The sequence below is a fragment of the Schistocerca serialis genome, chromosome 9 (genome assembly GCF_023864345.2).
Source record: "Schistocerca serialis cubense isolate TAMUIC-IGC-003099 chromosome 9, iqSchSeri2.2, whole genome shotgun sequence".
Taxonomy (NCBI): Eukaryota; Metazoa; Arthropoda; class Insecta; order Orthoptera; family Acrididae; genus Schistocerca; species Schistocerca serialis.
In genome coordinates, this window is record NC_064646.1 from 161,682,057 (window position 1) to 161,826,235 (window position 144,179).

Genomic DNA, 144,179 nt, shown 5'->3' on the forward strand with positions numbered 1-144,179 from the left:
GGTACCACTGAGCTTATGTAGTATGTTGTTCCTTGCAGCAACTTTATGAGAAAGCTTGGTGATGTGCTCTTTGTAGCTCAGGGTTCTATCTAGAGTGATTCCGAGATATTTTGGGAAAGGATTGTACCCCAACATTTGTCCATTGAGCAGAACTCTTGCTCTGTAGTTTGCAGCACGATTCGCTAGATGGAAACAAGATACTTCAGTTTTTGATGTGCTTGGGACCAATCTACAGGTCTTAAAGAAAGTTGACATCTTCTCCAGATCTTCCGTAAGAATTCGTTCACCATCTTCGAAATTACTACTTGTGCTGCCAGTGTGATGTCATCAGCATACATGAATTTAGTTGATGTTGGGGTTGGTAAATCATTAAAGTATAAATTGAATAGTGATGGGGCTAAAACAGATCCCTGTGGTAGTCCATAATTTAGTTTCCGTTTGTGGCTTTTAGAGCTGCCTAGAAACACTTCGAATTGTCTTTCACTAAGCAATCTGGATATTAGATCCACCATTTCTCGACTTGGTACAACTTGCAGTAGCTTGTAGATCAGTCCCTGTCGCCAGACAGTGTCATACACAGCTATCAGGTCAATGAAGACAGCTGTTGATTTCAGATGGCCTTGAAAACCTGTTTCGATATGGGTAGTTAGGGCAAGAACTTGATTGGTGCAGCTGCATCCTTGTCTGTAGCCAGCTTGTTCAGGAGGGGTAGCAGCCTCGACAAACGGTATTTTCTGGTTAGGATGATTCGTTCCAGAAGTTTGAATGTACAACTTAGCAGTGCTACAGGGCTGTCTTCAGGCTTGCCAGGTTTGAGAGTGGCTATAACTTTCGATAGTTTGAATTGTCTGGGAAGTTTATTCTCTTTGAGTGTGTAAGTGAAGAGCGAAGTGAGCCAGCTTAAGCACTGTGGGCCCATTTTCTTAATAAATTCATTATAGATGTTGTTATGGCCAGTAGCCGTACCGACTTTCAGTTGCTTGACAGCACTTTCTACTTCTGCTATGGAGAAGGGCCTGGAAAGGTGATCAAGGTGATCACAGATGACAATCAAACAACTCGCTGCTCAACTGGACATTCTGTTGGTAGTGCTGACACACTCGTCCACCATTTGTGGTACTCAAGAGTGTGAGCCCGTTGGGTTTCTCGCCGCCTACCAGAAGACCATAAAGAGCAGGACTGCTTTTGTGTTACGAGACTGATCTTGAGAATTTTTGGTCAAACTTCGTAACAGGTGATTAAACGTGGATTCATCACTTCAAACTGGAAACAAAACGGCAGTCCATGGAGTGGCGCCAAGTTCAAAGCTGCACCCTCAGCCAGCAAAGTCATGGGGACAATCTTCTGGGACTCTTCCTCCCTCATGTTGCAACGATCAACTCAAGTGTGTTGTGCTACCCTTAGGAAATTGACAAAATGGCTTCAGTGTGTTTGTCACCAGAAAAATGCAAACAAACTTCCCCTTCTCCATGGCCATGGCCATGAAAGGCTTCAAGAATGTCTTTGCACCCAAAGGAGCTCACAAAACTTCGTTGGACTGTTCTTGCTCATCCACCCTACAGCCCAGATCTCGCACCTTTTGACTTCCATCTGTTTGTCCCAAAGAAGGATGCACTCCACAGGTAGCAGTACGTGGAGGTTATTTATGCAGCCAGATGTTGGCCCTGATGTCGACCAGTAAAGTGGTACCATGTTAGCATACAGGCCCTCCCAGTATGGCAGCACAAGGCTGTGGCATTTAACAGGGAGTGTGTTGAAAAATAGGGTTTTGTAGCCAAAAGTGTGGGGAATAATATGGTAAATTGCAATCCTGAACAAAACCAACTTGCTTTCAGACAAAAGTGTGTTGCATTACTTGCTGAACACATCTTGTAATAGTTCTGCACATCATTGGAATAGAGGGAAAATTTCATTGTAGTATGTCTCCTATGGCAAGTAAGAAAAAGAAACTGTTGCAAATTAGCACTGAATCGATCCTCTGCCCCGTTACATAGAAAGCATGCAGGCTGAATATTTAAGTAGAATGATAACCAAGAAAATTTCTAATAACAGCAATTTTATTTTCTGAAAGGACTCATCTCCTCTTTGAATAGATCTAAAATACAGACAGAACTCAACATAATTTGGAAAAATGGCATGTTGGATTTCAGCCACATCAGTGCTGTACTTCCACTTTTTTGAGCTGACAAGTGTACATGGCATCCAACATTCAATGATTTTATTGATGGTATTGGTATCACTCCCTCCCACTTGTGGCTGCTTTCATCCCTAGACACTATGCTGTGAGCTATTGCTATGTCTTGCAAACTCTACATGTACCTATGCACAGCTAGGCAAAACTAAGTATGTCCATTGTATTTTCGGATACTATCTGTCACATCCCACTGAGATTACTGTTTAAAGATTATGATACTGAAGCTCTTGTAGAGTTAATTTATTTAATTAGTAACACATCTTCTGGCATTCACACCATTTGTATTATTGTGATAATGTAATAATCATAGTGAAATTTTATTTCAGATGCGACTTGTGTGGGAAAGTCCTAGTTAGACGCAGAGACTTGGAAAGGCATCTTAAATCTAGGCACTGTACCTGGGGCAGACATGACACCTCATGTGATGAAGTAACACAAAGAACACAGTTCAGAGTAGCAGAATTATGCTGACACCACTGCAGCCTATAAATATAGTTAATTATTAGCATTGAACAGAAAGTAATGAAAAAGTAACATCAGCTATAGAGTGACTGTACAATCTCCTGTCTGTATTTCTGAAGCACAATTAAAAACATTTATTGCCATGTGTTGAGAAAAACATCCTTCAAAATAAACCTTTGTGTATATTGTAAAAGAACATTAAATTGTTTCATATTTATTTATTGTAATTTTTGTGTTGCACCGTAAAAATAAAACTGACCATCAGCTATCAATAATATAAATTAATGATCTCTGTCCCATATTTAGCCATAGTTACTAAATTTAGTTTCATTTCCCAGAATGGAAACATGAAACCTATCCTTAACATACAGCATTAGTTTCTTTAATCAGCACATATGAAACTTAAACCACTTAAAAGATAAAGTAAAACGTGTTTACTAAAAGTTAATTTGTTAAAATTCCAGCTTAAATTTTCAGAAATAGATGTAAAGTTACAGGAGCTTGCATACTTTCAATACACAATGTCACATGTAGGGACCTGAAAAAACACACATTTGCAATAAATACAAATATAGATGGTAATTCCAATTCAGAAGACTTTGTAGCAAATTGTTCCCAAATGAAATATTTCACCATTAAATGTTTCAAATGCCTTTTCTCCTGCACATAAATATCAACTAAGTAACCAACTTTTGGTTGGGTGTTTGCATGAGAGACAGATACTGGCACAACTTCAATGAGCTCCAGGTTATGCTCCAGTGTAAAGTCAACTGTTGGATGGGGTTAAAAGTCTCGTACAAGATATACAACACAGGACTTGGCAGTGGCGTCTGGCATTGTACAACAGAGAAATGTGCAAAATTCACTTTGGTTCTTATCTTACAATTCCCTGATGTGTCTAAATAGGTCCTATTAACCCAAACAATCTTTTACCCAAGTTGCACCACAAACTTGTTTTCTCACCAATTCTATTCAGTTCCTTGTCATTGGCTACCCATCTAATTTTCAGCATTCTTCTGCAGCACCGTATTCCAATTGTTTTTATTCTTTTATTGTCAGAACTGCTTATCAACAATATTTCACTTCTGTACTGACCCACTCTCCAGAGAAATGCCCTCAGAAAAGATTTCCCAACTTTTAAATTTATATTCAATGTCACTAAATTTCTCTTCTTCAGAAACTCTTTCCTTACTATTTATATATTTACTACTTATTACCAGTCTATACTTTATATCCCCCTCCCCCTCCCCCCCACTATGGCCATCATGTTATATTGCTATCCAAATAGCAAAACTCATCTACTATATTTGTGTCTCATTTTCTAATCTAATTCCCCCAGCATCACCTTATTTAATTCGATTGCATTCCACTGCGCTTGTTCTGCTTTTGTTAATGTACACATCACATTATTTCAAGACAATGTTCATTCTGTTCAACTGCACTCCCAATTCCTTTGCTGTCTCTAGCAGAATTACAATATCATTGGCAAACCTTGCACTTCTTTTCTTCTCCCCAAACTTTAAATTCCTTTCCAAATTTCTCCTTGGCTTCCTTCACTGCTTGCTCGATTAACAGACTGAATAACACCGGCGACAGGATACAACCCTGTGTCGCTCCCTTCTCAACCACAGTTTCCCTTTAATGACCTTCAATTCATAATTGCAGTCTGGTTTTTGCACAAGTTGTATATGACCTTTTGCTCCCTATATTTTAGCCCCTATACCTCCAGAATTTCAAATAGAGTATTCCCAGTCAATGCTGTCAAAAGCTTTCTGTAAGTACACAGAAGCTATACATGTAGGTTTAACCTTTCAACCATCCAAGTTAAATCACAGGGTCAATATTGCCTCGAATGATCCAACATTTCTCCAAAACCCAAACCACCCTTCCCGAGATTGGTGTCTATTAGTTTTTCTATCCTTCTGAAAATAATTTGTCTCAGTGTTTTGCAACCACAACTTATTAAATTGACAGTTCCATACTATTCACACTTGTCAGCACTGCTTCCTTTCTTTGAAATTTGTATGTACTTTGAGTCTGAGGGTATTTCCCCATTTCATATCTTGCACACTACATGGAATAGTTCTGTCATTGGCCGCTCTCCAAAAGATATCAATAGTTCTGGGGAAATATCACCTACTCCAGGAACCTTGTTTCAGCTTAGGTCATTCAGTATCTAGCAAATTCTTCCCATAGTATCTTATCTCCCATCTCATCTTCCTCTTCCACTTCTACTTCTTTCTTGCCTTCATTTCCCTTGTCCAGCTCCTCTGTATATTCCTCCTAGCTTTTCCTTCTTCGCTAGATAGTGGTTTTCCATCTAACACTATTCACTGATGAGAAAATGATGCTGGTTCTTAACAGAAACAATCATCTTCCATGATTAAATAGTATTACAGGAAAGCAAGACCAAGATGGATTTCAGAGAGTGTTAGCTTTTCCAAGAACTTCAAAACCTGAGAAACAACATTATGCCTGTTGATTCCTGAATTATTGAACACAGATATCCATGTGTGAGAACTCAGCATTGGAAATATTTACAAGCTTGGAAATTTGGGTCTGTCAGCAATAAGAAAAATAGGCCTCAGGTCCAGTTTGGTTACTTGTAGAACCCAAGTTTATTGGAAACAAACAATATCACATTTGCAGACCTTCAGTAGCGAATGAAATTGCTGACTTACTTTGCAGTGATTCTTTAATTCCACAAAAGGAATTATCCAAATAAACACATCAAACTTGCAGGTTTCTACACTTGTGAATACATTAATTTTAGGACAGGTATATCACAGTGATTCTTCTAGTGCCCCATTTTTTAAATTAGTTTCCATAAAAATGAGGACACTTATCAGTACAACAAAGTTTTTGTATATCCTGCCTGGCTAGTATACTAACTTTCAAATTATTTGATGGAAACTTTTTTGGCTGCACCACATTTCACCATGCATTATCTATGAAGTAACACATTGTGCAAAAAAGGCATTTTCCAGAAATACAATTGGTGCCCCCAACATGTCTATTAGAAGGGCTTCTTTTTTTTTTAACAATTTCAGTCTGGAAACATCCCCAAGGCTGTGCCTAACCCATGTCTCCAAAATATCCTTTCTTCCAGGAGTGCTAGTTCTGGAAGGTCTGCAGGAGAGCTTCTGTGGAGTTTGGAAGGTAGTTGACAAGATACTGGCAGAATTATAGCTGTGAGGACGGGTCGTGAGCTGTGCTTGGGTACCTCAGATGATAGAGCACTTGCCTGCGAAAGGCAAAGGTCCAGAGTTAGAGTCTTGGTCCAGCACACAGTTTTAATCTGCCAGGAAGTTTCATATCAGTGCACATGCCACTGCAGAGTGAAAATTTCATTCTAGGTAACAATATTTTGTCCCAGCCAATGCACTATGACCATCATACATAGTGTGAGACACTGGATAGTTGTGACTAATGAAAATATACAAAATTTTACCATTACTATTTGATCTTGCTATACAGATTCTTGCAAATATGAAGGCTATTATACTTACAGAATTTTTAGATGTCTTGTGCAGAACTCATTCTCACACCACCAGCTCTGAAATTCTGTAACTAGAATTATTTGACATATTTGTCATAATCTATGGACACCGGGCATGGTGGTGTAGCAGTTAAGCACACATCTGGAAACCAAGGGGTAACTAGATTGGAAAATTTCAGTTGCTAGAATGAAAATAAATCTGCCTTTAACCTTGCCTTCAACCCTCTAAATCTGAAGACTTAGCACCAGTGATGTGTTTGGATAACACAAACTGCAGGTTTTCGTTCTCTGGTAGGATTATTGGAGTGGAAGCCACTGAGCCACACAGAATCACTACAGGACAATGACAGTCAGGAAAATTTTGCATTTTTACTTTATAGTGAAATTACCGGACTTAATACCTCATACACTGCAAGCAGCAAACTTAAGATCTAAAAATACAACACACTTGAAAGTACCAAATGCTAACCAAAATACCCGAGAATTTCATTCTAAAAACCAGAAAATTATACTTAGTTCAAATGTCCTTCGACGCCTTCAAAGTAGTCACCTTGGCCATGTATGCAACGTTTTTCTAATCTTTGGAAGCACTCAAGCCAGGGTGAAGGGTGTTTGGCACCTGCTGTGATTTCCCTTGCATGTCTTTGATCAAGTCAAAACATCGCCCTTTCAACACGATTTTCATCTTCTGGAACAGGTAATAAGTAACACAGGACGAGATCTGGCGAGTAGAGAGGGTAGAGGACCTTTGCCATGGATCTGGTCAGGAATTCTTTCATAATGAGCAAGGTGTCCACAGGCGCATTGTCATGGTGCACCAACCAGTCTTTTTTCCACAACGCTGAACATTTTCCCCACATTGCCTCAGAATGTTGCATTAAAACTGCCCATCGACAGTCTGACCAGGTGTAACAAACTCTTTCTGCACTATTCCACAAAAGTTAAAAAATAAAATCAACACTGACTTCACATTGTTGTGAACGGACACACTCTTTGTTGCACCTCAGTGCATATCTGAAACTTGAGGTTTCGTTGATCGATGCTGAGAAAGCGAAAGACATACTTCGCTGCATTTCATATCGTGTTCAGTACATTAGCTACAATTTGTTGACATGTTCAGTACGACAGCCCAAGTCTGTTACAAAAATCATGATTTATATGCCTTCAGTCTTCATTAATAATGCCAAGCATTTTAATGATACTACTAGTGTTGTGTATACTGACAGTCAAAAAGAATATAATGTTCCATAGTCTCAACCTGCCTTGAAACGCTTAACCACTCAAATGTTCTTGCTGGACTGTCACTCGCATCAAATACCTCCGTCAGCAAGTACTGCACTTCAGCTGCAGTTTTACTCAACTTGAAATAGAATTTGATGCAAATCCATTTCTCCTTCACATTATTCATTTCACAGTTCACAAGCACTGAAACACTTCCTGACAAGCACCACCACAATTTTCAACTTCATATGTCCCAGATGACGCAACTTTGTACAGCAATACCTGAGACATGTACCTTGAAACATATAGTGACAGAATGTCGTACCAACCAGTACAATGAAATTCTCCGATGCTTTGTGTAGCACCTTTATATAAAAATAATCACAGATTTTACAATTGCAGGCATTCAATTAAATTGTAAAATTTATATCTAAATAATCTACCACTCAAACTAATTTCTAATTGAATCCACTATGATAAGTCTGACTTATGACAATTATGAATATTTGATTTAGTATCCTGTTGTCTTTGAATGCAAAAAATTCACCAGGTAAGCTATAGCTGGAAGGGAGATAAAGAGTCTTGTACGATGAACACACACACACACACACACACACACACACACACACACACACAGAGAGAGAGAGAGAGAGAGAGAGAGAGAGAGAGAGAGAGAGAGAGAGAGAGCACACAATGATTATGTTAAGCCTTTTCATGTGCCAGATTCAGGAGAGTGACAGTTATTTCCAGTTGTTGCGAAATTCTTAATATTAAATATATGTCAACAAAAAGGTGTCATATGATTCTGTAATGTGCAAGTAACACTGATCCGTACATTGTACGTCATTACAAAAATTCAGAAGTCATCATTTGGAATCATGTGATCCATATCCTGTGTTCGTTACACATTGTCATAGGAATATGATTGACAACTATTGTCAGATTTAAATGAAGGAATAATTGTAAAGTCAATCTTCTCCAACAGTGGAACTAAATGTAAGCACCAAATGGTTATTATTAAAATGCAGCTATCATATGTCCAATGTGGACTGTGATTATATGGCTGTGAAACTTCATAGATATTCTAATGCATTAATGTGAAATCTAGTCAAGCTAGGAAAAAATTTGTTCCAATTTTGGCCACCAGATGCAAATCTTGCACTGAATGCAAGAAAGTTCTATTGAAATTTTTCCGCATATAATGGATTACGAATGGGACATGGGCAGAGTAGGTTAAACAAGTGAGACAGACAATGTTGATTTTATTATTAACTGCCACACACAATTTGCTCATTGTGGGCACCAGAGACATCAACGAGATGCTGTACAACACCAGATTTGCACCTGGTGGCTAACACTGGAATGAATTCTTTTCCGGCGCAAATATGTTCCCCATTAATGCATTGGCATATCTGCCACATTTCACTGCTGTATGATAATTACAGCCCACACTGGACCTCTGCAAGTAGCTCCAGTTTAATATAAGCACCCAATATACGAGGGTTATTCCAAAAGTAAGGTCTGATCGGTCGCGAAATGGAAACGACTATGAAAATCCGATAAAGCTTTGCACAGATGTGTTGGGTAGTGTCTCTAGTATAACCCCAGTTAGCATCACGTCGCTCTTCTCATTTCTGAGCTCGCAGTGAGTGCGTAAAGATGTCTAGAAAATAGTGTCTGCCGCCAAGTACGAGGGCCTGGTGAGAAATTTCGCCTGAAGCTATGCAGCCAACATTACATAACTGTCGTGCTGTTTCGTCTTCACGACAATTCTCAGCCGCATTCTGCAGGGGCAATGAAGATGCTCCTGCATCGTTTTCAAATGGAAATGTTAGATTACCCACAATACAGTCCGCAATTGTCTCCCCCTGAGTTTCATCTCTGGTCACATGAACCGCTGTCTTTGAAGACAACATTTTGACACAGACAACGAGGTGTAGGCCAGCGTGGAGAATTGGCGGAAAGCACTGGCGGCTGCCTTCTATGATGAGGCTATTGAAAAGTTGGTACAACGCTATGACAAAAGTCTAAGTCAGAACGGCGACTACGTAGAGAAGTAGCTGAAAGGTGTAGCTAATTGTTACAAGTAAAACATTTCTGATGTTCACTGTGGTTTCAATTTGGCAATCAATCGGACCTTACTTTTGGAATAACCCTCGTATTTTATAACTGAACAGAAAGATTTAAAGGACAATTTTTTTTTACCATTGCCTAGAATTAGTTGGTGAAACAGTTGGTTTGAAACTGTTCTATTTGGAGAGTTACTTCCACAATAAATCAAGTTTTAAGTTGCCAAACAGACTAATTACTGTTCTGTTAGTTTGCAACTTAAGACGTGTGAACAGGATTTAAACCCATACAGGTTTTGTGAACGATCCTACCAACCAGCTATCTATCTAATTCTGCAAAGAGCTTGCTATACTGAAAAGGTAGGCTCCCATCTGTAAAGGAATTGTGGCATCAGCTAAGACATTTTATCCAAGGTATGTCATTGTAATGACAAAAAAACAGCACACATTGAGGAACTTGCACGTTTTCTACATGTAACACTGTATGTAGTGTCTACTTATTACTCAATTCAATAATCAAGTTTAAGCACAGCTGAAAGTAAACAAAGTTACTGTGGTAACTGTCTTGCCTCCCTTTCTCACTGAACATTGAGTATTTGACAAACCTTACTTGGGTTTATTGTGCACACCAACAATGTTGAGTCTGCAAATTTTTGCCTCACTGCAATACTGTAAAGACTGGATGAGTACCTTCAAAAATGTAATGCTGAGATGTGCACAATACTATTCATTAACACACTGACTGCCTTGTGGCTAGAGCAGATCCTCTCACCTAGCGCTGTAACAGCCATCGCTAAGACTACAGCAAGCAGAATGTTAATGTGAAAGTATATTCCAAAAGTTAGTCCTAAATGATATTTTTGTTTCTTTCATCAAAGAAACACATGAAACTAGTTGTTAATGAAGCAATTGCAAACCACAAGATGTACCATTCACCAGTAACAGGGAGAATTCATGTCATTTTAAATTTATATGCAAGATGCGCCAGCACACCTACGCAGGGTGTGTACATGAACAAGAAAAAAGAATTCCCAGATTTTTCCCACATTTCCCGGATAAAAATTCACTTTTTCCCATGTGAACACACACTTCTTCCAAGGTGGAAAACACACTTTTTCCATGATAAGTGACAGTATACTTTCCCCTGGAGGTGTAAAAATATCAATACTTTGAATGGTAAAGGTTTTATACACCAGTGTGGAACTTCAGAGAACAGAAAACTCGCCAAAAAGTTTTGGAAACCTCTGATGTGCAGCAACATTTACACTGCATATTTTCATATTACAATACACTGCATATTTTGGTATTCGTATTACGATAGTACAGGATCGAAACAGCACTTTAGTTACCTAAGCATTGAAATCGAGATTGAAATGCGCTTTTGTAAGCCAGTCGTAGCTCGTGTCAGGTGACCTCGCCAGCCAATGACAGCAGATGTTCAGAGCATAGGAAACATGACAGTCAGGTAATAGCAACATCACTGTTAAGTAGAGTGAACACACACATAGGAAAAGTTAATGGTTTAAATTAATGCACATAGTGTATCTACAAGGAAAGTTAAGCTTTCACATACAATATTGGTCTTGAGGATTAACAAGCTACAAGAAAAACTAAGATTTCACACATAATATTGGCCTTGTTTGCATGTGTTATTTTGATACATCACACAAATGTGCCAGCGAAATTTTAAATGATGACAATGTATGGTCTTTTGGGTTCAAAAGTTTTAAATGAAAATCAAACGCTCTTTGATTTCAGAAATTCATTGCACATTCGCAGAAGTAACATAATACATCTTGCGTAACAGGAAATTTACTTCACAATGCAGCAGGCCCCAACCAGATATTAATATTTCAGTGCGGTTCTCAGGATGCAAATTTTCTTGGAGTACTAGTACTGTATTATCTCATGTTTGGTTCTTTCTTTGGTGCAATTGAAATCCAGTGAACAGTTGAAATTAGCCAATAGAGCGGAATGAAACAATTTGTTTCTAATAAATTGATGGCCTCTGGGGAAAGACTAATAAAAGCCACATTTATTTAGCAAACCGACAAAAATAACTTCATTGTTCTGCAAGGCAACTGACTGTCAAAAACATGGAAATAAAATCAGAAAACAAACTAATAACACATTAGCCTTCCGTAATTATGTGAATGTATTTTAATTCACATGATAGCTTCCTACCACATATACCTGTTTTGTTTTCATTTGACGTGAGACGTGTAAACAGAAACAGCAAAAATCACTATATGTAAACACAGCTTACATGGAGACTAACCCCCTCCCCACTACAACCCAGAGTACTACACGCATACGGCTATCTGACAGTCTGGGCACACCAGAAAAAATTTTCCAGATAGCATATGGATGCTTGTTGCTACTGCTGATACAGCTTACAGCCACATGTAAAGTACCCAGAACCTGGAGGAGGTAACTACCCATATGCAAATCCACCGCGCATGCGCGGGAGCCCACGGGCAACAGCTAAAACGAACTTAAACGTAAACAGTTATGACAGCACACTCGTCAGCAGCAGTTAATTGCTATTAAGTATTAAATAGTCTTTGTCCTAAAGCCTTTGACATTTTGCTGTGTATCAGTTCTTACCAGTCAAAATTACAAAAATTTAAAGTAAGTCAATAACAATGAAAAATTCCCAGAATTCTAAAAAATTCTAAGGTTTTTCTCCTGGATGAAAAAAATCCCTGGGTTTTTCCTGGATTTCCCGTAGCATATACATCCTGCTAAGGCACTCTGACCAAAGTGGAACAGAAGCAGTGTTGACTTGTGTACTCTCCGTTACTGGTCTGCACAACCAAGGAAAGAAGCACATGGTCTACAAGGGTGCCTTACACAGCAGAAAGCTTGTGTACTGAAGTTGTGACTGCTGAGCACAGAGGACAGGCCTAAGCTGAGCACACTGAATGCAAGCTGTTTGCCACTTCTTGGTGCCGCACAAGGACAGCATCTACATGGATGTGTGAAGCAAAATGCTTTGGCTGTTGGCCCCTCATTACCTTGATTCTGTTTACTGAATAAGGGCACTGGGGTCACCAGCAAGAAGTGTTAACAGGGTTTATACGCAGACAAGGAAAAAAAATTCCCAGATTTCTCCTGGATTTCCTGGTTAAAAATACACTTTCTCCCGTGTGGGAAAAATAGTTTTTTCCTGTTAATTGACAGTATATTTTCTCTTGGAACTGTGTTAACTTTTCAATCCTTTGCATGGTTATGGTTTTATACATGGGCGTAGAATTTCCCGGCACTTTAGAAAATGAAACTCGGGGGAAAAAACACCTTTTGGAAAGATGTTTGATGTGCAGTAACATGTACACTGCAGATTTTCGTATTACGAATTCCGCCAAACACCGCATGTTACTTTCCGAAGCATTGAAATCGAGATTGCGATGCGTATTTGTAAGCCAGTCATAGCTCATGTCACGTGATCTCACCAGCCGATGACAGCGGATATTCAGAGCTCCAGACATGTGGTGTAGTCAGCCAATTGCAACTTCTCTTAAGTACCGTGAACACACAAACAGGAAAAGTTAATGGTTTAAATTAATATATATAATGTTGCTACAAGGCAAACAAAGCTTTCACACATAACATTGGTCTCTAAGGCCAATACGCTGCAAGAGAAGCTAAGCTTTCACATATAATGTTGGTCTTTTATGCACGTATTACATTTTAAGATATATCACACAAATGTGCCAGTAAATATTTTAACAACATAAAAGTGTGATCTTCTGGACTATAAATTCTTCTACATGGCTCGTCATGAAAGAGCTGATTTTTAAATGAGTCCCAGATTCCCAGTGAAGTAGGCATCAAACTGATATTAAGCTTTCCAATGTGGTTACAGGATGTAAATTTCCTTGGGTACCAGTACTTTGTCATCTCATGTCTGGTTCTTTGTTATGGCACAATGCCATACGTGCTAGAAGATGAAAACGTACACTGGAAATGCACTGGACAGTTGAAACTAGCCAATAGTTTGAAATTAAACTCTTTGTTTCAAATATATTGACTGCCTCAGCAGAAAAGATTAATAAAAGAAAATTTCTTCAGCAAACCGATAAAAATTATTTCTTTGTTCTGCATGGCAATTAATGTTCAACTGTCAGAAAGGTGGAAAGAAAATAAAATCTGAAACTAATAAACATATTTTAGCCTTCCGTAATTATGTGAATGTATTTTAATTCACATGACAGCTCCCAGCCAAAGAAATCAATTTTGTTTTCATTTGACGTGAGTGCAGTAGACAAAGAGGAAACTGCAAAATCACTAAATGTAAACACAGATCACATGTAGACTACCCACTTCCCTATTATAACGCAGACTGCTCTGGGCATCAGACCTGTTTCCGAGGAATTAAAAGACATGTTATTTGATCTTAACCCTAGGATGCCTAAGAGGGGGTTTGTTGAACCCACAATTTTATTTATGTCTCCTGCTTTTGCCCAAGTAGCTTTCATACTACATATTCCCTTTGAGTTATTGTTTGTTCGCTATTTTATGAAACATTAGTGTCAATACATTTTATAGAAAATTCCTGCTTTGAAAGAAAAATAAATAAACTTCTTATGGATCCAACAACCCCCCCCCCCCTCCTCCTAGGCTTCCATGGTATAGAAAATTGCCCTTAGTAGGATTTCATATTTCTCACCTCTACAACAGTGCAAGTTAGTTTCTTGTTTGCTGGTATTCTTGATGTTCACAACAATCGGTTTACTTTCAGAGGAAGTGATTGTTGATGTCAGCTGTTATTTATCTTGTAAACTTGCAGTGAGTTAGTGCAGTTCCCTACTGTTCACACCCAGACTTAGAAATGACTAAACGAAAACGTGACTTGTCTATAGAAAGAGTTCTGAATGAAATTTTAGATGAAGATTCTGACTCAGGGCGTGAAAGTGAATATGAGGATGGAAAGTGATGTGGATGTTAGAGAAGATGAAGATAGCACAGCTTCAGGCAGTGACCATAAGGATGTTATTGTGGCCCAGTCTGGATGAAGGTACGTAACCACACAGCCTAGAATTCCTCGGAGGTCTGTTGCTAATATAGTAAGAGAGCAGGCAGGAGTAACTCCAGCTGGTGTTTGCCATTCACCTGGAGAAGCCTTGAAGTTACTTCTTACACCTGACGTCATGGAAGTTATAGTAAAACATTCAAATGAAGAGGCAGTTAGGTGAAATGTTACTTTGACTAATGAGAAAGAATTGTATGCTTTTGTAGGAATCGTGATACTTATGGAGGCAAATAAGGACAATTGTACATGATCTTTGGTCAGACCTAGTGCGTCAGCCAATTTGCATGGGTATTATGGCAAGAGAATGTTTCAAGGAACTTATTGCAATCATAAGGTTTGATGACAAAAGTAGCCGCCAGCTAAGAAGGGAAGCAGACAAGTTCACAGCAATCCGTGATGTTTTCAACAAAGTGAATGATAGGTTTACACTACTGTATAAACCGGGGGTCCACCTCACCATTGATGAGATGCTCAGCTTGTTTTGAGGGCGATACCCCTTCAAAGTATTTGTGATGGATAAACTGGGCAAGTATGGCATCCTTATACGCATGATGTCCAATGCAGTTGACAGATACGTCTAGAATATGGAACCCTATGCAGGTAATGTTCAGAATTTGTCGAAAGAAGAACACCTTTTGCTGCTGGCAGACACTTGTATGAGCACTATGTTTTGTTGCTGTATATGGCGCATTTCCTTTGCAATTAAAGTTTTATTTCAGTTTTTTCTGTCGTTCATGTTTTATTGCTGCAGTATTATTCTGCAGTAGCAGGATACAGTAATATCCTTTGTTAGGGTATTTGTTCTCATGAGTTGAAATTTTGTAATTTTAACTGAGAACAAAAACGATGAAAAATTCCTGGAATTCAAATAAATTCCCAGTTTTCTCCCAGACGAAAAAATTACTGAGTTTTTCCCAGATCACCCGGTTGTCCCGGGTCGTAGACACCCTGGTTAAGCTGTCGTGTGGAGAGGGCAAGAGCGGGACAGCATGGTGATCAGCTGAGGCTGCAAGAGGTCTATGTCAGTCATTAAGGGTCATATGGCACAGTTTTTTCCTGTATCTTATGTCATGCTGATATTGTTCTGGGTTGTGTTAAGTGTTTCCTGCCATGCAAGAGTCATTGTTCTTGTTAAAAGTTGTGAGTTTGCTGGTCTCTTGTATAAGAGAGGGGGCCTGCCGAGCCACGCTTCCTTCTCGTTCCTTCCCATTTGTTAAAATTAGTGTTAAGTATGGGTTGTCATTTGTTTTGTATGCATTTGTTAACCATGCACTTTAAGTGCTACAGAAAAGTCACACTTTACTGAGATATTTGGTTGTGAAGCTTCCGAGTGTTCCAGTACCTTTATTACGCTGACAGTGCTGAGGTTATGTACCATAGTTTGGTACCTGCTGTTGATTCCAGGATGTCACCATTTGATTCTGTGAAGTTTAGTTCATCAGTTGTGCCAATGTATGTAAAGATTGGGATGTGTCTTCAAATTGACTGATATAACTGCAATTTATGTTCTTTCATATAAAATTTTGCATGAATATGATAAAAGAATTTGTTTATCAGCTGTAAAGATCTTTCATGATTCACAGGGAAAAGGTACCACTGATTCCAAAGATGCTGTTATTGAGAATTTAAATATTCATCGTAATATTTTGGGTTTAATATTTGTCATCAGCACTTGTCAACTTTTGTGAATTACTGTGCGTTAATGTTTGTATGTGTGCAAGTTTGTTCGCTTTCTAATACAATGTGCATGAAAGGCTCCCATCATGTATTTTGCTGCCAGCTGCCAGGTCAAAGACTTGTTATATCACAGCCAAATACAGGCTGGGCTGTTATCAACCAGGGTGAATCACAATACCGTATTTACTCAAATCTTAGCTGCACTCGAATCTAAGCCGCACCTGAATAATGAGACTCGAAAACAAGGGGAAAAAAATTTCCCGAATCTAAGCCGCACCTGAAATTTGAGACTCGAAATTCAAGGGAAGAGAAAAGTTTTAGCCCGCACCTCCAAATACAAACAAAGTTGGTCGATTGTAATATGAGACACAATTAGGTCGAATGAATGACGATACAGCTACAGTAGTTTGGTTCGAATCGTAAGCTTAGCAGTTAAGCTTTACCAGGTAACCATTGCTATGAGTCAGGCATTCCGTCCATATTTATACCCTTTATACCCTTCCATTTTCACGTGCTTCATCTGGTTTGAATTGATTGCTTCTTTTTCTTTGATCTGGTAAGTGCAGTTCTCTTTATTATAGGTGTTTACGTCACTCTAAGCTGAAAATGCAGTACTGTACTGTCATGCATTGTTTGTCGCATTCTGGTAATGAGTGTTTACGGCCTGTCGACGCTCACGGCATGGCTTGCTTTTGCGCACGCTACCGCCACTTACAATTTAAAAAGAAAGAGTAATCGTCTCATTAGCGAAACAATGGCAAGAGACTGCTATTTGTTGTTACTTACACTGCTGCTTTCTTTGATAATGATCAACAAGAACCAAACAATAGACTGCATATGATAGATGATGTTCTGAATGAGAGTCAAGCGAAAATTTTTCTCCATTTGAAAATCTTTGCAGACACCTCTTTAGTACATTACATTCTGCACAGAAATTACAGTCGTCTTAGATTTAAAAATCTAGTCAATTGCTGTGCTTCATTTCTGACTGTATCACTATCAGGCATAAGAATAATACAAATATAAGCAAGACATGATACGTATATTCTTCAGCGTTTGTTGTTGTCGTCTCACTCTCGTTTGGTAGTTTATTAGGCAGACAGGATTTAAATGAGATAGCAGCAAACACGAAAGAATACATGGCAAAATGTTTATATTCATATTATTCATATGGTGAAGAGAATACTGCATGTGGTTCACAATTCATAAAAATTCCTATTAGCAACCATCTCTTCTCACGGGTAGGAAAGAATTCAGAAAGTAGAGTTGGCCATATTGACAAACATCCCAGTCTTGCCAGTCGGATTTTCGTAGTACATTGAAATGCTGCTACATTCGAAGATGAACAATACGGTATTTGCATTTACTTCGTTGGATAATGTATGAGAATGCACTGGTCAAAACTCGGGGCGGAGAAAAAAGCTCGTCTTCCACCTTTTTTTTTTTAATTTATTCACTGACGAAGAGGTTTTGGCGCCAGTATTTATCTTTGTAGCTTTGCTTGTGTAGCGCTACACATATTCGACGGCAGAAGTTAGTTCTGGTGGCATCTACCAACATTATTCAGAACATCCGCTTACTTTGCACTCCATTCTAAGCCACAGGCGGTTTTTTGGATCAGCAAAACCGGAAAAAAGTGCAGGTTAGATTCGAGTAAATATGGTAAGTGAAATTCGAATTTTGGTTTCTATTAACAGATGATGAAATGGAATTTGTCGCAAAAACAATTCTCTTAGAACTCATTTCACTGGAATACCCGAGGAAGTGAAATATGTGATTAATTACAAGCTACAAAAAACAACTTTTTTCTGATGGATTTTTATTAATTAAACAGCATTTTCCACAGAACTATTACATTATCCAGATGCTGCCTTTGCAGCTAGTCTCTTATCACGTTCTTCTGCAATACTCAGTTTCACTCCCTTGCCTCTAGGCAATGAGACATATGGCTTGGTTGCCTTTCCAATGATGAATACATTATTCAACCTGAAACAATTAAGTTGGCTGTTACTATGACATATTTGAAAAAATAATTATATTTACACATCACTGTTTTTCACATTTATTCACAAAGATGCAACAGTTTTAGTTTGTTTACGAAAAAATTATATTACATATGTGTGACTATGACATTAGAACATTAAAAGATGTCTTCCCGTTTAATAATTTTACAAATGACTGATACACCCAGCAGAATTACTAAACTCGGAAGGCAGTACCTTTTCTCAGTGATTAACACTTCCTCCTGAAATAAAAGCTGAAGTGCAACTGAATTAATAAATCTAGCTTCAATGGAACAACGTATTCAAGAAAGAGCTTTGGAGCAACACCACCACAAAAAACAAGGCATAGCAGAGAATTTTGGATTAATAGACCACCAGCTGATAGAATACCCTGATTCTCAGAATGAGTTGAAAACTGACCATGTGGGATACTCAACATCACGAGCCACAATTGAATACATGAGAAAAATGGTTTGGTGTGTGTGTGTGTGTGTGTGTGTGTGTGTGTGTGTGCCTGTCCTTTTTTCCCCCCTAAGGTAAGTCTTTCTGCTCCCGGAATTGGAATGACTCCTTACCCTCCCCCTTAAAACCCACATCCTTTCGTCTTTTCCTCTCCTTCCCTCTTTCCTGATGAAGCAACCGTTGGTTGCGAAAGCTTGAATTTTGTGTGTATGTTTGTGTGTCTATCAACATGTCAACGCTTTCGTTTGGTAAGTCACATATCCAAAAACAAAGATGATGTGACTTACCAAATGAAAGTGCTTGCAGGTCGATAAACACACAAACACAAACATACACACAAAATTCAAGCTTTCGCAACCAACGGTTGCTTCGTCAGGAAAGAGGGAAGGAGAGGGAAAGACGAAAGGATGTGGGTTTTAAGGGAGAGGGTAAGGAGTCATTCCAATCCCGGGAGCGGAAAGACTTACCTTAGGGGGCGAAAAAGGACAGGTACACACACACACACACACACACACACACACACACACACACACACACACAAGCAGACATTTGTAAAGGCAAAGAGTTTGGGCAGAGATGTCAGTCGAGGCGGAAGTACAGAGGCAAAGATGTTGAAAGACAGGTGAGGTATGAGCAGCGGCAAATTGAAATTAGCGGAGATTGAGGCCTGGCGGATAACGAGAAGAGAGGATATACTGAAGGGCAAGTTCCCATCTCTGGAGTTCTGACTGGTTGGTTTTAGTGGGAAGTATCCAGATAACCCGGACGGTGTAACACTGTGCCAAGATGTGCTGGCCGTGCACCAAGGCACGTTTAGCCACAGGGTGATCCTCGTTACCAACAAACACTGTCTGCCTGTGTCCGTTCACGTGGATGGACAGTTTGTTGCTGGTCATTCCCACATAGAAAGCTTCACAGTGAAGGCAGATCAGTTGGCTAATCACGTGGGTGCTTTCACACGTGGCTCTGCCTTTGATCGTGTACACCTTCCGGGTTACAGGACTGGAGTAGGTGGTGGTGGGAGGGTGCATGGGACAGGTTTTACACTGGGGGCGGTTACAAGGATAGGAGCCAGAGGGTAGGGAAGGTGGTTTGGGGATTTCATAGGGATGAACTAAGAGTTTACGAAGGTTAGGTGGACGGCGGAAAGACACTCTTGGTGGAGTGGAGAGGATTTCATGAAGGATGGATCTCATTTCAGGGCAGAATTTGAGGAAGTCGTATCCCTGCTGGAGAGCCACATTCAGAGTCTGATCCAGTCCCAGAAGGTATCCTGTCACAAGTGGGGCACTTTTGGGGTTCTTCTGTGGGAGGTTCTGGGTTTGAGGAGATGAGGAAGTGGCTCTGGTTATTTGCTTCTGTACCAGTCGGGAGGGTAGTTGCAGGATGCACACTAAAGAAAAATCATCAATACTTTCAGTAACTGCCTCTTGCCACTCAAGTGATCGCACCTTTAAAACAAGGCATTTCAGAGGTACTATAAAATGCCTGGAAAATTGCAGCAGGTGACAGGAGTGTTATCGGGCACCAAATCTGTAGCCTGAACTACTAGTACTGGTTCATTAGCACAGTAATAAGTAGACAGCTGCTGGAAGGACTTTATTATAGTAGAGTCCTCAAAAAAAGATGCCCAATAGCTGTAGCAGATTTCATGCGGCTGCTTCATACACCTACCTCACGCGGCTGCTTCATGCAATTTTGTATGTGCCTCTACACAACATGTGTAATGGTGTTACAGTTCTAACTCTTTTTCCACCTGCTGCTGTCTGCACTTCATAGGTGGTAGTTGCAGCACTGTTAGCAGTTATCAGAGGTCTTTTGCACACTACTATAGTTGTGTGCATGCATACAGGGCAATTCCTCTTACCGTTCCCTCATTCCTCTCAGCGGGCATCAATGCAACCATAGTAAATATTGGTCATTTATATGCTGCACACAACTCAATACTTCAAATGCAACTCTCAGTAGCATTGCAAAATTTTGGAAGTTTCACTGTATCTAACTGTCAGTTATTCTGACAGTTCAGGTACGGAGGTTTTTCTGATCATTAGCTGTAACTCTACCAGGAAATAATTTAGCCCTGCCCTTTTAAAGGATTCACTTACACTATTCTGTTCCACTACATTCCCTCCACATTAAATAACATGAATGAAATTCTTATTACTGGTCTTACTTTGTTTCTGATACAAACTTAATGCAGTGTCCCAACAAATAACTTGTGTAAAATACTTTGCGTTGCTTGTTAGCAATCTTAAACCTTGTCTGAACTAAGTATCATATAAGGTGTGGTCCCATACAATGGATGTTTTCTTTTTGATTCACCTCAGTCCAATTATAAACAGAACTAGTTATGTTTCAAGTCCAAACTTACTGCTAATTGAGTTTTCAGACATACTATTTTCAAACATGAAAACACAGCTAACCCTTTCACTGCTATGCCGACACACACACACACACACACACACACACACACACACACAACCACACACACACGGGTTCACTGTTTAATTTCGTATGTCACGCTCGTTTTAAATCTGTTTCTTATATTGCTTTATCTTGTTAAGTACTGTTCTGCTAGGTCTGTTTACTTCACTTTAAGCTTAAAAATTGTACTGCGTCATTCATGTTGCTTTTTCCAACAGGGCATAAATAGTTTAGTCTACACTTCAGCCACAACATCTGTAATACTACGATTGTGATTGGGCAGGTGTGCCTCTTGCCTGATATTTCCATCTCGGCCTTTCCCACCTGCGGAAATTCTAATTCTGAATCAGCAGATAAACTTCTTCAGGTCTCCATATTATAATCCTTTTTATAATACATTCATTTAAAAACTTTTCCACCAAAGAATACATGTCACAGAAGTTACTCTTACCTGTTCTACATTTAAATAGTCAGATTTGCCTGCCTTCTGTTTATACTGTAGCACTGTATGAGCCTCGCAGCCTTCAAAATTCAGCAACAAGGCACTTTACAGTGCATTTACCCACTCAGTAATCCCACCAACTATACAAACTACCATTGTAACTTATCATCCTTATATCAATCAAGAAATTTAAATAGCAACCTCCTGCAAAAAAAACTTCAACAAGAACAATTTAGCCAAATAGAAATAGCGAACAGGTTGAGTATTGAGTATAGTAAGTTCAACTGATGACAACATCCTTTAGAGAAAAGAAAAGCTTACCCAATAAATTGCCTACAAACAAGGTAAGTAGAGTGAGACTGATGCTTAGATCACTACATGAAAGAAAAAGACTTATTGTCATTTAGTCGTAGTTTGATAGATGTAACTAAAAAAGTGCAAGCGCACTGTGTGTGTGTGTGTGTGTGTGTGTGTGTGTGTGTGTGTAGAGCATTTTTAGAACAATGGGCATCACAAAACTGGAGGCAGCAAATTCTATCAAGCTGTGTAGTTAATTCCCATCTGGAAATACAGTACAACTTGCTTAAATTGTCATGTGTATGATTCGGAAATCTGCCCAAACCGTACGAGTATTTCAGTCACGACACATTCAGTGCACTTTTATATGCTGATGTTTTGTATGAAGTGGAACGTGCCTAATGTGGAAAATACTTAATAATTCACTGTATAATGTGGAAAAGAGCCTACGCGGTTCTACTGTATTAGAGTTCGTGAGTTATTCATTACTCTACAAGGACGTTATTTCTAACCTCTTAAGCAGCACAAAACCATGGAAAGAGGTCCAGTGCAGCACAGAGCTGCTAGTGGGGACCTAAAACCATGCCACTCTGTACAACAATGGATAAGTTGCCCTCAGTGTCAGTACAGTACAGCACAGGAATCTGTTCGTTCATCACACTCTATCGGCTTTTTCGTTTTCCTCATGATTGACGCACACCGGCACATACAGGAACATTGCTGCAATGTGCGCAGTGAAAGAGGTGGGTATTGTTCCGTTAAACAATGGATTTACCTGGCAAGGTCATTATTTTCTGCCAGTTCCAGTTGACTAGTAGCACTTCAAGAGATACAGTAACATGATGTTGAACAAACGGTGTATGTCGTTAAATGTTAACGAAAAGATTAATGCATTCAAGGCAACTAAGAAAGAAACTCCACACGAAATTAAGTTACGTTTCAACTGCAGTAAAACAAATTTATGAGACTTTAAGAAACAAGGATAAGATTTGGGATGAATGGACAAAATGGGCAGACGGAAAGAAAGGCGTGGAAGACCGGAAATGAAGAAATTAACAAAATACTGTGGGAGCATACTATCTGAAAGAGTGCAGACCAGCTAGTACTTAAGAGGTCATAGTGGTGATTATCAGTACCAAGTGGTCACACACAGCAGACAGGATCTGGAATGACTAGACAATGCATGCCTGTTCTGCCAGTTACTACTGGGGTCCTTTTCATTTATGTTAAAAATTTGTGCACACAATAATATACATACTTAAGTGTAGGGAACAAGTATTTACATTATTACACAGATACACCATCTCTGTGTCTATTTACATGCCTTTTGCGGTCCTACAGAGAAACTGTAGATCTTTACTAAATTTATGTAGGTTACAAGAGTATTTTACAGTACACTATTTATTAGTCCTGTAGTGTGATGTCTCACACCTCTACCAGAGTCCTCAGGAAACATAATGACAATGTTATTGCTGCAATTTACAGCATTGCATTTAACTTTTTGTAGGAACCATGTTATACACCAATATAAAGAATATTATTTACATTCATTGTACACTGCATTTGACATTGTAATACACTAATATAAACAATAAACAATGCTATCCACATTCATTGGTCGCTGTATTTGGCAGTGTAACTTACTGGCTGCTATTGCAGTGTATAACAAAAATGAGTAGGCCGTACTGTGTATTAGGCTGTGGTACTAAAGATTAATGCTCCCCATCCCCAAGCATTCACTTAAATACTTAACATACAATTTGAAAACAGAGGTGTAATAAAACTGAAATGACATGTCAATGGTATTCAGTCAACAAACCGTAACCCAATTCTTAAAATGACCTACTGTGCAACTACTGTAACAAGCAATATTACAATCCCCAGCATACCACTTCTTTTGCAGCTACATCAAATAAAGTGACAGTCCTAACCACATAAAATAACTATTTAACAGCAGAAGTCTGTACATACTAACCTTGTAGCGAAAGTGTGACCATTGGCGTCCTTTATATGCACAATGTCAAAGGATCCTGGATGTCGTTCCCTGTTCACAACAGTCCCAACTCGACCCAAGTTACGGCCTCCAGTGATCATGCACAGATTTCCTGTGTGGCAGGAAATACTTATCTTAAAATAACTGCCACAAGGGTTATTTGAACATTAACTGAGCTTCACAAAGATATTATAAAGGTGTGACACACACACACACACACACACACACACACACACACACACACACACACACCTTTCTAAGCATAACTAAGTTTACATGAACATCAGAAGAAAAGTATTCATTTTAAGAACATGAAATAATTAATCAGAAATAATGAGGAAAAAATGTGAACATAAATATAACGGGCACGACATTTCTTCTCACTGAAGGATATAAGACATTGGGCTAGAAATGCATGCTGAATAACGAAGTGTTGGCCAATAAAGTGTTTCAAAAGGAACATAGGTATTACAAAGCACCATGGCTTGGTTATAGTAGAAACAAATACATTGTCTATTTTATATTCATGGCCACTAGATTCTGTTTTCTTGTTTGCTCTGTTACTGCCATGTTGAAAAATGACAACTCCACAGGAGAAATAATTGTTTTCACAAGATTGCAAAGTATAATTGCCTCACTGATGTGCAAAGATGTTCTGGGCTGAGGTAGCAAACCAATCCTCCAAATAGATGGAACATTGACAATTTGTAGACACAGGAAGTGTATGTAAGGAAAAGCATACTGGACACCCTCGTGTTTCCAACAAGTGTTATGTGAATTCAAACCATATTTCAACAAAGTCCTACAAAATCAATATGTGCCAGTTGGGAGTTAAAACCCTCAGCAATAATAATTTAACTTGTTTTAAGATGTCAGCTGGTTACATGGCCATGAAAGTTTTAGCCGTCACAGGCCTTACATCATGACAACAAATGTAAACATGCAGCATTTTCTAGAATACTATTGGGGTTGGGGTTGGGTTGTTTGGGGAAGACCGGACAGTGAGGCCATTGGTCTCATCAGATTAGGGAAGGACGGGGAAGAAGTCGGCTGTGGCCTTTCAAAGGAACCATCCCAGCATTTGCCTGGAACAATTTAGGGAAATCACGGAAGACCTAAATCAGGATGGCCAGACGTGGGAGTGAACTAGAATGCTACTGACAATTATTTTTGCACAACACATGTTCAGTGCTGAGGCGACTTTCCACCTTAAGTAGAAAGTGGGAAGCAGGCAATGTTTGAATTTGGGACCAACAAAACAAACATGCACACTGAACACGTCCAAGATTCCCCCAAGTTGTGTGTTCTGTGAAATATCCCACTCATCTGTTTATGGACCATTTATCTTTTATGGAAACAGCAGTATCTTTCTATGTCACACAACTGGTTTTTCCGAGGTTGAGCGAAGACGACATTTAACAAAATTGAGCACCCACAACCCCTCACTGCAGTCACTAAGTGCATAAATATCTGAATGAAACTAACAAGCCGCTGCAATTGTTGTCAAATAGCCTGCAGCTTAGCACTAATCAGCTGGCCTCCACAGTCACCGGATATGTCATCCTGTGACTTCTTCTGCAGGATTTCATTAAGGACAATGTTTATGCAGCAATACCACCATGGTAGCTAGAAGAGTTGAACTTGATCCATACTGCCATAACATCAGTGATGATGGACATGCTTACCAGAGTATGGGGAGGAATTCTAGTGCCTGTGCGATATTAATTGTGGCACAGGTGGAAAACATAATTAACATCTTTAGGCTTCAGAGATTCGCAAAGGCATGCCCTATGTTTCATAGGTTTATGTCTTACAGGTTAATAAATATATGCCTTTGAAATACATGTATTTTGGAAATCCGCTGTCTATTGGTAAATGTGACCACAGACTACCAGTTTTACCCCCCCCCCCCACCCACACACACACACACACACACACACACACACACACACACACACACACACACACACACACACACCACGGAGTTACTAATTTACTTTGTCGTTTTCTGATGAAGCAAATTATTAATAACCAGACAGATTGTGTAACTTCATTGCTACCAAATCCTGGTCTAGTATCTAAGTTGCACTAGCAGGTCATGCCATCACAATGTTCAAAAATCTGAACTTCAGTCTTGCCAATGTGAACAGTAAATACCTCTTTCACCCACCAACTGACTGATATTAGTGGTCTACACATGAACCATGGACTTTGCCATTGGTGGGGAAGCTTGCGTGCCTCAGCAACACAGATGGCCATATCGTAGGTGCAACCACAACGGAGGGGTATTTGTTGAGAGGCCAGATAAACGTGTGGTTCCTGAAGAGGGGCAGCAGCCTTTTCAGTAGTTGCAGGGGCAACAGTCTGGATGATTGACTGATCTGGCCTTTTAACACTAACCAAAATGGCCTTGCTGTGCTGGTACTGTGAACAGCTGAAAGCAATGGGAAACTACAGCCGTAATTTTTCCTGAGGGCATGCAGCTTTACTGTATGGTTAAATGATGAGCATGGAGAGCTGCAACAAACCAGTCTCAGGACTGAAGACCACAACATCCACAACAACAACAACAACACACAGAAATATTAAAAGGTTTACAGTGCCACTGTGGAGGCTTATGACAAAAAGTTGGCAACTGTCGCATTAAAACGGCATCTTCCAAACATGTAATAGAGAATGTGTGTAATCTTTGCACATGTTATTAGTTTTATGCCACACTGGTGCTGCTACTACATGGTTAAGGTTCTATACAAGTATCCGATTATATCATGGGGTTCACTTTGGTACACATCCTATCCAACTGTCTTTCCTTTGCATTAGTCATAACTATGTCTTCAACTCCATTTTTCTGATCCATTTCAGGTCTTTCCTAGAAATTACTAATATTTATCCAATTCACTAATTTCCTGTTTTCTAATAAATCATTTTATGCTTAGTTTCAAACCTGCTCTATTGAATTACACCAACTGAAGTTCAGTGTACAAATAAAAGCAAACGGTAAATTGTTAACATACAAGGAGGGTTCTGGTACATTCCATTGACCAGTATTCCTTTCAGTTTAGGAGCTATGAACACTCCTCTAGCAATCAGAAAAATTGTGGTTCTCTAGGTTTGTTAGCACAGGCTGTTTAAACTGCACAACAGTTCTCAACATGTACAAAACCCAGTCAATGTGAAATTAATAGCCGGCCGATGTGGCCGAGCGGTTCTAGGCGCTACAGTCTGGAACCGCACGACTGCTACGGTCGCAGGTTCGAATCCTGCCTCGGGCATGGATGTGTGTGATGTCCTTAGGTTAGTTAGGTTTAAGTAGTTCTAAGTTCTAGGGGACTGATGACCACAGATGTTAAGTCCCACAGTGCTCACAAGGGAACCGCCCCATCGCACCCCCCTCAGATTTAGTTATACGTTGGCACAGTGGATAGGCCTTGAGAAACTGAACACAGATCAATCGAGAAAACAGGAAGAAGTTGTGTGGAACTATGAAAAAATTAGCAAAATATACAAATTGAGTAGTCCATGTGCAAGATAGGCAACATCAAGGACAATATTATTCCACGTGCACAGTGGTCCCGTGGTTAGCGTGAGCAACTGTGGAACGAGAGGTCCTTGGTTCAAGTCTTCCCTCAAGTGAAAACTTTCATTTTTTATTTTCAGTTTATGTGACAAACTTATGTTTTCATCATTTTTTTGGGAATGATTATCACATCCACAAGAAAACCTAAATCAGGCAAGGCAGAAGAATCTTTATACCCATTCGCCAAGTGTACAAGTTAGGTGGGTCGACAACATATTCCTGTCATGTGACGCACATGCCGCCACCAGTGTCGTATAGAATATATCAGACGTGTTTTCCCGTGGAGGAATCGGTTGACCTATGACCTCGCGATCAAATGTTTTAGGTTCCCATTGGAGACGCACGTCCTTTCGTCTACTAATCGCACGGTTTTGGGGTGCGGTCGCAAAACAGACACTAAACTTATTGCAGTGGACAGAGATGTCAATGAACGAACCGACAGATCTTAACTTTGCGAAAATAAAGAAAGTAAACTTTCAGTTAAGGGAAGACTTGAACCAAGGACCTCTCGTTCTGTAGCTACTCACGCTAACCACGGCGCTCCTGAGCTCACTTTTACCTTTATGTTGCCTTTCTTGCACATGGACTACTCATTTTGTATATTTTACTAATTTTTTCACGGTTCCACACAACTTCTTCCTGTTTTCTCGATTGATCTGTTTTCAGTTTTTCAAGGCCTATCCACTGAGCCAACTTATAACTAAATCTGAGGGGGGGGGGGGGGGGGGGGGGGTGCGATGGGGAGGTTCCCTTGTCAGAGCCATTTGAACCATTTGGAATTCATACTTTTCAATCTTTTCTTTAGTTTTGTTTGTGACCTGAAAATGGGCCACTGTGCTACTTGTGAACCCAGACTGTTTGTTTGCTATATTAAAATCCAATGTTTTGTTTCTTAGTGGGTGGTGATATCTTTTGTGAATACTTTTACATTAAAAAGGAAGCAGACATTTTTCTTGCGAAGTAGGAAAATTTCAGAATTTTTGCAGAATGAGAGGTCAATTGCACCGACGAATCTGAGGACTGAAGCTTTTGCCATATTTACTTGCACTTATTTCTTCACATACAGAAAAATTATCCGTGTGCTGAATCTGAGCCAGGCACTTTCATCATGGTGTATATTGAAAAACTCTGAAGATTAAACTCTGTAACAAGTCATTACCTGTCACTATTCCGACGAATATTGCTAATCACTGAAGTTACCAAACAATACTGAGTTATATTACTACGATTAATTCTCACCTGAGTCAAATTTTATGAAGTCCATTATTTTTCCTGAAGCAATATCCAGCTGAACTGTGTCATTAACTTTTATAACAGGGTCTGGGTACCTGATGGTACGTCCATCATGGGTCACCAAGAATGGGATACCTTTAGGACCAGTCTGCACCCTCTTCACTTTGCACAATTTATACTGAAAATGAAAATGACATTTAGCAAAAATAATTACTGAAATATTACAAATTTAAGTTCTACTTTTTCTCAGATGAGTAAGTGCACTTTCACAAAAGTTCAAAGCGGTGCCTGTAGTATCCTCATTGATATAACAGGATGGATTAAATGAGCTCATTTTGAGTAGCAGAATCTAAACTGCATACCCATAAGCTTTTGAATTTTTTTTTTTTTTTTTTGCACTGCAGGTAGTAAGTTTTACAACAGAAAATTACACTCATTTACTTTTCCTAATTTACTGAACAGTTTATGGCATGTTCTGAAGCAACTAATCACTGAGTAAACTATGTTTCATGCAATAAGGATATTAAATGGCACCCACTCAACCTCAGAACAGCTCTTTAAATGGTTGAACAGCCTCATGATAGATTTACTCCCTTATTAACTTTATTCACAACATCTAATGGAATTACTGTCCATCACCAAGTCCGTATGTGACACAAAAAATAGTAAGGTATTTAGCCATAAAAAACTGACCACTTGCCTAGTGATGAGTTCATTATCTGGAGTTCAGTTCCTAGAGATTTTGTGAAATTTCAAGAATTTTCATCCTGAAGATCTCTGTACCAATAATCCGCCATTTACAATGCCAACAAAGCACACTGAGCACATTTGGTAAGCAGTGAACATGTGTACCTCTTCCCCTGTCAAATTTTTATATAACTGGATTAGAGTCACATGCATAACTTGTTGAAATGATTGGATAGTTAAGGACAATAACTTTCTTCAAAACACATCCAATACAATGTGTACTCCTGACATGCTATATACTACTGCACAGAACATTTAAAACTGGTTTCTTCCTTTCTCTTCTCATACCAGCATTTTTAATCAGGCAATGAACCTGTCATCTTTTCTTGTACAAATATATTTTTTGAACTATGTGCCTAGAATGAATGGCCAGTCTTAATGGTGCCCACCTATCACCCATCCCTCAAATGAGAGGTTAAACGAAGAAAAGAGGTGTATATCATTTCAGTGATGTCATTAGAGATACAAAATTAGTCTTAAGAATCACATTTAAAATTCTGATTGAGTATTTCTTTCAACCTCTTACTTCAATGCACCACTGCACTTCAAACCTGCACACAATGCATTAAATATTCTTTTATCCTGGGATAATATTTTTAATGTGCTGGAGGATAAAGTGACACTGTTACACTACTTGGTAACTTTCAATGGTAGTTCATTAGGGTAACAGAATCTTAAAATATACTTAGAAACTGGTCAAACAACTGAACTCAATTCTGTTAATAACGTACCTTTGCCTCCTCAGGTGTTATTCTGTGAATTGTGAAACGGCCCTTTACATCATAAATTAGACGGAAAAACTCTCCAGTCTTTTCAATTGTCACCACATCTGAAAACGTTTGAATCCATGTAAAATATAAGTTTATTCAACAATTATTAGCAGTTAAGGCATTATCTCCAGTTAATAACACTGTCGAAGTTGCTACATTATAACTGTCCTTTTTAAAGCACTGGTGATAAAGCTAATCAACAATGTGAAGGTAATTCTTAAATACAGGGTGAGCACAAAGTCTTGCCCTGATTATAACAATTTATTACAGAATAACCATTTGACATAATATTTTACATTTGATGCTGCTTTATACGTAGTGTTACTAATTTTTTAAGACCACTTACATTAGTAACCCTCAATGAGTGCTCCCTTGGTAGCTCAGAGGATCTATTCCAGTTCACGCCAGGTGTTTTGTAACGTGTTCTGTCAAAGTACCCACAGCAGCTTGTATCCTAGCCCTCAGTTTGTCAACATCAGCAACTGGTGTGACAAAGACTTTGTCCCTGATATAGCCCCAGAAGGGGCATAATGTCTGGAGACCGGGCTACCCAGGGTGTTGGAGCATTTCTTCCAATCCACCGATGCAGAAATGTTTCAACCAGGAAATCACGCACTATCAAAGCCCAGTGTGTGTGTGTGTGTGTGTGTGTGTGTGTGTGTGTGTGTGTGGGGGGGGGGGGGGGGGGGGGAGATAAAGTGACACTGTTACACTAATTGGTAATTTTCAATGGTAGTTCATTAGGGTAACAGAATCTTAAAATATACTGTAGAAACTGGCCAAACAACTGAACTCAATTCTGTTAATAACGTACCTTTGCCTCCTCAGGTGTCGCAATTGATGGAAAATTATCCATGGTCGATATTCTTCTAACTGTGGGCCAATGAACTGTCGCAAAATGTCTAAGTAAATGTTAGCGGTAATGAATTTTTCGCAAAGAAAAACGGACCAAAAACCTTGCTGTGCATGTGGCTGCACCAAACATTCACTTTTTCGCTGTCTCGCTGTAAGTGTACAGTAGACGTGGAGACTGAACCCCTATATATGGACATTACACCTATTTACCATTCCACTGACACAAAAGGTGGACTCATCGGTAAAGCATATGCAATTTAAATAATCGTTAATGCTATCAATCCTGTTGAGAATCTCAGTCGCAAATTCAGCATGTGACGGCAAATCATTCAGTTGCAAGCCCTGCACGATTTGCACTTTGTAAGCACGCAACCTAAGACTTTCATGAAGAATCTTCACCACACTTGCTTGCGGTATTTGAAGTTCACGAGTTTATTTAGACTGACTCCATTGAAATGATTACAGAACAAGATTAACAGTTGCATCACTCACACGAGGCCTGCCACTTAGAGGGCAACAAATCCACGCCATCGTCTTCGCTGTCTAACGTAGACTAATCTGACTACGCAAGATTTATGACAAATGGTTCCATAATCAAGTCCCTGCCAATTTCCCTGTTGTAACCTACATATTGCAGCTTTTCTGTGTGTCTTAAGCAAGCTGCCCATGCAGATGTTGAGATGTTGTCTATTGCATCATGCGCAAGTCTCTCACATCTGCAATTTTGTATTTATTATTCTTTTCCGCAATATATGCTTTGAACCGAGCCCATACCAACTTAACTGGGTTGTAATAGCAATGGTCTGGGAGTAATCTAATGATACAGTGTCCATACCACTTTGCAATTTTATCTACCTCAAACTATGTCTGCAGGCTTGCATTGTTAAGAACCAGAAATTCTGCTCAGGCATGTGACAAGTTACAAAGTATTCCATTAGATGACAACCATGCAACAATGTCTGTCTTTTTGGAGTGCATATTTGGAGGTTTGTTCACTTTCACCAAGTGGTTGCTCGCATTGTCCACAACTATAACTGGAGACACAGGAATATGCGGCAACAACTGTTGAGTAAACCACCTTTTGAAGACGCTGTACGGCATTTCAGAGCGGTAATCTTCAGAAGTCTTAGCCTTTAAGACCTTAACAATCAGATTATCCTGGGGAATAAAGCCAGTATCTGCTGATCCGACATGAAGAACTATAATTCTATTACCCTTACCAACAGGAACTTTTACCCCACCATAGCCATCACTCATTTTCCAGCACATAGCCCTGGTGTGGTTCTGATTAACGAAAGTTTTATCTAAGTAATAAATTTGTGATTTGCCACCTTCTCTGATCTCCTGCATTGTTCTAAAAAACACAGTCCCTGCAGCAACAATATCATTTCGTTTCATTAATGATTTCCTACCATCATTGTTTTCTGATACCTGAACCACCATGTCTTTCAGAATCCTCAACATGGTCCATTTCCTTTTGTTAAAATTTTCAGCTTCTTTCGTATGCGGAACTAGTTTCTCTGCTGTTGGATACTCGTCTTAGCATACATGCAGAACACTATGTGCCACGAAACATTTTTCGCAAAATCGTCTAGCTCACCCACTTCTTTTCTGCAGTTGTGTTGCTTCCCTGGTGATTTGAAAACAGCTGAGCCGCAGGCATGCACAGACGTCTCAGCTTCGCTGGACATTCCCTGGACATTCCCTGAACATTCCTCAAACCAACACCACAGGTCTCAGCTGTCTGCTCCTGGAATTTGGCAACGGCACGACCCATGCCCTGCGCCAGTGTGGATTCAGTGGAAGACTGTCTCAAAGTATCGCTACATAGGGAACACTATTTTTCTTGCTTGTTTGTGCAGCACTTGGCATGATTGCTTACCATCACTCATAATGAACAATATGAAGGCAGTCACCACTCAGCACGCAACACTGACTGCAATGAACAGAACTTCCGAGCACAGCATGACCCACATGCAACGAAGACAAGAATGTCATTGGTGCATGATTGGCCGAGTGTCACATGGTACAACGGTTTTTGCGCATCTGACCCTGACCTGCCTCTAGGTGCTCTCCGCTCAATCTCATGGAACGTGCTTCGCATCGTGATTTGCATAATTAACTATATAAAACAAATGTCTCCACTCAGCTTAAAGTTATTTTAGGTGAAGGCATTTTGTGCTTCACCCCATAAATGTAAAAGAACACACTTTAAAGAGCTTTTTAAGAACAATATAAAATTAAAATATTAATCCAGGGAAGCAGAAAATACTCCCATCCGATTGCACCTACAAGATCTTTTTCCACAGTGAAATTTGGAATGGGATCATATTTACACTTTTTGTCAATTGCAGGCAGGAGGCAGTTTTTAATTTAAAGAACTCTGCTACATACTACATAATTGTAGTCTTTCTGGGATTCTCAGTGAAATTTATGATTTACAAGTTTCTGCATTTGCAGTGAGATCACTTCAATAACTTCCCAAGCTGTCTTGTCAGGCACACTCATTTCTTGCTGTTACAACTAACCAAACACTGATCACCGTGACTTCTCCCTCAATATTTTTCTTGGTGTTGCCCAACAATAAAAGTTTGCAGAAATTCAAATGCATTATTGTTCAACAGCATTGGAAAACTTTGGTGACAATTTACAGTTCTCTATTTGATTGGAGACTGAATAGTGAGTAAGGATATTTGCACTTGACATTTGATCAGCATAACTAGGGAAGTTGTTGAAATTATGTACAGAGAAAGTGACAACTTGTGATATACCTAAAAACCACAACCATATCACAATGAGCACAATTACAACATATACAATGAATCTCCTCAGTCACAGTTTTGTTGCCAAGTGATTTTGGAACAGGAAAGATTATCACATACACTCCTTCCAACATAGGGAAATACAGAAGCGTCCGATCCCACCCGTCTGCTTTGACCCATGACGTCACAAATATGGCGGAAACAAAAACACACACACACACACACACACACACACACACACACACACACACACACTTTCCACAAGACGCCTAATGACACTAACGGGACAAGCGCGGGAAATGGGGTGTTTTGGGTGGGGGGCAAACTAAATATAAACAAATTTAGACGCCTTGCGTAGCTACAACGTGTAAGTGAAGACAGCCATGCATGAATACCCACCCACCTCCCCAGGGGTCCCCCTGCAACCCATAGAAGATAAAGATGCTTCAGTAGCTGATTAGTGTTTTTTGTCTTTAAAAAAAAAAATCTCACGGGACAGAATGAACAGATCAGAAAGATAAATATAATAAACTAAAACAGAAATTCGAGGAAACAGATAATTAAAATAAGTAATAAGTGTTTTTAAATTTAAAAAAATCTCACGAGATAGAACGAACAGATCAGAAAAGTAAATAAAATAAGATAAAACAGAACTGGAGACAGCCACACTCAAACCAAACTCCGCGCCGTCATGACGTCACACACGACAACACCCTTACGTCACGGGTCAAAGCCGACGCATGGGATCGGACGCTTCTGTCTACCCCAACATAGCATGTTACATATGAAGAACTATCAAACTGACAGTCACAGGAAACCAATACATCTTTACAACCTTTGTATTCATAAATGATTAAAAATCACTGAAAATTCAACTGCAGAAGACACTGAAGTTTCCTTAAACTATGAAGAAAACTGCTTGACAAATTAATTTTTGTTTTCATCCCTGGGTAATACTGACATGATACAATCACCAAATCAGTGACCAATGGGAGAAATTTTTATATTGGCCATGTTTTGACTGCCATCTGACATTAAAATTCAAATGCAGCTTCGACCAGGCCTATTGCAACACTTTTTTGCTAACTTGTAACAAGACTTATTTCAACACAGCATACCACACTAAGGCCAGGGGATCTCAAATTGCCAACCAATGGAGTCCATTTTTGACTTCAAAGAAGGCCCAATTTTTGCCCATTTCTGAGAAAACATCAGCTGATGTTCATCATACCCAATTAAATAGGAACTTTTACTCCTAAAATCAAGCCCCGTTCGAGGAAAGTACTAACAGCCAATGGCTGGGAAGCCGAAAACCTAGGCAATTACTACATGCATTCTGTAGGTTTCTTCATATGCTGGCAAAAATAAATTTAGTAATCTATGGCTAAACATTTATGAAAGTGCAAGTTTGTTCTATTTTCAGTACTTACAGTGCACTGCCTTGTGGTATATGCATCAAACCTGTTCCTACAATGTAAATTATCAAGCTATCAAGCAGATAAATTGCTAAAGAAGACTTTCCAAAATAAACACACACACACACACACACACACACACACACACACACACACACACACAATCCTCAATACGATTAAACTGAGGACTGCTGATTTGATTTTATCAAAGTACAACAGACAGCTGTTATTGAAGGCTTTGTAACAGCAACTTGCTTTTGGAAACCAACAGGAATTGTGTAACCAAGTTGACAATTATAGACCACAGCATCAGTCAAACTTTTAGCACCCATTTTTTCAGCAGCTTATGAAGGGTAGGCATCAAAATTAATTCCCAAAACGAAATTTTAAAATTTAAAGAACTAGTTGCTTAAGAACTGCATTCATTGCATCTTCTTGGTGCTGTACATTTATTTTCTCCTGACATTTACACGCTAAGTACTATTAATCCAGATGTTCGAAGGAATGTGAAGGTATGTTAAGAGCGAGACTGAGAAGCAACCAGGATTAAAATAGTCAATAACTACTGGTGTTTAGAACTTTATCTACCTCCTTGTTATTCTTATAAATAATTTACAAGTCATGGAGACACGTCATCAAATACCAGGTGCAAAAGAAAGAATGAAAACTTTGCTATCTCTCAAAAACAATCCGTGTACCATTGGCAGTGCGTGCGCACATGCATGCACTCTAACACTGATATCTTCAGAAATCTAGCAAAGCTTTCATTCTTTTTTTGTATGCCCGTCAAAAACTACTGTTCATTGTGTGGCCTCATTTACTCCTAAATTATTCACATTCAGCCAGAACTTCCATTACTGTACTTGTTATTCTTCCATATTGAAATCTCTCCTCCTCCTGGTCCCTACAGTGGAAACACTTTTTCACCATCAAACCTACCAATCAGACTCAACCAAAGACCAATGTAGCACCCTGCCTAACACCGTTCACTTCTCCACCCAACTGTGATCTACCCCCACTGCCTCCAAACCACCCCTGTTAACTTTCCAGAATTTCTTAACGACGAACCTTGCCTCACCATCATTCCCCAAGTCCATCAACATGCAAACCAACAAGAATCACAGTCCATCTAAAAACTGATCCCAACCTTATAATCCTACCTGAAGACAAAGGCTCCACCACTTGTTTTGAACCACAAGGATTACCTGGAAGAAGGACTGCCAGTTGTCAGATACATCCACCTACAAACTTTGCCACAGTGACCCCATTCCAGAAGTTCAACAGAATCTCCAGTCACTGCTCAAATCCTTGGGCCCATACCAAAACCTCTCCCCAGAGTCCACCTCTCTACTCATCCCCATCGGCATGCAAGTCGCTGAAGTGGCGTCAAATCTAAAGACTTTCACCAGGCAAGCGGTCTACCCGACGGGAGGCCCTCGTCACACGACATTATTGTTATTATACCGCTATTGAACACAACTTACCACAATGCCCGATGGATTCCAAACCAACAACCTCCTTTCTAGTCGCCATGACCAACTATATCCCCAACCACAATTTCTTCTCCTTTGAAGGCATTACCTACTAACAAACCTGGGGTACAGCTATAGGCACCATCCTATGCTAACCTATTCATGAGCTATCGAGAGGAATCCTTCCCATACACATCGAATCTAAACCACTCACTTAGTTCAGATTCATTGACGACATCTTTGCAATCTGGATTAAGAGTTAGAACACCCATTTACTTCACCTGGTCCTTCTCAACCCAACAAGCCACCTTCCTGGATGTTTACCACCTCAAAGATAGCTACATTAGTACCACCATCCATATCAAATCTAGCCACCAGCAATACCTTCACTTTGATGGCTGCCACCTGCTCCATACAGAGAAGTTCCGTCCATACAGCCTAGCCACCCGTGGTCGTCACATCTGCAGTGACGAGCGGTCTCTCTCGAAATATACCAAGGGTCTTCCTGAGGTCTTCACAGACTAATTATCCTCCTATAGTGAGTTTAAAATAAGTTGCAACCTTTGACAGTTCAGCACAAAGCAAGTGGAGAGAAGCGTAGTTGCTAGTGTGTCCTGGACACATCAGCAAGTGACCACAGTATAATGCCAGGCCTTGCTAGGTGTGGGACCTGTCAGGCTCCCAAGACAGAGTGAACAGAAAGCCGCGCAAGCTGATAAATCTGCAATCTTTCTCAAACTTTTTACAGAAACTATTCGGTAATAAACTGATTCTCGCACATCTTACAGTTTAATTCGCCAGCTTCAGGATGAACTGGCTATCATTTCGTTAATTGTCAAAACTACTGCGAGAACTTCTTAGTTAGCAGCGAAAAATAGGTATTGCTATGAATTGGTGTTTGGTGTGTGATGGGTTACATGTTGCTTCATATTAAGTGTGGATGATATATTGAATTATTCTTTAAACTTTTAAGTAATCACTGCATTTTCAATTTCAAGAAAAATTAATGTATTCAAAGCACCCTGTGACAAACTCCTGAGTCAGGGAAAAAATTATAATAAAATATTCATTACTCCCTCATATCTCATAAATAGTCTGAGATATCCAAACAAGATTTTGTCAAATGATAGCACGCAAAGATGAGAGTGTTTCGCCATATCATTGATATGATAGACTTCCATATCTACCGCAATAAACGACTACAGATCTTTTGAATGAAGTAATGTAATTATTGAGAGCCATTGCTAGCTGGTGAAATGAGAAATGCTATTGGTTTTGTGACAATATAAGTTAAGAAATTAAAATTTTATTTCTATACTAAGAATGGGCTGTTTCATAAGCTACTGACCAGACTAGCACTCACTTGTTAGTGTAATAATACACCATTTCAGGATTATGTTGCAATTTCAAATGCAATGGAGTGTTGACCAGACTAGCACTCACTTGTTAGTGTAATAATACACCATTTCAGGATTATGTTGCAATTTCAAATGCAATGGAGTGTTAATGAGATGAATATTTCTGAACTCTGTTGCATTTGGACAAAAGAAGCAGATTTTAACATGGCAAGAAGAGAAGTTACGTATTCGTCAAAACTCATCAGTCCTCCATGAATCAATGTCTCCTGAACTGTAGACTCGGTATGACTGACATATCAAGACCAGTCCTGTTGTGCAAGATTTACAGTGGCTTCTTTGGTCAGCATTTCAACCTCACTGAGCGTAAACTACTGTTTGTTTTCTGCCACATTACTTTTCACCTAGGCCCATATACTCTGTGGGATTTTAATGAACATGAGACAGAGGAAGCCTGATTCAACTATTCCGTTTACTGTTAGCCAGTTCATCTACCCTATAGTGTGATGTTTTGGCTACAGCACTACAAGTTTCATTACCTTCGCCTTATACATGCTAGGTTCACCTTTATCTGCTGGAACATTTCTTTGTACTCACTAATTCTACTGTCCTTCAATGCATTGTAGGAGCTTTATGCATCACAACAGAGCGGTAATGCGTTTTATCCATTACTACCGTAGAATTCCAAGGAATATTTTGCAGCAGAACTTTATCTTCCCAGCCCACGAACCTGTTCTCGGACAATACTCTTATTGAAAACCTCTTATTCAGATGTACTGCACTGTTATTAATGTAATGCCAACACACATTACAACGGGAGCTGACGAACATCGATGCATCTAACGCATGCCGTTTATTCATGGTCTGGCAAAAGGGGCTCGTTACCAGCCGATCCGCTGGCGGCGTGGTAGGGAGATCTGGCTCGCCACTGGTGTTATCTGGGCAACAGGGTCATGTCCCTATCCAGTCAGCAAAACATCAGAAGTCGCAACTAATTTTAAATGCACTATAACCATGTAGAAAAACGAATATCTCGTACCTTGTCTTTCCTATCTCCCACCACCTCCCCAAGCTCCACCGTCCAGCCACAGAGGAGCATTTCTCTTTTAACTCTGTACTCAGTACCATCCAGGATCAGAGCAGCTGAATTACATTCTCCGCCAAGGTTTCAACTACCTCTCATTGTACCCTGAAATGAGAGACGTCCTGCCCTCCCACAATGGTATTCCGCTGTCCCCCAAACCTACACAATATATTTGTCCATCTCTACACAATGCCTGCTCCCAACACTGACCTCATGGTTCATACCCTGTAATAGACCTAAATGCAAGACCTGTCTCATACATCCTCCCACCACCACCTACTCCAGTCTGGTCAGGAACATCACCTGTCCCATCAAAGGCAGGGCTACCTGCGAAACCAGTCATGTGATCTACAAGTTAAGCTGCAACGACTGTGGTGCATTCTATGTGGGCGTGACAACCAACAAGCTGTCTGCATGAATGGCCACCAACAAACAGGCCAAGAAACTAGTGGACCACCCGGTTGCTGAGCATGCTGCCAACATGACATTTTACCGACTGTTTCAGAGCCTGAACCATATGGATCTTTCCCACCAACACCAGCTTTCTGAATTGCACAGGTGGGAACTTTCCCTGTAACATATCCTACATTCCTGTAACCCTCCTGGTCTCAATCTTCATTGGTCATCGTCCTCACCCATCCAACCTCCCTGCTCCCATTCCAGCTGTATATAGCCCTCATTCAACTATCACACCCAGTCTATTTCTCTCCTTTTTCCACTGCCCCTCTCCCCTCCCCTCCCCTATGTCTAACCTCCCAACTGGACATAACTGCACTATCCTCTCCACCTCATCCCTGCACACTCCCTAGCAGCACTACACTGTCTGCCACCCCTACACCCTACTATCCCTCCCCCTCCACACCCCAGTCAGTTCCTTACCCCCACTCCAATCACGCACTTGTGCTGCTGCTAGTAGTGTGGCTGGTTGGTTGGTTTAAAGGCGGGAGAAGGGACCAAACTATACAAGGTCATCGGTCCCTTGTTCCTAATGAAACAATGCCACAAGTGTGAGAATAAAACTGACGAAACATATAACACAAAACGAAAAGAAGGGAAAAACCACAACAACGAACGGAAGGCAACGAACGCTAAAAGGGACAAAAGAGGACAAGAAAACAACAGAGACACTAGAAACATAAAAGAGTAAAACATGAAAGCAGATTATGGTGGTTGGCCAATCACGAGAATAAAAACGGAAAGCCAGCCACTCTGCAACATATTAAAACCTCCACCCCATAAGGACTAGGGTGGAGGACACGGACAAAGGACATGTGCTAAAACCTACAGAGAAGTATAAAACCATCTCTCACAGATAAAAAGTAAAACTAAAGCTGCTGTGGAGGCATTGTCGCCAAACACTGAAGGCAGGGTGCTGGGAAAGTTAAAAAATCTGCCGCAGAGCGGCTAAAAGTGGGCAGTCCAGCAAGAGGTGGACGACTGTCATTTGGGAGCCACAGCAACACCGAGGTGGGTTCTCGCAACTGAGGAGGTAACCATTGTGAGCCACAGATGGCCAAAGCGGAGCAGACAAAGGACAACTGATTCCCTGTGGGAAGCCCACAGGGAAGACTTGCACACATTCGCAGTCTCCTTAATGACATGCAGTTTAGTGTGCATACTGTTATGCCATTCCTTGCTGCGTAAGAAAGAATGCAGGTCAGTTTCAGAGATGCTCATCTCCAGGAGCAGTTTCCATGTATCCTGTTTGGCCAGCCTGCCAGCAAGTTCATTGCCTTGGATTCCAACATGTGGGGTCCAAACAAACACCATTGTATGACAGGACTATTCCAGGGCAGAGATGGATTCCTGGATGTTCGCTACCAAAGGACGGCGATGGTAGCACTGGCCGATAGCTTGTAAGCTGCTCAGGGAGTCAGAACAGAGAAGAAACGACTCACCAGAACAGGAACTGATGTACTGAAGTGCACGAGATATGGCCACAAACTCTGCAGTGAATACACTGCAGGAATGCTGTTCAATATGGCCTCTGTGGACATGGGCGATACCAACATTACCATCAACCATCGAGCCATCAGTCTAAACAACTTCAGAGCCACGGAAAACGTCACGAATCGAGAGAAAGTGACAGCAAAGAGCAGCAGGGTTAACTGAGTCCTTAGGGCCATGTGAAAGGTCAAGGCGAAGCTTTGACCGAGGTGTACGTGAATGGACCTCAAGTAGAGGCGGTAACGGGAAGGACTTCAGTTCGGAAAGAAGGGATCGCACGCAAACCGCAATCGTGAGCCCTGACCTGGGCTGCCGATGCGGGAGATGAACTGCCATGAGTTGAAAAATGAGACGGTAATTCGGATGCTTCTGAGAACTACGACTGTGTGCAACGTAACTGGCGAGCAGTAGTGCAAGTCGGATCTGCAATGAAGGGACTCTGGCCTCCACCAGGACTCTGGTCACCAGAGTCATTCTAAAAACTCCAGTCGCTAGGCGAATGTCACAGTCGTGCACGGAGTCGAGCAAACACAATGCTGACAGTGCCGCTGAACCATAAACCAGACTCCCATAGTCAAGGCAGGATTAAACAAGGGCTCTGTAGAGCTGCAGCAGTGTAGAGCAATCTGCAGCCCAGTTTGTGTTGCTCAACCAGCAGAGAGCATTGAGGTGCTGCCAGTACATCCGCTTAAGCTGACGAAGGTGAGGTAGCGAACTTAACTGGGCGTCAAAAACCAGTCCTAAGAATCGATATGTCTACATTACAGTGAGTTGATCATCATTAGAGTAAAGTTCAGGTTCCAGATGAACTCTGCGACACCGACAGAAGTGCATGAGAGACAACTTCGCAGCTGAAAACTGGAAACTGTGGGCTAGAGCCTTGTGAATGGCTCCCTGTAGGCACTGCTCCCAACACCAGTACTGGAGGAGCAGTACGAATGGCAGAAGTCATCCGCATACAGAGAAGGGGAGACTGACGGCCCTACAGCTGCTGCTAGGCCGTCAATGGCCACTAAAATTAGAGATGCACTCAATACAGAGCTCTGCAGAATGCCATTCTCCTGCATACAGGAACTATGGGAGGCACCAACTTGGACACAGAAAGTACACAGTGACAGGAAGTTTTGGATAAAAATCGGGAGCAGGCCCTGGAGACCCCACTCATAAGATGTGGCAAGGATATGTCACCAGGGCATGCCGTATGCTTTACACAAGTAAAGAAAGACTGCAATCAGGTGTTGGTGTCTGGAAAAGGCTGTTCGGATGGCAGACTCCAGGGACACAAGATTATCAACGGTAGGGCAATCCTGGCTGAGGCCGCCCTGACATAGAGCCAGTAGGCCATGTGACTCCAGGACCCAACCCATCCAACGCACCAGAAGTTCCAGCAGCTTACAGAGAACGTTGGTGAGGTTAATGGGCCGATAGCTATCCGCATCCAGTGGATTTTTATCAGGTTTTGGCACCAGAATGATGGTGCTCTCCCACCACCGCAATGGAAAGACTCCATCGCACCAGATCCGGTTGAAGATGACAGAGGTATCACTTGTAGTCAGACGAAAGATGTTTAATCATCAGACCGTGGATCGGAACCTTATTTGGAACAGTCTTTTTATTGTGCCTATCTGCGACTCAGCATCTCCACTATTGGTGAGTAGCAACTTTCCTTTTTATAATATTGTTACATTCCATCCTCGATTTTCCATTGTTTGATTTGATTATTCACCACATTAATCCTCCTATTGGAAAAATCATATAAAAATACCAAAACACATGCATAAATGCAGCAGTTCTACCTTCTCTGGCAAGTTAACTGTTGCTCAGCCAGCACAGTTTTCTGCAATGGCTTTAAGCTGATACGTACACGAGTGGCAGTCTTACTTTTTTCTATTTCTCAGGAAAATTAGCATATATGGACCCCATGACTATCAGCCCCATCAAACATGAACTTTAGGGACGGTTTTCACATAAATTAGATAGGGTGTACAGAGGTTAGTTATCTTATTATTAGATTTTAGGTGGTGTGCCAAATTTGAACATAACTGGTTGGCCATGTTTGAGATGCTCCCCTTGTAGGAGTGTTCAAATGTTAGTGCAGAAAACTACTTAACCTACAAGTTCATAAAAGCTATTGCTTAGAACTATGTTTTTCCTAATAATCTAAACAATAATTTCACAGGAAACCAACATTCGTTTTTCAGTAATTTTGACATTTGTGCACAAACTCACAAGCACTCAAAAACTTGTCAGAAGTAACTATGGAAGTCACTATCATGAAAGAAATATTGTATTCTGTAACGAAATCAACATTTTGTCTTCATCCCTGGGTAATACTGATATGGTACAATCACCAAATCAGTGACCAATGAGAGAACTTTAATATTGGCCATGTTTTGACTGCAGTTAAACATTAACAGTGGAACGCAGCTTCGACCAGGCCTTTTTTTTGAAACCTGCGCAGTAATAATTTCTACTGATCTGCAATACAGAAGTAACTTGCACAATTTGTAGTGGAACTACGTACTAAGGTTATAACATTAGAAGCCAGCAAGTTTCTGGATATAAATGTCCTTCCAGCAAAAGGAGCCTAACTACACATTTAGTAAATATTAGTTGCATTAAGTATCTTTATAGCCAATTCTGGAAGAAAAATTTAGCACCTTCTGTCTCCAGACTGCAGTCAACAGTACATCACAGCCAACTTACACATCCACACGTAAATGGTGGAATATAGGCTAAATAATGGAAGGTGGCACGGGTAAAATACAAGGAGCGAAAGGCTATTTACAATTTGTACAGAAACCAGATGGCAGTTATAAGAGTCGAGGGGCACGAAAGGGAAGCAGTGGTTGGGAAAGGAGTGAGACAGGGTTGTAGCCTCTCCCTGATGTTATTCAACCTGTATATTGAGCAAGCAGTGAAGGAAACAAAAGAAAAATTCGGAGTAGGTATTAAAATGAATGGAGAAGAAATAAAAACTTTGAGGTTCGCCGATGACATTGTAATTCTGTCAGAGACAGCAAAGGACTAGGAAGAGCAGTTGAACGGAATGGACAGTGTCTTGAAAGGAGGATATAAGATGAACATCAACAAAAGCAAAATAAGGACAATGGAATGTGGTCAAATTAAATCGGGTGATGATGAGGGGATTAGATTAGGAAATGAGACACTTAAAGTAGTAAAGGAGTTTTGCTATTTAGGGAGTAAAATAACTGATGATGGTCGAAGTAGAGAGGATATAGAATGTAGACTGGCAATGGCAAGGAAAGCGTTTCTGAAGAAGAGAAATTTGTTAACTTCGAGTATAGATTTAAGTGTCAGGAAGTCATTTCTGAAAGTATTGGTATGGAGTGTAGCCATGTATGGAAGTGAAACATGGACGATAACTGGTTTGGAAAGAAGAGAATAGAAGCTTTCGAAATGTGGTGCTACAGAAGAATGCTGAAGATAAGGTGGGTAGATCACGTAACTAATGAGGAGGTACTGAATAGGATTGGGGAGAAGAGAAGTTTGTGGCACAACTTGACTAGAAGAAGGGATCGGTTGGTAGGACATGTTTTGAGGCATCAAGGGATCACAAGTTTAGCATTGGAGGGCAGCGTAGAGGGAGACCAAGAGATCAATACACTAAGCAGATTCAGAAGGATGTAGGTTGCAGTAGGTACTGGGAGATGAAGCTTGCACAGGATAGAGTAGCATGGAGAGCTGCATCACACCAGTCTCAGGACTGAAGACCACAACAACAACAACAACAACAACAATGGAAGGAGTAAAGTTTGTAACTCTGTATAACTGGGGTGTTTGATCCCTGATAGACACATGAATAAGACTAAACATTCCTAAGCTACCGGACAACCTCAAGTTTTCGTATGATTGCCCTTCAAATCTGAACAGCTGTTTAAAAGCAAGTGGAACTGCTCAAGATTTGAAGTTAGTACATTTCTTTAAAATTATTAAAAGAATGCAAACAAACAAGAATGCCACAGCCAAAGTCCACTTATGGTGTCAGTGGCTCTTGCACTGCATGCTGATGTTAGGAATTTGTTTAGTCATCGCCAACTGTGTAAGTATACAGTAGCCAATTAGGATCACTGAATAATGATTCCTTTTGAGATAAGATACAAGTTGGAGAAAGCTGTTTCCAGTATGACCTGGTTATGATTTTTTAAAGTTTGTTACTAATTTTCATATTTATTCGGCAAATGGAAAAGATTAGATGCACTGACAGACCTGTAATATGGCATGAAGCCTAGATTAGATTGCATTTCAACAATCAGTTTGCAAGTTGGCGATTCCAATGAATCTATGCAAAAATATGATTGCACAAATAGACTAACGCATAGTATAGCCTAAGAAATACATTCATCACTGCACTAAGCCACTTTTATACCTTATTTTTTTCCAATTTTGCCAAAATGTGACAATGTGATTGCATTTTAATCTATTAAAACAGCAAAACTCTAAGAACCATAAAAAATTATGGATCATCATTCTGATTAACTACCAACAACCCATTGCAGATCACATTTCTGAGCTCCATTCGTTAATCGTATGAATTGTTACCAATGATGGCACATTATGCTATAGCCACTAAGTGTTACTTAACCAAATATCACAGAGCATTTCTGAGATACACTCAGGGCCAAATGTACATGGAATCTGACCTTATATTAACAAAAATGACCTCATATCAAGGTTAACTTTGAAATCTTGTCTAAACAGCAATACCAGAGTACATCACCATGAAGTAGGATATTATTTGACAGGCAAAAATTTGAAGATCAAAGACAAGTTCAACTGTAACTGTCAGTTTACGAAGTGATGAGATTCTTAAACAATGCTTTTGTTTTAAGCAAGTACAAATTAGAATACTAAAGAACATGTCTTATGAATAAAAAATTACTAAAATTTGTGAATACACCACTCCCACATTGCTGAAGCTATTTTTCGATCTATACGATAACTTCTTGTTGGCAACTCAATTTATGTAATTCGTTTAAAGGCTTTTTACAGACACTTAGCAGAAGAGTAAGATAGTAAAATCAGCATCAGAATACACTCACCAACATATGAGTGGCACACAGCTGTTCCTCAGTTTGCACTTGAGACAACCAATACGACTGTCTCTACGAAGGATCACACGCTGCTGGTGAAGCTCTTTTACAATAACAGTGACTGTCAGTAGCTCTGAAGAAGTTCCAGACATGTTATGAAAAAGAGCATGGGCCTGATATCACAAAATTCAAAAAGAAAGGTTCTTTTTGAGAGCAATGTGGCAGAGGGAGGAAAGCAGTCTATTCCATATCGGTCAAAGGTGTGGCCACAGCATTACAGGAGGGGTGGAGTGGCAGTTAGCAAACGTGCACTGTGCAGCGAATTGCAAGAATGCTAGTCATTTCTGCAAGAATGGTGCATAAAAATCTACAAAAGTCCTGCAGTGCTGTCTATACATAATCACCTGTGGTCAGGTGTTTCTTACTGCTGACTCGCCAATGAGACAAATGTTCGTTCTGCAATTTCTTGCTCGCATGGAAGTGGACAATGAATGGCCAAGGAAAATTCTCTGGACAATTCCCATTTCTATATCTTAGGACATGTCAATACACGTAATTTCAGAATATGGGCAACAGAAAATCCACATGTACATCAAGCAGTACTACATTCTGCAAAGGTGACCGTGTGGTGCAGGTTAATGCCACTGTTTGTTGTATGACCAGAAGATTTTGAAAGGATGAGTCCTGCAGTTCCTGTTGCCTATACAGTCAATGTTAAGCACTATGAGAGTCTTTTGCACACCCAAGTCTTTCCAACCTTTCCACAGGTGGATGTGTAGGTACGACCATTTTTATGCAAGGCTGCATTACTTCACACATTGCACAGCCAATGAAATAGCTACAGCAGTCATTTTAGAAATGCCAGCATTATTTACGATCATTTCCCTACAGCCTGGCTGTCCATATCACATCTTAATCCACTTGACTTATGGCTGTTGGGTGATCTGAAAGGTGTGTTCAACCCTTGAATTACCAACATAGCTGAAATGAAGTCGCACACTGTGCAACATTCTAAACATGACCCTCAAGACACTTCAATCTGTCTTGTGACATGCTGTTTCTCGATTTCAACTTGCAAAAAGTATGAACTGCATACTACACAGGTCTTGCACCAGTCTCTCGATAATTAGAAACCGATGTTTTGCTTTTTATGTGATTTCTGGCCCATGACAAGTAGAAACCAATGTCATTCTTTTTACACAGTTTTTGGCCTCAGGACAATTAAAAACCACTTCTTCCCATCCAACATTGTACAACCTTGGTGGAAAGGCTTACGTAACAGTACCACTACTGTTGATGATCGAACTTTTACACACACACACACACACACACACACACACACACACACACACACACACTAGTAGGAAGGTGTAAAGTGCAATTCAAACCATAGTCATCATATTGCGAATCACCTGTCATTTGTAACTGATCCCCATATACATTAAAGACACTTACAGCATCATCAATTGGTAAAATTTTTATTGAATTTATTTTAGTTCCATGAAGTTTCCCCAGCATCAGTAATATGTCATTCAAATTTGACTTTCTGATCAGCGGTTCAATTTCTAGTGTTTTGAAACTTAACTATGGACACATTGCATATGGATTTTAACAGCATCCAATAATGATTGTACATCCCTCAAATGTTCTCTTGGCTCAACTATAAAATCCGTATCAAATTTTTAACCACCAAACACATGCTTTAGAGATCTAGATATGTGTTTATCAATAAAACATATGCAAGCATTAATGTATCATTTAGCAAAGTGATATTCATCAGAGTGATTATACAATGGTACCGGTTGGTAGGTTCAGGGAGGGGAACAGAGAGGTCATCGGTCTATCAGATCAGAGAAGGATGGGGAAGGAAGTCAGCCATGCTCTTTACAGAAACTGTCCCAGGAAAAAATTGAGGGAATTCATGGAAAACCTAAATCAGGATAGCTGGAAGCGGGTTTGAACCGTTGTCCTCCTGAATGCTCCCCTGTGCTAACCACTGCACCGCATCGCTCGATAATGGTACCAGTAGCTCAGTTGCATGAAAAACAGGGGACCTCAGATTTGAAAAAAGAACAGTTCTCAGGATTTTTCCATTTGATACTACTTTATGGTATCAGTCATGAAAATACTTACAACAGTACATACTTTCAATTTTCCAAATCATCTGGGTCACTGCAGTGGACAACATTTGTGAGCAAACACCTACATGATGTGACGTACTGTTTCCTTTCTTTTTGAGTAAATCTATGTAAACTGAGGACAACAATTCTAAAGAACTCACCACACATTCCGTGAAAGGGTGAACCAATTCTTCAAATAAAATGATAAATCATTCAAGCTAAGGTTTCACTTCGATACAAATACTGTGCAGCAGTTGAGGTTGAGAATGAATCTGCTGAAATCAACCAGCCACTAAATCCAATGTGCATGTTACTTTTAGCATGCAAATTTTGTGCTACACGACATTTTTCAAGTGGTGGTTGTTTAACGCAGATATAGCAACAGCTTGCACAGATTTGTCCATAAGATATCAGCATGCTTTGCGTCATTGAAGAAAGATTGATCAAAATGTCTATGGAAGAAAATGAAGTAAGAAACAGCACAACTTTTTATCAAGTAGTGCATTTACCTGGTGGTTCAGGCACTACAGACTGTACCCATATACCCACCAAATCATCTTGTGCGAAAAGTGCAACGATTTAGGAGTCATCACTGGTGGTTTTCGTTAAACAAGACATCTCAGATGCTGAGCGGGGACATTTAAATATGGCATAGGTAGGATCTGCCCACCACAGCAACATTTTCAGAAATTCATGTACAAGCCAAGTTGGAAATGGAGAGATTCTAAAAGGTGTCTGTCTAGAAGACAGTGGCTATCAGTATTGGAGGTATCATGGCACTGCTATTTGCATGAGAAACAGCAGCTTAGCAAACCTACAATAGGGTCTGTAAGCCAGATCAGCAGTCTTAAGAATGTTGAGTTCGCAAAAATAATTTCCCTGTTTGAAGTTAAAGGCCAAACTGTGTGGTACTTAGTTGCAAAATTTGTCTTTCACAAATTAGCTGCCAATCCATCTGTGTGGAGAGTATGAAGAAATTCCAGTAGCTGTAATATTTCCAGCAACAAATTATCATATAGAGAGAAGTTTGAAGGTCACTACTTTTTCCTCCCTTATGACATGACACCTATGATAAATACTGTGTATCCAAGATGTACAGCAGAACCTCATCCAGTTGATTCAAGTCTTGATATGCTTGAGTGTGTCAAATTTGACATCCAGTCCATGTTTATAAACAATCTGCCTTCAACAAGTACTACATGAGGTATGAAGGATGTCACTATTGTCAAACAATATAATCAATGTAAATAACCAAAATCATTTACATCACCTATGTACAGTTCATTTACTAAACTAATTCAATGTTTTTCAGACACAATACCCCCGTCTATATACATTGTTTCAATTCAAGATACGCTGCATAGCTAGAAATAAGTAATCACACGCAGACTAATTGCAATTGTATGCGTGCATGAACATTTCTGCACACTACCTGGTGTTCTACATATGGGCTCAACCTAGTCAAAAACCAATCAAAATTTAAAACAATTCTAACCATTACCATTACTTCGCTCTCACCCAGTGACAAGTACCTAGCGATATGTAACAATATCCAGAAACTTTTTGTTAACTGACTGGCTGCAGAAGGAATTATAGTTGACATTAACAGCAAACTCTCAACTACAACGAAAATCAAGCCATTTTATAAAGGATACAATTAAGATTTTCAAGATCTGTGTTTACTAAAGAAGTGTCTAACCATCTCTCAGAATTTGGCCACCCCACTAACACACTGAAGATAGAAGTTGGAACAGGAAATATACAGTTGCAGTTAGAGTGCGATAATGGACACCACCTGAAGATTCAGCTGTTCTAACAGATCCGATACCGATTGTACATAGTAATGAAGAATTACACTTTAAGGGACTCACCCATGAATCCTGCTGGGTAGTTCGGATCTGTACGGACTTTTCCATCGACTTTTATTAGCCGCTGCATAACTATCTTTGTCACTTCACTGTTTGTCAGCGCATACTTGAGTCTGTTTCGAAGGAAGATGACCAAAGGCAGTGACTCTCTAAGCTTGTGAGGGCCAGTGCTGGGTCTTGGCGCATAAACACCACCAAGTTTGTCCAACATCCATGCCTTCGGTGCATTTAGACGCTTCAAATGTTTCTTGGGCCCGCGAGCCTGAAAATAAAGAGTGCATTATTCTCCATTCACAAATATTTCTACTATGAAATAACATACCATCTGTGCCTCCATCCATAACCTCAAGTGTTTTTCAGCGTCCTCTTATAGGAATAAGCAGTAACGGTACCAAATTGCTACAATAGTCAGGTAATTATATTTCTTCCCAATTCTGAACTCTTTAGAGTTTTCTAACTTCGCAGTGAGGCGGAAAAAGAAAAATCACAAAACGAGTCCTAAACCAACTCACATGTTAAATAAACTACGATACACAAATTTCGTAAGATTTCGAATCGCAATAATTTCCAAACATTCGAGGAGTTGAAAAACTAAAAATATCAAAATGCAAGCAAATCTTATAACTTCGATGATTATTGATATGTTGCAGTTTAGTTATTTCACACTCACCATTGCTGCTACTGTACCGGAAAAGGATGGCCACTACCAAGGATTGTATAATTGGCTGGGTTACAAAGATTCTTATATCGTCGTGCTGCTGATGTTAACAATCTCTGACTTGATCAAACAAAAACCTAATACCAAAATGCTCTAACTTTAGACATATGATTCAGTTCATAAGTTTTACCAACACTTATTTATCATTTTTACCCCAATATGTACTTGTTCGTAATTCGCGAGTTGCAATATTCATCTGAAGTTAGTTACATTATCGATAGCAAAGGGGGGAGTGTCAGTTAAACATGGCTACATGGGCAGACGACAGGTTTGGAATGGATGATGCAGACAAATCCGATACATCGCTGGATAACATATTATTGTCCGATGACATACAGGAGTGTATTAATGATTTTGACATCCCAGTCATGGGCAAAGTATTTGAACAACTGCCAGTATATACGACTTCCAAACTGTCAGATGAAAATACTCCGGAGTCCTCTACTTACCTCGGCCAGTTACACTCAAACGATGAAAACGCTGGGTATGAAGGGTTGTTTGTTTTTGTTCACGTGTTCCTGCGTGGTGTTTACAGTGATATGGTTCATCTGAATTTACACGTATCATTTTATTCTTTAGTTACATTTGCTGCTGGGACTTGACAATAATTATTCGTGCGAGAATTAACAATTCAAATGAGAGATAATCTGTCTAATTCCTTCTGGATGTACGACACAATCTGTTCATAGACAATGACTAACAACACTGCGTAGTACTAACAACGATTATGTTCGTTAATGTTTGACCAACAACAAAAATCAGGAAACATTGTTAATAGTTTGAAACAATTTATGCAGGTATATTCATCATACCATCAGCTCTGATCAAATATACATGCATATCAACCCAGGAAATTCCGGAAAAATGCCAGAGCATCCATCTCATGCTACTATAACAATAGAATCCACAGATCCTGCCACAAACAGGAGAGAAATTAAAAGGTATCATTGCGAATATGACGGTTGTAGCCGTACATATAGTACTGTTGGGAACCTCCGTACTCATATGAAAACTCACAAAGGTAACCTGTGCAGTTTGACTTGTTAATACGTTAGAACCATAGTGTTGTGTATTGGCACAGATTGACAATGTCTCATTTTTAGGGGAGTACAGATTCAAATGTTCAGAGCCTAGTTGTGGAAAGGCTTTCCTTACATCCTATAGTTTGAAGATACATATTCGTGTACACACAAAGATAAAACCATTTGAATGTAATCATGATGGCTGTGAAAAAGCTTTCAATACTCTATACAGGTAAGCAGACTTGAAGAAGAATACGTTTTATTTATCCATAGCTTGCCATATTTTGAATATTTGTTTCATATTGTATGTAGACTGAAAGCACACCAAAGACTCCACAGTGGAAATACCTTTAATTGTGGCAGTGAAGGTTGCCTAAAATTCTTCACCACCTTAAGCGACCTTAAAAAACATGTACGGACGCATACACAGGAACGGCCATACAAGTAAGTAGTACGTAATTCAGGCAATAGCAGTGTGAGTATTTGATGTGAGAGTCAGCTGTCTGAAGTCTCATGATGTCAAGAATTGAATGATAAAATATGGATGTGGTTGACAGTAATGATTATCTGAGATTCGAAATTCTTTCTATGCACTAGGTCGTTTGACTTTTGTTTTTCCTATTGTATGGCTGTTTGAATGTGTGCTGCAGAAAAAACTGTTGTTGGGTTTTCAGTGGCTTCTGTTCTCAAAATCTAAAAGTGGAAAAAACAAAGAAAACATTGTATGGTTTTCTCTGTGAACTCTATGGTAGACACTTTTATGATGTTTGAAAACTATGAACCTAAAGCAGCTTAGGTCACCAACTTTTACTCATTTTTGTTTTTTCTCCCGAAAGCAAGTCAATAAATCATATATTTCAGTCATTTTTGTTTACTAATGCCATATAGAATAATAAAACAATGGTAACCTGCCTCACAGAAATATCATAAAATTTCATGACAGCAGTCATTAGCAGCCTTAATTAATGTAATGAAATCATTCTGAAAAAAATGCTTTAACACACAATCTCTTAATTCCATTGATGAGCCAATAAAAAAATTGAGTTTTTTTGCTACAGTTTTTCATTAACTTTCAGAGATAATTTTCAGTGCACAAAGCAAGTGTGATAAGAATATTGTGTAATGTTCATTCGGGATTGTTTTCTTGGAACTTCTTCATGTGGCAGTTGACAAAAAAAACTTTTCACTGAAAATGACTGTACATTTTGCACAACTGCATGAGATGCAAGCGGATTCTTGGTGATACAGTCCACTGATGTACAGCTGATTTTCGGTGTCTAACACCAACATCAAATGTTCTGACAAAGTGACCAACACAACTTAATTACCTCCCACCTTCCGTCTGTCCTACATCTCTAGAATAAAATTCGGTATGCTATAATGTCTACATGCATATCTGCCAAATCACTGGTAGTGTTTGTTGCAGAGGTAGTTTCACTGGCATAGCTGTTGACAATCCGCCTGTCTTCTGAAAGAAGCTGTCCAAATATGAACCAAGGATCTACTGTTAAATCACGAGTGCACCTAGTCAGTTAGTTAGCTAGCTAGCTAGTTAGTACATTCTCAACAAGGTCGGGGAACGTGTCCTCAGTATGATTTAAGAGAAGAATGTGGTATTCAGCAACCACAATGAGATGAATTCCAATGCTATACAGCTATAGTCTGTAAACTCAAGAGCAAGCAGCGCTCGTGGTGGGGAAAGTGGCCCTCCCTTTAAAAATGCAGCCACTGTCCTACAGGAGCACCCAAAATCAGTTGTCCATTACCTGTCTAGCGGTTAGATCGGCATGTAGTGATAGACATTGTTTCTGTTCGTGGGATCTTAGTTGCCCGTGTCAGTCAGTTAACTTTGTATACTCACTGATATACTTTGGTATCCAGAAGTGATGGATAATCACCCTGCATTGTAAGAAAATGTGCGGAATACGAAGAAGAGGAGGTATTTGTGGAGTAACAAACGTTTGATCGTCTCTAATGTTAAGGAGGCCACACAAAAGAACTGTCTGCTGATATTACCAGTCCCAATCAAAGGGCTGCGATTTATGCAAATGTCAGCCTCGCCACAATAGGACACGTAAGGAAGGATGCAAAAATAAGCTGCATGGTTTATTGGAGTCGCCATGAAGGGAAACTGATAATTTTGGGAGGAAACCCATCATTATAGACAGTTCACAAAATCGGTCATTCGACAAACAATGGAGAACTGTTACATAAACCAAGAAAATAGTGTCAATATTATGGAAATTATTTACTGCCGTGAAACAAAAAATACATTTTCCTTGGCAGTATGTCACCACAGATTTAAAGTGCATTCCGCGGCGGGGATGGCACTACCTTCTGAAACAGCTTATAGTAGTGCCTTGTGACGTAGATGTGTAGGTAGAGTGGAGACTCGCTCGCTCTTCAGTTTACTGACAGACTATATGCTCCCGTTACTGCCTGTACAGCCACTGTGCCAAACATGAACACTGACTTGGCCAGTGCTCTCCTTCAGGCGTGGAAGGTGTACAGAATGCTGACCGAGAAACAAGGAGGGTATATAAACCACTTGCATCCACTGTCGCCCCCCCCCCTCCCCCCCATCATCCCTTTAGGATGTCGTTTTATCAGCTTGATGAAGGCGACAGGTTTGCTCACTTAAATATCTTGCCCATTGAACATGGAGAACTGACTGTACACAAGTGGACTCCCCTCTCAACAATTAGGCTTCAAAAAGTTAAAGTTGGATTTACAATGGTTCCTTCTGTACCACAAAAACATTTCAATATATATACTTTTTTATATTATACATATATATTATTTTATGTTTGTAGCATACACAAACACAAAAAAAATTCTGCTGTTATTGAAATAAAACATTTTTCGCTGTTGTGTGTTTGTAGGTGTAAACCATGTGCCCATTTCTAGAAATGAATTGTGTTAAACTTCATTCCATATAAGTTGAGATCTGTCATGTGATCAATCTGTGGAATATTCAACTCTCAAACTATCAAGAAGTAGTAATTCGCACCCCACCTCATCCCACACTTTATTGCCAGTCAAGTTTCAAAAGACCATTCATGATTGAAGCTGTGAAATGCCTACACCCTGTATTAAAATAGTGATATTATTTGGAGAATTATTAAACAGGGAGTCATCAGTCAAACCTAACACAAATTAAATTCACCAGTTTGACACTATGTGTAAGACATGCGAATATTGAATGAAATCATTGAACAACATATTCAGTAGCTGCTTCATAATTGCAGAAGTCATTGGTCTAAAAATTAAATATGCTTAAGCTTACTCTGATAGTATGCCTATGGCAAAATAGGTTATAGTTGCCAGGGACATGTTCATTCATTCACACATAAGGTTCCAGAAAATCCTATCTTGAAGATCCTTCATGCATGTCAAATGAGTCAAGTTATACTAACAGGTAGAAGCAGCCACTGCTGGCTACTCCTGTAAAATATGCCAACAACAAATTATGACTAGTGTCAGTGCATTGGCACTGATAATTATGAGTTTCTTCAGATCACACAGACACCTTACAAGTCACAGACATCATTAGGTTACCGGTATTTAGTAGTTCTTGTTTGTAAGACAATGGGCCCGCTTTCAAGATGGCTCTTAAACCCCAGTAAGCCTTATTGACACAATCTTTTCTGTTAGTCCACCACACCTGATCCATTTTCTGTATCTAGTCTCACCTGATCCACTACTTTGATTAACTTTCCTATCTGTTCAGGAATTGAGTGCCATGCCCTTTCAAATCCTGTTTGCTGGGCACTGATGACCACGCAGTTGAGCGCCCCACAAACCAATTGTCATCATCAAATCCTGTTTGCTGTAGTGCTACTGATTGCATTTTTAAAATGTGTGTACACAAGCAGAGGTTGAACTGCAGTCAAGACGAATACTCAGTATGCATTGTCGGCTTTGACCGGTGACATAATGTTTGCCTGCTGTCACGTCGTGCGTCGTGTGTGTGTGTGTGTGTGTGTGTGTGTGTGTGTGTGTGTGTGTTATAGTCATCATGTTGTTTAAAGCATTTAATAGTTTCTCACGTTTCCTATGCCACTGGTGAAAATCAATGATTCATCATGTAGAATATACATTTTTTCTGTTGAACTGTATATTTAAATGTATGTATTTGTCAGTCCCATTACATTGTTTGTATTCTGGTAGCTGGTAATTGGGTGTGCCTTTTCTGCTATGAATGTTGTTAATAGTCTTTTTATCTACTTTAATTTTGAATGAAAGAAGTTGCTTGTAGATTAATACAGCATGACAGTCCACCTTTTGGAAAAGAAATTGATACCTTTTCTTTATTAATTTCTTATAATGAGCCCTGCACAAACATGAAATAGTGGAATTTGGACATTCCGTTATTTCAATTATAAGTGGTTTAGACTCATGTAACATGAGTCCTGATTTAGAAGTAGCTCATTTTTTCTTAATTTTTTGTTGATTTGCATGTTTTACATTCAAAACTGTGGAAATTGTTTCTTGCAACTCTGCAAAGTTATTCAGTATTTTTTCTTAGATACCACAGTACAGATGAATAGCTCTCAAAAAGACCTTCATTAGTCACTGTCCTCTCTATCCAGCCTCTTCCCTGTTCCCATTCCAGCACTACACAGCCATCATTCCACCACCACAGCCAGTCTTTTTATTTTTCTCCTTTTCCGCTATTCCCCCCCCTCTCCCCACCTCTCCCCTGTCCTCAGTCTAACCTGCAGCACTTCGCTGTCTGCCATTCCCACCATACTATCCCTTCGCCCGCCCGTTCAGCTTCTTCCTTACCCCCACCCAGTCGCCACTTCCATCTACTCGCAGTGTGGTTTCAGTTGCCTGAGACTGCAGGTGTGTGTGTGTGTGTGTGTGTGTGTGTGTGTGTGTGTGTGTGTGTGTGTTGTTGACAAAGGCCTTAATGGCTGAAAGCTATAATTGTGAGAGTCCTTTTGTTGTGCCTCCCTGCGACTCGGCATCTCCGCTATATGGTGGGTAGCCACTTTCCTTCTCATAATATTGTAACTAAAGAGGTGTGGAGCTCCACAGATTTGAACCACAGCTTTAGATTGTTACAAAATATATTTTGTGTTCTCACGTGAATAACTCAGTTTATTTATAGACCTGCATTTTCTTCCATATAAGATGATACAAATATAACGTGTTTTAAAATTATGTACATTTCTTAGAGTGCCTCTAAATTGATGAGATGAATGGAGATTGCTTATTCATTGCTTGTAAGAGTGGATACCTTGACATTTTGATTGCAGACGTGTAAATTTTATTTATGTACGGTTAAATCATTCCATTGTTACAGGTGCCCTGAGGATGGATGCGGAAAGGCATTCACAGCAAGTCATCACCTTAAAACTCACAGTCGCACCCACAGTGGGGAACGTCCATATGCATGTGAACAGTGGGATTGTGGTCGTGCATTCTCCACTCCGCATAGCCTGAAGTCACATTCTAGGACTCATGTGCAGCAACGATGGGAAATTGACACTGGTGAAGGGAATAGGAACAAAGACTGTAACAACAACCAGGTCAGTGTATGCAGGTGTAGTATTTTGGTGTGAGACAAGGAATAGTTGCGCACATGCTTATGAGTTGAATTGACAAATATCAGTTGTGCCCCCTAACATAATGTTCTTGTATGTAACACCACACGTGGGCAAACAGAGGGAGAACAGAGCACCTTTGATAATTGTTTTGTTTCATTTCTGTATTATTTTCTTAAATGTTGATTTGATGATAGACTTACCTGTAGCTTAGCTCAACCTATAGGCTAGGTTGGAAAGTGACAGTTTTATTGTGAGATGACTTTTATTTACTTACATATTTATTTCACGTTCCATGGATCTTGTTCGCAAGCCAATTGAAAGGATATAGAATGTGTCAGATTGTACATAGTTTAGATGTAACGCGCATAAATAAAATAAGACACAATGTAAATAAAATATACCCAGTTAACAGAAAGTTTTGGTACACTGAGTAAGGATCAATAATACAGACAGTAAGCAAAGTTAAGCTATGCATTACAATCAGTAAATAAATATGTGAATATTGAATACCAAAATTTTGAATGCCTAAAACAGTGCTAAAAATAAGTATTTGTAAAACAGTAGTGGTGGTATTCATTTTCTCTCAAAAATTCATCAGCTACATTAAAAGATTTCTATATTAGGTACACTTTCAGAATTTGAATGTTGGCAGTTCTTTACGAAGGGATTTGATATGTGGTGGGAATGCTTAATGCTGCAGTAATCAACTCCTTTTCGAACCAGATGTAGACTTTGCATGTCAGTGTGCAAACGGTTTTTGGTACTAGTCTTGTAGCCATATTATTTGCTGTTGTCTTTGTAGAGAGAAAAGTTATTACAGACAAAGGTCAACAGGGAAAAAAAATTACTGTTAGGGGGTGGTAAGGATACCCATCTTTCAAAACAAGTATCTAGAAGAGTGTCTGTGATGGACACAATTCTATATTCTGATAGCTTTTTCAGGCAGTGAATGTATTTATTTATTTTGCAATAGGTTGTTTCCTCCAGAATATAACAGTATATAATAGCCAACGAATGTGATGTGAAGCGAATATGCATAATTCTTGTTATGACGCATATCTTGCCTATAATCTAATTGCATCAAATATTTCTTTTGTTTGTTAATTTGGTAGCTGAATAACTTGTGTAAATATTGCAGGCTACAAACAATGAAAGAAGTAGTGATCTGATGGGAGAAATGTCTACCACAGACGAGAGTAATCAGAATGCAATCTCTGTGGCCAATGAGGCAGAAAGTGATAGTAAGTAAAAAATAAAAAAACTCTGTTATGGTTCTTAGCACTATTTGTATTTCCTTAAAGGTCCTGTAAATTCTGATTTTGTACATAGTTTGCACATACGGTGTAGTAACAAGTCAGTGTTAAGATAGTAAATACAATTCATACATGCACTGAATTTGAAATAATTAGTCAAGTGTATACATGTTGCATATTGGTAACATACATTTGAAAAGTCCGTGCAAAAATGAAACCTACTTACGTGTTTGGGGTAAATCTTTTTTATTTTTCGACATAGTCTCCTTTTAGACTTATACACTTTGTCCAATGCTGTTCTAATTTGTTGATCCCTTCCAAATAATAGGAATTGTCCAAGTCTGCAAAATAGCTATTAGTTGCTGCAATCACCTTGAATAAAATCTTTGTCCCGCCAGCCATTTCTTCAAATTGGGGAACCAAGTCTGGAGAATAGGGGGGATGTGAAAAGCCGATTTGCTACGAAATAATTTCTCCAAAAACATTCGTACTGGTAACATAGGAAAATATAGTTTTGTAAGCGTCCAAAAATTGTCTTAAATAACCTGGTTCTCAGGTAATTATACAGTGTAATTAGAGAATGACTGTTCTGAACAACGATGGGCCTACTTTTCTCAAAAATTTTAAAAGAGCACAACTACGTTTAAGCTAGGGAATGGGATCAGTAATCAGGATATAGAAAATTTAATTCTTGTATATGTCATAGTTCGTACATACTTAACCTGACACTGTGTCCGTACAGAATGAAGTATAACAAAGAAATGACTAAAATAAAGTTAAGATGGAGGCTCGGCAGAGCACTTAGAGTTCACAGATATTAAGTTTCATGGTCGATACAAACTATCGACGCCACAAAGTGCCCCCCCCCCTTTTCCCTGCAGTACGGAGTACTACAGATGTCCAAGGGTGAGGGCATGCGGGCATCGACATCTGTGAAAATCGTGCGCGTAGGCAGTGTACCACAGATACTTCCATCTCGAACAAGGTGGGTTGTGCAGGCGGAGCGGCGAGAGGCGGGTCCACTTAGTAGCCAATCAGCCATCATGGGCGGATGAGACATCAGCCGGCCTGGGTGTAAGGGGGCGGGGCAGTCGACGGTGTGGTGGAGGTGTGTGTGGCCCTTAAGTGGATTGAGCCGTCCGTAGTAATGAAACCACATAGAGATGCTCGATCACACTCATGCGAGAGTGTGAGGTTGTGTGCAGTGTTGACGTGTATGGGACCGTCTGATGGTGGGACCTCGGTATCTGACGAAAGAATGAGCACTCGGTCGTCGAACGTCACTATAGAAACGTCGTTCACTCGGTGTGGCGGCACGCTGCAGGACAAACTGATAGTAGGTGTGTGTGTCTCCGACGTTGGAGGTGAGGGCGCGAAATCTATGCAAGGTGAAGCGGGGTGAGGTCGGGAAACCATTGAACAGTCTTCGGTGGAGGAGTTGTGCGGTGAGGTTGATGGTAGCAAGTCTTCATTCTCGATCAAGGATGGATCGTCTGCAGAGTCCTACTGCAGCGGTGTGAGACCATCAGGGTCAATGAGAGCCAGTTTCAGGTGATGCAGAGAAACTGTCTGTGTGCAGTCTTTAATCATGATATTAAAAGTCATGTCCCAGTGCCGCAGGACCTTGTGAGGTCCAAGATAAGGAGGTTGAAGAAGCTGCCTAACCGCATCATTACGTAGCATGACGTGGGAGCAGTCAGAGAGTGCAGTGGGAACATAAGCCTCAGGCGGTGAGTGACTGATGGATGAGCGCAAACGCTTTTGTTGAAAATGCTTGTGCATCCGGCTAATTGAATCTGGCAAGGGAGGAAGATCCTTGCTAACCTGGGGAAGAATAAGTTCCATCAGTAGGAACAGTTTCTCGCCGAAAACAAATTCGGATATAGTCCCTTGTAGGTCAGGTTTATAGGTCGAGCGTAGACTGAGTAGCACCCACGGAAGAGCCTCCAACCAGAGACGAAAGGCGAAAACGGAGGATTCGAACTGTCGAACCTTATCAGTGGTGATAGTGGTCAGGCACCCGAAACGAGCGATGCAGGAGCCAATGAAAGCCTTGGCTACCATCTCGGCAGTAATGTTAGGGAGAGGGACAGCCTCGACCCAGCGAGACAAACGGTCGATAGTTGATAAGATATATCTATGCCCGTCCGAAGGAGGAAGATGCCCGATCAGATCAATATGTACGTGGCGGAATCGTCCTACGGGACTGTCGAACTTGCCCAGAGGCAAGAGACGCAGCTGCATGCCCAGGTTTGACAGTCCCGTTTGATATTCTTCCAAACAAAACGTTCTGATATGAGATGTTTGGTGGCTCGAACGCCTGGGTTATGCAGGGCGTCGAAAACCTTTCAGCGCAACCCGGGTGGGAGTAAAGGGCATAGGGTGCCGGTCGAAGAATCACACCACACCTCAATGGAAATGCCAGGAAATTTAGCCTTTTTGAAAACAAGTGATGTTTGTGGGTCTCTTAGGAGAGACCGAAACTTCGTCAGAAGCTTGGAGGGAGGCCAGATCAGAAAGCTCAACAATGCGGGAAACAGCACTGATCTGCGAGAAGAAATCCGCAGCAACTTTATCTGCACTCTTGATGTAACGGATATCCGTTGTGAATTGAGAAACCAGGTCAAAGTGGTGGTAACGTCGAAGGGGTGGGTCCTCAGGTGGTTTGCAGAATGCTTCTGCCAGTGGTTTGTGATTGGTGAGGATGAAAAATGAACGTCCCTCGACGTTGGAGTGGAAATGTTTGATTGCCTCGTAAACAGCAAGGAGCTCTCTATCGAATGCAGAATATTTTCTCTGAGCCATAGATAGTTTCTTAGAGAAGAAATGAAGGGAAGAAAACGTGTCACCCTTGCATTGTTGCAACACTGTCCCACCGCGATGTTGCTGGCGTCCATAGTGATAAATAACTCGGCCAAGGGGTCGGGGTGAGCGAGGGTCACAGCGTGAGCTAAAGAAGTCTTCAGAGCCTTGAAGGCCACTAGCATCAGAGCAGTCCAAGAGACGGGTTTGATACCGGACGTTTGTTTGCCTGATAGCGCATCCGTCAGGGTGCCTGAACAGCGGCGGCAGAAGGCAGTTGGTGACGATAGTAATTGATGGTGCCAAGGAAGTGGCATAGCTCTTTGCAAGTAGCTGGGGGCGGCAGAGTCGTGATAGCCTGCACACAAGATTTGGGAGGCTATATTCCATCAGCGGAGATGGTGTAACCTAGGAAGGAGACTGGCACTTGGCGCAACTAAAACTTGTCTTTGTTGACCTCGACACCATTGGAGTTAGAGGTATGGAGGACCATAGACAGATGATTTTCATGTTGTTCTGCTAAACTGCTGAAAACGAGAATGTCGTCCAGATAAGCAAAGCAAAACTTGAACTGTTGCAAGATAAAGTCAATGAAACGCTGCCACATTTGCACCGCGTTCTTTAGGCCGAACGGCATGAAGTGGTATTGGAATAAACCGAGCGGCGTGATAATAGCCGTTTTAGGAATGTATTCCGGTGCCATGGGAATCTGGTGGTAAGTGCGTTTACAGTCAATAGCACTGAAAACTGTGGCGCCAGAAAACATATGAGTGAAGTCATTGATGTTTGGCACTGGGTAATCATCCATGACGGTACGAGCGTTTAAGTGTCTGTAATCGCCGCACATTGGAAAAGATCCGTCATGTTTGGGGACGAGGTAGATTGGTAAAGACCAGTTGCTATCTGAAGGTTGCAGAATACCTACTGCCAAAAGTTGATTAATCTGCTGCCAAGCCGCGCGCAACTTGGTAAGTTGAGGCGTCGGACCTTATGCCTAATAGTAGGGCCGGCAGTGGTAACTATCTTGAGTGTCGTTCCATCAGTGACGGAAGAAACTGAGAACTGCACATGAGATTGGTTAACATCCTGGTGCTGAGTGCTCAGACGAGTAGGGCGCAATACGGCAAAGCCGTTAGCGCAAGTGGGGAAAGATAGCACGAAAGTCGCATGTCTCTTATGGGAGAGCGGCAGGCACTTGTGTGGAAGGAGTGGGTGTGCGCGCAGCGCCAAGTAAAGGGGAACGGGTGGCGACTGTCCGCTATTCACCTTGCACATGTGGGGCCTCAATGGCTGCTGTGTCATGTGGTTGGTGAGAGAGAGAGGGGGAATGTTTATTAACACGCGTGGTAGCTGTCAGAGAGGTGGGCATGGTCGCAACACGTGCGTGACTGTCACTAGCAGCACTGTTTGAAACACGTGGCCCTAGATGAGGCGCGCGCGACGTGGGGGGGGGGGGTTGGAATTTCACACGCAAGTAAAGTTTGTGGACTAACCTGATGAGAGTTCGAGCTAGGCTCGGTCGAGCAATCTTGTTTAGGTGGCGGCGCCGTGGACTGCAGTTGCAGAAGATAGGTACAAGCCATGATGAGCAGGCTGTAAGTGGATGCAATGTGTTGTTTCAGCTTGTCGTTGTCCTGGCAGAGTTGCGTCACCAAGTCGTATTCTGGCAGTAGGTTGGTAATGCAGGTCACAATGTTGCCCTCGAGGGCAGAACACTCGTGTATGATATCATATGTTGCGGTGGAAACAGAGCGTTGGACATATGTGCGGGTGCACGGTATGTGAGTATTCGTAGGATGGTGGAGCACTGAACCCTGTACGACATTCAGAGATAGTTCGTAATGAGCGAAAAAATCCATACCGAGGATCGGTTCATCGATGTTGGAAATGTAGAACATCCACGGAAAACGTAGAGGAGGAGATGGTCACCGTAACCTTTACTGAGCCTGAGGTAGGTAACATCGACACATTGACAGCTCGTAGAAGTGGCATCGTCAGAAGAAGCGGGTGGAGCCATCGAAGTAGGTATGATCAATACGTCAGCACCAGTGTCGACCAGAAAAGCTAGACTTGATGTAATGTCAGTCACATAGACACGACCACTCGGCCGGGCAGATAAGTGAACAGAGTGTAATGTAAGAGGACGCCTGTTACGTTCCTCGCAGGACTCTGCGTCTCTTAGTTCCTGCGATCAGTGTTTGGGAGGAGTGGAGACTGCGACAGTGGGGGGGGCTTGTCCTCGCTGATTTGTTCTGGTAAATAGACCAGTACATAAGGTGCATGGGCGATCCTGGAGTGCTCAGACAGCAGAGAGAGTAAGCAGATGCTGCCAGGAGAAGTAGACGAGGTGATGGCGAAGCGAGCCCTGCCTCTACCGGCCAAAGGTCGGTATGCATTGGCTGCTGTTCCGACGAACGGAGTGGAATGAACCGGCTGATGTTGCCGCAGCAGCGAATGCAACTGGTCACCGATGTCTAGGCAGGAGCCAATGGATTCGAACGAATGTGGTAACAAATGGATTTGTAGATCGGTAGGTAGTTAGGCAGATCACACAGCCCATAGCGTGGCGTCGTGCATGGTATGCTCATTCACGAGCAATCGGAGGCGGCGCCAGAGTTGTGAGGGGGTGTGTTCCCCCGGGTGCTCCTCGTAGAGAATCTTGATTATTAACTCTTGTGGCAAGCAGGCAAGTTGTTCCATTATAGTCTTCTTTACAAACTGGTATTTTGGTGCACGTGGTGGTGAAAGGAGCAGGTCCCAAATCAAATCCGAATGGTTGTGGAGGTGTGTGACGAGGCAGAGAAACTTTGACTTGTCATCAGACACATGATGTAACTCGAACAGATGCTCGACGAGCACAAACCACCATGCCGGGTTGTCCTCCTATAAGGGAGGTAGTTTCGGCAGGTGGCCAGGAGGGGGGTGATGACAGCGGCTTCGACATCTCCTGGGGTAGAAGCAGAACTGAGGTTATGTCATAGGCTGGCGCAGTAGGCCTGGATGTAAACCAGACGAGTGAATCCGTAGTAGCGGCAGCTGGCATAGTAGACTGCATGTCACAAAAACACGGCGCGGCAGGCACGGACGGTACTGTGGAAACAGGCGGATGAACTGCACATGAAGGGCCCCCAAAAACTGGACCATGAGTGATGAGTGCTGGACGGAAGCAACCCACTCCCGGAACAGGGCTTGAGACCAGCGCGGCAGACACAGGTGGTGCTGTGGGAGTGGCAGGCGGTTGAGCGACAGGAAACAGGGGCCCTCCACAAGTGACGGGGGGGTGGGGGGATTGAGAACGCCACCCGCGTGGAAACTATCTGATGCACAACATGCCTGTAATGCATGTGGCAGGCCGCTGAGGCGAGGTAAGGGGTCCATGTTACGCGAAACACTGAATTGTGCATGTAAATTGGACACAACTGGAACACCACGTGCACGGAACGGATCCGCCGCAGTTTGTAGTAATGGCGGCATTGCACACGGCCTGACAGTAACTGATGTAGCATGCCGATGGGTGGCTAAACACATGGTCGGATGGGGATCACTTTGTTCTTGAAACACTCAATTTGAGGAGAGAGAATTCAAAATATTATTCAGTTCACATTTCACTATCAGACGAGCATAATCCAGTGATGTGAAGTTTGAGTCCATTGTTAGTTCTAACAGCATAGTTGTTGACCGTTGAAAACTAATGAGGTTAGCACACAGCGTTGGTTGAGAACGCGAATCACTGCGCGTAAATGATGAATACGTCGTTGGCGAAGAAACGACGAACCTCGGTGAGCAGAGTTGTGCATCCACATCTTCGAACAAGGCAGTGTTTGGCGTGGTCATTGCATAGTGCATATAATCTATTGCATAAACACCAGCGCAGAAGACACAAAACACAAACAAACTGCCTATGAAGTTTCATGGTCGATACAAACTATCGACGCCACAAAGCCAACAATAAACAATAACAATAGGAGTTTATCATGCCACTTGTGGATGTTCGAAATTTCACAATATATTGCAATACAAATGGGTATTCATACAGTCAAAGAAATATTATGCACAACTGTCGTGAACAGTAATATACACTAATCTAGACTCTCAAATCAGCACATGAATTTTGCACAAGTGGTCTCCCTCAAAGGAAAAGTCTGAAGTCGATTTTTACATATAAACAAACTTGTGAATTGCTTGGATTTTTCATTTAGCTGTTGTTGTGCTAGCTTCTACACTAGTGTGCTGAAGGAGAACACTGCAGCATGAGTTTATCTCTCTCAAAATATATAAAAATTACAGCAACAACAAAGCATGTATTCTGTCTGTTGCAGCTACGAATGTCACACCTGTCAGCCATTCAACCTGTCAACTATGAGGCCACTTGTTACCATTACTTCCATTATTTATATTCTACTGAGTACTTCCCCTTACTGTAAGAGTCTGATGAAAATAAGACAGGAATTTGTATCAGATACATGCCACTCATGATGATTGTAAGATGGCAGGTTGCATAGTACCTAACAAGAAAGAGAAGATTATAGATGTATTTGACGATTTCTTTAAATTTTTACATTTTTCAGAGATGAATCAGAAATGTAGTTCATTAAAAATTAAAATAGCATGAAAGTTGTACCAGGTGAGGCATGAAAAAAGTTAATGCACCTAAAGGTATTTTAGTGGAACTGGTTATACCTGATGAAAATTTATCCAAAAGGAACTTTAAAAATTGGTTACATGATGTCTGCCAAAGTAGAAAATGTCCGAGGACTGGAACAGTGCTGTTAACATTCAGTTTCACAAGAAAGGAGGCAAATTGATTAATTCCAAGTGAAATAAAAATAAAAATGGTCTAGATTGGTTTATGGTAAACTGTAAATGATCCTCAAAATTAAATTTCCGTATTATCTAAACAGGAATGTTTGCAATCAAAGTGTGTGTGTTTTTGACTTACTACAGTGCGGTGTGAACTTTCAGTACACAAAGCATTGAAAAACAGTGGTTTTCAGTGAGCTATGGATAGATAGATGTTGGGGATAGCTAGGAGAAATGGGAAAACAACAAAATGATCAAGGCACACACAGCTGTGCCCATATCAAAAATTAAAATTGGGTAAGAATAGCTTATAGCCAGGGAGATAGTCGTAAGATACACCAATGAAGTTCTTTTGCTGGTTTCAGACTAAGGTGATGAAATAATGGAAGGTTTGTAAATGATATTAGAGAAAATGCAGGAGCATTAAAGAGGCATACACATTTTTTGAGCCAAAACATAATCATGCCCACTGTGAAATGGAATGCCACCTGGTGGCATTGCAGGCATGTGATGCGGTAAGAAAAGTATATTAAGAGAGCAGAGATGAATGAATAATCATTCTAGCAGTAATAGGGCTGGATATGGGGACATCCACTGACAAATATGGCTTTGACAAAGGGCAGATTGTTGTAGTCCTGCACATGGAAACGAGTATCTCAAAAATGGCAAAAGTGGTTGATTGTTAGCTTGCTAGTTTCATCAAGATTGGACCCTGGAAATGTCATGTGGTTGGATGAATTACATTTCTTGTTACTAGATCACTGATCGTGTTCGGATACGCAGTTCTTCAGGCAAATGACTGGTCAAAATATACTACGCACTGCAGATGCAAGGCAGTGAGGGCAGGATCATGCTATGGGAGGCAGTCACCTCAGCTTCCATGGGGCCTGTGGTAATAATCAAAGGCACCATGACAGCTGTGGAGTACGCAAACATTATTGCAGACCATTTACATCTCTTCACACTTGATCTACATGTACGTGATTACTCTGCTATTCACAATAAAGTGCCTGGCAGAGGGTTCAAAGAACCACCTTCAAGCTGTCTCTCTACTATTCCACTCTCGAATGGCACGCGGGAAAAACGAGCATTTAAATTTTTCTGTGCGAGCCCTAATTTCTCTTATTTTATCAAGATGATCATTGCCCCCTGTGTAGGTGGGTGTCAACAGAATGTTTTCGCAATCGGAGAAGAAACTGGTGATTGAGATTTCATGAAAAGATCCTGTTGCAAGGAAAAAAGCGTTTGTTTTAATGATTGCCACTCCAATTCACATATCATGTCTGTGGCATTATCTCCCATATTTCGTGATAATACAAAACGAGCCACCCTTCTTTGTACTTTTTCGATGTCATCCATCAGTCCCACCCGATGAGGATCCCACACCGCACAGCAATACTCCAGAATAGGCCGGACAAGCGTGGTGTAAGCAGTCTCTTTAGCAAACCTGTTGCACCTTCTAAGTGTTTTGCCAGTGAATCGTAGTCTTTGGTTTGCTCTACCCACAATATTATCTATGTGATCATTCCAGTTTAGTATAATTGTAATTGTAATCCCTAAGTATTTAGTTGAATTTACAGCCCTCAGATTTGTGTGACTTATCGCGTAATCGAAATTTAGCTGATTTCTTATAGTACTCATGTGAATAACTTCACACTTTTCTTTATTCAGGGTCAATTGCCACTTTTTGCACCATACAGATATCATATGTAAATCATTTTGCAAGTTGTTTTGATCATCTGATGACTTTACATGACGGTAAATGACAGCATCATCTGCAAACAATCTAAGACGCCTACTCAGATTGTCTCCTATGTCGTTAATATAGATCATGAACAATAGATGGCCTATAACACTTCCTTGGGGAACGCCGGATATTACTTCTGTTTTACTTTCCGTCTATTACTACGAGCTGTGACCTTTCTGACAGGAAATCACGAATCCAGTCGCACAACTGAGGCGATACTCCGTAGGCACGCAGTTTGATTAGAAGATGCTTGTGAGGAACGGTGTTGAAAGCCTTCTGGAAATCTAAAAATATGGAATCAATTTGACATCCCCTGTTGATAGCACTTATTACTTCATGAGTATAAAGAACTAGTTGTGTTTCACAAGAGCAATATTTTCTGAAACCGTGCTGACTATGTCTCAATAAATCGTTTTCTTTGAGGTTCTTCATAATGTTTGAATACAATATATGTTCCAAAACCCTATTGCAAATCGACGTTAGTAATATAGGCCTGTAATTCAGTGGATTACTCCTACTTCCCTTTTTGGGTATTGGTGTGACTTAGCACTTTTCCAGTCTTTAGGTATGTATCTTTCTGTGAGGGAGTGGTCATATATAATTGCTAAATATGGAGATATTTTATCAGCATACTCTGAGAGGAACTGGTATACAATCTGGACCGGAGGCCTTGCCTTTATTAAGTGATGTAAGCTGCTTTGTCACACCGAGGATATCTACTTCCATGTTTCTCAACTTGGCTGTTGTTCTTAATTGGAATTCAGGAATATTTACTTCGTCTTCTTTGGTGAAGGAGTTTCGGAAAACCGTGTTTAATAACTCTGCTTTAGTGGTGCTGTCATCAGTTACTTCACCGTTGTTATCACACAGTGAAGGCATTGATTGTGTCTTGGCACTGGTGTGCTTTATGTATGACCAGAATCTCTTTGGGTTTTCTGCCAGATTTTGAGACAGAATTTCGTTGTGGAAATTATTAAAAGCATCTCGCATTGAAGTACGCGCTATATTTGAACTTCTGTAAAACTTGGCCAATCTTGGAGATTTTGCGTTCTTTTAAATTTGGCATGCTTTTTTTGTTGCTTTTGCAACAACGATGTGACCCCTTTTGTGTACTGTGGGGGATCAGTACCATCACTTATTAATTTATGTGGTATATATCTCTCAATTGCTGTTGATACTATCTTTGAAAACATTCCACAACTTTTCTACACTTACATGATCAGATCAGAAGGAGTGAAGACTGTCTCTTAAAAAGATGTTAAGAGCATTTTTATCAGCTTTTTTAAATAGATATACTTTGCATTTCTTTTTGATGGTTGTAGGTGTTACGGTATTCAGCCTAGCAGCAATTGCCTTGTTGTTGCTAATCCCTGTATTCATCTCAACACTCAGTATTTGTCCAGGATTATTTGTTGCTAAAAGGTCAAGTACGCTTTCACAACCATTTATGCTTCGAGTGGGCTCATCAACTAATTATTCAAAATAATTTTCTGAGAAAGCATTCAGTACAATTTCGGATGATGTTTTATGCCTGACACTGGCTTTAAACGTATAATTTTTCCAGCATATCGAGGGTAGGTTGAAGTCACCAATGACTATAATTGTATGAGTGCAGTACTTATTTAAAATGAGACTCAAGTTTTCTTTGAACTGTTCAGCAACTATGTCTTCTGAGTTGGGGGCCGGTAAAATGATCCAATTAATAGTTTAGTCCGATTGTCAGGTATAATCTGTACCCATACTATTTCACATGACTTATTTACTTCAATTTTGCTACAAGGCAAACTACCTCTGACAGCAGTAAATACTCCACCACCAAATGTATTTAATCTATCCTTTCTGAACACTGTTAGATCGTTTGATAAAATTTTGGCTGAACTTATTTCCGGCTTTAGCCAGCTCCCTGTACCTAAAACTAATGTGGCATCTTTCAGCATGATAATTGTCCAAGTCACCAGGCAAGAATCATGTTACAGTGGTTTGGGGGACATGACAGTGAACTTGCACTGATGTCTTGGTAACCTGTCTGAATCCAAATTAACACATCTAGGACACTGTCAGGCACTAGCTCCCCAGCCACAACCAGCCAGCCCGCAATTTGCCAGTCCATTAATACTTGTTTCTGTGCACCTTATTTTCGCTTCTTTGTAACTATGACTACATTGACATGTTTCTTGGTTAAGCAATTTTGTAACACAAAAGATAGTATCTTTGCCTATTATTATGATCATCATCATCATCATCATCATCATCATCATCTTTTCATCTCTCATTTTTTCCTATGGATAGGAAACACAGAAACTGTGTAAAATATGTTGAAAATTTTGAATTGGTAATGTTACATACTGCCAAGTATTGTCAATTTGACTGAAGTTATTCATAACTACTAGAGCTTAGAATACCACCATGATTTTAACTGTTGTATTGCAATGTAGTTACATGAACTTAAAAAACTGTTCCATACCCTCTTAAAAAGGAGGAGGAGGAAGTGTTAAAACCTTTGCTGCCATCTGCACTGTTCACTGACATTTATTCACAACCTTCTTTGTTCTGTTCATTCTGCTTTTTTAGTGCTTACAATTCAAGTTGCAGTAGAAAACCCCTAACTTCCTCCTATCTTTCTCGATACCACAAATTGTGCCTTATATTCACTAGCTGTTTTACATTTTCATCACACATTGTTTGAAAACTTAATGACATTTCTGTACAGGACTACTCAAGTTCCACCATACTGGCAGTGAGCGAATGGAAATTCAACCTTCTCAGGAATGCAGTAGTAGTACCAGTTCACTAAAAGTACCAGGTGTAATTCACAGTGAAGATCAGACCATACCTGCAATCATCAGTGTGTCGTCTACTGGTCATCTAGAAGGAATACAGCTTACTGGTTGGAGCACAAGTTCTGAACATTTGCGCCAAATGGAGCGTACACAGCAACTGACTGTGTTTCCATTTACCGCATCACAAAATGAAGTGACAGTACTTGATAGTGAAAATGGTGTACCACTAGCAACATTTGAGCCCTGTCCTACAGTTGACAACATTGGCAAACCAGATTCTGCAATAGTCCCTGCAGACACTCTTGAATGCACAGACAACACACCAGCAGTTTCAACATCTTCTCAAAATGACACACAGTGTCAGAATGTTTCTGACTTAAACTCCTCTAAGGATAAAGACAATCCCCAAACTTGGATAGATATTATGGAGTGCTCATCTCTCGTTTCGTCTGTAACAAATAATCCTACAGAAACTGAACAATTTTCAGAAAATTTATCAGGGCCTGTCTGGTCCACAAATGTTGTAACAGAAGCAGACTCATCTGTTAACATGATTGATGTGAATCATAGTACAAATTTTTCTTCAGATGTTGAGAAAACAACAGGTGGTTCAGCCAGAAATATACTGAAAGACATTGCTGCGGGGGCTGATATTTGCAAATGTAACCCCTGTAGGTGTGACCCATCTGTACAGGAATGTCAGAACTGTGCATCTGAAGCTGACAGTTCCAGTTTGAATCCTTGTTGTGATACTGATAAGGAAAATTGGCTTACTGGCGACCTAGAAAACAGCCATTCTGCTGACATTAATCTCACCCCATTTGCCAATAGAACTTCAGATGACAATAGAGTTACATCCGATCTGCCAAATGAGCAAATTACTACTGATGGGAACGAAATATTCCAAGACCCATCCCGAGGTGATTTTGCAAACTTTTTGGAAGGAGCTTCAGAGAATTGTGAAAATGACACAGAAGACAACTGCACACACACGGACGATCATATTGAAAATTCTGAAATTGAGCAATCAGTGTCTGTCAGTGCAGCAGCAACAGACACTTCAGTCCTAAATAGCAACAGTGTTTCTTCAAACTTTGACATAGAGAACATCATCTCTGAAGCCACATCAACAGGAGTTGAAGACTGGCAGACTACGGTGATGCCAGAAAGTCATCCAGCAGTCCTCAGTATTGATGACCTTGTGCCAGACAGTGGGGTCACACATACTGTAGAAAATCAGTGGCAGCATGGACCTGAACAAACAGCCACTTCTAGTGCTGAAGCCAGCAGATTGTTGCCAACCACCAGTAATGAGAAAGATAAAACTCAGCTTGAGAATGACCCTGCTCACTATAATGGTAAGTGTGCTTTACTTGAAGTGTTATTTAAGTGTTTACCAGTAATGAAATTTGATTTTAATACTAATAAATGTATTTATATTCATCTCCTGCTCCTACCTTAACTTATGTTTCAGCTGTTTCTGCTCAGTGTCCATAGTTGATAAGTAGATACTTTAAATAATGTGTCTTGTTCATGTACAACAAATTACTAGTGATCTGAATGACGAAAATTTTTTTGTTAAATAAAACCAGTCTTCACTTCGAAAGTAAAATGTGCTTAAATGTCATTCTAATGACATTGATTTAGAAAACAAGGCGTATCATCTGTTTAAAATAACTTAGTGACTGAGAACTATAGACATAGAGGGAGAAGAATTGTCAGTCATTGTGTAGTATGCTACCATCTACATATTCTCATTGTTGTGTATAGGTATATGAAAAAACAAGTACATGGAAAAACAATTGACAAGCATTTGAACTGGATTGAAGATCCCCCAGTAGATGATGACTAGTCTTCATTACTTGACTCATTGAACTATCACAGGATCATTATAACTGAACTATAAGATGCTAGACTAGTATCTCAGAAAAAATATGTATGAATCACTGTTGTTTCAACCTGATCTAAGATTTCTGTAACTCACTTTCTGAAAGTGTCGGAATGGTTTTATTACTGGCTTTAACCATATGTAATTGAATTAATGCTCCAATTCTAATTAGCTGAATATCAGTGAGAGAGTAAACACTAACAAATATTATGGATGTGGCATATCAAATAATATCATATCATGAAAATTATTTTGAAGTATTGTCATACACATTTCGGCTGTACGAGTTCTTGCATTGCTTTGCATTCAATAACTCAATGTTTTTTGTTAATTGCTGGTGCTCTGAAAGAAAAGTTGCAGCATATTAAACTACCTACCAGAAGTTATGGTTTTGTGGAAAAAGATCAGTCCAGTTATTCATGTCGCACTGATTATACTCTACACTCCTGTTTTCACATCATGCATAGGTGCTTGATGTAACTAATGAGGATTTTCAGAACTCCAGCATTTGTTGTTTTAATAGTCCATGTTCCCTGAGAAATGCAACCACACCTCACCATAAAATAAGGGCATTTCAGTATCAGGCTCACCATCATGAACAGATTCCAACAACCAGTTGCAGTATTGATGAGGAACAACAGTATCTGAATTGGTCAGTGTACTGCCATTACTTTGCAAAGTTTCAGAATGAGTGTGTGCAAAGCTCTGTCAGCAGATGCTGCTGACACTCCAGTCAGAAGTGCTAAATTTTCTCAGCCTTCTTTCCAATGCTGTTCCCAGCTCATGTAATTTATTGTTGGATAAAACTGATACAGTGTCTGCCATACTGCAGGAACACAGTCTGAACTGCCGTATGGTAAATGGGAGCTTTCTGCTGGGGTACTAGTTCCCAATCAATGACAGCACTTCAATAATATGTGAAACACTGTATAATTAATATATTAAAAATAACATAGTACACAATTTAAATTTCTAGAAGAAATCATCCAGTTCTCTGGATTAAATTGTGAGGCAAACAAAGAGAGACTCATTAAATTATATAAAAAGCTTTGTCAGGCAAACAAAAAGAGAATCATTAAATTATAAAAAGCTTATAGAATAACTCGAAGTAGGTACAGTGAAAATTAATATCTCATAACATTGCGTCAGAGCACTCAGACCTAAAGCATTGTATGTGGCACAGACTGTAATGTTTATCAGTAGATCATTAACTAAAGACTTAGCAAAAGAAGAAGAAAATATTAGGTTGATGAAGTTCATAGTGTTTTTCCATAAGTTTAATAAACACAACTGAAACTTCAATCATCAATAATATATTCTTCTTCACTATTTACAACAGTCTGCCAGTGCTTGGGTAACATTTTGATTCCATGACTGTACAAATAATGTGGTTTTGAGTTGATGAACTCGTCCAGCCATGTTTAGAGCACATTTCGATCTGGAAAGGCAGTCCCATGGAGGTTGTTCGATAGAGTGTGGAAAAGGTGAAAACTGAGGGCACGAGATCACGTGAATAAGGTGAATATGGTATGACTCCCCAACCCAACTCCTGTATAATGTTTTTGTCAATCTAGTAGAATGCAGGCAGGTGTTATCGTGGAGTAGCATCACTTCACACAGTCTTTCTGATCATTGTTCATGGATTATGTCTGCTAGACATTTCAGCTGTTGACAGTAAATGTTCACAATGATAGTTACACCTCAGAGGAGCAATTTGTAGTACACCACACCATCACCATTTCACTAGATGCATAGCATTATCGTTCGTGGATGTGCACAGTTCTGTATATGGGGAGTTGTGGCTTTGTTTAGGCTCAACCATTCCTTTCTTTTCCCTATGTCAGCATAAAGATATCATTTCTCATCACCAGTAAGGACGCCGGATAAGAATGTCGTTGTTGTTCGCAAGATGACAAGCAAGCAGAGATAGCCACCTGCAAATTTGTATTTTGGCTTAGAGCAAGTGGTACTCATACACCTGATTTTTGAGCTGTCCCTATTGCACAAAAATGTCTCACAATGATGGGATGATCACAGTTCATCACGTTTGCCAGTTTGCAAGTACACTGAGGTGGATCATTGTGGGTTAATGCATTTAAACAATCTTCATCATACCTCAAAGGTCTTCCGGAATGTGGAGAGTCACTAATGTCAAAACAATTATCTTCAAAATGAGAAAACAATTTTCTTGCAGTGGTCTGCCCATTGGAATTATCCCCATACATGGTGCAAATGTTTCTGACTGCCTCCACTACTGTCACTTCTCAATTGAACTCGAACAGAAGAATATGTCAGAAATGTTCTGATTTCTCCACTTTGCTCTCCATTTTCTAGCATCCACAGCTCCACTCACTATTTCCAAATGACAAAATGCAAATGTGTAAATTCAGATAGTAAAAGCAAATACAGATAAAAAATGATAAATGTTAAATAAACCAATTCTGGTTGCTATACCAAAATACCAACATGCGAAATGAAAATGCTATGAACTTGTGCACCAACCTAACACCTAGGAACGTTTTTGGTCAGGTCTGTGTTGAGGGAATCTGTCCACATTCCCAGAGTGAACAATGATAGACCAACCAAAAGGATTTCCTACTGTGCTCTCTCAAGAAAAATTTAAAACAATTGGATACTTGATATTGAAATGGATCTTCAGGAAATAAGAGTTACAAATAAAATTCTGCAGGACAGAGTTGTATTCAGAACTTTAACTGACAAGCATCAGTTTAAAGCTAAACCAAGTTTTAAAGTGTTACATATAAAAGAACATGGACAGAATAACGTAAGAAAAGTCACAGTGAGGAAATGAAGAGATTTTTGGGTAAAGCGGAAGAATCAGTGAAATAAGTTCAGTGGTGCTCCACTGCTGAGTGTAATGATTTAAAAAAATGTACAGATTATCAATGAAGATGTAGAAACCATTGATGAGCTTATGGATGTAGGGCAGTTGAAGACAACTGGCTGGGCAGGAAAAGAAGTAAGCAGAAGAATAAAAATGGCATGGACTGCTTTTGGCAAAGTAAGCAGAGTTTTCTATACTTCTGAAACAGGAATTTTATAATCAGTTTATGTTGGCAGTTGTGACTCATGAAAATGACACATGGACTTTAATGGAAAAATGTTTCAAAAACTGGTTAACTGTAAGAGGTTCAAGAAGAACAAACAGTTGCATTAGGTAATGGCCTGAAGTGGAAGATGTGATTATGATTGCAGTAAATGGAGAGGCCATGCAACCAGGCAAATGGATGTTATGTAGACAAAGAAAGTTGCAAGTTAGATTTTGCGAGATAATAAAAAGCTAAGATGATGCTCTAAGGGAAGGTGAGTAAATAATATGTAAGAAAAGTTCAGGTGCATGTAACTGACTGATTGTATGTGTGTGTGTGTGTGTGTGTGTGTGTTTTGTCATGTCAATAAATATTCTAATTTGTTCTTTCCTTCTTCTCAAAGACAATGCAATATTGGTCAGCAGTGACGGGCTGGAAGAATTGAACTTTCTCTTGGAGCATGCTGGTCATAATTTGGGTCTTGATGATGCACATCATCACGTATCATCAACAGCTGAACAATGCAATGCAGAAGCAGTTCAAACAGGTACAAAAAACCTTGAGAATTTTACAGTAAGTTAAAATTTTGAGTTGATGTATACAGTGGCTCTGAAGTTGTTTCTATCAGTCCAGTTCTGGATTAAGATGATGAGTTGGTGAAAGGAAATGTGAATATTGTTCTGTTGTTGTTGTTTTATTGGTTTTGTGTAGTTAAGACTACATGAAGGAGCTTACGTCCTCTTTCTTTTCTTCTTTCATTATTTCCAGCAGTTTTTCATTCTTTCCTTATGTTTTCTCTTCTTCCTTTTGTCCATATTGCACCTTTCTTTTTCTTTGTTTTCAGTTTCTCTCAAAAAAAGTTCTTTTTGTTATTCTATTTTCACCTAACTCTTTTAGATGTGTACAGAATACAAATCTTCTGTTCCTAATTGTCTGATATTGGTTCATTTTTTCATAAACTTCTTTATTGCATCTTAATTTCCATTTCGGGTTCTCATATTTTGATCGCAATACTTTCCTGACTGTTTTTCTTCCCTTCTTTTCTCTTTCACCTTATTGTTTAGCTGTATTTAATGAAAGGCATTCTGAAGTTTAAAGGTATTCTGGTTTAGTACACTGTTGTGCTTGAGCTTTCCATTTATGGAAATAGGTTTCCTGTTATACAGGGTTTTTGTTAGTTGTTAGAAGCTACCTCCATTTTCCTTGTCCCTGCTAAGTTAGCTTCTTTGTCAGAATCATTTGGTTGTATTATTTCACCTGCGTATTTAAATTCTGTAGTCTTTTTTATTCATCAGTAATCAATTTCCATATATTTTGGTGCATCCTGCACATCTCTCATACACTCTTGTTTTTTTCAAAAGGTATACATAGGCCTGCTTTTTAAACTGTCTCTTGTAGGACATTTATTTGCACTACTGCATCGTCTATAGATTCAGCTAAGATGGCAGGATTGTCTGCAAAAGCCACAGTGAAAACTTAGATAATCCTCTTTCTCCTAGTTGTGATTCTTTAAATTCCTTCTCATGTCCTTTTCCTCGATTTCTCTTATTACCTTTTCTAGCACATAATTGAACAGCAGTGGGGACAATTCATCTTCTTATCTTACCCAAATTTTGATCTCAAAAACCTTGGAGGTTTCACCTAAAACTTTAATTTTGGATCCTGTATGTGTTACTGTGTCATTTACAATAGCCAATGGTGTATCGTCAGCTCCAAACACTCTTAAGGTTTTGAATAATATTTTCTTGTCAGTTGGATCACATGCTTTTTTGAAATCTACAAATGCTTTCTTCAGTACCTGATTGTAAATTGTAGATTTAAAATTTATTCCACACAGTATCATCCTTTTCCAAACTCTCATTCATACTGTCCTAACTAGTGATCTAGTTGTCTTTCCAGTCTGTTTTGTAGCACTTTTGAAAGAATTTTGTAAGTTATTGGGGCCAATTTTATCTCCTCCTTTGTGGACTGTATGAATTAATGTTGTTGTTGTTATTATTATTATTGCCAATATTATGAAGAGGATAGTTGCTACTCACCATATAGAGGAGGTGCTGAGTCGCAGATACACACAACAAAAAGACTGTCAAACAAAATTAGACAAAAACCACACACACACACACACACACACACACACACACACACACACACACACACACTCCACTCAACTCACACACAACCACAGTCTCTGGCCTCGGCAGCCAGAGACTGTGGTCATTGTGTGTGTGTGTGTGTGTGTGTGTGTCAGTCTTTTTCTTGTGCCTATCTGTGACTCAGCACCTTCACTTAAGGATGAGTAGCAACTGCCCTTTTTATAATATTGCCATGATTCCATCCTGGACTTTCGATTGTTTTATTATTATTATTATTATTATTATTATTATTAGTAGTAGTAGTAGTAGTAGTAGTAGTAGTATTTAAAGTAATGTAGAAAAATAGACTATCCACAGAAACATTACTGGAGTCGTAGAAGTCAGATATAGACACATCTGAGAGTACAGCAAAGGTACTACGTGAAAATAATATATAAAAATAGAATGTTGGAAGTACTTTTAAGAAATTGCAACCAACCTTGAAAAGTGAAGATGAGTACAGACTTTTTATGAATGTTGTGATTGTTATTTTTCTTCTCTACAATCCCTTTTTGAAATATTATAGTAGTGATTTGTGGATAATTGATTAATAAAAAAGATAATTAGGAAGTGATTAATGTGAGAGATGTTCCACTGCTCCTTTGTCTACAGTGCTATATTTGTTTCCCTACCCAATCTGTTTATAGAAGTTGCGGTTCAATAAGCATGCATGTTAGGAATGAAGAATTGTTTTAGAGAAAAAAAATTGAAACATAATTTCCTTTTAGGGATATATGTTTTATATGTCTTTGCCCAATGATGACATGATTTGAGCAGAAATGTTTAATTATGAACTATGACTTCATCTTTGGGAACAAGAAAAAGTAGCTGAGTTAGGGGCTAGAGGTTGGGGGGGGTGGGGGGGGGGGGGGGTGGAGGTAGCAAATCATAATACAAGCCATGCAGTTTACGCTTTTGTGGATACATTTCCAAATGAATGTGTTGACACATTGCTCTTTAGAAACAGCACAGATGGCATCTCGGGATACATATGTATGTAAGCAACTGGTACCGCCATTTAATAAAATATAAAACTCGCTTAAATTTCTCTAAAAACAGCTTTAAAGTTGAAAGCTACACCCAGCTGCTGTATACCATCAGCAATTGTGGCACTCAGTAGACTATCAGTTATCTTATCAACAACTTATCATTTAAAATATTAATTGCCTTTCCCGTTGATGCACCTATGGGCTCTATTACTTCACACACTTTTGGGCAGCAATCAGTGATATCCATTTTATGGACTCATTCATTAATTTCTACAGTAACGTCATCTGCCAGGCGTCCTGAGCAGTCCCCATCATAATTAGATGTTGCCCATGTTTAAATTCATCAAAATTATTGCTGTTGTCATTGGGAATTGCGTAGCATAACTTACTGAAATGGCTACAAAGTTATGAATCGGAGTCATTTTTATTTCAGCATTGTCTAACAAATTGTGGCAAATTATGGTTAACACTAGCTTGTGTTAGTAATGAAATTTGTCTTCAGACTTGAGTTCTCATTGGACTGATAGATTTTGTGCACAAAGAATGACTGTGTTTATACCTACATCTAATCTACATCTGTACTGCGCAAGCCACCTTATGGTACAGGGCTGAGGATACCTTTTGTACCACTATCAATTCCTCCTTTCCCTGTTCCAGTCGCAGGTGGTTAGCAGGAAGAATGATTACCTGTAAGCCTCCATGTGAGCTTGAATCTCTCTAATTTTATCTTTATGGTCATTTGCAAGATGTACATTGGAGGAAGCAATATATTTGTTGACTCTTCTAGGAATGTACCTTCTCAGAACTTCAACAGTAAACAATGCTGTGATGCAGAATGCCTCTCTTGCAGCATGTGCCACTGGGGTTGGTTTATCATCTCTGTGATGCTTTCATACTTACTAAATGAACTTGCAACAAAATGCACTGCTCTTCATTGGATCTTCTTTCTTTTCTGTATAAATCCTGTGTGGAATGGATCCCATGCTGATGAACAATACTTAAGTATCGGTCAAGTGAAGGTTTTGCAAGCTACCTCCTTCGTTGACAGGCTACATTTCCAGGGCATCTTCCAATTAATCTCTCTGGCTTCTGCCTTTCCTGTGATTAGTTTTATGTGGTCATTCCACTTAAAATTGCTCCTTACTCATACTTCCAGACATTTTATGGAAGTAGCTGCATCTAGTGATTGCTCTGCAGTTGTGTAATCCTCCAGTATGAGTCATTTTGTATATGTGTGTGCAATGCATTACATTTGTTTATGTGGAGGGTCAATTGCCACTCCCTGCACTAAGTGGTGATCCACTATAGGTCTTCCTGCATTTTGTTGCAATTTTCTTACATTGTGACTTATCTGTATACAGCAATGTAATCTGCAAAAAGCCTTATAGAAATTCCATTGTTGTCCACTATGTCATTTACATATGTTGCGATAGGTAATATAGGAGATACAATCCCTTGCAATATTCTCCAAATTATTTTTACATTTGGACGCTTTTTTCTGTTGAGAATGACATGCTGTGTTCTGTTTGCTAGAAATTCTTGTGTTTTATTCATTAGGCAGCAGTGCAGAACTGTATAGAATGCCTTACAGAAGTCAAGGAACACCGCATCTACCTTGCCACCCATATCCTACCAACTTCTGGGTCTCATGGACAAACAGAGCATTCTGTAATTCACATGATAGTTGCTTTCGGAACCCATCTTGATTCCTAAAGAGGAGATTTTTCAGACTCCAAAAATGTCGTACTATGCAAGCATAAAACATGTTCCAAAAATGCACGACAGATTTCTATCAGAGATAGAGGCCTGTAGTTTTGTGTGTCTGTTGGAGGGCATTTTTGAAAATGGGAATGACCTCTTCTTTTTTCCAATCAACAGCAAAAATTTGCTCCACGAGAAACATACGGTTTACTGCTTCTAGAAGAGGGGCAAGTTCTTTTGTATACTCTATGTAGAATCATATTGGTATCCTGTCAGGTCTAGTGGCTCTCCCTTTGTTGAACTATTTCAGATGGGACAGTCAGCAGTCATTTATTTCAATGTCAGCCATTTTGTCATTCATGCGATTATTTAAAGGTTGTGTTTCCTTGGTCTTTATTTCCCTAATGATGGTATTAGGGCTAGGCTGTTGAAACAGTCCAGTAGTCAATCCCTAGCTTCCGTATCTTTCTAGGTTTCTTGCTTTTCTTACTTTTTCTCCTGCCTGCCATTCAATACTAATGTTGCAAGGATACTGCTATTCAGCACCCTTGAACCATGACACAGCTTCTCCCCTTGTGGACTTCGACCCATTGTGAAAGATGCTGAGAGAGACGTTTCTAGTTTCAGTGGAATAACACACTCATCGAAGTTGAACTTAATGTATTTTCTATAATACATAACTCTAATTTTTCTTAATGATCAACTACAGATGCATTACATTCCAGCTAGATGTTGTTAAATGTCTGTATCGCAAGAAACTCAGAACAATAGTACAATAAAATCTGAACATTCCATGATGGTTTCTTCGGCATTATGAAGGTCACCTGTGCTCATTGTCTTTTCCTCATGGCCCCATGGAGGAAACAACTCCACCCAACTGGTAGAAACACCAGTCTGCGGCCCGCATCGCAGATAGCAAAGGATTGGTACATTTCAGATTTGCACAAGCCATCAAAAACCTCCTGAAAGAGGGGTGCTTTCTACTTGTTAACCACCTTAACACATGAACATCTTTCATCAGCCAGTGGATATCAGGGATGTGGAACATCTCATTCTATCAATGACATGTTACACCTCACTGCACGACAACCTACCTCTGTGAAACAGTTCAGTAAAAAGCTGTTTATGTATGGTATCCTCCATTTCAGTGCTGTTACATCCACAGAGTGCATTCAGCATAAGACCGTAAATTCTTAGGATTTTCCGTCAAATTTGTGGACAGAATTTTATTTTCGACTTCTTGAATTCTTCACACAAAGCTCTCCTTATGCTAATTTTGGCTTCGTTTAGTTTTTGTCTGTGAGGCTTTGGGTATGTTTAAATTTGCAGCGAAGCTCCCTTTACTTTTGTAATACCTTTCTAACATGGATATCAAACCATTGCGGGTCTTAATGTTTCTTGTCATTCTTGTGAAGCAGAAGGATCTTCGTACCTTTCTTTCTATTCCTATTTACAATCTTTTGATCACTGATTTCCTGTTCTACACGAACAGGGCCAAAAAGTTCAGGTCTGTTTTGTCACCAGCAGCTCAAAGGTACTACCATCACAAATCAGTCCTCTGATTAACTGCTCAAGGTCATTTTCAGATAATGACTTTAAAACAATTTTCACATGATTCCCTGTCCCTAATATCCACCCGAATCACTTGAGTCTCCCAGTCTGTTGTTGATAAGCTCAAATCTCCATGTTTGCCCCATCTTTAACGCATGTCACCACCCAAGTTATTTCGCATTTGGAATCTGTATTGAGATGAAATGAATTCATTTCAGTATTAATCTAATCTGTACTAATCTCACTAGATGATGTCATATTTTTATGGCTATAAACACACCTCCACCACTAACGTTCAACCCATCTTTGTGATATACACTCCAGTTGGAATTTCATTGCTATTGACACCTGGTTCCAGACAGTATTCTGATCCTAGTACTGTATGGGAACTGTTAACTGCTTATAAGCAAGCATAGTTCCGGAGCATTTCCATAGATGCCCCTGCACTTAACTAATACTGAATCAACATCTTATTTCTCTGAACTGTTATGACAAATGACTACCCTGTCTGGAATCAGAGCACATCTTATTAATCCTATTGAGGGATTTCTCTATCCTAAAAAACTCACAGGTGCATACCACAGGTACTTCACTGTCACAGTAGCCACTCCTCTGTATAGTGTACACTTGACCTATTAAGGAGGCCCCACAATTATCCACCAGATAGCAAAGATTGAGAAATCTACATTCAAGATCTTCGTGGAATCATCTGAGCCTCTGGCTTAAGCCTTCCCAATAGGCCCCAAACCAGGGGAACACGATCAGTTCTGGGAATGATGCAGCAAAGTAATAGCTCTCCTTCCACCCCAAAAGTGAGGGTAACTGTCTTCACCAAATATGAATTGATAATGGCTCTGAACCCGGGCAGCAGGTGTCATTTGTATCTGTGAGAGCTGTTATTTGCACCTAGTGCACTCAACTGCTGCCAGGAAAGCCTTCTCTGCAACTCAGATGAGATCTCCTGGCACTTAAACAGAAAGGACACTGGCCTTGTTTCCCAACCTGCCCACTCTTTCCCTGAGGTGTTCCATCACTCACTTACCATTGAAGCTCCCAGTGACAAACCATCCCACCCTCTGCTCTTGTCCAGACCTCTCAGGAAGATCAGCGACAGTTCCATCAGGCAAAGCGTCCCCTGCTAGCTCATGTGTACTTCCAGCTGTAGGCAATACTCAAGCCTGTTTTAACACATAATGGGACAGCTGTGTAGCCAGTACCAACTTTCGCCATCTGCCCAGAGATTCACAACCCCACCACCATTCGCCAGTCACAGAAGAAGGTGCAGCACTATCAGGGGACTACCGTATTTACTCGAATCTAAGCCGCACCTGAAAAATGAGACTCGAAATCGAGGAAAAAACTTTTCCCGAATCTAAGCCGCACCTGAAATTTGAGACTCGAAATTCAAGGGGAGAGAAAAGTTTAGGCCGCACCTCCAAATTGAAACAAAGTTGGTCCATTGTAATATGAGACACAATTTAGGTCAAATGAATGATGATATAGCTACAGTAGTTTGGTTCGAGTCATAAACTTAGCAGTTAAGCTTTACCAGGTAGCCATTGCTATGTGTCAGGCGCTCCATCCTTATTTATACGGGTATCCTTCCTTTTTCACGTGCTTCATCTGGTTTGAATTGATTGCTTATTTTTCTTTGATCTGATAAGTGCTGTTCTCTTTGTTATAGGTGTTTACGTCACTCTAAGCTGAAAATTGTACTGTGTCATGCATTGTTTGTCGCATTCTGATAATGAGTGTTTACGGCCTGTCGCCACTCGTGGCATGGCTTGCTTTTGCGCACACTACCGCCGCTTACAACTTGAGAGAGAGAGGGAGAGAGAGAGAGAGAGAGAGAGAGAGAGAGAGAGAGGGGCATCGTCTCATTAGCTACAATGGCAAGAGACTGCTATTTGTTGTTACTTACACTGCTGCTTTCTTTGATAATGATCAACAAGAATCAAATAATAGACTGTGTATGATAGATGATGTTCTGAATGAGAGTTTAGCGAAAAATTTTCTCCGTTTGAAAATCTTTGCAGACGCCTCTTTAGTACATTACATTCTGCACAGAAATTAGTCATCTTAGATTTAAAAATCTAGTCAATTGCCGTGCTTAATTTCCTGTGTTTGCTGTTGTCTCACTCTAGTTTCGTAGTTTATTAGGCAGACAGGATTTAAATGAGATAGCAGCAAACACGAAAGAATACATGGCAAAATGTTTATATTCGTATTATTCTTATGGTGAAGAGAATACTGCATGTGATTCACAATTCGTAAAAGTTCCTATTAGCAACCATCTCTTCTCACAGGTAGGAAAAATTCAGAATATAGCGTTGGCCATATTGACAAACATCCCAAACAGTCTTGCCATTCAGATTTTCGTAATACATTGAAATGCTGCTACATTCGAAGATGAACAATACGGAATTAGTATTTACTTCATTGAATAATGTATGAAAATGCAGTGATCGAACCTCGGGGCGGAGAAAAAAGCTCATCTTCCACTTTTTTTTTTTTACCGCGGATGGTGTAACACCATCCCAAGAAGTGGAACTCACTCAATACAAATGATCAAAAAGTACACAAGCTGCCTCTTATAATAAAATCTCTACTGTCTCTCATTTCATATGTAGAATATGTTGGTGTAAGAGGTATAGGGAGAGTTCATATTTTAAGAGCAGTATTTCAAATGCTGGATGACTACTTTTTAGTAAGGATTTGAATTTGTGTGCTTAGTTTTATGCACTGATATCACCCAAACACCCCTTTTGCGTAGCAGTTTCTTTGAAATTTATTTTTTCTGCTGACTGGACGCAATACATATCCCAAACTATCAAATGGGGTACCTTCCTTCATGGTGATCTTTTTCCATTTTCCAATCTGTATTTGTGCTGTGAAAGAGGTGATTGAGAGTACCCGTGTTGAAAACCACATACCTTACAAATACAGCTTCAGAAATCTAGAAATTTTTACACTCAGTTCCTAGCACATTTACTTCTCAGTTGAATATGGTATCAGCTATAAAAATCAATTTCAGATGAACTAGAATATACAATACCAAAAAAATAAGAGTGTACTTTCTTGTCTGGAGTCTGAGTGACACTCTGTATCCTGTTGCAGAGTTTTTTAACAAACTGTCCAAAATAGTAAGGAAATAATGTGGAATCCTTCACAGATTAGCAAAAAATTTAAAATGTACCTTATTAGTTGTATGAGGGTTGACTGAAAAGTAATGCCTCCACCTTCATAACTCTTCAGCAGTTGGCAGCATTGGTATGCGACAGGTACTGGCTTGTCCTGTAGCCCCTTCTCTACAGCTCCAGTTGGCGCAAAGCTTTAGCATTGAACGGTTGTGTTGTTACAGTGTAATGTATGGAACCCTGCATAGACGGTCGGTCAATGCGATTTAAGCAATGTGCAGTCGTTGAAATCTTGACAGCAGAAGGTGTCACCCCAAAGGAGATTCATCACAGAATGAAAGCAGCTTATGGTGATTGTATTGATGTGAGTACTGTGTGTCGGTAGGTGAGTAAGTTTAAAGATGTTGATGCGGGAACATCTGTCCTGCTTGACAAGCAAAGAGTTGGACAGCCTGTGACAGCAACCACTGAGTTTCACAAGCAAAATGTTGACAGATTGATTCAAGACTATCGTCGTATCACTCAGAGAGAAATTGCAAGCACAATCGGCATTTCACAAGAATGTGTGGGTCACACTATTGCTTTGCTCGGCAAATCACATACTTCACGTACCACCACAGCAAAACTTCAGAGACTGGATCTCACCACCATATGGCATCCTCCATACAGTCCAGATTTAGCACCATCTGACTACCATCTGTTCCCAGTAATGAAAGACTATCTGTGGGTACATCATTATGCTTCTGATGAAGTCATTGAGAGAACTATGAGACTGGTTGCGGAAACAGTGTTGACTTCTTCCGTGACGGCTTCAGAAAACTTGTTCATCGTTGGCAGAAATGTATCCAATTGGTTGGTGATTATGTGGGCAAGTGAATATTGGTAATTAACGATCACATTCTAAGTATTATTTCTGCATTTGATTTATTAAAATATTCTCATCCAAACCCCATTAATAAAGGTGGAGGCATTACTTTTCATTCAACCCTCATACATTAATAGCTAACCATGGTATACGGCTAACATCTCGACCATAAAACATTCTGGATCCTCTGACAACCCTACCACAACAAAGGTCAAAAATTAATTGATTGTAGTGTTGCTCACACTGCTAAATATTGCATTTTCGGGCAACAACAAATTTATATTATGTGGCAGGTGTCATTATAGCACAGTTAATAAAGTCATTTCTTGAAATAATGGATAAACTAGGCACTCATCTTTTCGTGTTTCTCACGCTGGTCTCGTTGTGAACTCATGGCTCAATTGTCGAAAATGTAGGTAGTGATGATTCCAAGCACGGATGCAAAGAGGCCTGGGTGTTGTTCTGCGATATTCAAAAGTTTTATAGGTGTGTTTCATAAACCATTCTTGAAGATTAAACTTTTGCAAGTTAGCACAATGGTGGTGTAAAAAAGTAATCAGCACTCCGAATTTAAGTTACACTTCCTTTTTATTACTTTTGTTGCAACATCACTTCACAATATAAAACATAATTGAAAATATCTTCCTCACTGATAAAGTTCACATTTCATAAACTGACTACAATTTGAGTCTTTTCAACATGATGACCGAGACTTGATTCTCTAATAACCGCTTACGCGCCCATAAATCAGAGTTACAAGTACGTCGAAGATCATAGTGACAAAGAATATTATCACTGCAAAAAAAAGAATAATATCATTGCAATATAAACATATCAATGTATCAAAGTACCTTTACATTAATGAAATCAAATCTGAATGTTGTCACAGAAATATGTTAACTATTTTACAGAAACACAGTAGAATAATTCTGGTATCGAGATGTTGAGGTGAGGTTCCGTAATGGTTACGTAATTCAAGTACCATTACAATCCCAAGATTGATCTGCTGCTTGAACTTTGAATACAAGTAATCAGCAAGGATGGCCCAAGACTTATTTTCTGACAATAATCTTGCCTGAGACTGTGGAGGAGCAGACACAGGTCCAAGGCAATGTCATGAAATAGGGAACCTGTCCTTAAAGGCAAAAGAATCAGCAATGAACATGGCATGAGGACGCAGAAAGTACACAGAACTCCCATGATAAATAATTAAAAATTATTTCCATTTATTAGTGGGCCCACCATTATTTATAGGGATAAACGGTGGCCATATCCCTTGGCCCAATATTATGCAGTCAACTTCTCTCACATACGTGTCATTCACTCAGCCAACAATGCGCCGGACTGTTCAGGCTCTGTAAGGGGCACACAAATACTTGCTTCATACATTTATCTACAGCCCACCTGTACATCTGTAGTCTGCAAACCATTTTAGTGCATGGCAGAGAGTAATCCCATTGTATGACTTATTCGGGTGTCTTCCCATCCCATTCACTTAGAGTGTGGCAAAAATTATTGTTCAAATGCCTCTGTGTTTGTGCAGTTATTAGTCTAATCTTGTCCTCACAAACCCTAGCAATAATTAGGGGGTTGTAGTGTATTCCTAGAACCATCATTGTTCTTGAAACTTTGAAACTAGACTTTCTCTGAATAGTTTACTTCTATCTTCAAGAGCCTTCCAGTTCTATGACGCTCTCCCACAGGCCACACAAACCTGTGACAATTCATGCTACCCTTCTCTGTATAGGTGGATATGTTCAATGTCCACTGTTTAGTCCTATTTGGTACAGGTCCCACTCGCCTGAGCAGTATTCCAGAATGGGTCACACAAGTGATTGTTAGCTGTCGCCTTTGTAGACTGATTGCATTTTCCCAGTATTCTAGCAATAAATAAAAGTCTGCCACCTGCTTTATCCATGACTGAGCCTACCCAGGTATTTGTAGTAGTTGGCCAATTCCAATGAGAACTCATTTTACATTTCTGTACACATTTATACCAAGTTGCCAATCTTTGCACCACTTTGAAATCTTATCGAGAATGACTGAATATTTATGTAGCTTCTTTCAGACAGTACTTCACTACAGGTGAATACATCGTCTGCAGAAGTCTGATATTACTATTAACATTGTCTACAATGTCATTAATGTACATCATGAACAGCCAATGTCCCAATACACTCCTGGGACATACTTAAAGCCACTTCTACATGTAACAATGATCCCCCATCTGAGATAACATGCTATGTTCCCTCTATTAAAAAACCTCAATCCAGTCACAAATTTTGCTTGTAACTCACATAATCATCCTGTTGACAATAAGTATAGATGTGGTACTTTGCCAAATCCTTTTTGGAATTAAAGAAGTACTGCATCTACCTGACTGCCTTGATCCAAAGCTTTCAGTATGTCATGCGAGAAAAGTGCAAGTTGGGTTTCTCGTGATCAGTGATTTCAGAATCCTTGCTGGTTGGCATGGAGGAGGTGTTTCTGTTTGAAATACCTCATTACGTGTGAGCACTGAATATGTTGTAAGATTCTGCAACAAATGCTAGTCAAGGGTTTGAACAGTAGTGTTGTGAATTACTTCTACCTCTCTTCTAATGAATGGGTGTCATCTGTGCTTTCTTTCAGATCTATGATAGATTATAGTTAGGAGAGGGGCTAAGTCAACTGCAAATTCAGTGTAGAATCTGATAGGGATTCCATCAGGTGCTGAAGCTTTGTTCAGATTTAACAATTTCAGCTGTTTCTCAACACCATTGACAGTAAAACTTATTTCACTCATCTCTTCAGTCATACAAAGATTAAATTGTGGCAGTTCTAATGGGATTTCTATCTTAAAACTACATATGGAAACAGTGTTAAGAATTTCATCTTTCACTTTGGCGCCCTCACTTTCAGTTCCTGTCTCATTTGCAAGCCACTGGAAACTAGCTTAGGGGCCACTAACAGCCATTACATATGACCACATTTTGTTTGGGTTTTTGAAAGATCATGTGACAGTATTCTGCTACGGTAGTCATTGAAGACTTAACACTTTGCTATCTTTACAGCCACATGTATTTCATTCAGCACCCCCCCCCCCCCCCCCCCCACACACACACACACACACACACACACCTGTCTTGCACCGAAAGTTTCAAGTTTCTCATTGAAATATGTACGCCACTGCCTTTTTTTTTATCTGGTTTACTGAATATGTTTATCTTTCTACTTGTGTTGTTTGTACTTTGGTAATAATTGTAGGCACAACCATGTCATGGTCACTGACACTAGTTTCAGTGTGAAAATTGTCAAAGAAGCTGGGTCTATTTGTTATACATATCAAAAGTAGCTGCTGATGAATACATCTGTTAGTCACACTAGTGCACAGAGGAAGAACATTCTGTACTGTAAAAACAAAGTTAGATTTCAGCTTGCATATTACTATAACAACATTCCTACAACACTAGTAACTCCTAGAAATTCTTAGCTTCATGTGAATATTTCAGAGTGTCCACTCTTAGCTTTTCAGAGTCTCTAGATCTGAATCTGCATGAAGTATTCGTTGTCTTTGTACCAGAGCTGCACTCGGGTGGAAAATATTTGTCATCTTATGTCATTTCAGAGTTCAAAGATCTTGCTGCATCTCACATTAGAAACAATTAACGGAAAAAAACCTTAGAACTCTTATTTCGTTTCCAAGCATACATTCTACACTCACTTCTGGGTAAAAATGAAAGAGAATGAAAAACTTTAACAGTAGTTGTTACACACGTCATGGCAAAGTATGACCTAACAAAGGTAATGGAAATCACAGTATTAAAGACACATAATGTGTGTCCATAGGAAAATGGTCTGTATTGAAAAATTGTTATCACGATCTATCCCTTGGCAAAAAATTCAAGATTAGTCCCCCATTCAGATCTCAGGAAGAGACTGGCAGGGGGAAGCTGTGTATGAGAAAAATCTGTGAGAAATCTGAATGTGGTAGGGAAGCTAGAAAATCTGAAAAGATAAATGCAAAGCCTCAGTCTAGATATAGTAGGAGTCAGTGAAGTAAAATGGAAAGAAGATAAAGATTTGTGAGCAAACACACATAAGTTAATCCCAACAGCAGCAGAAAATGGTGTAATGTGAGCAAAATGACTTAATTTATTGATAAATTAAGGCTTACTATCATGTATAGATATGGGTGTAGAGGCAGCTATAAGCTAATGGGGTACAACACTGCTATATTTTTTTTACCATGTAATATTTTGTTATATGAAACATAATGTACAAATAGCTATAATTCTTCTGATGACATCGATTGCATGTTAATGCTGATAAATTAAGGCTTACTGTTATGTGTAGATATGGGTGTAGAGGCAGTTATAAGCTAATAGGGTACAACATTGCTATGTTTTTACCATGTAATATTTTGTTATGTAAAACATAATGTACAAATAGCTGTAATTCTTCTGACGATATCGATTGCATGTTAATGATGAAAGATGGATTTAAAAAAATAAAAAAAGTAAAGGTCCATTATGAACAGTAGGATTATAAGGTGTACTCAGCAACAGATATATACTCAGATCATGTTTTAGTAAAGATGAAGAGTTGACTGAAGTTTAAGAGAATTGCCAAGAAGAATAAATATGGAAAAAAGTGGAATACTGAAGTTTTGAGAAATGGTGACTGCTTGAAGTTCCCTGGAGTTGTAGATACTGCAGTGATGAATGTCACCATGGGAAGTGCTATTGAAGAGGAATGGACATCTCGAAGAAAAAAAAAAAAAAAAAGGCAATCACCGAAGTTGGACAGACAAATAGAGGTGTAAGGTAGGTAACTTACAGAACTTTGGATAATAGAAGAAATACTTCAATTGAAGTTAGACAAAAGAAGAAAGTACAAAAATGCTCTTGAAAAGCAGGAATACAGCAATACAACTTACCGAAGAATGAAATAAATATGAAGTAAAGGGAAGCTAAGTTGAAATGGCTGCAGGAAACGTGCGAAGAAATAAAAAAAGAAATGGTTGCCAGGAGGACTGTTTCAGCATATAGAAAAGTCAAAACAGTCTTCAATGGAACTAAAAGTAAAGGTAACAACATTAATAGTGCGAGAGGAATTTCACTGTTAAACATAGAGGATAGAATGGATAGGTGGAAAGGGTACATTGGGTTTTCGCATGAGGGAGAGGCACTGTCTGCTGATATGAATGTAGAAGAAAAGGGTATCAGATTGGAAGACAATGGGGATTCACTATTAGTCAGAGTTTAACAGACCTTTGGAAGAATTACTGGTGAATAAGGCAGAAGGCATAGACAACATTCCTTTGGAATTTCTGAAATTACTGCATGTAGTGGAAAACAAATGATTTTTCAGTTTAGTGTGTAGAATCCGTGAGACTGGAACATATAATCAAGCTTTCTGAAGATTATGATCCGCAGAATCCTGAAGATACCATAGATAAATAAATGCGAGAAGTATTGTGCAAGCTTAACAGCTCATTCATCAAAGCTATTGGCAAGAATAATGTATATTACAGTGGAGAAGAAGATTTAGAATATCGTGCTAGATGATGGCCAGAGTGGCTTTAGGATAGGTAAAGACATCAGAATGGCAGTGCTGATGTATTTAATAATTGAGACAAGACTTAAGAAGAATCAAGATACTGTCATAAGGTTTGTCAACCCAGACTCATTATAAGATTATAGTGTAGTTTCATAATTGAAGTAGGGGAAAAAACCATCCTTCCAGAAAGTGCTAAGCATGAACATAAATGCTAACCAGTTTTTGCAGTCATTGTCCAGTTTGTGTTCCATAATTCCATGGTTCTTTATTGTTTTTGTTCTCATTTCAGGTATGAATGTCATTGCTGGTGCAATTAGTGACAACACTGTTAGTTGTACCTGCTGCAGATCTAGTAAGGATAACTCAAATGAAAATGAAAATCATTCAACACCAGACGTCAGTCACAAAGGATCCTGTTGTGTAATGTTATGTTTAAAAACATTTCATGAGTTTCAAAAGGTAAATATACAGTTACTCAAAATAAAAGCTATCACCTCTGTTGTATTTAAATTCACAATATGAAGGAGAATCACAAGAGATATTAAACTGCTTTTGTAGACAACAATAACTTTTGTGTATCAATAGTGCTAGTCTTCTTGTGTGATGTTAAACACGGGAATTGCTTTACTCAATTTAACAATGAAAAAAGCTCAGAATGAAAATCTACATCAATAAGAGCATTTTGCCATGAATTTTGATATAATAATTACATTTCCAAACACTTACTCATGCCTTATCGTGAAATGTTGCCCTTCAGCATGCAATGTGTGTGTTTCTTGTGTTAACTAAAGTCCTTCACATTGGTCAGTTGCAAGAGTTTGATTGTAGAGTTGTGATGTAGTGGTTAATGAATCACACTATTTCGTCACTTTATTTATAAAACTGATACTTATGACCCATGACACTGAACTAGAAGTGTACATACGTACTCACACACTAAGCAAAACAAGAAACCACATTTATTGTCAGGACACTGACTGGTCTGTTCATGTTGACATACACACTGCATCTCTTAGTTTCTAGTCCTTTACAAAGCTTTTGTGCAGAAATATGCTGTGTCATGGAGACTCCATGATCAGTCTTCAGCATGACAGATTATGTGTTCACTATCAGTATCACAGAAGTGTCACAATACCATGCCGTACAAGATGATCAGTGAATAGACATACCACTCCCCCCTGCGGGTTCGGGGGTTAGAATAGGGCCGCGGTATTCCTGCCTGTCGTAAGAGGCGACTAAAAGGAGTCTCAAACGTTTCGGCCTTATGTGATGGTCCCCTGTCGGGTTTGACCTCCATATCTCAAAATTTTTCCGAAGAGCGAGCCGATTGGGGAAGGGCGCCTTACTTGGTGCACTGTGTCCGTGTTGTGTTGAGAACATTCGCCATCTTATTCGTCGTTGCATTGCAGTCTTGCCCGCTCTCCATCTCTTGGGCATCGATGCGCCCCTGCGTGCACTTTCTGCCAAGCACTGTGCGGGGCCATTTTCTGCACTGACGACGCCCATGGACCACATGTCACCTAACATCCAGCACGGTAGCCAGTCCGTTGTGGTGGGGCCGCAATGTACCCTCTTGGTTGTAGCCCCCTGACAACACAGGGATCGCTCTACTGATGCCTGCGCCGTTCACTCCCCACGTATGCCAAGGAGTAGATGCCCATCTCCCTGGGGCATCAGGACTCCCGGCAATGACCATCCTGCCAGGTGGCTATTGCTGTGGCTGGGTGGCGCCCGTGGGGAGGGCCCTTGGTCGGAGTAGGTGGCATCAGGGCGGATGACCCGCAATGAAGCGTGGTACATCATCTCTCGCTGGCGGCCAGCCGCCAGCAGTCTCTAAGCGTTCTCGGGCTCAATTTAATGCTCAGAAGTATGATCCGAAAACGTTCCCCTCCCTGGCCACGCCGTGGGAAGAGCGTAAGTCTCAGGATGGAGGTAACAGTTATTCGCCCCGATTCTTAGTTTGCACGAGAGCTGATGGGGAGTCTTTTCTCTCCACAAAGCCTCAGTTCTTCGTCGAGCATTTAGAGGACAAGTTTGGGGAGGTGGAGGGCTTGTCTAAAATGCGCTCTGGGTCAGTACTGATACAAACGGCATCCTCCGCCCAGTCCCGCAGGTTACTTGCTTGTGACAAGTTGGGGGATGTTAACGTTTCTATTACACCACATAAGAGTTTAAATATGGTCCAGGGTGTTATTTTCCATAGGGATCTCCTTTTGCAGTCTGATGACGAGCTGCGCGCCAACTTAGAACGTAGAGGTGTTCATTTCGTCCGGCGCGTTCATCGGGGTCCGAGGGACAATCAGGTTGCTACCGGAGCCTTCATCTTGGCCTTCGAGGGTGATACGTTACCGGAAAAGGTCAAGGTGATGGTCTACCGATGTGACGTCAAGCCCTATATCCCTCCCCCGATGCGGTGCTTAAAGTGCTGGAAGTTCGGCCATATGTCTTCCTGCTGCACTTCCAGCCTCACATGTCGCGATTGCGGACGCCCATCTCATCCCGATACTCCATGTGCCCCGCCTCCCATCTGCGTCAACTGCGGGGAGCACCATTCACCTTGCTCGCCTGACTGCAAAGTCTTTCAGAAAGAGCGCAAAATCATGGAATATAAGACCCTGGACCGGCTGACCTATACTGAGGCCAAACGGAAATATGACAGACTCCATCCTGTGAGAATGACATCTACTTATGCAGCTGCTACAACAACTGTGCTAGCTCCATCAGTTTCGAGACTTCCAGCCAGCTCGATAAGCAGTAAGACTCCTCCTGCCCCCTTGCCCTTGGGGGGCTCTACCCAACAGGTTGCTCCTGCACCACCTACCTCAGGAGCAACCTCCTCCCACCCGTCGGGGACATCCGTCCCCGCTTCTCAGCCGGAAAAGCGTCTAACTTCTTCGACTACTCTCGCCCGTAAGAGTTCCCTTGGGACCCTCCCTTCCCAGGGTTCCACCAGCGGGAAGGATGACGGCCACCAGTGGCATAAGTCCTCACCAGCGGCCGGGCGTAGGGCTTCACGATCCTCCTCTGTCCCGGAGACTGAATCGGTGAAGCCTACCCAGCCGGTGAAACCCAAGGTTCAGCGAGAGAAGTCCAAGAGAAAGACCTCTAAGGCCAAAGAACTTGCGGTGGCACCAACCCCACCGCACCTTTCGCGCTCTGCGTCTGAGGATGACGTCGAGATTCTAGCGTCCGCTGAGGACCTTGATCTCGCTGGTCCCTCAGACGCCATGGATGCCTCTCGTACGGGTACTGAATCGGTGGCAGTGAGTGAACAAGCGGCGTAAATTGCCTTCCCAGTCCTTTCACGCCTTTCTCAGCCATGGACAATACCATCCTCCAGTGGAACTGCGGCGGTTTTTTCCACCATTTAGCTGAGCTCCGCCAACTTCTCAGCCTTCGCCCTTTCTTCTGCATTGCTCTCCAGGAAACTTGGTTTCCAGCGATGCGAACCCCTGCCCTCCGTGGCTATCGGGGTTATTACAAGAACCGAGCAGCTTATGAAAGGGTGTCTGGTGGCGTCTGCATATATGTCCTTCACACTCTGCACAGCGAGTCTGTCCCTCTCCAGACGCCTTTAGAGGCTGTCGCTGTACGCGTATGGACGCCACAGGCTATTACCGTCTGCAGTCTTTACATTCCACCGGATGGTGATGTCTCGCAGCATGTCCTGGCTGCACTGGTCGCCCAATTGCCGCCGCCTTTCTTGCTATTGGGCGACTTCAACGCCCATAACCCTCTGTGGGGTGGGTCAGTGGCCACAGGTCGAGGCGCCATCGTTGAACATTTGTTGTCGCAGTTCGATCTCTCGCTGTTAAATGATGGCGCCTTCACACACTTCAGTGTGGCGCATGGCACCTACTCCGCCATTGACCTTTCCATCTGTAGCCCTAGCCTCTTACCGTCTGTCCAATGGAGTGTGCATGACGACCTGTGTGGTAGTGACCACTTTCCGCTCTTTTTGTCACTACCACAGCGTCACTCTTCTGGGCGCCCTAGCAGAAGGGCTATGAATAAGGCTGACTGGGATTTGTTCTCCTCCACTGCCGCTTTTGAGCCTCTCTGTACTGATGACATTGATGCGGTGGTTCAATCTGTCACCACCGGCATCGTTACTGCCGCCGAATCTGCCATTCCCCGTTCTTCTGGGTCCGCTCGGCGGAAGGCTGTGCCTTGGTGGTCGCCTGAGATCGCTGAAGCGATTAAAGATCGCCGGCGGGCACTCCAGCGTCACAAGCGACATCCCTCCTTAGCCCACCTTATCGCCTTCAAACGGCTGCGTGCGCGGGCCCGCCTCCTTATCCGCCAAGGCAAGAAGGAGTGCTGGGAGCGGTATGTGTCCACCATTGGCCTCCATGTCACTCCCTCGCAGGTCTGGGCCAAGATTCGACGCGTCTACGGCTATCGGACCCCTGCCAGCGTCCCTGCGCTCTCACTGAATGGAGCCGTTTGTACCGACTCCGACGTCATTGCAAATCGCTTAGCAGAGCATTTTGCTATGAGTTCCGCTTCTGCGAATTACCCCCAGGCCTTCCGCTCCATTAAAGAGCGGCTGGAACGTCGGAGCCTTTCGTTTCGCAGCAACCACCCGGAATCTTACAATGCTCCATTCAGTGAGTGGGAATTTCGCAGTGCCCTAGCTGCTTGCCCTGATACAGCTCCTGGGCCAGATGGCATCCACTGTCAGATGCTGAAACACCTTTCAGTGGACTGCCGGCGGCGCCTTCTCGATCTTTACAACCGTCTTTGGGTCGAGGGGGAGTTTCCGTCGCAATGGCGGGAAGGCATTGTCATCCCCGTTTTGAAACCTGGGAAGACCCCTCTGGAGGTGGACAGCTACCGTCCCATTAGCCTCACCAACGTTCTTTGTAAGTTGCTTGAACGGATGGTGAGCCGGCGCTTGCATTGGGTACTGGAGTCTCGGGGCCTTCTGGCTCCATCTCAGGGTGGGTTCCGTAAAGGCCGCTCCGCCACCGACAATCTGGTGAGTCTGGAGTCGGCCATCCGTACTGCTTTTGCCCGCCGTCAGCACCTGGTCGCTGTCTTTTTCGACATGCGGAAGGCGTACGATACGACATGGCGTCATCACATTCTTTCTACGCTTCATGGATGGGGTCTTCGGGGTCCTCTGCCGATTTTTATCCGCAATTTTCTGTCGTGTCGTACCTTCCGCGTGCAAGTCGCGGCCTCGTATAGTTCCTCCCACGTCCAGGAGAACGGTGTGCCACAGGGCTCTGTCTTAAGTGTCTGTCTGTTTTTAATAGCCATTAACGGGCTTGCTGCGGCCGTGGGAAATTCTGTCTCTGCTTCCCTGTATGCTGACGACTTCTGCCTTTATTACAGCTCTACTGGCATTGCAGCTGTTGAACGTCAGCTACAGGGCGCTATCCGTAAGGCGCAGTCTTGGGCTGTAGCGCATGGGTTTCAGTTTTCGGCAGCCAAGACCTGCGTTATGCATTTCTGCCGGCGCCGAACAGTCTATCCTGAGCCGCGGCTTTATCTTGCCGACGAACTCCTTGCTGTGGTGGAGACCCACAGGTTTTTGGGGGTGGTTTTCGATGCCCGGTTGACTTGGCTGCCTCATATCCGGCAGCTCAAACAGACGTGTTGGCGGCATCTAACCGCTCTGAGATGCTTGAGCAACACCCGCTGGGGCGCCGACCGCTCTACACTGTTGCGGCTCTACCAGGCGTTAATCCAGTCCCGTCTGGATTATGGGAGCCTGGCTTATGGCTCAGCATCCCCATCTGCGTTACGGGTGCTGGACCCGATTCTCCACAGCGGGATACGCCTTGCCACTGGTGCTTTCCGCACCAGCCCTGTGGACAGCGTACTAGTGGAGGCAGGTGTACCTCCACTGCGGTTCCGACGCCAACGTTTGCTGGCCGCTTATGCTGCCCATGTTCTAAGCTCGCCCGGGCATCCAAACTATCGCCTCCTGTTCCCGCGATCGGTCGTCCGTATGCCAGAACGTCGGCCCCGGTCTGGTTGTACAATAGCGGTCCGCGTCAAAGAGCTTCTCTCTGGGCTCCAGGGTTTCGCTGTTCCACCTCCTTTCCGGGCTACTTTGCATACACCCCCATGGTGTGTTCGTCGCCCTAGCCTTCGGCTCGACTTGGCACAGGGCCCTAAGGGCTCAGTCCCTCCAGAGGCCTTCCGCCGCCGCTTTTATTCCATCCTGGCCACGTATCAGGGCTCTGGTGTTGTTTACACTGACGGTTCGATGGTTGCTGGTTGTGTCGGATATGCGCTCACTCTAGGGGACCTTTCCGAACAACGTTCCTTACCGGATGGCTGCAGCGTTTACACTGCTGAACTGGTCGCCATCTTTCGTGCCCTAGAGTATATCCGCTCCTGCTCAGGTGAGTCCTTCGTTATCTGTAGCGATTCCCTGAGCGGTTTACGAGCTCTCAACCAGTGTTTCCCTCGTTCTCGTTTGCTGATGGCTATCCACGAGTCTCTGCATACTCTCGCCTGTTGCGGCCGCTCTGTGGTCTTTGTGTGGACCCCCGGTCATGTCGATATCCCGGGTAACGAACATGTTGACCGCCTGGCGAAAGAGGCCACCAGTAAGCCATCTCTGGACGTTGGCCTCCCAGAGACTGATTTGCGGGCAGTCTTCCGCCGCAAAATCTTGGCGCTATGGGACGATGAATGGCGCGAACTGCCAATGCGCAATAAACTCCGTGCTGTGAAGGAGACGACGGCTGTGTGGCGGTCATCCCTGCGAGCCACTCGCAGGGACTCAGTAGTTCTTTGCCGGCTCCGCATTGGCCACTCCCGGCTGACACACAGTTATTTACTGCGCCGGGAGGACCCTCCTCTATGTCGCTGTGGGGCAGCTTTGACAGTGGCCCACATTTTGCTGGCCTGCCCCCTTTTAGCTGTGGTCAGGCAGACATTTGCGCTGCCTGCTACGCTCCCTGCCCTTTTAACAGACGACTCCACTATGGCTGACTTAGTTTTACGTTTTATTCGGGCAGGGGGATTTTATCATTTACTCTGAGTGTTTCTGTTTTATTTTATTGTTTTGTGTTGATTCTGGCCTTGGGCCTATGGTTTTACACTGATTTTTTAATGTGTTTCTAAGTGGTTGGCCTTTCCTTTTTTATGTCTATGGTCGGCCAACCACCGTCACACTCTGTGTGGTTTTAGTTTGTTTTGTCTTGTCTTTGTCTCAGTATCTCTTGTTCTGTATCGTCTGTGATCTCTTCTGTTCCTTGTTTTTATTCTCTGTGGGTGTTCTTTGTCTTTGGAAAAAGGGACCGATGACCATGGCAGTCTGGTCCCTTTAATCCCCCAAACCAACCAATAGACATACCACTGTTCTAGTGGAAGGAATGATGTGCATTGTCGATTTTTCATTAAAACTTTGGCAGAGAGTTATCGATGGAGAGATGTCACAAACATTTATGGTTCAAGGAGAGCTGCCTTTTCACTTTGTTACATTAGACATTGCTTTATCCCATATTGGTACTGCAAGCAGCCGTAATCAGGAGGAAACTACGACCATTATATTTCTCAAGAATAAGCAGCTTTACACTATTGTTTAATGACGATAGCACTCTGGGTGAAGTATTCCAAAGATGAAAATAGTCCCCCATTCAGATCTCCAGACAGGACTACATATGGAGATTTCATCAGAAAAACAAACATGGCACTCTGCATGTTGGAGGGTGAAATGTGAGAACCCTTAAGGGAACAGGTAGGTTAGACAATTTAAAAGGGAACTGGGTAATTTGAAGTTAGATATAGTCAGAATTAGTGGAATGAGTTGATGAGAAAAATAGAGTTTTTAGTTAAGTGAGTACATCTACATACATACTACACGGCTACTGCATGGTATGTGGTGAGGGTACCTCATACTGCTACTCATCATTTCCTTTCCACTTGCAGTTGCGGGCCTTACGTGAAATATACATTGGCAGCAGTTCTCCAAATTTTCTGAGTTGTGTTCCTTGGAAAGAGTGTAGTCTTCCCTCCAGGGATTCCCATTTGAATTGTTGAAGCATCTCCACAATACTTGTGTGTTGTTCAAACTTACCAGTAACAAATCTAGCATCCTGCTTCTGAGTTGCTCCGATGCCTTCTTTCAATCCCAGATGGTGGAGATTACACGCAATCTAGCAGTATTCAAGAATGCAGCACAATAGTGCTCAGTAGAAGGTCAACTTTTGTAGATGAGTTACACTTTCCTGACATTCTTCCACCAAATGAAAGTCAACTATTCACCTTCCCTATGCAGCCCTTACATGCTCATTCCATTTCATATCAGTTTGCAGTGTTATGCCTAGATATTGAAACAATGTGACCATGCCAAGCAGTACACTCCTGATGTTGAATCTGAACATTCCGGGATTGTTTTCCCTGCTCATCTGCATTAACTGACATTTTTCTACGTTTAGAGCTAGCTGTTATTCATCACACCAACTAGAAATTTTGGCTAAGGCATCTTGTATCCTTCTACAGTCACTTGACGCCTTCCTGTACACCACGGCATCATCAGCAAACAGCAACAGATTGCTGCTTACCCTGTTCATTAGGTCATTTCTGTATATAGACAACAATAGTGGGCCTGTCACACTTCGCTAGGGTACTCTTTACGATAACCTTGTCTCAGATTAATACTTGCCATTGAGGACAACATACCGGGTTTCATTATGTAAGTAGTCTTCTTCGAGACTCTGGCATATCTGGGAACCCATTTCTTATGCTCGTACCTTTGATAACTGCCTGCAGTGGGGCAGGATATTGTGTGAGAAAAGGGCAAGCTGTGTTTCACACGAGCGATGCTTTCTAAAACTGTGCTGACTTGTGGACAAAAGCTTTCCCACCTTAGGGGAATTTATTATATTGGAACTCAGATTATTTCAAGAATTCTACAGCAAACTGATATTAAGGATAGTGATCTGTAATTTTATTATGGGTCTGTTCTTTTGCCCTTTTTATACACAGGAGTCACGTGCACTTTTTTCCAGTTTCTTGGTCCATCGAGTGGGGCTAGAGATGCAAGATAAATGCAAGCTAAGAAGGGGCCAGTGCCGTAGAGTACTCTCATGAAACCTAACTTGGATTCTGCCCAGACCTGGTGACTTATTTGTTTTCAACTCTTTCAGTTGTTTCTCTACACCTATTACTATGCACTCCTTACAGAAGTCTGTGCAGTAGTCAAACAAAGGTATGTTTGTATGACTCTTATGTGTGAACGATTTCTTAAATGCAAAATTTAAAACTTCAGCTTTCCATTTGCTATCTACTCTTGCCACGTCAGACAGGTCAACTAGTGACTAAATAAAATCCTACACCAGCTTAGTGATTTAACATAGGACCAGAATTATCTCAGATTCTTGCCAAGATATTTTGCTAAGGTATGACGGTAATGTTGTTGTATGCTTTGCGCATCGATACTTTTTACAGACTTGTGAGTCTCTATTAACTATTGCTAGTCATCATTCACACCTTCTCTTTTGAACCAAGATTGCAACAGCCTTTGCTTCCACATTGTTTTTCTGAATGTACTTCTTAAATCACAGTGGGTTTTTCCGTTCTTAATCCATGTAGTCAACTCATAGTTCCGTAGAACAAACACATTTACAGTTCATTTAAACTTTGCCCATAATTTTTCTGTGTCCATCACACTGGAACTAAATGATGCTAATTCATTGTCCAAGTAAGATTCTTACAACATTGTATATGCTCTTTCCAGCAGAAATACTTTCCTACCCTTCTTGATTGGTTTATTAACTTTAGTAATCATCGTTTCTTTGAAATCCTCGTGAAGGTTTACCCCTCTCTCTTTACTTACACCATCAGTAAGGTCAGGCCCATTTGTATTTACAAGCTCTAAAATATTTTCATTGCATGTGTGCTGTCAAACTAGCTGCTCAAGACAGTTCTTGAAAAATATTTTCGAAAGGACTTCACAAGGCATTCTGTCCCTACCCCATGCAATGAATCTACACATGTTTCAGTCTATTCTTGTTAGGTCAAAATCACCTGTAAATAACATTGCATGATCTGGGTATTTCCACATGACTGACCATAGACTTTCTTTGAATAACTTCAAAACTGTCACAGTGGAATCGGATGGCTGGTAAAAACATCTAACAATTAACCTGATTTCACCTAGACCTGTTGTACACACCCAGATAACTTCACTGTCTTACTTAAATCCAGCCTCAACAGAGACAATATTTTTGTCAACTGCAGTGAACATTCCCCCTTGTATGGCATGTAACTTTTCGATATATGTTCCATGAGGCACTAAATATCTCGGAGTTTTCTATTTCAGGTTAGGTTTCACCCAGCTGTCGGTCCCAAGAATAGTTTGAGCTTGAGAAATTTCCCAGAAGGCTGTAAATTTGGAAACTTTGTTACAAATAAGAGAGGGGGGGGTTGAAAAGTTTCTAACCTAACAAATAAAGAATGACAGAAATTTCATAATACCAATTTATTTCAAGTAAAAAGTCTAAAATTTCAAGTCCAACCAAGCATCCACATCATCAATCACTGTATCATCATTGTCAAATCACCATCCTTTGAAGTCTCTTTTTAGGTTTGGGAAAAGGAAAAAGTCTGGTAGAGCCAAATCTGGAGAATATGGTGGATGATGTAACAGTTCAAACCTGCAGTAACACAGGGTTTCCAGTATTGTGAGGGCTTTGTGCGCCAGTGAGTTGCCCTGATGCAAAAGAACTCTGCGCGCCAACTTTCCACGCCTTTTTTTCTTTATCTCTTTTCTCAGATAGCACAGGAGGATGTAATAGTATGATGCATTGATAGTTACACCCTTTTGCAAGTAATCTGCCATAATTACCCCTTCTGCATCCCAGAAGACTGACACCATCACCTTATTGGCTGATTTCTGCACCCAGAGTTTTTTTGGGATAGGGGATGAAGTGGGTTTCCATTGTTGTGAATGTTGTTTGGTCTCAGGATCAAAAAGGGGAACCCACATTTCGTCCATTGTCATATACCTTGCAAGAAAGCCGTCTTCATCCACTTCAAATTGGCATAGGATTTCTTCACAACACTGCACACACTCCCGTCTTTGATCTGCACTCAAGTCTTTTGGGACCCACTGAGATGAAACTTTCCGCATTCCCACAATATCCACAATGTCATGAGCATGTCCATGAGAGATTCCAAATGTGGTTTTACTGTGCTGCAACATTGTTCGACGATCCTGCAAACTCGTATCATGAATTGCAGTCACTGTTTCATCAGTGGCAATGGTTACAGGCCTTCCGCTCCTTGGCACGTCTTCCACACTCATTCTTCCATGTTTGAAGTTGGACACCCAGTTTTCCACTGTTGCACAAGATGGAGTACTGTCCTTAAGTGTATTCCACATGTCCTCCACAATTTCCTTGGACGTCATTCCCTTCAAATGAAGATATTCAATCACAGGACGGTTCTTAATTCTTTCGATATTGGCCATTTTGCTCACACTATGGTATATAAAGCATCCTAGTGGTAAAACTAAATAAGCTGGAGCCACAAAATTTGACTTGCATGTCCACAAAGGGTCACCATAAAAGTAAATGGTGGTGTTTGTGTGAGACATCCCTGACCTATCAAGGGGAGTCCTACAACTTTCCACCCCATAATGCCATGCCCAGAAATCTGCAGCCAAGACTGTCATAGAGTTTACAGAGGCTTTGGGTGAGACCCTCCACTCGGCTCCAAACCAGAGGACCTTATCAACTCTGGGAACAATGCTCCAATTGCAAATTCTGCTTGAACCATACACATGAGGCCAACAGCCTTCTCCATTTCCACCAGCTACCCATAAGAACTGAAGATAGCCTCAGAATCCAGGCAACAGGCATCATAGGTACCAACATGAGTCTCAACTTTCGGACAACTGCACCCTGCATGCTCGATAGCTACAGGCAAGGCCTCATCCACACAGGATTATGCACACAAAATCAGTATGGGTAACACAAGAGTAGGAAAATACTAGATAAGAAACTAAGAATACGGGGGAACAATTAAAAACAGTGCAGTGAAGATACATTAAAGCCAATATTTACACACAAGAACAAAACTCACCAAATAGTATAAATATATGTGCCTGTATGCTCTGTAGATGGCAGAGAGATTGCAGAAATATATGACAATATAAAGGAAATTATCTAATATATTACTGGAGATGGAAATTTGTGATGAACTGCAATTTAATAGTAGGAAACAGAAGAGAATGAAAAATAGTAGCAGAATGTGAACTGAGAGGAAGAAATGAAAGAGGAAGCCTTCTGGTAAAATTTTACACAGAGCTTAATTTAATCTTTGCTAATACTTGGTTCAAGAATCATGGACAAAAGTTGTATACGTGGAAGAGGCCTGGTGGTACTGTACAGTTTCAGGTAGATTACAAACTGATAAGGGAGTGATTTTAAAACCATATTTTAAACTGCAAAACACATCCAAGAGCAGATGCGGACTCTGTGCATAATTTATTGTTTATGAGCTGGAAAAATTGCAGAAAGGCAGAAATTTGAGACCAGGATAAGAAAGGGGGGAAAAGTGTTGAAAGGTTCAGATCAACTGAAATGGGGAAAGGTAACACTGTAGAAGACAACTGGGTGAGTTTGACAGATGGAATAGTGAAATTAGCAAAGGAATGAAAGACAAGGCCCAATTCAAAACCCACGAATAACACTTGATAGTTTGAATTTAAAACAGAAGTTATATCTGGCATTCTCCGTGGAAGCATTATAGACCCTCTACTGTTTCTAATCTAGATAAATGATTTAGGAGTCAATCTGAGCAGCCTTCTTATATTATTTGTCGATGACAATGTCATAGAGGAGGTATTGAATAGAACTGGGGAGAAGAGGAGCTTGTGGCACAACTTGACTAGAAGAAGGGATCGGTTTGTGGGACATGTTCTGAGGCATCAAGGGATCACCAATTTAGTACTGGAGGGCAGCGTGGAGGGTAAAAATCGTAGAGGGAGACCAAGAGATGAATACACTAAGCAGATTCAGAAGGACTTAGGCTGCAGTAGGTACTGGGAGATGAAGAGGCTTGCACAGGATAGACTAGCATGGAGAGCTGCATCAAACCAGTCTCAGGACTGAAGACAACAACAACAACAACAACAACAACAACATGATGTCATTTATCATCCAGTAAAATCACTGGAAGATCAAAACCAATTGCAAGTTGATTTAGACATGATATCTGCATGGTGTGAAAAGTGGCGATTGTGCCAAAAAAATGAAAAGTGTGGTGTGCTAAAAGGAATCCGTTGAATTTCTGTTAAACAATAAATCACAGATATTTAAGGGCTGTCAATTCAACTAAATACCTAGAAATTATGAATAACTTAAATTTAAACAATTACATAGATAATGCTGTGAGAAAGACAAACCAAAGACTGCATTTTATTGGCAGAACACTTAGAAGATGTAACAGATCTGCTAAAGAGACTGTCTACACTACACTTGTCTGTCCTTTGCTCGAGTACTACTGTTCAGTACTGGAGCCTCACCAGATAGGACTGACAAGGACACTGAAACAGTTCAATGAAGGGCAGCTCATTTTGTATTATTGCAAAATAGGGGTGAGAGTGTCACAGATATGACATGCAAGTTAGGGTACAAGTCGTTAAAAATAATGTGTTTTTCTTTGCAGCAAGATCCTTTCACAGGATTTCAATCTTCAACGTTCTCCTCTGAATGTAAAAACTTTCTTTTGGTAGCCACCTACATAAGGAGAAATGATCATTCTAATAAAATAAGAGAAATTAGAGCTTGCATGGAAATATTTAAGTATTTGTTTTACCTGCACGCTGTTTGAGAGTCGAATGGTGGAGAAATAGAGTGACAGTTGTGTAGATGAATTAAGGGAAGGAGAAAATTTAAAAATATGCAGAAGGGAACACAGACATGACATGAAATTGATAGTAAGTGTAAAATAGCAGAGTGGTAATGCAAAACTATAAAAGTATGAATGGTTATGGGTAAGATACAAACTATATACAGGAAAATGAAAGAAACCTAAGGGGGGAAAACAGGAAGCTGTTTGAATATCAAGAGCCCAGACAGCAAACCAGTACTACGCAGAGAAGGAAAGGCTGAAACGTGTAAGGTATATGCAGAACAGCTGTATAAAAGAAACAATCATTAAGACTATATTATGGTATGGGAAGGGGGAGCAGATAAAGAGGAGAAGGAAGTTGTGATATCTTGAGAAAAATTTGACAGAACACTGAAAGACCTAAGTCAAAACAAGGCAACTGGGGTAGTTAACATTTCTTGAGAATTATTAATATCGTTGGTAGAAGCAACCATGACAGTACTATTCCACTTGGTATGGAAAAGGTGAAGTACACCCCAAGAAAAATGAATACTCCTAACTGAAAGTAGCAGGTGGTCTCACATGTGTATTTACTGAACAATGAGTTTAATAATACATGGTTGCAAATTATTAACACAAATTATTTACAAACCAATTGAAAGACTGGTAGAAACTAACGTTGAGCAAGATCAGTTTGGATTCTGGAGAAATGTAGGGATACTTCAAACAATATTGACCCTATGACTAACCTTAGAATATAGGTTGAAGGAATGCAAACCTGCATTCATACCATTTGTAGATGTAGGAAAAGCTTGTAACAATTTTCACACTCTTTGAAATTCTGAAGGTAATAGGGATAAAATACTGGGAGCAAAACATTATGTGCAACTTGTGCCAAAACCACACTGCAGTTATATGACTTCAAGAACATGAAAGAGAAGCAAAATGGCATTTCTTTGGATTCAAATGTTGGCATGCAGTCTGAACACACTTCAGCATGGTGTCAGATGGTTTAACATTGAACTCATAGAGGCCATCAGGAGTTATGGAGACAATCTTTTTCCAGCCAGCTTTGTCATCCTCAATTTGCCAATAGCCTGTCTGCAGTTACCTACTTGAGAAACATTTTGCTATTCTCTAGCAGTCTGGGGTGTCATCAATGCGCAGCAGTGGGTAGATAGCTGTTTTCATGACTCCTTTCAGATTGTCAGTAGTGAACACAAAAATGTCATGTGCCATCTTCCTTCACAAAGATTATAGGAGAGGACATAGGACTCTCTGAGTGTCCAGTGATGTCATCATGCAGCATCTTTTCTGCTTCCTCTCAGATTATCCATCATTCAGCCAGCAACACCCTATATGAACACTGGCTAATTGATGGATGATCCTCAGTTTTGATACAATGTTTTACCATGGGCTGCTTGGTCTGCCTCTTCTTACCTCTGGATTTCAAACAATCCAAAGATAAGTGCAGAAAGGCAACACACGCCACCATTGTTCCTTGGTCAGGCTGGATCCTATTGGCATTTAGATAATAGCATAGTTCAATTGATCATCTAGATTGATGACTGGAACTTGTCTCATTGTTGAAAGCAGGATAACAACATCTTTAATGGCAAATAACTGCTCAGAGCAATCTTTGTTATGTGTGCTTATTGGCGTAGCTTAGTCAAACTGGAGCTCTGATGTGCCATAGTCTGGTGTCTACAAGAAGTCCCATCCGAGAATAACATTATGACTACATTCTCCTAAAACGACAAATTCAGAGGGCTGTGTTCTCTCATTGATAGCTGTTCTTCCAATACATAGTCCTGTCAGCTGGATGTCTTTCCCATCTGCAACTGTCAGCACAATCACTTCTAGTTCATGGAACATAGTCTTCTTTTTCTGGCAATGATACACATTCTACATTACAGAAAAGGAAACCTCTCAGGTTGACTGGTGCCCAGAAAGGTTGGCCATTGATGGTGATGTCAGTGAGATTTCCTGACATGTTGGCAACTGTTGTGCATGGAGGAATTTCTTCTTTTGTGGTCTCACCTTCATAGATGATTGCCTCGCTTAGTTTTCCTGAACTGGGCAGCTAGGTGAGTAGCTGGTACCTCTCTACAGAGACAGAAACAGCTACAGTATGTTGGAAAGTGGCCTTGACCAGCGCACAGTGATAGGCTTCATCTCAGAGGTCAAATTTGTGCAGTTGACTGGCATGAGTAGAACTGTTGTGATAGTTGATGTCTGGCAGTGTAGTAGTCGTCAAGAATTCCTCTTCTTTTTCTACAGTACCATATAATGTGTCCATAGCATCCACAGTGGAAACCACCAGTATGTTGTCCACTGCCCCTCCAAATGTCTGTTCTGTGGCACGTTATACTTGGTGGAGGGATTGGTTGTATCTGCATTGGTAGGCAGCTGGGTTGTCATTTGATGGTTGCATCATAAGTCAGTCGGCCATGCCCATCCTTCCTGGTGTGTTACTGGAGCTTGAGATTTGTGCTCAAGATTGATACACTTCTCCTTTAACATTCTCTGACTTTCCTAGTGTGTGAACTCCACATTCATAGTTGCTATCTCTTGCGTATTTAGTTCAACAGTTCTGGCTACCATAAAATACTGTATCTCTTCTCCTAAAAACTGTTGTATGAGAGAGGCAAGATCATGGTAGTCTTCCACAACTGCCATAGGGACCATATTCAGAAGCTGGTCATACCTCTTTTGTCTGACTCTTTACTGTTGCATTTTGTCAGTGTGTTGGTACCATGGGATGAATTCTGCTGTTGTTGGGATGACATTTACTAGGAGAACTTGATACATGTCTTCTGTTTCTCCTTAGGTGTGAGATTTTGTCATCTTCTGACTTATTTGAATCACTAAGTGGCATAGGGCCAAAACATTCCGTATGCGTGACTGTGTTGTTTCCCTGTGATGTTGGGCCCTGTTCTTCAGTTGTTCTTCCATTAAGATGACCTGCTCTGCTGATTTCCACCAAACAATTCTCTCTCTCTCTCTCTCTCTCTCTCTCTCTCTCTCTCTCTCTCTCTCTCTCTCTCTCTCTCTCAAATATGTGGCAGTTATTGAGCATCTTTACATTGTTCTCATACCATTGCTGGACTGTGCCATCCATGTAAGAGTTCACTCATGTCAGGCACATCATGTCTCCCATTTGGTGTATCTGACTACTCGGTTGAATACTTTCAGCCATTTTGCCATTCCCGGCCAGCATCTCCTGAAAACACTGATGGATGCCCGATGTGCAGCTGGTTTATTGCTGGTTTGGAGACCTTTCTCTCTTGAATATACCAAAAGGCAAAGGTCCCAGGTTCAAGTCCCAGTCTAGCATGTAATTTTAATCTGCCTGGAAGTTTCAAATGAGTTCACACTCTGCTGCAGAATGAAAATTCATTCTGGATGTACTGCTTGTGTTCAGATTGCTAACCATATATGTGACGGCTTCTACATTGCCTAATTGGAGCCACAGTGATGTTGATTTTCAAGTACCTGGGATCTCCACCAAACAGAGCCATGGTGTAACCAGAATCAAATCCAAAGTGCTTACCTTATTCGAACACTACTTTCCCCCAAAACTTACCAAGGTTAGAGCAAAGTCTACAAAGAAGCCGTGGATTACTCGAGGAATAGGGGTATCTTGTAAAACAAAAAGAAAACTGTATCTGTCATTCCGAAACATTTCCAATGTTGATGCTATAGCACATTATAAGAAATACTGAAAAATATTAAAGACTGTAATATGGATGTCAAAGCAAATATATTACAAGGAAAAGATAGTCATATAAGATAACAAAATAAAGACAATATGGGATATAGTGAAGGAGGAGGCTGGTGGAACCAGACATGAAGAGGAACAAATAGCATTAAGAATAAATGATACATTGGTGACAGATGTGTATAGTGTTGCAGAACTTTTTAACAAACATTTTATAACTGTTACTGAAAAGATGGGGTTGTCAGGTTCGGTAGATGCCACTATGGATTACCTTAGACCAGACATTTCAAGTAATTTCCATAATATGAATTTGACCCTCACTACCCCAACAGAAATAATGTCCATCATAAAATCTTTAAAATCAAAAACATCTAGTGGGTATGATGAAATATCAACAAAGTTAATTAAAGAATGTGATTCTGAGCTAAGTAACATATTAAGCTATCTGTGTAACCAGTCGTTTATCAGTGGAATATTTCCTGAATGGCTGAAATATGCTGAAGTTAAGCCACTGTTTAGGAAGGGAGATAAAGAAATAGCATCAAATTTCCGTCCAATTTCACTGTTGCCAGCATTCTCAAAAAATTTCAAAAAAGTAATGTACAGTCGTCTTTATAACCATCTTATCTCAAATAACATACTGTCAAAGTCACAGTTTGGATTTCTAAAAGGTTCTGATATTGAGAAGGCTATCTACACTTACAGTGAAAATGTGCTTAATTCATTAGACAAAAAATTGCAGGCAACTGGTATATTTTGTGATCTGTCAAAGGCATTTGACTGTGTAAATCACAATATCCTTTTAAGTAAACTAGAATATTATAGTGTAACAGGAAATGCTGCAAAATGGTTCAAATCTTATATCTCTGACAGGAAACAAAGGGTGTTATTAGGAAAGAGACATGTATCAAGCTATCAGGCATCATACAACTGGGAACTAATTACATGTGGGGGTCCCACAAGGTTCCATTTTGGGGCCCTTACTTTTTCTTGTGTATATCAATGATCTTTCATCAGTAACATTACCAGATGACAAGTTTGTTTTGTTTGCCGATGATACAAACATTGCAATAAATAGCCAATCAAGTGTAGTCTTAGAAAGATCAGCCAATAAAATATTTGTGGACATTAATCACTGGTTCCTAGCCAATTCTTTGTCACTAAACTTTGAAAAAACACACTACATGCAGTTCAGAACTTGTAAGGGGTGTCCCAAGAGTATATGTCTAACATACGATGACAAGAAGATAGAAGAAGTGGACAGTGTTAAATTCTTGGGATTACAGCTTGATAATAAATTCAACTGGGAGGAGCACACCACAGAACTGCTGAAGCGTCTTAACAAATCTCTGTTTGCAATGCGAATTTTGTCAGACATAGGGGATATAAAAATGAAAAAGCTGGCATACTATGCTTACTTTCATTCCATAATGTCATATGGGATTATTTTTTGGGGTAATTCATCAAGCCAAGCTAAAGTTTTCCAGGCACAAAAACGTGCAGTAAGAGTTATATGTGGTGTGAACTCAAGAACATCCTGCAGAAGCCTGTTTAGGGAACTAGGGATACTAACTACTGCTTCCCAATATATTTATTCCTTAGTGAAATTTGTCATTAAAAATATATCACTTTTTCAAACCAACAGCTCAATTCATGGAATCAATACTAGAAATAAGAATAATCTTCACAAGGATTTAAAAGTCACTTAATCTTGTACAAAAAGGTGTGCATTATTCAGGAACACACGTTTTCTATAACTTGCCAGCAGCCATAAAAAGCTTAACAACCAATGAAATTCAGTTTAAGAGAAGCCTAAAGGATTTTGTGGGGGCCAACTCCATCTACTCCATTGATGAATTTCTTAGTAAAACGAACTGATTTGTATATAAGTACAACATAACTTCTGCACAATTTCAGTGCAGTAATGTGTTCATTGAAAATAAGCAAAGAGAGCTCCACTCCAAGTTTAAACGCAGCCAAAACCTCTCAGACAAACAGAAGCTAAACGATGTCAAAGTTAGCGTAAAGAGGGCTATGCATGAAGCGTTCATTGAATTCGAAAGTAAAATTCTATGTACCGACTTGACAGAAAATCCTAGGAAGTTCTGGTCTTACGTTAAATCAGTAAGTGGCTCGAAACAGCATATCCAGACACTACGGGATGATGATGGCATTGAAACAGAGGATGACACGCGTAAAGCTGAAATACTAAACACCTTTTTCCAAAGCTGTTTCACAGAGGAAGACCGCACTGCAGTTCCTTCTCTAAATCCTCGCACAAACGAAAAAATGGCTGACATCGAAATAAGTGTCCAAGGAATAGAAAAGCAACTGGAATCACTCAATAGAGGAAAGTCCACTGGACCTGACGGGATACCAATTCGATTCTACACAGAGTACGCGAAAGAACTTGCCCCCCTTCTAACAGCCGTGTACCGCAAGTCTCTAGAGGAACGGAGGGTTCCAAATGATTGGAAAAGAGCACAGATAGTCCCAGTCTTCAAGAAGGGTCGTCGAGCAGATGCGCAAAACTATAGACCTATATCTCTTACGTCGATCTCTTGTAGAATTTTAGAACATGTTTTTTGCTCGCGTATCATGTCATTTCTGGAAACCCAGAATCTACTATGTAGGAATCAACATGGATTCCGGAAACAGCGATCGTGTGAGACCCAACTCGCCTTATTTGTTCATGAGACCCAGAAAATATTAGATACAGGCTCCCAGGTAGATGCTATTTTTCTTGACTTCCGGAAGGCGTTCGATACAGTTCCGCACTGTCGCCTGATAAACAAAGTAAGAGCCTACGGAATATCAGACCAGCTGTGTGGCTGGATTGAAGAGTTTTTAGCAAACAGAACACAGCATGTTGTTATCAATGGAGAGACGTCTACAGACGTTAAAGTAACCTCTGGCGTGCCACAGGGGAGTGTTATGGGACCATTGCTTTTCACAATATATATAAATGACTTAGTAGATAGTGTCGGAAGTTCCATGCGGCTTTTCGCGGATGATGCTGTAGTATACAGAGAAGTTGCTGCATTAGAAAATTGTAGCGAAATACAGGAAGATCTGCAGCGGATAGGCACTTGGTGCAGGGAGTGGCAACTGACCCTTAACATAGACAAATGTAATGTATTGCGAATACATAGAAAGAAGGATCCTTTATTGTATGATTATATGATAGCGGAACAAACACTGGTAGCAGTTACTTCTGTAAAATATCTGGGAGTAAGCGTACGGAACGATTTGAAGTGGAATGATCATATAAAACTAATTGTTGGTAAGGCGGGTACCAGGTTGAGATTCATTGGGAGAGTGCTTAGAAAATGTAGTCCATCAACAAAGGAGGTGGCTTACAAAACACTCGTTCGACCTATACTTGAGTATTGCTCATCAGTGTGGGATCCGTACCAGGTCGGGTTGACGGAGGAGATAGAGAAGATCCAAAGAAGAGCGGCGCGTTTCGTCACTGGGTTATTTGGTAACCGTGATAGCGTTACGGAGATGTTTAATAAACTCAAGTGGCAGACTCTGCAAGAGAGGCGCTCTGCATCGCGGTGTAGCTTGCTCGCCAGGTTTCGAGAGGGTGCGTTTCTGGATGAGGTATCGAATATATTGCTTCCCCCTACTTATACTTCCCGAGGAGATCACGAATGTAAAATTAGAGAGATTAGAGCGCGCACGGAGGCTTTCAGACAGTCGTTCTTCCCGCGAACCATACGCGACTGGAACAGGAAAGGGAGGTAATGACAGTGGCACGTAAAGTGCCCTCCGCCACACACCGTTGGGTGGCTTGCGGAGTATCAATGTAGATGTAGATGTAGATGTAGAAGTATTACAGTAGTTGTATTAAATGTTTATTACCTTATAAATAAATAAAAAACTTTTTTTGTTTTAAATTCAGTGCATTAGTATTTGTAAAATGACTCTTAGTGTTCATTAAAAAATGACGATCATTCCACTTGGGTCCTGTGCAATGGTACATTAGCTTATTTGTTTTAGTTGGAAATATTTGTCATGTATTGTTGTTTTTCTGAGATGTTCCACATCCTGGAGGACCTCCTCACTACAGATCAATTGGAATGAAAGTAAATCTAATCTAATCTAATCTAAAACACAAGAATGTGAAGAACAAGACAAGCTACCACTGCCTAACAAGAGTAGTCACATGTGGCTAAGTATAAATGACAGCAGGCATTCTATAGTATATGTGATTTTTTTCCAAACATGTATGTAAAAAGCACATCAAAGTTATCTGCATGTCCTGTAAAGAGGACAACAAAGAATGAACATTTTATGCCATGTGATGTGTAAAATATTATGCCTCTGTCTTTAGAAGGTTACCTAAACTTCAAGTTCAAAAATCAGGCACTTGGGAATAAAAGACGATCAAAATAACACTGAAATCATTTTTATCCTTTAGAAGGGAAGAAAAAGTATGTTTTAAAAAATTATCTTATGGAGTGATGAATTACGTATTGTGTTCTTTGTGTTTTATGTTTGGGTCAGATAGACCCAAAGTGAGAGTTCGTGTATTAAAATATGTGAATACTTGATGCTTAAGGGAGGTTTAAGACAGTGTGTCACAATAAATAAATGAATCTGATATAATCTAAACAAACCAATTTATTTTATGGCATATAATATACAAATATAACCACAATAAAATTTAACAAATTTGCACATGTATATGTCTACTGTACAAGGACTCAATTACAGAAGCTGCAGAATTCTGCAATTTTTTATTAACCTATACAAATTTTAAAAAATTATTTGCAGTTTGAATCAAAATTTATTTCAATCATAACCTCTGACTCAGTCAGCTCTACCCTGATGCTGTTTCTCTGTTTAGTCCATTTATTGTCCATAAGAGAAAAAGCTCTTTCTGTGAGAGCATGTGATCCTGCGGCTATTGGTACAAAGCCTCTCATTTTACTGTGCTGTAGCACATCAATTTCTTTGTGTTTTAAAATTTTAATCCTACTTTCTTCTGTACCTGTTTTCTCCATATTCACAGCTGCTGATCGGTATGAGGAGAGCACTTCCAAAGTTTGCCAATGCTGGACAAGAAACAAATGACATTCCCATTCTCATGACCCCTCAAAACGCGTAGAGATGTCATTCTTTCGCCACTTCTCACATTCCATTGAGCCAGACAACTTCTTTCTCCAAAAACACAAACAGAAAAAAGACTGTATGTAGACGATAATATCGATTATTATTCTAAAACTTTTCGAGATCTGTCAATCGGGGAAATTGAACTATCGATAGTACTTCATGGGATTAATCTTTATAACAGTGATCACTGACAAAATATATGGGAGAAACAGTCAGTCAGTAAGCGAGTCTGCAGGTTTATTTAAAAAAAAAAAAGAGAGAGAGAGAGAGAGAGAGAGAGAGAGAGAGAGAGAGAGAGAGAGAGAGAGGCTATAATGCAGGAGATCCTGGGAAATACAGGAGAGTTGATCACCCGACTAAAATCAGACTAAATGTATGTAGTACATCTGTAATGTTTATTTCTCATATAAGATGACAGATGTGACTTAAAAAGCTAAAAAGAGAATATGAACTGAAAATTTTAATTTGAGCTCTGCAAAGGCTCGTGGCAGAAAATTACCTTTATTATGCAATATTGTAGTTGGACATGTTAAAAACATGGCAAGTTTAGCTGTTTTATGGCAATTATCGTATCTTTCCTTATGGGCATGTTGATGAATACAAAGACAGTCATTAACTGATCTGCCTCATGCTAAATATCAGACGGACATTTTAAAAAAGTAAAATATAGGGACGTCACTGTGAGAATAAAGTTGGAAAATAATTCAGGGTTGCCACAAGTTCTGGAAATCAGGGAACTTCAAATGTGTCAGAGAAATTTAGAAAAAAAAAAAAAAAAAAAAAAAATCTCGTTTTTGTCTCAGTAGATGAAATATTTCGTTTACTGAGATGTCATGCATTCTTGATGGCTGGGTGCAGGTGAGTATGTGTGCTGCTTTCCTACTCCCTCATTCTTACTGCTTTTCCCCTTTCTACCACTCACCTCAGCTTGCAGTCAGTGCTGCCACCACTGTTGCCACCTAGCTGAGCAGCTGCTGATCAGAGGCAGGGAGGCATGAGCAGTGGGTTGTTTCAATCTGATTCTCAGAGACAGTTGATGCAGTGGCTGGAGATGGCAGTCATGTGTGCATGAGATGTGTGTGAGTGATTGTGTAAATATGTGTGTGCTCTCATTTTCTGGCAACCTCTTTGCCTTTACACATGTTTACCTGTGTCTGTATATGTATGGATGTGTGTGTGTGTGTGTGTGTGTGTGTGTGTGTGTATGTGTGTGTGTCATTTTCTGGCAACCTCTTTGCCTTTACATGTGTTTACCTGTGTCTGTATATGTATGGATGTGTGTGTGTGTGTGTGTGTGTGTGTGTGTGTGTGTGTGTGTGTGTGTGTGTGTGTGTGTGTGTGTACCTGTCATTTTTTCCCCCTAAGGTAAGTCTTTCCGCTCCCAGGATTGGAATGACTCTTTACACTCTCCCTTAAAACCCACATCCTTTCGTCTTTCCCTCTCCTTCCCTCTTTCTTGATGAAGCAACCTTGGGTTGCGAAAGCTTGAAATTTGTGTGTGTGTTTGTGTGTTTTTTATTGTGTCTATCTACCAGTGCTTTCTTGTTTGGTAAGTCACAGCATCTTTGTTTTTTTTATATATATTTTTCCCACGTGGAATGTTTCCTTCTATTATATTCATATATATACACTGTGTGATAAATAAGTGAAGCGCTCAGTAGACATGGTCAAATGTCAATGTAACTTCATACACATACACACCATCAGTGGGTATGTAAATGATTAGTCCCAATTCTCTGACAGGTACAATGGCCACAAGAGTGCATGAGTGCTGTTCATGTTTAGTGTTGGTATCGGGTGTGCTAAAGCGCATGAGGAAGATGAACAATCTAATAGTCATGATTTTTTTTTTTAGATTAGGTTCCTCCCCATGGGAAACAAACTGTGGGCCTGAAAAATTACCAGTTCATGTCACTGATGTGGTTGTGCCAACTGTAAAAATTGTTAGTTCGTCTAAACAGGTCATTTCAAAGGATTTAAATATGCTTAATCTCATGTTAGTAAATTGTCAAAGTGTCTGTAGCAAGATTCCCGAGTTACTCTCCGAAATAAACAGTAGCAATGCCAATGTTGTATTAGGTACCGAAAGCTGGTTGAAACCAGGCATAAAAAGCAGTGACATTTTAAACTCTGGTTGGACAAGGTTTAGGAAGGATAGGACTGATGCTATGGGAGGTGGTGTGTTCATTGCAGTTAAAAGCTGTTTAAACACAGTTGAGATCGATACTGGGTCAGACTGTGAAATAGTCTGGATAAAGCTGTCAATCAGACAAGGATTGACCATTGTATTAGGCTGTTTTTATAGACTGCCAGCATCCGCAACAAATGTCGCAGAACGCTTCAGGGAAAGTCTTGAGTACATAGGAAATAAATATCCAAATTATCCGTTAGTTATAGGTGAAGACTTTAACTGGCATCCATTGACTGGGAAAATTACATGTTTATCACAGGGGGCAGAAGCAAAGATTTGTGTGAGGTTATTCTAGGAGCACTCTCAACATACAACCTTGAGCAATTGGATAGAAAACCAACTCGAGATAGGAACACATTAGATATCTTTGCAACAATCAGACCCGATCTTTTTGAGGAAGTTAATCTAGGAGAAGGTATTAGCGACCATAATGTCATTGTGGCTTCTATGTCAGTGGAAGTTGCAAAATAACCAAAGAAACAGCATTAAGTGTCATTAATGAATATCTTCGTAGTCAGCTCCAAGCATCCACCGTGGGAACAAAGACATTGAGCATCTTTGGTCGGAGTTTAAAGGTATTGTCCATCATGTGCTAGAGAAGTATGTGCCTAGCAAAAGTATAGGGGGGGGGGGGGGGGGGGGGGAGGATCCACCTTGGTACAACAAACATATTAGGAAGTTGCTGAGAAAGCAGAGAATTTTGCACAGTCATTTTAAACGTAGTCACTGCCCCGCTGACAAACAGAAATTATGCAAAATGAAAGCAGCTGTCAGAAGGAAAATGAGAGATTCTTTTAACGAATTTGAAAGCAATATTTTATATGCAGATTCTAAAAATAACCGCAAAAAATTTTGGTTGTATGTAAAATCTACGAACGCTACAAATAATTCCATACCTTCTATTGTTGACAGTACGGATAATGTAACTGATGATGATAAACAGAAGGCCAAAATTCAAAACCTAGCTTTCAAAAACTTGTTTACGGCAGAGGACTGCAGCACCATTCCCCCTTTCAATTCTCGAGCAAACGCAAGGATGGATGTCATAGTGTTTAGTGTATCTGCAATTGTAAAACATTTAAGATCCTTAGACACCAGGAAGGCATCTGGCCCTGACAGTATCCCCATAAGATTATATGTTGACTATGCTACAAATATAGCACCATTCTTATCCATCATCTATCAGAGACCATTGGAACAGCAGAAAGTTTCACAGGACTGGAAGGAGGCCCAGGTCATAGCAATCTATAAAAAGGGTAGAAAATGGGATGCACAAAATTACTTGCCAATTTCACTGACATCAATTTGTTGTAGAATCATGGAACATATTTTGTGTTCAGACATAATGACCTTTCTAGACTCTGAGAAGCTCATCTGCAGAAACCAGCATGGTTTTAGGAAACAGCATTCATGCGAGACACAGCTGGCCCTCTTTGTACATGATATACAACAGGCTCTAGATACCGGCTCCCAGGTTTATGCCATATTTCTTGACTTTCGAAAGACTGTCGACTCAGTTCTGCACTGTCGCTTGCTCCAAAAAGTGCACGCTTACGGTCTATCCAATGACATATGCGGTTGGATAGAAAGTTTTCTAACAATCCTGAACGGGGTGACTTCAACAGAAACAAGCAGTCAGTGTGGTCCTTATATCTCTTCTCTCTCCAGTTAGTCATTCTGTCTGTCATCTGTGCCCGTCATCTCTCTCCTGCTGACACATTGCTCTGTCCTAGATTCACAACCTAGAAACCGTGCTCGTGGCACCTCTGCTGTTGCTCTGCCTGTCCTCGAAGTCAGTTCATTGTGAGGTATCTCTTGCTTCTTCTTAATCAGACTAACTGCGGGTCCTCAGGACTTACTAAGGACAAAGCTGCTATCATGATTGATCAGCGGTTACCTTAATTGAATTATGATAAAATTCTTTAATGGTGTAGTTCCAGAAGTTAGTAATGCATTCTGAGTCATTCCGATAGGCATTGTTCCAGGACTGTTTCTAGGGTCTTGCAATCTGATGTGTTGTTGGTGTTCTCAGCAACAATCTTCAACAATAAGTACCATCTGACCTATATAAATCTTGCCACGTTGGCAGGGTATGCTATACACCCCAGATTTACATAGTTTGAAGTTGTCTTTGACACTACCAAGTGCTGTTTGTGTTTTAGCTGGTGGGCATAAGACCATCTTCACGTGGTGTTTCAGGATAGTACATCCTATCTTTCCAGGTATGCACTACAAAAAGAATAAATGCATTGGCCACACCCTCCTTATGAAAGAGACAAGTTGAATGATACCTCGTACATCTCAGTTTCATACACAAGAACATCAATTTTAGCATGGAAGTCAAAGTGGATGGAGTGCTCTGCTTTCCGAATGCAACCTATATGTACTTGTGGACAGCTGCCATCACCCATTGCAGAGGAATGATATGCTCAAAACATTGGTATGTAGGGCTTGCACCCTCTCTAACAGTGAAAGTCTCCACCAAGAACTTAAACATCAGAGAATGGTGTTTCAGCAGAACGGCTACAAGGAGTGGCAAATTCAGAGAGTCTATGTCCTACACCCACTATATGGCAGGCAGAAACAGAAGAGGACCCTTGGAAGGAGATGCCCAGTGCATTTATTCCTTTTTTTGGGCATTAATTGCAAATATAATGTGAGTTCTCTGAGAACATTAAGTGAAGACACTCTTCTGCCCACCAGTTAAAACACAGGCACTGCTTGGTTATGTCAAAAAAAGACCTAGGACTACAGTCATACTCAAATTTTGACAGTCATCTAACTTATGGGATTGTGTCATTAAAGAATCTACTGGAATCTGATTAAGAGAAGTGCTGGTCAATTGTAATTGCAGCTACATCCTTAGTAAGGCCTGGAACCCAAAATTAGTGTGGTTATAAAAAGGAAGGAGATACTCCAAAATAAATTGATTTCTGGGACAGGTGGAGGAATAGCAGTGGTGCCAGCACCACATGTACATTGGCGTGGATGTAGGATACAACAGTGTATATTGGTGGGAGGAATGGTGCAGAAGATTCTCAGCAGGGACAGGAGATACAACAGCAGATCTGAGTAAAGGGGCTGGCCCCAAGTGGTCAGATAATTAGCACACCTGAAGACGGCAGTGTGGTCACTTGCCAAAATATTGTACCTGTTGGACATTGACAGCTGATCTTTCAGCCGTGAACTATTTCATCATGAAGTGTGCCAGGATAAGCCGAAGAGTCAGCTGCTAGAATTTTTTTACAGTGTGGCTATAACTAAACAAGCCCACCTGTGTATCTGCATGTGCTATTGTCATACACGTGAATTTACCATGATTTTTTTATTTCGGTGTTTTTTACATATTCATAATGTAATTACAATTAGTGTCTGCAGTACAAACATGGCTGTTGCACATGCTGAGAGATTTAGTTTTCAGTTAATGAAATACACAAAGTTTTTGTAGCAGAGTGGACTGAAACTGAAAATGTAAAAAAGAGAGAGGTAGCACCATGGGTTGCATTTTGGTGTTTTGTTATAGGTTCTACAAAGTGGGTGTACAGGTGCAAGAAACTCCTTACGTGCTGCACTCTCTCTGCACTTGGATGCTGCTGGTGATGGTGATTGTAATTCCAGTGGTAATGGAAACAGCTGCTGTTCAACACAGAAATCCAAGTTTCAGTGAATGATGTTGGTACTGTTAATTAGTCATATGACTCTGTGTCCAGCACATGTAGATGACCATTTTGTAACTGTGTCAAGCTGGATTCGAAAGATTTTTTATATGTGGAGAGAGAAAAGAAATATCAGTGACATGCCATATTATTTAAGATTAAGGTATGAGAAAGAACTCGAATAAACTCGCAGCAGGATTTTTGTTATTCATGTCTCACATCCAGCATGTTCATAGCTTCAGTGCTGATATTTCTGGTATTTCAATTGTGATCTCAGTACTAGCACACAGGTGACCAAGGTGAAAACAGTGCTGCTACCGATTTAAGCCAGAAGCTAAGACAGTACCCTAATAGTATTTCACACAATGATGACCATGAGTTTAATGTCTTAATGTGTATATTTCTGGCACATTTCTCATTTCACGTGACCAGGTTATTGTTTCATAAATTACTTACACAGTGTATGTACTTCACAAACTAATTTATTCTTCATTTGCAGAATATGTTTCATGACCATACTGCATAAGAGAAACCTATAATGGTGGTACAAAGGAAATAATAGAGGCTTACATCAAGAATCAAAAGTGTTAGCAATTTTTTTCATAAAGAGAAGTGTAATAGTCACAACAGTGCTGTTTGACTTCATTTCTGGTATACTTTTCGCACATTCATGTTTCTTCATATTTTTAACAGAACAGAAGGGAGACAGCATTTTAATGAATATTTTTATCAGTTGCATTTCATGAAACATATTACAGCATCATGTATATTACAACTCTATATCGTTATTTTTTCCTCTGCATTATTTGTAGTTTACCAGAACCAAGTTATTTGTGTAGTTATTATTTTATTGGCATCTTCAACATTTCTCTGGCAAAAATTATTGAATTCAGCCTCTTTGCTTGTATTACATCCTATTCCTTCTCACTTTCCTACTACTTGTTCCCCTTGTTTACCTTTTTCCACATCATCTGCAAGTGAGCAGATAAAAAAAAAAGAAGAAGTGTAATGTAATCTTTAGTGCAAGAACTGTTAGTTCATGAACACCTACCACAGCACCAAGGCTGTGATAAACTGTCTGTATTAAGCAATTTATTTTTGGGCAATTTGGGTGCATGATACACTTACAGACAGATAAAATAATTAATGCTATTGTAGGATTGTTCAAGAAGAGAATTTTTTTTTTTTTTGATAGATCTGTGCCTCTTAGTTACTGTACAAACTTCTGAAAGACATTTCTGTTGCCACAGATTTTAATTGAGCTTTATATAACTGATTAAGATTGAACTAGTCATTGTGCCAAATTTAAATCAGAATTCTAGTCTTGAGAATGTCTCAGTTAAATGTGGCAGTATCAATGTATCTATCATTATTTGCTTCCTTTTTCTGAACCAGTTTCTTTGTAGTATCATTTACCGCAGACTACATTTTGGAAACTAAGAGAGATTTTAAATTACTAGCAAAGGACTAATTCATTTATTCAGAGTGAAGTAAACAAATGTTAAGACATTGGAGTTTCAACTCAGAGGAAGGCAGTTCAAATCCCCATTTGCCCTTCCATATTTAGGTTTCCTGGGGATTTTCCTAAATTGCATAAGACAAATTCAAGAATGTTCCCCTCGAAAAGGGAAGGTCAGTTTCTTCTCCCATTCAAGCTTGTACTCCATCTGTGCTTGCAACAGGATACTAAGCCCTAATTTTGCTTCCTTCCTCATTGTATTACTTGGTGACTCTTTTCTTCATTGTAGATCAGATATTAAAATTCTTGTTTGTGGGTGGTTAAGCAGACTAAATTACTATAGTTCACTCACAATGTCATGAATTCAAAGGGCAATAGTGTATTATAAGATCCATGAAGAGATTATGCTGTGATAATATAGGTGTACATCTCACCACCATAGGGCAAAAGTCAGCTGATGAGCAGTGAGCAAGCATTGTCAAGAAACCCAAATGCAACCTTCTATTTGACCTATTCTATTTCTTTGTGATTCCATATATTTACATCCCAGATATTATTCCCATATTTGAAGCATTAGTAAAATATTTGCACATTTTCTGATTTTATCATTTGGTGTTCCAGATGATCATAACTACTTAACAACCATTGTTGTTAATTACTGTAATCAGAAATAAATAGAATGAACTTGTACTCCTGTAGAGCTACACAGTTAAAAAGAGTATAACTTTGCTATCATCACTAAAATCATACTAAGAGATAAATGTTGTATACAGTGCATTTAACATCTTACTATTTAATTAGGGAGAGAATGTAGTACTATTTCTGTGCATTTGGTACATATGTGGAGCAAAGGAGAATATTTAATTCATCTTTTTTACAGAAATGCCATAAAAAACCATGTGAGTGAGTCATCAGTTCATAATAGCTATTCAGACTTTAGAGAGAGCGTCAGAAATACAATGCATTTAGGACAGTAAACAATGGAAAGAAGGTTGCTAATGCTGTTTACTGTCCTCCTACATGTGTGATACTTTTGACACCAGTTGTCATAGAAATGGATGCTTGTTAAAGTATCATAACTTTCGCCTTTTGATTTGCAATTAGGAAACTGACATATTTTCCATTTATTCTGCTTACTATTGGTTTTTTCCATGACATGGAGTTGATAAACTCCCTGTTTCCATCTTGTACTCCATAAAATTAACTATAATAGCTAACATTTCAGGTAATCAGTGTGATACAACTTTGTTGAAGGTTTTTTTAATGAATGTTAGACAGTGGTACCCTTCATGAAGAAGATGATTTAACTCTGTTTCATATATTAATTGATTGGTACTACTTATAACAATTCATTTAGCGTGCAATGAATTATGTCTCCATAACTGTTCTTTATTGCTTGTTACAGCTTCAGGTTAGCTCACACTAAGGTCTCAGTGATTGTAATGGAAGAAAACTCTTCCCAATACCACATTTTTGCTTTACTCTGAAATGCTGGAAAGTTGTGTGCTACTTGTGTACAGCTTGTGAAAGTTGTGTTCCATATGTTCCAAAATTTTCACTTGTGTTTAAGTGCTTGAAGGAGAAGTGTAAACCAACATGGAATTGGTTGATGTGTGTGAAAAAGCACTCAAAATATTCTAAAAATCTTTGTATTGTGCCACAGTAGTGGCAACTAATGTAAGAAGAAATTCACAGTCGTATTCACATCTGTAATTTAAAGGAGAGTGCTTAATACATCCACTAACTGACATATGTACTTTTCTAATTTTTTTGTTCTTGTTTAATAGTGTGTTGGCATACTTTTTTCATATTATAGTTTTAAGACTCTTATAGAACATAGTTATCAGATTTACAGGAAATGTCAGAACAATTATTTTAAAGACAGTATTATGAAAGGGACAGTGTGTTACTCACCATATAGAGGAGATATGCACAATAAAAAGGCTGAAACTTCCTAGCAGATTAAAACTGTGTGCCAGACTGACAATCGAACTCAGGACCTTTGTCTTTCGTAGGCAAGTGCTCAGTAGAAGGCAAAGCACCCGAGTTCGAGTCTCAGTCTCGCTCACAGTTTTAATCTGCCAGAAAGTTTCATATCAGTGTACACTCTGCTGCAGAGTGAAGATTTCATTCTGGAAACATCCCCCAGGCAGACGAGGTACTGGCAGAATTAAAGCTGTGGGGACAGGGTGCGCGTCGTGCTTGTGTAGCTCTGTCAGTAGATTTGAGGGGAGAGGTTGGGGTGGGGAAGGAGAGAAGTGGAGGAGGGGGAAAAGACTAGTGGGTGTGTTGGAGGAATAGAAAGAAGGTCGTTTAGTGTTGGAGTGAAAGCAAAGGAGGGGATAGGTGAGTGAAGGACAGTGACTAGTGTTGTGCAGCATGTTCAGCAGTTGGGTGGTCCAGCTGTCACATGGCCCTAGTTTGTCAGTGGCCATTAGTGCGGACAGACAGCTTGTTGGTTGTCATGCCCATGTGGAAAGCAATGCAGTGATTGCAGCTTAGTTTGTAGGTCAGATGACTGCTGTCATAGGTAACACTGCCTTTGATGGGATAGATGATGCCTGTGACCAGCCAGGAGGAGGTGATGATAGGAGGGTGTATGGGACAGATACTGCATCTAGATCTGTTGCGTATGAGCCATGAAACAAGGAGTTGGGAGCAGGGGTGGAGCAGATATCGACTAGGATATTGGGTACATTGGGTGGACAGTGGTTTTGTTCTTGTGTGGGAGGAGTGGAGATGATAGTGGGTTGGGTATTCCTCATTTCAGGGCACGATGAGAAGTAGTCAAAACATGGTGGAAAATATCATTCAGTTGCCCCAGTCATGGGTGGTACTGAGTCATGAGGGGAGCGTTTTTGTAGGTAGACAGTGGGAATGTGGTAGGTGGTAAGGGATTGGAGAGACAAGGCATGGGAGGTCTGTATCTGTACAAAGTTGAGAGGGTAATTTCTGTTTGTGAAGGCCTCAGTGAGATACTTAGTGTATTTGGTGAGGGGCTGCTCATCATTACAGATGCAATGGCCATTGGTTGCTAGGATATATGGCAGGGAGTTCTTGGTATAGAATGGATGGCGGGTGTCAAAGTGGGGGTATTGCTGATGGTTGGTAGGTTTGATATGGACGGAGATACTGACATAGCTATCTTTCGTTGTGCCTGTCTGCAACTCAGTCTCCTCTGTAAGGTCAGTAGCAGTCTGTCCATTTCATAAAATTGTCGTTATTCCATCCTGGATTGCATTGTTCACTTATGTTAAAGGGTGTATAAACAAAGCTTTTATTGTATTTACAGTTTTCAAGAAGGATGTTAGAAACTGTGAATAACTGTAGAGTCCAATTGAGACGCATAGGTTTTTAGAGTTGATTTCAAGTGTGTATTGCATTATTAGTTAGAAATATACAAATAGTGACTGCTGGAAAGGAGAACACAGCCTTATCCAAGCTTAATTGGTCGTTACTAACTAATGCCATCTGAGTGAAAATAAGACATCTGTAATCATGAAAATGTTGTTGTAAGTTGCACCATTGAAAAACATCACCATGTGTCTTTTGATATAGAGGGAATAATTCAGCAAATATGTTATACTTGAATTAGTCACAAAATTAAAAATATTCCATATCATATTTGTGGCACCATTCAGTGATCACAGTTCACAAGGTATTTAATTTTAAAATGCAATCCAAATTTCATAATTTTCAAATAAAAGTTACTGGTTTCAAATTCAAAAGTCATACACATACTTGTTACTGGTGCCATTAGGTAAGACATTGCTTTATCAAGGCACAAAGAAATTAAAGAAGTTTGCTGCCAGTGGGCATTGATTTATAGCAATGGGGTATATGGAAAGTTGGTGCTGGACCAGGATTTGAACTCAAGTCCCCCGCTACTAGGCAGATGCACTGACCATTGTGCCAACTGGGCACATGTATCACAACAACAACAACATGGGCTACCCTATCACACCTCCTGTCAGACCCAAATTCTCAATTTATACCACACACTACTGATGTGGTTCTCCTCCTCATTAGTCTCATTACTTGCAGCATCTTGCCAATTTCCCCAAGAGTCTGAGCCTCGTGTGCGTCTGCACTGAAGAGTTCATTGGCTTAATTATACATGTGGTGTCCATTCTTTCAGATATGACACCACAAATATAATGCATTATGTATTTACCATTGGAATGTCTCCTGTACCCAGGCACTGCTGCAACATATGGAAGTAATACTAATGTGGGAAGTATTTATATCCAGATCAGCATGTGCAAGCTACAATAAATGGAAGCTACATTTACTGGTTCACAGGACTCAAATTTAAATTATAATCTGTACTTTCTTAGTTGTTCTGTTTTTCTTTTTTTCTATTTGTGTTTTCTCAGACTATCCTGTGCTATGCTACACACACACACACGCACACACACACACACACACACACACACACACACACACACACACACACACACACACACAACCATGCTAATGGTTTTCACTCCCTAGATAGAAAAAATTTTTACATCATTTCATATGTCTGCATAGTGCTTTCTAGTCTTTTGCTGGTAATCAGCAACATATCAATTAGTTTGTAGCAAAACAACTTACTCCTGTTACCATTTGGTGTTTCCGGCTCCTTTTTATCCAAGATACTGCATTTTGAGAGGTGATACAGCAGAGCATTTTCTGTGTTTTTGTGTATTGTTGAACTTAACTATGTATTAATGCACAATAGTGTTGTGGATTCAGATTGTGTTTATAATCCATTATGTGTTTCAAATGATAAATTATTGATCTCGATGAGACAGGCAATTTTCAGCTACATGTGCATATGTTAGCTGTGAACTGCTGGCAACCATCACTTGGTTAGTAATAGGTCCTGTTGTTTGTGATCTGTATAAGCAGAGGACTCTCTAAACTAAAACTGCAATAAGTAAACATAGAAACAACTTCTAGTTACCAAGTGGCAGCAGAGAAAGTAGCAAGCACAGAAATGACACATATGCAAACTTTCACAACCAAAGGCTACATCATCCAAGAAAACAAAGTAATTGGTGGGAGGAAATGAGACCATTCAGGATTTTTGCTCAGATTTCTCTCATGTTCCTTTCCTTCCTCTCCCCCTGCACTTACAGCACTTGGCAATGTTCCTATCAAATTTATGAATAGTTCAGTTTCATCTAACCCATTCATCTTTTTTTGTTCGCTGTTGTAACCTTCAGTACTGAAAGCTAGAGTTTATCAACCCATTTTGTTTATTGTTTTATGGCATGTTTATTCTATGTAAAAGACTGTTGTTTTTTTTAGTATAAGAGTAAAATAGACAGGGTCCTCATTGTCTTTTGTGTATTTATTATGAAATGTAGTAAATACTCTGCTAATATTCATTATAAAGTCTTGAGGGGGGGGGGGGGTGTATATTTAGGACATGATAAGGCTTTCAATATTATTTATTCACGAGGTTCTCAACAAATATGCCAGTTCCTATTATTTAATTGACAAGATAAACAAATGTTTCATTTCTTTCACTGCAAACTTCACTCTAATCAAATGTACTAATTTTCATCATATATTGTGTCTTATACTTGAAAAAACATTTGTTCTGTTTAAAGTAACAGTAAAAACTGTTAGAATTATGGGATTGTCAGCTTTTGCATGCGTCACAAATAAAGTGAAATACATTGTTGACTTCATCTGACTGTAGGTAATGACTGATTGTTAACTTGGTATTAAGTCTGAGACTGAGTAATGTAATATTAAACGATGTTTCCACTCACTAGAGATTCCAAAAAGTGATCAAAATTATTGTGATTCATGTGCTTTTGTTATGCCATCTTCATAGAGCCTTGCCTTGTATAATGGCACATATAGTGCCAAAAAATTTTAAGCATTTGTAGAAAGTAACCTCTTTTACATGCTGCTGCTGTATCTAAGAATTTTGAGCTCGTGAAAAAGTTACCAAAACGAAAATGCAATCTGGTAGATGTTGCACGTACATAATAAATCAAACACTTGGATCTAGTCAGTCTTTGTTTCCATTCAAGTGTTGTTCAAAGAAAGCATGTTACCTTCGTTTGGTTGTGTTGGAGTGTTACACTCTTTTCTACACATTACATGTAACCAGCTAAACTTTCATTTGCTCTAAATGATTAGTTTTGTGAATTACCGTATGGTCCGGTAACTACCACCTCCAATTTCAAATGAGCAAGAATACAGTTCTTGCAATAATTTGGCTTCATACAGTTATGTATTCAGTCTTTTTTTTTTTTTTTTTTTTTTTTTGTGTTGGTAAACATGTGATGTGTCAGTCTCACAGTCACTTGCAAAAGGATGTGTCTCCAATGTAAGTTGGACAAAGAGGGCCATTGGAAATGAAACTTTTACTTCGAACAAAAATGAGGGTTGCAACCATATAATTTACAGCTGATGGATGGAATGTTCATAGACACATGACAGCTTACAACTATGCAATCAATGCGATGTATGTAAATCGTTGTTATCCCTCTTGTTTTTTGATTCCATCTTGGAATTTCCATTATTATAATAAATGTTATACTTTTATTGATGAATGGCATTATTGCTCTGTAGCCCATGGCAATTTAAGTTGTTGCAGGGTATAGCACTGTTCTCATTTACAAAAATGTTATGGAATATAGTTGTCATCAGTGCCTTTTGGAGAATCGTTGTTTTGGAGTGGTGATGTTGTCTGTGTGCTTTGTCTCCATTGAAGTACTATCAATTCAAGTACTTAATTTATTTGTAAATATACATTTCCATTGTTATATTACTTAAGAGTGAGTTCCTTCACACAGATATTTCAGTGCTGTGATAATGTTAAAATGAGTAAATTCTTTAAAACTGAAGGTTCATTTCAAACTGGCATAAAATATTTGATATTAATATGCTGTACAGTCATTTTCAGGAATATAACTTGTTGTTTGAAATGTTAAAGATTTCTTATAATTTCTGTAGTGTTTGGTATATGATTTGGTGGCCTAGTACACCATTTTTTCAAGGATAATTCCCATGTACAGCTCTCTCTTTCAGGGGTTATGTTGGATTAAAGTTTAGCCCCTTCTTTATGTATCAGAGGGCAAGTTACTGATTTTATAAACTTGAATAATGAGAGGTTATTGTTTGTTAAACACAGCAGCGTGTGTTGCAAGCAAGTGGTAGCATAAAAGATGTTTGCTAATGGCATACGATTGGAGACGACTGTATTTATAAACAAACATACAAAGCTACTTAACAGTTTTGCCAAGATCCATTCAAACTTATAAGATGGATGAAAATAGTACTATACAGCACAGTAATATTTTGAATGACATAATTATGTTGTCCATATCTACATTATACAAGGCATTTGTACATGAAGCAATGAATTATTTGCATGTACTGGGGTTAAGTACATTAATATTGTAGATTAAGTTACTAAAGTTATGTAAAATGGCAAGTCATGTGCTAAGCAGTGCTCACCACCATTGTTTTGCTTTTCTTCATATTATTGAGGATTAATTCAGATGATTGATTGAACATTGGTTTCCAGTAAACTATTTCTCAGAAAAATTAAAACAACTGACTCATCAACCCATTTCTAAAAGTATTATTACAGAGAGTTGTCCCACCAGTACTGTCAGTTCAGTCAAGATAAAGTGTGGATGTCATGACTTCCAAGATTAGACATGAGTTTTATTTTTAATTTCAGAGTTCTGACAGAAATGAATAGAGTTGGAGAAAATGGGAAGGAGTATTTTGGAAGTAATCACAGGTGACTGAGGATGAAGCATATTGGATCTTGTGAGGAGAAGGGTTTAGAACTATGTTGCTTTGGGTATTACACCAGAATTGACACTTGGGCAGTAGAACGTGGAGGTGCAAAATGGACTCACCACATGCCACATCCCGCATGGAACACATACTGAATCTTACATTTCATTCGAAATTCGTTAACTATTCTTTCTGTATGCAAATATGGAACTAGCATCAGGGCGATCTGGACATGCTGCATTATGTTTTCATTTCAGTTTTATTTACAGCAAAACAATTTATTAAGAACTGTATGGACAGTTTACAAAAAATCATTAATTGATAACAGTATTGAATTTTTGAACTGGGGGAAACTTTCTTGTAGATGGATTTAGATGAACACAGTATGGGTTTTAAATTTCAGGACTGTATCATACTTCCGTCTTTCTAAACCACTAATATGAAATAATACAAGTAAAATATGACGTATAATTATCTGCTGACGAGTCAAAAGTTTTACAAAATTCTTTCTTGTTTCTGACTTTATGCTTGTTAATTTATGTGAGAAAACTTATTTGTTTGGAAGATGGAAAATTAGTGATAGAAAATAAACTTCCTTAGTATTGCAGCAGTTATATTGCAAACAGAAATAGGGTTTTATTTTTTGTGATAGGGGTGAAGTTCCTGAGGTGAACTTCATTTGGACCTAGTTGCTGATGATAGCCTTTCTAATCACTAGTCAAAACTTAAAGAAATATGATTTTCCTATGCCGGTGCTTAAACTGCACATTCCAAACAATCAGCTGAATCTGACTGTGATCATTTTTGCAGTGACAATGGAAAAAAACTACTGAACTCACTCTCATTGCTACCACAGATGCTTAAAGTGAAATTTAACGACATGATCATGTCCTCTACTGGTTTTTCTAAAATAGCTCCATTCTGTCAAGCTACACATCATTTGGTTGCTGGCTTTCTTCCAGTCTTTAAAAGTCACTTTCCAAAACAGTCATTGGTGAGTATTATTGTTGTTGTCGTCGTCGTCATCGTCTTCAGTCCAGAGACTGGTTTGATGCAGCTCTCCATGTTACTCTATCCTGTGCAAGCTTCTTCATCCCCCAATACCTACTGCAACCTAATTGTTGTTGTTATTTCTGACAAAATAACATTTAATTTGGGTGCATATTGGTTCCATTGGATTGAAATGTCAATGACAAGATGGCAGCCCAATGACTCTATGCCCATGTGTTTCTGCCAGTGCATTGATTTCATACCTGGGGAACTGAGATTTATGGAGAAATACTAGTCGCGCAAGCTCCATCGTTTAAAGATTGTCCCTTACGTCAGCAATGCAATGGTGAAACCAGTCAGTCAACACCTACTTTCACTTTGCTATGGTAGACATCTTACTAATAAAAACAAAATGGTGGGAGCATTATCGAGAACAATTGTTAAAAAGTGCAGGCCCCTAAAGTGGAATTTCTATCTAGCAGCTCACCTTTTAGTACAGTTCGGTGGCAAAGAGAGCAAAATTGAACTTTCACACTGAGTAATGACTGATGAACTTGATTCTGACATTATTCAGTATCACACAACACACAAGAAGCAATAGTAACAACACACACAAATTTTTACCCCACAGCTGTAAAAAATTAAAATAAACAAAATCTTGGTGTGCAACAACAGCTCAGAAACCATCCTACAGCATAGTGCAAGTGGCAGATGTTGTAGTGGTGAAGTGATGGTTTGGAAACTGCAGACGGTTACTGCAGCTACAGGCCTCTAGTGATGGCTGAATGAGTGCAATGCTTTCTGCGTTGAGTCTCATCCCACTACTTCTTTCACAGCTGTCTAATTTTGAACAGAGTATAGAAAAAGTAGTTACGTCAGAGGAAAAAAAAATCATGAATGGAGATGTGTGGTGAAAGAAAAACACACTGAATCAATGACATTTGGAATTAATCCTCAATATTCAGCCAAATGTTTGTTCAGAGAAAGGAAAGTTAGAACAAATATGAATGATCATGAAATCAAATATGTGGATGTTAACATAGCATTAAAGTAATAGATTTTAATCTACCTTTATCAGAAGTGCAAGCATACTGACTATGTCATTTCTGTTTCATCACTGCACCATAACCAATCATCATACATTCTGAGACCTTATGTTCTTAGTGCTGATGTTATGATGTTCCCTGCTCTGATGTGTCATTGTTAATTAATTGGTTTGAAGTCCTTTATTATGTAATACTGTGCTTATAATATTTTTTTGGATGTAGTCCTACCTCACTGTAGTTTTCATGATTAGAGAGAGCGGGAAAGAGGGGGGGGGGGGAGATAGAACAATGTTTCTAAAAGTTGTTTGTTGCCATTTTAATGTTTATTTCTGTTATTAATCATATTGCAGATACTATTAGGAACAAAAGTTGTTAGTCATATATACATGCATACAAACATATAGTTCTACTTTAATGTAGTCATCATTTTCATTTTATGTGTATCATTATCTTTTATCTTTTGTTCTGGAAAGGTTTGCAGAACATAAAAATCATTTTATTAGACTGACCTATTGTGCCTTATAAAACTTTGTTATGTACTGTTTTATAAATAACACTGATGTAAAGAGTAAGAAATATAATTTGATTATAATAATCAAAAATATGGATTTGATAAATCTGATATGTGCAGATGAAATTAGTCACAACATACATATTTTTTGATTGTGTTTTGTGTGCTGTTTATAAAATAAATCTATTTTAATTATAAGTTATTCAGTTCTGCTTTGGTGTTATTTTCCTGACCACCACATCCCTCCAAGAATTTGTTGGCATGACAGCATGAATGAACAATTTAACAGAATGAAATGAAGAGAGCTCCCAATTGTAGCATAGTGAATCTCTGTGTGTTGAAGTTCACCATGTGCATTATTCATTTAAATGTCCTCTTTTTGTCGCAGTATGCTACTATTTTGACACTATTTTCCCCAATTGAGACAGCACAACCATTTTGCTTTGTATTATTCATTTAGAATATTTTGATAGATATAGGCTAGAGCATCCAAAGCGCAAAATCAAATGAACAAGACATTTTTCCATCAACATAGATGTAAGTGGAAACACACACATCATATTTACATTTCATGTGGGGCATGTAAGTACGAAAGGTACTGTAAAGCACACAGTCAAGAAAGTACCAAAATTATTAGAGAGGCAAATGGCAAAATTATTTGAACATGTAGGAAGTCCCTCTAAAATTATCACCATGGGAAGACGCAATAACAACTTAAACCTATTGATATGTCTTTCTAATATTTACAGTATTATGTCTTTTTAATATCTACAGTATTATGTCTTTCTAATATTTATAGTATTATGATTTTGTTTGTATATAATGGTCACAAACGTCAAATTTTCTTGATTTCTTGGACAGCTAATAGATTTCATAAGCACAGTTTTTATAAAGGCATTGTACTGAAAATCTTGGCCAATCATCTGAAAACACACACACACACACAAATGGGGAAAAAAATATGCTGGATATAACATTGTTGCTTCATCTCTTAGTTTATAACAGTATTGTTCCTCCAAATGTACACCAGTTTTAAACAGTGCAGCACATAAATATACAGGGTGAACACAAAAGAGCTTTACACTTTCAAAAATGAAATGGTATAACTAATTCACTTCAAATCTTGGCCTCTTAATAGAGTTTCTGTGGAAGTAGTTTGTACACAACAACAGGAGGGCTGTGTGTCCTTCAGGATTTTGCAAAAGGTTGTTTGTGAGACCTGATGCTCATGACCTGCTTGACATTATGATTTCTATGGGCTTTGCTGAAGTGCTGTTCCAATACAGAAGATCAATCTTTACTTTTGCCTTTGCATATTCAGCCCTTTACCTCTAAATGTTTGTATCAGGTTTAAATGGAAAATCTGCTGGCTTGATCCTGGGGAAAGTTGGTGCAAGAGGCTCACTGAACAGCAGTTACTGACTTTCTTTTTGCTAAATGAAGGAGATTCCAGGTCTTCAGTTGTGATGCACTTGCCATCTTCTAGACAAGCACTCTCTGGCTGCAGCAACATGCAACAAAATAATTGTCTGCACACATTAAAAACCATCCTAGAAATACTCTCTAAAACAGGTCAAGGTTTGAAATGGGTACAGTGTTCTGTTTTGCTTCTATGAAGTTTTGAAAGTGGCAAGTTCTTTTGTGCTTTAACTGTGTGTGTGTGTGTGTGTGTGTGTGTGTGTGTGTGTGTGCGTGCAGGGGGGGGGGGGGGGGGGTTAACGTGGATGCTCTTGCTTTGCTTTCATAGCATCAAAACATGAAAAATGTTAAGAACAGTGTAAGATTCCAGAATTCTAATTGGTCTAAATGATAATGTGTAAAGTGTAAGGGTATGTTGCATGAAAAAAAAGGAATAGAAAATCATCTGACCTGAATTTTGATAGGGCTCCAAAATATATCCCAAAATCAGTTTGTCAAGTACATCTACGTCTGTTCTCTGCAAACCATTGTGAAACGCATGGCAGAGTAATGTGATGATAGTTATTGTGGTCTTGGAGACAAAGGCTGGTTTCATTCAGCTCTCCATGCTAGTCTCCCTGTAACCCAGGCAAGCATCTCCCCCACTCCCCTACTCTCTCTCTCTCTCTCTCTCTCTCTCTCTCTATCTCTCTCTCTCTCTCTCTCTCTCTATCTCTCTCTCTCTCTCTCTCTCATCCCTTATCAAATTAACTATCTCTTGATGTCTGACAATGCATCCTCTTAGTCAGATTGTGCCATGAATTCCTTTTATCCACAAGCTGATTGAGGCTGTCTTCGTTGGTTATCTGATGTATCCATCTAATCCTCCGCATTCTTTTGTAGCATTGTATTTTGTTAGTCATCAGGAGCTTCAATGTTATGCACATTATTGAGCCCTGTAGGGAAATAGCATCCAGGGCTGGGAAGAAATCCAGTCAGGTTTGAACCATATGAAAACAGCTGTGCCCAATGACTGTATTCATTTCAAGTAGTAAAGAGTATAACAATCAGACACAATGATGTTTATTTCATATCTAAATTTCACTGTGTGGCCATGTTAAGTGCTAAAAAATTTGAAGAAGTGGTTACAATAAGGTAATATGCATGCCACATTAAATGTACATTTCCATAAGCTTCAGATGTAAGTCAGTCATAAAATACATACCAGTAAATGTAAGTTAAAAAATTAAAATCACTTTTCAGATGTGCACTAAATGTCGGAGGCAGCTGCTCAAGTAGCTGACAATGTGCGAAGTGCACACAAGACTTCTTCTTCTTCTTCTTCTTCTTCTTCTTCTTCTTCTTCTTTTAAATTAGGCACCTCTCCATCCAATCCAGATAATGATACCTGTTGGAAACACAGAAGTGTTAGTATAAGATCCCAACAGTTAACTGCCGAAGCATTTGCAACAAAGTGCCTGAGTCTGAAGTACTCCTAAAACCTAGTGAAACGCACATAATACTAGGTACAGAAAGCTGGTTGAAACCTGAACTGACAGCAGTGAAGTTTTTTGTGGAAAATTTAAGTGTATATCAAAAGGATAGGCAAATGGGAAATGGAGGTATTGTATTTGTCACAGTAGACAACAAACTCAAATCCACTGAGATAGAAATTGAAGTTGCATGTGAGGTTGCTTGAGCAAGACTCAGTATCAGGGGTGAGCATAACATGATAATTAGGTCCATCTATCACCCACCAGATTCACCTCCTGAGCAATCAACAAGGAAAATTACAGTTTTGTCAATGGTGGGTGTGATAAGACATCCTGTGAAACATTACTAAATGCCTTCTCTGAAAACTGCCTAGAACAGGTAGTTTGGAACCCCATTCATGATGGAAATATATTGTATCTAATGGCAACAAATAGACATAACCAGTTTGAGGATGTCCACACCGAAACTAGTATCAATGACCATTATGCGACTGGCGACAATGATTACCAAAGTACAAAGGACAACTAAAACAAGTAGAAAGTTATAATGTCCAGTAAACTAGATGAAAAATCAGTAGTGTCATATCTCAATCAAAAACTTGAAGTTTTCAGCAGAGGGCAGGAGTGTGCAAAGGGACTATGGCTGAAATTTGAAACAATAATTGACTATACATGGTTATGTGTGTACTCAGTAGAACTGGTTATATGTGTACTCAGTAGAACTGTTCATAATGGGAGGGACCCTCCATGGTATAGGGTCACTGTAAAGAAACTTCTAAAGAAACAGAGATTACTGCATAATTGGTGTAAAACAAAGCGCAGGGCTATGTAATAAGAAATCCTGAATGAAATGAATTTGACTGTAAAGAGAGTAATGCGTGAAACCTTCAGTGACTATCATAACAGAATATTGTCAAATCCTCTTTCTCAAAAACAAAGAAATTCTGGTCATATGCAAAGGTTGTTAGTGGCTCCAAGTTAAGTGTTCAGTCCTGGCAAATGAGACGTTATCTGAAATTGAGGATAGCAAAGCAAAAGCTGAAATACTTAACTTCATTTTCAAATGCTCCTTTATAAATGAAAACCCCATGGGAATTCCTCCAATTTAATCCTTATTCCACTGAAAAGATGAGCAAAATAAGTATTAGTGCCTGTGGTGTTGAGAAACAGCTGAAATCATTGAAACTGTACAAATCTCCAGGGCCAATGGAATCCTTATCAGATTCTTTACTGAATTTTCAGCTGGTTTAGCCCCTCTTCTGACTATAATCTATTGTAGAGCCCTCGAACCAAAAACTGTGCCTAGTTCTTGGAAAGAAGTGTATGTCACACCCTTATACACAAGATATTAGAAGTGATCCACAAAACTACTGTCCGATATCCTTGACTATGATTGCTGTAGAAACTTAGAACACATTTCAGATCAAAACTAATGAGGCATTTCAAACAGAAAGACCTCCTCCATGCAAACCAGCAAGGATTCCAAAATCATTGATCATGTGAAACCCATCTCGCACTTTTCTCACATGACATACTGAAAACTCTGAATCAAGGCAGTCAGGTAGATGCAGTATTTCTTGGATTCCAAAAAGCATTTGACTCCACACCATATCTATGCTTATTGTCAAAAATATGATCATGTGGGGTATCAAGCATAATTTCTTACTGGATTGAGAATTTTTTTGGTAGGGTGAACACAGCATGTTATCTCTGATGGAGAGTCATCGTCACATGTAGAAGTAGCTTCCAGTATGCCATAGGGACATTTGCTGTTCATGTTGTATGTTAATGACCTTGTAGACCACGTTAGTAGTAATCTCAGGCTTAATGCAGATAGTGAACTACTCTCTGAAAGAAGCAGCATAAATATTCAGTCCTTCTCAATAGGATTTCAAAATGGTGAAAAGATAGTCAATTTGCTTTAAATGTTCAAAAATGTAAAATTGTGAACTTCACAAAACAAAAAAACATAGTGTCATGTACTGTAATATCAATGAGTCACTGTTGGATTGAGCCAACTCATACAAACATCTGGGTGTAACACTTGTGGGGATATGAAATGGAATGATCACATAGGCTCAGTCATTGGTAAAGCAGGTGGTGGACTTTGGTTTATTGGTAGAATACTGGAGAAGTGCAATCACTCTACAAAGGAAATTACTCACAAATCACTCGTGTCCAGTTCTAGAATATTGCTCAAATATGTGGGACCCGTACCAAATAGGACTAACATAGGATATTGAAGCATACAGAGAGGGGCAGCATGAATGGTCACAGGTTTGTCTGATGCACAGGAAAGTGTCGCAGAGATACTGAAGAAACTGAACTGGGAGACTCTAGAAAATAGACACTAACCATCCCAACAAAGTCTGCTAATTGATAACTCTGTGGGTATGCTACAATCCCGAGGGGCTCATGAGGATAAGATTATATTAATTACATCACACACAGAGGCATTCAAACAATCATTCTTCCTGCTCCATATGTGAATGGAACAGGAAGAAACCAGTGTCTGGTACAATGGGACATGCCCTCTGCCATGCATTTCACAGTGATTTGCAGAGTATATATGTAGATGTAGTCATGTCAGAGATTTAGTTCACACTGAGGCCACTGTTCACAATTACAACACAGCTGGCTTTAGTGTACACCATAGCAATCTACAGGACACTCTTTACATGTATGATGCCTTTACAACATGTATTAACTTTATTTTATCTTCACTATTCATATATTTACATCATTTTATTTCTTATTTTACATTTTTTTTAATTATGTAAGTAAAACAATTAAAGTGACAGTAATGAAAAGCATTGACTAATATTTTACAGTTGTATGTAGTGGTAAGTTTGTGAACTAGCCAGCGGCAACTGTTATTCCTGCATGTTTTGCAATTGAACATGATTAAAAAAAATACGAAACATCATCTTCAAATACTCAAGTTAGCAAAATGTTTTTAGTACCATGCTACATACTAAATACAGGTAAGGAATTGGAACAGACAATAGTGGTACTGAAAGCTTTTGTACCATCAGCAACATGTCGAAAGGACAGGAATCTTTCTGCCTTAAAGTGCCCTCTTTTATAAGTCTCATATACAAATCCATAATAATTTACACAGTTTGGTGTTAAAACTAATAAACCATCAACTACATCACGTAAAACATGGGAAATACATTACATTTGTCTCCAGAAACTTTGCACTTATATGCAATCTAGTATGAGTGTAATCATAACTAGGTCATTATTGTTAAAATCAGTGCATCGTTTGGGATCAGTGCATAGGACCAAATACCATGATTTTTAAACATTCTCCAAAACTGAGAGCTTCTAGTGGCCACCTGTTCATTAGGCAGCATCACACAAGATGACGCTTGACGGCAGAAGATTTCAAGACTCCTCCAACAGGTCCATACATCTTCCCCTCTTGTGTGAGGACAAAACTGGTGCACAGTGCCCACTTGTAAGAACACGCATAGTGAAGCTAGATCTTTCTGCCGCATATCTACAATCTAATGCAACATGTCTGCTGAACCTGGCTCCCAGGTGTCTACCAGTTTATCCCACATAGCAAGCACTGCAGTAGGGACATTCAGTTCTATAGACACCTGACCTATGGAAAAGATTTCTTTGTTCTACTCTATTTTTTAAAATTCTAACCAAGTTACCCAGAGTAGAAAACGCCACCCTAACACTCATTTTATCATAGTATGGTAATGTATGTATAGTATGATAATTTATCAATAATCATCATCACCTGCATTGAAAATACTTTCTTTCTGCCTTTTCTTCACTATGTTGCTGTACATGTTGTTGACATAATTATTCAGGTACTTATTGACCTTAGTGATATATTTTATTATATTCAGCTCAGCTTCCAGCTCAGTACTTGAGAGTGAAATTTTTAACAATTGATTGATGGTGAAATTAAAGTATGCTTTCTTGTGCTGACAGGGTGGTTTGAGTGGTAATTTATGATACTGTCAGTACAGGAGCTTTTTCTGTAAATCACAAAAGCATGCTTCTCATTTAAAATAGTAATGCTCAAACCAAAATAAGTTGAAATTATCTGTTTGATTGCATCTCACATGTGAATCTGATTTTTCTGTGTAGGGCATTGAACTTAACAACAATTGTTATAACATCTTTGTCATTACCTCTAATTAACAGCAGGGCATCTTCAGTGTTTCTGAAGTAGTATACTAGTGTACTTTTCACGTCTTGATTATCCTGAAAAAATTTATTCTCCAAGTGATTGATAAAAGTATCACCTAAAAGATCTGAAAGGAAGCTCCCCATACTTAAACCATCTTTCTGTAAAAATATATCCCCTTCGAATTTGAAGTAATTATGCTCTATAATTAATATAAGCAACTCTGTGTATTCACTGATTTTATCACTGAACAATCTGTTTTTATACGGTACCTAACGAAACTAATTTTGTGTCATTTGACATTGGTACATCTTTAATTTTTTCAAGTAATTTGTAACTTTTTTTAAGTGTCGATAGCTAAAAACAAAGTGCATCTTAAAAAAAAAAATATTTCATTGCTACTTTACTTAATGGGCCACCTCTACCTTTAATGATTGGTAAAAAACTAAACTCAGCCCTAACAGGCCATGAAGGCCCAATGGTACCGACTGGTCGCCATCTCATCCTCAGCCCACTGGCCTCACTGGATGCGGATGTGGAGGGGCATGTCGTCAGCACACTGCTCTCCCAGCCATATGTCTTATTTATGAGACCAGAGCCACTACTTCTCAATTAAGTAGCTTCTCAGTTTGCCTCACAAGGATTGAGTGCATCCCTCTTGCCAATAGCGCTCAGCGGAACAGATGGTCACCAATCCAAACTAGCCCGGTCCAACAACACTTACCTTCGGTGATCTGACAGGAACCAGTGCAGCAAGGCCATTGGAAACAATTGGTATAACAGGCAGACAATTTTTACAGACCATTATTTATGCCCTAAGGGTAGGAGTACATGGATTTATTACTCTTAATTGGTAAATTTATTTTGGTTAAAAAAATATTCTCTACATTCTTTTAACTTTCTATTAATTTTCTTATGTGCTTCTGCAGTTAGATCTTTACTGATCATGCTAATATTATTTTCATAAAAAATTCATTTTCACGTATTATAACTGCTGAATTTCCCTTATCTGCTTTTGTGATTATTGCACCTTCATTTTTTTAGCTTTATGTTAATACTATCAACTGTCCACTTTTCTGTTTGTATTTCTTTTGCAATTATTAGTTTCCTTTTCAATAATTTTACTAACTGCCACAGCTATCTTATTTTTTCAAACTTGATGGTTTTCAAACTGACAATAGCTTCCTTAAAATGTACAACAGTATCTTTAACTTTTTTAGCATCAGTATTCAAATGGATGTTATATTCCAAACCTTTAGGTAACATGCCTTCTTCATGTTCATCAAAAGTAATATGGTATAAGTCAAGACTAGGATAAAATTTAAAATTCAAGCTATAAATATTATCAGTGTGCCTTACTGGATTCACTAGTTTCTTGTTATGCCAAAGCCTAATGTCATTGTCAACTTTCTCCACTGTTTCCAATAAAAATGCAGATAAGGCTAAATGCAGCTTATACAACCCATGGCTTAAAATTGATTTTTTAAATAAAGTTCCCTAATTTCACACTTCACAAAACACTCCACATTTGTATTTCCATTTAAATACCTTCGTGCTTTAGTAGTCATTGAAATGCACCTGTACATACCTTGGTCTCAAATTTCTTGTGATGCATGTCTTACTGAAGTTGATGTACTGGTTCAAAACAGTGAGTTTAACTCGAGTATTTTTATACTCACAGTATGTGGCATAGTGTGTAGCACTTGCCCAGCTAGGCAATAGTTTTGTTTCCACAGCCAAACAGTTGTGCCCTGTGACTACATTCATTTCAAGTGATAAAGGGTACAGCAACCAGTTACAATGATGTTTATTTCATATCTGGATTCATTCACTGCGTGGCCTACTTCAGTCCGAAAAACATGTGAAGAAGCATTTAGAATAAGGTAACATACATGCCTTATTAAATATACAGTTGCATAAGCTTTAAATGGAGAGCTGCATCAAACCAGTCTCAGGACTGAAGACCACAACAACAACAAGCTTTAAATGTAAGTCAGTCATTAAATACATATCAGTAAATATAAAAACACTTGTATATGCACATAGTCCCAACTGGACCACCCATACCAGAGGCTGAGTTCATACTGAGGCCATTGTTTACAATTACAACACAGCTAGCTTCAGTGTACGTCATACCAATCTACAGTGTTCTCTTTATATGTATGATGCATGACAACATGTATTAACTTTGTTTTATCTTCACAATTCATGTCTCTACATCATTTTATTTATTACTTTATACTTTTTAAAAAGTTATGAACATAAAAAAATGATGTGGTTGTAGCTAAAAGCAGTGAGTAATGTTTTACAACTGCACATGGTGGTAAGTCTGAGAACTAGCCAGTGGCATCAGTTACTGCTGCACATTTTACAATTGAATATCACATAAAAAATACTACCTGAAGAAATCCATTGTCTGCCCAGGGATCTCATCTGAGATATAAAAAGGTCTTACCTTCATCTTCAAGTTGTGGCTCATGTCAACAATAATTGTTATTGTCACTTGGGTTCTGAGACTGTCCTCAGTTCATAGAGGCAACTGGCAGAAATGGTAAAGACTGCTGGCTTTGCTTGCAAGATGCAAGTAGAGCTTATGTTTTGCAGTATCTTTACCAGAATTGATGGGAGCCCTTTGGTTTGGAGCCAAGAAAAGTATCTCAACCAGAGGCTCTGTTGATTCTACAACAGCCTTGGCAGCAGACTTCTGAACCTTCTTAATGGAATGGAGTGTTGCAGGACTTTCAAGATAGATCAGGAGTGCATTACATAGAGGAAGCAATTACTCTGGTAGTAGAGTCCATGCGGAATCCACATGGAAGTTTATTAGGCTAGATGATAGTTTGAGATTCTCTGAAGAATCCTCACAAATCACTATGCAGAGAATTAAATCTGATCACATACAAAGTAAAGGCACATCATATGCCCAGATTTTCACAGTAAATTGCAGAAATATTTGTAGCAAAGACCCTGAATTTATTACATTCAAGAAAAGCTGTCACACTCAAATTATATTCTGAACCAAGAGCTGGATGAAACCTGAAGTAGAAAGCTCCAAAATTCTTAACAAACCATGGAACATATACTGAAAAGACATACCAGATGCCATAGGAAGGGAGAGTGTTCTTTGCAATCGAAAAAAATACTGTATTTATTGAGGATGAAATTGATCTGATTGCAAAGTTATCTGGTCAGGAGCAACCACTTTAGGCAAACTCAAATTAATCATCAGATGTTTTGACCATGCAGCTGATTCCACTGTAATAACTGTAGAATCTTTAAAAGAAAATCTACACTAATTAGTGTGAAAGAACCTTTATCCTTAAATATTAGTTGGAGACAAAACTATGACCCCTGTAAAAGTTCTCAGTACTTTCCCCAAACCCAATTTCAACCATGCTGCAGTTGTAAAGGACCTTCTTTCCTTTACTCATTCTTTACAGTGGAAATGTTTCTTCACCACACATTCCACTGACAATAGCCAACCAAAACGCCAAATATAACCATGTTTAAATCAGTTCCAAGCTCCCTACAACTGTGATCCTCCCCCCCCCCCCCCCTTTCCATGCAATCATCTGCTGGTAATCTTTCAAGAACTCCTCACTTCTAACTTGATTCCTAAATACCTACTTCATTCCTAAATACCTACTCAGTGAGTCCAACATTACTCCTATGGAACACACTGCTATCCATAACCTGAAAAACACTCAAGACATTATCATCCTTCCGATAGACAAAGACTCGACCACAGTGGTCATGAATCATAATGACTAGGTGGCTGAGAGTCTTCTCCAACTTTCTGACACCTCTGGTTATAAACCTTCCAACTGTGATCCCATCCCAGAAGTCCAACATGACCTCAAGCAGTTTCTCAAGACCTTAGGTCAATCCCAAAACCTAACACCTGAACCCATTTCCCTCCTCACACCTTCTCCCAAAATACCACAAACCCAACCCCACAGGTTTCCCTATTGGTTGTGGTGGCTTTGTATAGTGCTCCCACAGAATGAACCTCTACCTTTGTTGACTCATTATCATCATCAGGATTTCCGTCCAGCGAGCCAGGTAGAAACTTGGTCAGTGATATGCCTCCATTGGTTTCTGTAGTGGTATAGCTTTTCCCTCTCCACTACATCCCATGTTACTCCTCTCCTCCTGAGATCTTCCTTAACCCGGTCTGTCCATCTCTTTCTAGGCCATCCAACTGGTCTTCTTCCTGGCCCCTCCATCTCCAATTACTGGTGTGGAGTTCAAGTCAGGTGCATTCGCTTCACATGATCGAACCACTTCAACCTCAAAGCACTCATCCTCTCTGTAGTCAATGTCACCTGTAGGTCTCTCCCTACATAATCATTCCTGGCTCTGTCTCTCCTAGTTTTTTGTACAGCTGACCTAAGGAACTTCATTTCACATTATTGTATTTGACTCTCTTCTCTCTTGTTTATGACACAGGCCTCTAGATTATACATCATGATTGGCAGGAGATAAGTGTTATACATGGTCTGTTTGGCTCTTAGAGGGACTTCCTTGTCCCAGATTAGATTTCGCACTTGGTGGAAGAAGCTAGATCCTTTTGTTATTCAGTTTAAGACTTCTAGTTTAGAACTTCCATCACGTGATATGACCCCAAATGGCAAAGTCATCAGCAAAAACAAAAGCATTGAGATCTTCATTTTTTTCTTCCTTGATTTCTTTCATGATTGTGTCCATAAGTGTAATGAAGAGTAAAGGAGAGAGCGAACTGCCTTGCTGAGCACCTCTCTCTGTCTTAAACCAGTTTGATCTTCCACCTCCTAGTTGTACACTGCTCTCATAACCATCGAATAGCATGTGGACTTTTTTAATTAATGAATCAGGAAGATTATGTTTTCTCAAGCATTCCCATATTTTATTCCTTGGTACACTGTCATATGCTTTTTCCAAATCCACGAATACTACTGTCAAGTCCTTTCCTTTTTCCCGATACTTCTCCATTAACTGACAGAGGGAGAAAATGAGATCTCTTGTTCCCCTATTACTTCTGAACCCATGCTGTTGTTCCTCTAATTGGTGTTCTAGAATTTTCCGCAATCTTTTCTCTATGACATTTTCCATTATCTTAAGGCAGTGTGATTCCTCGGTAGTTGAAACATTTCTTTCTACTACCTTTCTTGACCAATGGTATTATAATTTCTTTTTTCCTTTCTTCCGGCACTTTGTTTTCTTTCCATATGACACCCAGCACATGGCGTAACCACTGTATTCCATGGATTCCTGTGGCTTTAATCATATCCACTGTCAGCTCATCAACTCCAACTGGCTTCCCACTTTTCATCTGTTT

General features: G+C 39.9%; 2 protein-coding genes and 2 non-coding genes across 4 annotated transcripts; 1 reads left to right on the plus strand and 3 right to left on the minus strand.

Moving 5' to 3' along the window:
- Positions 1-17,957: 17,957 nt before the first annotated feature.
- Positions 17,958-50,823, minus strand: LOC126419093 (40S ribosomal protein S4). Its single transcript, XM_050086190.1, has 6 exons — positions 50,705-50,823; positions 50,038-50,296; positions 30,064-30,161; positions 28,592-28,763; positions 23,758-23,887; positions 17,958-18,140 (listed from the first exon to the last, which is right to left on the minus strand). Exons 1-6 carry the CDS (start codon positions 50,705-50,707, stop codon positions 18,011-18,013), a joined length of 792 nt encoding a protein of 263 aa, XP_049942147.1. The 5' UTR covers positions 50,708-50,823; the 3' UTR covers positions 17,958-18,010.
- On the minus strand, positions 34,652-34,787 carry LOC126420182 (small nucleolar RNA SNORA16B/SNORA16A family). Its single transcript, XR_007576044.1, has one exon. It is a non-coding gene; the product is annotated as a small nucleolar RNA SNORA16B/SNORA16A family (small nucleolar RNA).
- On the minus strand, positions 43,302-43,436 carry LOC126420183 (small nucleolar RNA SNORA16B/SNORA16A family). The gene has a single exon (XR_007576045.1). It is a non-coding gene; the product is annotated as a small nucleolar RNA SNORA16B/SNORA16A family (small nucleolar RNA).
- Positions 50,824-50,997: 174 nt separating the features above from the next.
- Positions 50,998-120,201, plus strand: LOC126418874 (uncharacterized). Its single transcript, XM_050085874.1, has 10 exons — positions 50,998-51,236; positions 51,550-51,773; positions 51,856-52,006; positions 52,087-52,218; positions 57,086-57,311; positions 58,468-58,570; positions 70,642-72,069; positions 76,053-76,196; positions 91,855-92,024; positions 119,925-120,201. Exons 1-10 carry the CDS (start codon positions 50,998-51,000, stop codon positions 120,066-120,068), a joined length of 2,961 nt encoding a protein of 986 aa, XP_049941831.1. The 3' UTR covers positions 120,069-120,201.
- Positions 120,202-144,179: the final 23,978 nt, after the last annotated feature.

Coding starts and splice junctions, on each gene's coding strand:
- LOC126419093 (XM_050086190.1), bottom strand. Junction 28,764..30,063: donor TAACACCTGAGGAGGCAAAG/GTACGTTATTAA, acceptor TTTCATTTTCAG/TATAAATTGTGCAAAGTGAA. Junction 23,888..28,591: donor CTTCATAAAATTTGACTCAG/GTGAGAATTAAT, acceptor CCTGCCACACAG/GAAATCTGTGCATGATCACT.
- LOC126418874 (XM_050085874.1), top strand. CDS start 50,998: ATGGCTACATGGGCAGACGACAGGTTTGGAATGGATGATGCAGACAAA. Junction 51,237..51,549: donor TCAAACGATGAAAACGCTGG/GTATGAAGGGTT, acceptor CAATTTATGCAG/GTATATTCATCATACCATCA. Junction 52,219..57,085: donor ACACAGGAACGGCCATACAA/GTAAGTAGTACG, acceptor CCATTGTTACAG/GTGCCCTGAGGATGGATGCG.